Source organism: Cyanistes caeruleus, chromosome 7, assembly GCF_971803275.1.
Source record: "Cyanistes caeruleus chromosome 7, bCyaCae1.hap1.1, whole genome shotgun sequence".
NCBI lineage: Eukaryota > Metazoa > Chordata > Aves > Passeriformes > Paridae > Cyanistes > Cyanistes caeruleus.
This window is the reverse complement of record NC_141707.1, coordinates 2312007-2427998: the sequence shown is the minus strand read 5'-3', so window position 1 is coordinate 2427998 and position 115992 is coordinate 2312007. Positions and strand designations below refer to the sequence as shown.

At 54.3% G+C, this 115992-nt stretch overlaps 4 protein-coding genes across 57 annotated transcripts; 3 read left to right on the top strand and 1 right to left on the bottom strand.

Annotated features, from left to right (window-relative positions):
* Window positions 1–4259: 4259 nt before the first annotated feature.
* COL18A1 (collagen type XVIII alpha 1 chain) lies at window positions 4260–23547 on the top strand. 4 transcript variants are annotated; one of them, XM_023930507.2, is made up of 42 exons: window positions 4260–5735; window positions 9873–10417; window positions 13056–13136; window positions 13229–13288; window positions 13476–13614; window positions 13713–13816; window positions 13904–13930; window positions 14026–14196; window positions 14277–14303; window positions 14394–14456; window positions 14551–14637; window positions 14777–14830; window positions 14910–15059; window positions 15187–15249; window positions 15424–15468; window positions 16402–16542; window positions 16624–16686; window positions 16784–16810; window positions 16904–16948; window positions 17070–17132; window positions 17486–17521; window positions 17592–17681; window positions 17819–17848; window positions 17958–17984; window positions 18145–18207; window positions 18336–18410; window positions 18504–18539; window positions 18657–18710; window positions 18913–18978; window positions 19155–19226; window positions 19411–19444; window positions 19575–19637; window positions 19727–19770; window positions 19850–19972; window positions 20054–20198; window positions 20327–20400; window positions 20481–20609; window positions 20792–20827; window positions 21161–21421; window positions 21505–21702; window positions 21999–22114; window positions 22198–23547. In XM_023930507.2, exons 1-42 carry the CDS (start codon window positions 4586–4588, stop codon window positions 22409–22411), a joined length of 5091 nt encoding a protein of 1696 aa, XP_023786275.1. In that variant the 5' UTR covers window positions 4260–4585; the 3' UTR covers window positions 22412–23547. The 4 variants fall into 4 exon arrangements, with proteins under 4 accessions (XP_023786275.1, XP_023786276.1, XP_023786274.1 ...); XM_023930506.2 differs by having other exon boundaries at window positions 4439–6425; XM_023930508.2 differs by lacking the exons at window positions 13476–13614; window positions 13713–13816.
* SLC19A1 (solute carrier family 19 member 1) lies at window positions 23343–29123 on the bottom strand. Of its 2 annotated transcripts, none has more exons than XM_023930509.2 (6): window positions 28864–29123; window positions 26219–26511; window positions 24772–25519; window positions 24326–24518; window positions 24101–24242; window positions 23343–24004 (listed from the first exon to the last, which is right to left on the bottom strand). In XM_023930509.2, exons 2-6 carry the CDS (start codon window positions 26423–26425, stop codon window positions 23834–23836), a joined length of 1461 nt encoding a protein of 486 aa, XP_023786277.1. In that variant the 5' UTR covers window positions 26426–26511; window positions 28864–29123; the 3' UTR covers window positions 23343–23833. The 2 variants fall into 2 exon arrangements, with proteins under 2 accessions (XP_023786277.1, XP_023786280.1); XM_023930512.2 differs by lacking the exon at window positions 28864–29123 and adding an exon at window positions 26583–27170.
* A 1310-nt stretch (window positions 29124–30433) lies between these two features.
* Window positions 30434–85492, top strand: PCBP3 (poly(rC) binding protein 3). 50 transcript variants are annotated; one of them, XM_086898186.1, is made up of 18 exons: window positions 30434–30581; window positions 33506–33602; window positions 40325–40399; window positions 41532–41637; window positions 45908–45998; window positions 57771–57914; window positions 58193–58216; window positions 58995–59027; window positions 59549–59665; window positions 60198–60329; window positions 60597–60725; window positions 63012–63086; window positions 65561–65602; window positions 69542–69620; window positions 70256–70315; window positions 73439–73491; window positions 76120–76289; window positions 85081–85492. In XM_086898186.1, exons 6-18 carry the CDS (start codon window positions 57846–57848, stop codon window positions 85124–85126), a joined length of 1029 nt encoding a protein of 342 aa, XP_086754312.1. In that variant the 5' UTR covers window positions 30434–30581; window positions 33506–33602; window positions 40325–40399; window positions 41532–41637; window positions 45908–45998; window positions 57771–57845; the 3' UTR covers window positions 85127–85492. The 50 variants fall into 50 exon arrangements, 48 of the variants coding, with proteins under 48 accessions (XP_086754312.1, XP_086754315.1, XP_086754311.1 ...); XM_086898189.1 differs by having other exon boundaries at window positions 41532–41642; window positions 69545–69620; XM_086898185.1 differs by having other exon boundaries at window positions 41532–41642.
* Window positions 85493–92635: 7143 nt separating this feature from the next.
* Window positions 92636–115737, top strand: COL6A1 (collagen type VI alpha 1 chain). Its single transcript, XM_023930505.2, has 35 exons — window positions 92636–92924; window positions 93673–93802; window positions 95410–95610; window positions 95900–96059; window positions 96194–96316; window positions 96408–96428; window positions 96612–96632; window positions 96729–96773; window positions 97060–97113; window positions 97889–97933; window positions 98038–98064; window positions 98345–98371; window positions 98463–98507; window positions 98731–98784; window positions 99325–99387; window positions 99862–99924; window positions 100076–100129; window positions 100215–100250; window positions 100407–100469; window positions 102393–102455; window positions 106023–106085; window positions 106789–106851; window positions 106960–107010; window positions 107095–107130; window positions 107723–107785; window positions 108230–108295; window positions 108658–108693; window positions 108785–108821; window positions 109560–109568; window positions 110416–110549; window positions 111596–111705; window positions 111968–112151; window positions 112351–112525; window positions 112892–112921; window positions 113673–115737. Exons 1-35 carry the CDS (start codon window positions 92816–92818, stop codon window positions 114281–114283), a joined length of 3072 nt encoding a protein of 1023 aa, XP_023786273.2. The 5' UTR covers window positions 92636–92815; the 3' UTR covers window positions 114284–115737.
* Window positions 115738–115992: the final 255 nt, after the last annotated feature.

The following is a 115992-nucleotide window of genomic DNA, read 5'->3' as shown; positions in this document are numbered from 1 at the left end:
GCTCACCCCAAAGTCACATGGTGTTTTATACACCTCCCCAGGGTTCGGCTATGGCCACACATTGATGGTCCCTCTCCACCATCCATTCTCCCCAGGAAACCTCCCGGGGTGGCTGAAGTCACTCCTGCCCCAGTTCGCTGCTGCCTTGTCCCCTTGTCCATGTGGGTGGGGCAGAGTGGGACACCAGCACCTCTCGGCTCTGCCTTGTCCAGCCCTCTTCAGTTCAGGAGCAGGAGAAGGATGCAGGTAATGACAGGGGTCTGGCACAGCTGCCCTTCTTTCTTCTCCATGGCTATGTCATGGGTCCCCCAGCCAGTTGTGACATTTTCAGGATTTATCTTGTCGAGGAATTTGCCAGGAGAATGTTTCTGGCTCTCCATGAGAATGTGCCAGGGGCTCCGTGGTGTTGAACAACCAGAGGCAGGGGGAAAGTGTCCCAGAGGCAGAGCCTGGCAGAGTGGCACCTGTGTCATTTTTGGGGCTGTGTTGGCTGCTGTCAGTCCTGCCAGCTGGCTCCTGAGACAAGGATTTGTCTCCCACTCCCCTTCTCCCTGGCTGAGTGCCACCAATGGCTGGCTGCCGCTGCCTTTCTCCGGGGACTGTCCGGCAGGAGAGGTCAGCGGCGCAGGATGTGGCAACATCCTCGGCATGCATCTCCAGGAGGGCCTTTCCTCTGCTTTTTGGGGTTTTTAGATGGGGAACAGACTACAATCCCAAATGTCAATAGCATTTATAGATACCATCTGCGGCTGACAGTTCCTGAATTTTTCTGCTCAGTCCAAGAGTGCTCCCACCTCTGGCTTTGTGGCCGTGCTGCTGTCAAGGTTTCCTTTCCTTTCCTTTCCTTTCCTTTCCTTTCCTTTCCTTTCCTTTCCTTTCCTTTCCTTTCCTTTCCTTTCCTTTCCTTTCCTTTCCTTTCCTTTCCTTTCCTTTCCTTTCCTTTCCTTTCCTTTCCTTTCCTTTCCTTTCCTTTCCTTTCCTTTCCTTTCCTTTCCTTTCCTTTCCTTTCCTTTCCTTTCCTTTCCTTTCCTTTCCTTTCCTCTCCTTTCCTCTCCTTTCCTCTCCTCTCCTCTCCTCTCCTCTCCTCTCCTCTCCTCTCCTCTCCTCTCCTCTCCTCTCCTCTCCTCTCCTCTCCTCTCCTCTCCTCTCCTCTCCTCTCCTCTCCTCTCCTCTCCTCTCCTCTCCTCTCCTCTCCTCTCCTCTCCTCTCCTCTCCTCTCCTCTCCTCTCCTCTCCTCTCCTCTCCTCTCCTCTCCTCTCCTCTCCTCTCCTCTCCTCTCCTCTCCTCTCCTCTCCTCTCCTCTCCTCTCCTCTCCTCTCCTTTCCCGCACCTTTCCCTTTCCCCTTCCCTTTCCCCTTTCCCCTTCCCCCGTTCCAGGAGGGCTGTGCCCACCCGTGCTCCCTCCCAGTCCCTGCCCGGAGCTCTGAGATCTCAGGGCTGAATCCAACAAAGTGGGGTCTCCTGAGGAAACACCTGTGCTCTGCTCAGCCTGAGGCTCCCTCTGCTGTCCGTCCGTCCATCCCTCTGCCTGTCTCTTCATCTGCTCGGTTCGTGCTGGGAATCCTCGGGCTGTGCAGGAGGAGTTGCTGAGCTGGGCTGGGGCAGGCTCCCTGTCCTCTACCAAAATCCTACAGGGAGAGCAACCCCGGAGAGAAACATCGGTGTGCTTTGACCATAGATGAAAGGCTGCAGGTCTGAATGAACGGCTCTTTTTTCCTACTTTTTGTCTATTTTTCCCTCTTTTTTCCCCTTTTCTTTTTCCCTCTTTTTACCCCCATTTTCTCTATTCAGTGTCCCTTCTTCTACTCCCTTTTTCCTCTCTTTTTGTCTTTTTTCTTCTGTCTCTTTTTCCTTTTCTCTTCCCCTCCCCTTCCCCCCCTTGCCTTGTCCCCCTCGCTCTTCCTCCTTCTCTTCCCCCTCTTCTCTTTTTTGCATTTTCTCTGTTCTCTTCCCCCTCCTCTTTTTTCCTCTCTTTTGTCCCTCTTTTCTCTCTCCTTCTCTCTCTCCTTCCTACTCTCATTTTCTACTTCTTTCACTTCCCCCCCACATTTTCCTTCACTTCCCACTCTTCGACTTCCCTAACCTCTTTGTATCTCTTTTCTCCCTTCCCTCTTCCTCCCCTCTCATTTTCCCTTTCTCTTCTCCCCACTCTCTTTTCCCCACCCTCTTCCCCCAATCTCTTTTCTTCCCATCTCCACTCTTTTCCCCCACTCCAGCTCTTTCTCTCTTTTCCCTTCCCCCCCTCCTCTTTCCTGCCCTCTCTATTCTTCTGGCCCAGGGCTGAGCCCTCAGTGCCTTCTTATGGCAGCCCAATCCCCCTTTTCCTGAGGAACCATGCTGCAGCACCAGGTGCAGACACCTTTGGGAAGGTGCAGCCAGCCTCTTTGGGAGGGAACTGGAACCAGGGTGAGGGTCCAAATTCGCTTTTCAAGAAGTCCAAGGTTATGGGAAGCTGGCGGCAGCATCTCATGGAGTGTGCAAAGCACTTTTTGGGAGCCTTTAACCTGGAGGAGGTTAAAACAAGGGGTTTTCCCTGCTCTGCCAGCAAACCAACTGCCATGGCTTCTCCCTGGGGGAATACTTCAAAATCTTTAACCAGCTGGTGCCTTCCCAGTCCCTGCCTGGCTGCTTGGTCAGTGGCAGAGCTGGTTGCACTGGGCCAAGATGCTCTAATGCCACCTGTGCCACCAGCCCACCATCAGGGCACCTCATTTGGAAATCCTTTTTTTTTTGGGATGCCTCAGCCCTGGCTCCTTCCCAGGGAGCTGCCAGCAAGGAGGTGTGCAGTGGAACGAAGATCATTGACTTAACGAGGGTGTCCCACGGGACTGCTGCTCCACTTCACTGTCATGAGCTGCCTAATCCCTGCAGCAAGAGAAACGGGAATTTCTCTAGCTGGGCATTCTGTCTGCATATGCTTGGGGCACCCCAGCAGGGTGCTGCTGCCGAGATCCTCCTGGCAGAGACCAGGCAGCTCATGGGGGCATGTGATGCTCCCCACCCTGGGAGCTGCGCGGCTCTGAGGGGGAGAGGCTGCAGGAACACCAAGGTTTTCCATCCCACCAGCAGGAATGGAAGCAGCAGGCACTCCTATCCCTCTCCGATGTGCCAAGGAGTCCTGCACGGTGCGGTGCCACCGCACCCTGGCCCCAGGGCAGCCGAGCCCGTCTGGACATGCCAGAGAAGGTTGGCAGACACCTGGCTCCTTCCCCAGGCTGATGGAAGTATGTAAGCTCCAGGAGGGGCCCTGTGGAAGCTCTGCCATCCAGACAAAGCCATGTCCCGTGCTGATGGGTGGGGGCTGTTCGACAGCAGGCACCCCTAACAGCATTGGTCATGGGGAGAGAAGCTGGCAGCAGCAGCCAGCTCCCATCTGCAGGGTAACGCTTGCCTGCTTTGCCTCAAAAGTAGTGTGGGAAATGTTGCATAAAGCAAAATGGATATAGCATTTTTCTCGGTGATTTTCCTAAATATTTTTAGACTAGAGCGTCAGCATGTGGAGATCTCCAGTCTGTAAGACCATGTTACAGCACACTGTGACTTTCCTGGTCACATAGCCAAGGGGAGCCAAAATTGTCACCTCCCCATCAAAACCCTCTCTCAGGGACTTCTTGAGCCATGGTGGTGACTTGCCTGGTGTCACCATGGCAGTGTAGGTCCTGGGAATGTTCCATCTCTGCTTGGCCATCCTTAGGAATGAGGGGCACCGTCACCAGATAAGTGGATGTGGGGGTAAATTTTTTAAGCCGAGGCAAAGAACAACTGAAATTTTTGGGGTGTGGGAGAGTGTCAGTACTGCCCAGGGGAGATTTTCATCCTGGGCTCCAGGAAAGCTTGTGGTTGGGCAACCTGAGATTGCTCAGACCTGGCTTTGAGGTGTTGCTGGCTCGTGATGCTTGGGGAGCCAGGAAAGCTGCAGTGACCCCCTGGCCATCCTGCGACAGCACCTGGTGGGTCCTGGCCCTGTAACTGAGCCGGAAAAGCAACTTTAAACACTTGGCCTTGTTGTGTTTCCAGCCTGTGGAAACACTGGAAATGTTTTCTGGGATTTTTTTCCCTCCTTCTTCACTTTTGCTTTGAGATTACAACCTTCTCCCGACGCCTGAAGTGGGGTGTCCTGCCAAAGCTGGGCATCCATCAGGACCATGTCCCTGCACAACCCCACCATGTACAGCTCCAAGTGTTGGTGATTCAACTGCAGCCGCCGAACCGGGAGAGAGGATTTAGGATTTTTCTGGGCAGGAAGGAGTTAAACATCTGGCAGCAGCTGCTGGGACAGGCAGTAGGGTGCGTCTGAAGGCTGGCTTGGCTCCCGGAGGTTTTTGGGGGGCTCAGGTGTGTCCCCAGGCTCCGCGGGGTCCCCGAGGGGCCGCGCCGGCAGCGGGAGGGGAGAGGAGGGCGGCGCGGCCGCTCCTCCCCCTGCTCTGCTCCGCTTTGAAGGGTCGAGCGCCGGAGCTTGGGAGGAGAGAGCGATGTGAGTGCTCCCAGAGTCTGGCCGGGGCAGAACTCCTGCCTCTTCCCTCCTCTCCTTCCTCCAGCCTTTCCGCTCCGCTCTCGGGAGACACGGAGCTCGTCTGCCTTCCCAATGGCCCCACCTCGCTTGGGATTTCTGCTCCTCCTGGCTTGCTGCTTCTCCTGCTCTGAAACACAGCTCCTGCACTGGGTTTGGGACAGCAGGAAGACCACAGGAAGCCCAGCAGCACCCGGCGAGGGAATCCCGGCGTTGGAGCCGCCAACCTCAGCAGCAGCTCCGGCTCCCAGCCCATCTCCGGGGACGTGGGGCGGTGAGGTGGCGGGGAATGTCACCACCCCACGGCGGCAGGAGCCAGATCCTGCTACAGCAGCTCCTGGGGGCGAGGGAACCGCAGCCAAAACCACGGAGCAGTGGGACAGGAATGCCATGGTGGAGAGCACTGTGTGGCCAAGCATCGCTCCTCCCCACAGCATGTCACCTGCCCCAGGACAGCAGGCGGCCAGCAGCCCCACCGATGACCCTCGGCTCCTGGGGACAGGGACCATTGAGCACTTCCAGATCCTGGGGTCAGGAAACACTGAGGATCCCCAGCTCCTGGGGACAGGGACCATCGAGGACCTACATCTCCTGGGGTCAGGAAACACTGAGCACCTGCAGCTCCTAGGGACAGGGACCACTGAACATCTACAGCTCCTGAGTATGAGGACAGCCAAAGAAGCCCAGTTCCTGGGGTCAGTGACCTCCAAGGATGCACAGCTCCTGGGGACAAGGACTACTGAGGACCTGCAGCTGCTGGAATCAGGGACTACTGAGAACCCACAGCTCGTGAGGATGGGGACCACTGAGGACCCCCAGCTTCTGGGGTCAAGGACCTCTAAGGACCCTGAGCTCCTGGGGTCAGGGACTACTGAGGATTTACAGCTGCTGGGGTTGGGCACCACTGAGGACCCTCAGCTCTTAGGGATGATAAGTACCACAGAAGACCCACAGCTCCTGGGGACATGGACCACAGAAGACCCACAGCTCCTGGGGAAAGGGACCACTGAGGACCTACAGCTCCCAGGCATGTTGACCACTGAGAATCTGCAGCTCCTGGCGATGAGGAACACCAAGGACACCCAGCTCCTGAGGACAGTGACCCCTGAGGACCCAGAGCTCCTGAGGACAGTGACCACCGAGAATCCAGAGCTCCTGGGGACGGGAACTCCTACAGCAATGGAGACACAGGTGTCCTTGCAGAGACCAGCGGGTCCCCAGCCAGGTAGTGCCCCTTTTCCTTTCTCACCAGGTGACAGTACCCGTGAGCGGGCACTGCCCTTCCAGGACCCCTCAGCACAACTTCCCCATCACCCGCATGGAGCATCACCAAGCCTGTGGCACGGCACCGGCCACCCGGGGCTGGCTCTGGTCAGCAGGAATGGGAGCCAGGGCCCCCCTTGGCCTGACCAGAGGGTGGATAAGGGTGTGGATCTTCCTGCTGCCCGTACCTCCGTCTCTCTGGAGTTTGATTTACTAACCGCTACCATGCGGCTCTACGGGAGTGGCGGCGCGGGGCTCGCATCCTTCTTTCCAGGACTGATGACAGTGGCCGGCCGTTGCCAGCCCATCCCAACCCACCTGCCCTTCTGCAGCCTGCTGGGCACCAGCCATGTCCGATTGCCAAATTACCTCCGGCACGGCAGCGAGGAGGAAATTCGGGTGGCTTTGCATGAGTGGGAGGGGCTGCTTGAGTCACGGTGCCATCGCTACCTGGAGTGGTTCCTCTGCTTGCTGCTGCTCCCCGGCTGTAGCCCCTCGGTCCCCGTAACCCCCCCGCCGTGCCAGGGCTTCTGTGAGGCCGTCAGAGACCTGTGTTGGACTCACTTGGCCAGCGGGCGCCTGCCTCTGCCTTGCGATGCTCTCCCTGAGGAGGATGAAGGGGTTTCTTGTGTCTTTATTAATTCTTCTGCAGGTAACGTGTCTGGGTGACATCCCTGTGTTGTGTCTCCTCTGCCCAGACTCCCCCAGGTGCTGGGTGATGCTTCTGCCTTGTGCCCGTGGGACGCTGCCAAATCCAAAATTGCTTTCCATCCAGCTTTCTGTTTGGCTTTTCCAAACAGAACAGGCAGGTTTTGGCTCCCTCCACAAGGCTGAGCATTGCTCCTCGTGAATCACAGTGGCCGGCGCAGGGGATGCTCCCCACGTGCGTTGTGCTGACATTCAGGGCCAGTTTCCGGGTGCCACGGGGCTTTGGGGTGTCTGTCCTGCCTGGGATCAGAGCACTTGGAGAGCTGGCAGCTCCCTGCAGCAACAGGGTGAGGACCTGGAGCCCGTGACCACCCAGCCACAGCAGTGTGGTGGCGAGGAGGTTTCAAGGTGACCCTCAGCCATGCCTGCATGCTCCCTCTCCCAGAGCAGCCCTTTGGGGTTAATGATTCACCCGATGGCAGCTAATGTTTGATCCCACTGCTTGGAAAAGTGGGAGAGGTTACTTCACCCCCAGCTTCATCATTCCCTGGTGACCTTTTAGGCACCCAGACAGGGCAGGGGGATGAGAGACAGGAGCGGGGGGGTGACTGGTGCTTGGAGAAATGCAATTGCGATGAAAGCTGGAGCTCCCCGCTGCCTGCCAGCGCCTCTGAATGAGGCTGTGTTCCCGTGCCGACCCCTGCGACCTCGGGGGATGGCCGGGAGATGCCAAGGAGGAATGCCGAGACTGGGGGCTGGCAAAGCAGGGTCACACACAGGGTCCTCTCTGTCAAAGAGGCTCTGTTTGTGGGGGGATGCACTGGAATCACGGGGATGCCCACAGAGGAGGTGCTTTCCCATCTGGGACTGCACCCTGCTTGCTTGGATGGGCAGTGTCGGGAAGGGATGGGGGATGTGGGGGCTGTGGTGCACCCCATGGAGTGACTCTGTGTGCTGCTGTGTGCTGGGGGTCCCCTGGATCCCATTCTGGGCTCAGGCCGGCCAGGAAGGTCATGGCAGAGTGGGAAGGTGGCTCAGAGCATCCTGGGGACATTTCCAATGGCAGAATCACTGCATTGAGAGACATTCCCACAGCCATCCGGTGCCAGCACCAAACCCACTGCGGCCCCCACCATCTCGCCTTGTTCCGTGGCGGGTGCTGCCAGTTTGCCACAGGGATGATAGGCTGTGACACTTGGGCTCTGGATGTCCTTTGGAAAAAGCAGGCGTGGCCTGAAAGCTCGAGGGGGTGAGAAGGGGCACTTGACTTTTGCAGAGGAGCAGAGATTTGAAGGGGTCTCCCCTTACCCCTCTGCTCCCTAGTCCCCATCCAGCCTCTGTCCAGCAGGAAAAAAAGTCCATTTGCTTTGGGAAGTGCTAGCACCCATCTCCCAGCGCGGATTTGGGGGTGAGCGGCATGTTTGAGGAGGAGGGAGACTCCAGAGCTGGCTGCAACTCCAAGGGGAGAATGGCTGCGAATTGCCCTACTAACAAAAGCCTCTTTCAGCGTCATCCTGAGCCCTGGGGGGACACAATGACTTGTCTGGCTGCAGGAATTGCAGCACTGGCTCTTACACCCGTGTGGACCCTCAGGAGGAAGCTCTGGTTTCCTTCTTCCTTAATGCTGCTGTGAATTTGGTTTCCTCCAACCCCAGATAAAAGCAATCCCTGCATCCTGGCATTTGCAGTTGGAACGAGCTTGTGAGGTTCTGAGCATGGGGTGACTCAAGGGTGGGTGACAGGCTGAGAGTCTGGGGGAGCCCCACTCACTCACCCCATCAGTTTTGGTGTAGGGCTGTGCACATCTGGGAGCGAAAGGGTGCTGGACTCCAGAATCCAGAGGTTCTTTAAGCAGACTGGGGGAAGCCTGATCCCAAGTGCAGGGCAGATGAAGGGGCTAGAACTGGTGGAAGATTGGGAAGGAGATTTTCTCTCAACCAGGTGCTCAGTTTTGGGGTGCCAAGGTTGGGAGGGGCTGGGGGCTTGGGGAACAGGATGGACTCAGAGCAGTTTCAGAGGCAAAGTTTTAGAGAATTAGTGTGTCTGGCTCTGGCAGAGCAAAAATTTGTCCCCACCTTTAGCTGATGGCACTTCTTATGTCCCCACTGCTGGGTCCCTGTCATGGGGCTGGCACTGGTATTGGGGCTTGGCAGCAAGGGAGCCTGGGAATGCTTCATGCCCCCTGGGCTTTGGAAGAGGCACACAGGTTTTCATTACCATCCAAGAGATGTTTTCCTTCTGGGCTGGGCAAGGCTGGGCTGATTGCCTCTTCCTATTTTTTTTTTTTTTTTTTTAATATTTATTGTTAATTTTTTTTTTTTTTTTTTTTAAAAAGCTGTGGGGGACAATGCCTGGCTCCAGAGCTGGGTGGAGGTTCCTGGCTGATCCTCCTGGGTTCAGCCCAGGATACCTCAGGATATACCTCTGATTCCCCCCACTCCCCATTGCTCACATGAAAATCAGGGATGGAACTGGGGGCACTGAATTGCGTCAGCTCCCGCTCCTGGCTCAGGATGGGGCCAAAGCTCAGCACTGAGCATCCATTCCCAGTGCAGATCCCTCAGCAGTTTTGGAGCCAGGGTGGTTGGGTTTCCTCCCTCCCAGGAAAGGAGAGGTTAAAAAGCCTCTCCTTTGGAGCTTGCACCAGCCCCGAGCGGTTGACATAGGAGAGGAGGAATCCAGCGCCCGGTGTGTGGGCGATTAGGATGTGCTGGCTGCCAGAACAACGGGAGTTGGCAGACACAGCGCTGGCTCGCCCTGACCAGATGTTCAGCTGAGCCGGGTAGGAGCGACTGTCTCCAGCAGAACTTCCCCAATTCCCTAATTCTCAACAGGAGTTGGGAAAGGAGGTGACCTCCAAATTAAGAGCATCTGGGAAGCTGAGCTGCCTTGAGCTGCGTTCCCAGGGTGTTGCGAGGGGAAGGCTCTGATTTATTCCCAGCTGGGGTGACCATAGGATCTTGTCCTGGGATGACGCAAGGGGTCACTGTGATCCCGAAATGAGTATGGATGCAACACGCTTCCCCGGGGCTCCATGGTGGTTCAGCATCCTGGTGCTCTAGCAGCATCTCCCTAAGACCCCTTTGGTTTTATCCCATCTTGGGGAATCTGGGCAACCTGGTCTAGTGGAGTGTGTCCTTGCTCCTGGCAGGGGCTTGGAATGAGATGGTCTTTAAGGTCCCTTCCCACTTAAGCCATGCTATGATTCTGTGATATCCCAGCTGTGGTTGGAGGGCCAGCAGCTGGGAATGGGGGGTGTTTTGGGAGACACATCCAAATGATGTGGTGGGAGCAGTTCAAGATCACCACCTTGGCCAATGCACAAGTCTTTGGGCGGGTGAGCGAAGGAAGCCACTGAAGGACGCTGTATTTGCAAGGCACGGGCAGGGATGTCCTTGCTGAGTGACCATCCTGGCTGGTTGAGACCATCCCCTGTCCCTCCTCCTTGCAGAGAGCCTGAGTGCAGAGGTCAGCCTGCTGGAGCTGATTGGGGACCCGCCAACGGAGGAGATCCACAGAATTTATGGCCCCGACAACAACCCTGGCTACGTCTTTGGTCCCAACGCCAACACGGGCCAGGTGGCCCGGTACCACCTGCCAAGCCCTTTCTACCGGGACTTCTCGCTGCTGTTCCACATCCAGCCCACCACGCCCCGGGCCGGCGTGCTCTTTGCTGTCACGGACTCCTCGCAGAGCATCATCTACGTGGGTGTCAAGCTCTCAGAGCTGCGGGCGGGCCAGCAGCAGATCATCTTCTACTACACAGAGCCGGGCTCACCCAGCTCCTACCCAGCTGCCACCTTCACCGTGCCCACCCTGCTCAACCAGTGGACACGCTTTGCCATCAGCGTAGAGGAGGAGGAAGTCGTCCTCTACTTGGACTGTGAGGAGCATGAGCGCGTCCGCTTCGAGCGCTCCCCGGATGAGATGGAGCTGGAAGAGGGCTCCGGGCTCTTTGTTGCTCAGGCTGGAGGGGCTGACCCAGATAAATACCAGGTAAGAGCTCGGGTCACCCCAAGGAGTGTCTCCCAGAAGCTTGGATAGATGTGACACTGCCCATGCCCTGAAGACAACCAGGTCCATGTGTGTCCCTGGGAAAGGGGACACCTGAAATGTAGGGGAAGGTGGCTTGAGGTGCCACTGATTTATTGTCTTGGGGCTCCCCAAGGCAAAGCTCTCAAGCTGGGCTGGCAGGAGGACACAGGGTTGCTATGCAGGTTCTCACCATAGCCTTTTCCCAGCAAACACTTGGAGCCTCTTCAGATCTCCCCATTCCTAAAAATACCAAACTCCTTTGGTGGAGAAGCTGGTTTGGCTGGGAAAATGTCTCTCTTACATGGAAAAAATGCTGGAGCATATCTTTGCTGGCTGATGCTGGCCGGTATCTCCAGGAAGACTTTGGAGGGTGAGGAAGGATGTGATAGCTCAGCCTGTGCTTCGAGCAGGACTCATGTTCCAGATAAGGGTTATGAAAGTGTGGGGAAAATGCCCAGCTGACATGGAAATCCCCTGCAGGACTTGAGGAGAGGAATGTTCAGGTTTATCCTGGGCTGAGCAGGATTTGCCCAGCAACAAAGGCTCTGCTGAGGGGAGCAATGTTTTCCCTGTGGAGTTCTGCAAAGCATGTTTCTGAGCTGAAACATCATCCTGACTGTAGTGCCATGTCCCCCCTGGAATGGCTTTGGGCAGGGAAAGCTATCCCAGGAAGGGGTTAATCATTGATGAGCTACAAACTGGTTTGCACTGGGATTCAGGTTGGTCCCTTGAAGAGCAGCTCCCAGCTCTTGAAGAGTAATTCCTTTGCTCTTGAACGTGCTGGGAGGGCCAGGTCATGGCTGTGTAAGAGCTCCTCTCCCCAGCTGGAGGGGTTTGGCACCATATGGAAGGCACAGCAAGAGCCTGGAGCAGATCAGACCCTTTTAGCAGGTGATGTTCCCAGATTGCCAACCCCCAATCCCACTGCCCGCCCCCGTTTTTCCCATGGGGAATAGCTGGCCATGGAGGGAAGGAGGCCTTGGCTGGGTGAGAGGGGAGCGGCATCTGACTGCCTCGTGGTGTTTCCATCACTGTCCAGCCCTGCCTCGTGTTATCTGGAACTAACAGGGCATCAAGCAGATTAAAATCTGGCCCTGGGTCAAGCCTCAGGGTGAACTTGCTGGGAGGCAGCTGGAGGGGTGTCTTGGCACCTCTGCTCTTTCCTGAGTCGCCTTTGTGGCCCTGGCAGGAAGCCTGGAGGGGCAAAGCCTGTGGGCGATGCAGAAGCCCTGGGACAGCAGCTCTCAAGGGGGCAAACAGAGTCTCAGCTGGGTCTGGCAGGAGGGCTTGTTTGCAGCTGGATGTGGCACTTGGGCACGTGGTTTAGTGGGAGACCTGGGGGACCCAGGGGACCCGGGTTAATGGTTGGACTCAATGGTCCTAGAGGGCTTTTCCAGCCTTAACAATTCTGTGATTCTATGGGTTCACTGTAAGATCAGTGGTGCTGCTGCTCTCTTTAGCAGAGCAAAGAGGCTGCAAAGGGCCGCTATCACCATCCCTCATCGTGCTTCAGGGCTTGGAACTGGCTTGTTTCCCATGCCTCTGGAAAGCCCCAGGTTTGCAGCTCCTGCCCAGCACCACCAGCACGGCTTGACAAGCCATGTGCCAGAGCTGGCACCACATGGGCTGAGCAGAGGTAGCAGCCAGGACCCAGCCAGACCCAGCAGAGCTTTTACAGGGATCTTTTGGCTGTGCTCCTTGTTTTTCCTCTCCCAAGGGCTTCCTGGCCACAGCCGACTGCCCTGCCCCGTGCAAGGACAGCTGGCAGGTCCTGCAGCCCACGTGTTGTATTTCCTGGGATAATCTGCACTTCCTTACTATTTATTTGTGTTTTGCAAGCACCGTGTGCATCCAGGCCACTTGTTTATACGAGAAATCACCACAAATCCCTTCCCAAGGGTGCTGCCTCCAGGCAAAGCCCCGTAGCATCCCAGCCTCAGCAGGAGAGGGGGTGTGGGTACCAGCCTGAACCCCAGAGCTCCCAATGCAAGCTGGGTCACCCAGCACATCCCAGAGTCCAGCCTGGGTCCTCACTGCAGGGTGGGATACAGGGATGCTGCTGGGATGGTAGTCTGCTGAGCTGGGATGCTGCCCATCCATTTGATCCCAGTGGGGAAGAGCAGGGGACCATGCTGGGAAGCAAGCTCAGAGAGAGGAGATACCTCCCCCTTGGTGGCTCTTCTTTGGGCGAGACACCTAAAATAATATTTGGGCTGGCCTGAAGGCACAGCTCACCATGTCCGGGCAAGGAAACGTGATGGACTTAAGAAAATAAGGAGCAGGGGCAGTCACAGTTCAGCCAGGCTGACTGTGACACAATATGAATGAATTATAAGTTATATAATAAGTTTAATATAATATACAATATAATAAATATAAATATATAGTTTATATATAATTAAACAATTATGTCAATTCCTCTCACAAGCAAATGGCCCCAGTTGCGTGGTGACCTCTTTCAGCTGCTCGCTGCACTGACAGCAGATCTCACCCATCCTTTTTCTCCCACTTGAGGACGTGGTGGCTGAGTGGCACAGCAGGTCACATCACAGTAGGGTGGCTTGTCCATGTTCCCCACCTGCTCGTGGTCTCTTTCCAGGGGGTGATTGCAGATTTGAAGCTGCGAGGTGACCCGCGAGCGGCCGAGCGCCAGTGCGAGGAAGAGGAGGATGACACAGAGGTGAGCGCTGGCAGCACAGCTGTGGTGGACTCGGGACTGTCCCCACCGTGCTGCCAGCTCAGCCCTCACTCCTTCTCCACGGGCAAATGCAGGTCTCTGGGGATTTTGGCAGCGGGATGGAAGGTGGACAGAAGTTCTCGGGCAAGGTAGAGGTGAGTTGCTGCCTGCAGGTGTTGCGCTCAAGGCGAGACCCCAAAATTCTAGTGCTGAGGGGGGCTGAGTGCCCTGAGTGCCCTCCCCTGAGGTCATGGGATGCTGGATGGTGTCCCAGCACCTGTCCCTTGCGGGAAGGCGCTGGGAGGTGAATGGTGCCATGGTGTCCCCTTGCTGTTGGCGCAGGGTGTCCCAGGGCTGGTGGAGGCTGTCCCCGTGACCTCTCCCCCCGTGGCGGGGGGCAGTGGCCCGAGGAGTGGCGGGGGGTCCCTGCAGCAGGCCGAGAGGACCAGGGTGGAGGAGACGCTGCAGGTCTCCACGGGAGGTAATTCCAGCAGCTTTCCCCTTCCCCAGGGCATGCAAGCGGGGACATGGTGGTGCGGCCGTCCCCAGCCACGAGTGGGTCCTTTTCCTTTTCCACAGGCACCGGCCGGAAAGGCGAAAAGGGGGAGAAGGGGGAACGTGGCTTGAAAGGGGACTCAGGGACCGATGGCACCATAGGGCCAGGCAGTGTCAAGGGTCAAAAGGTGGGCAAGAGCTGGTCCCTGGGGGCTCGAGGGTGCCAGCTGCAGGTCTGTACTTGACACACGCTTCTCTCTGTTTCTGATCCTCAGGGTGAGAAAGGAGACCTGGGTGTCAAGGTCAGCATTGCTGGGGGAGCTGTCATGGAGCCTCGCCCTACCCAGGCTGCCAGCCTAGGGACCTGCCACCCACCCCTGTCTCCTCCCCTCCCCAGGGCAGTGCTGGATTTGGCTACCCTGGCTCTAAGGGCCAGAAAGGAGAACCAGGTGACCCTGGACCCCCTGGGGCCCCGTCTTGGCACACTGATGGCTCGGTGGTGGAGCAGGTCACCGGCCCCCCAGGGCCACCAGGGAAGGATGGAGCCCCTGGCAGGGATGGCGAGCCTGTGAGTCAATTCACCCTCCACAGGGTGTCCCCTGTCCCCCCAACCTGCACACTGACCTGTCCCCTCTCTGCCATACCTAGGGCGATCCTGGCGAGGACGGCAAACCTGTAAGTGGGGTGGAGGGGGTGGCAGGGTGACAGGGGATGGACACCCCCTTGCCTTGCCACCTGCTGAGCCCCCACTGCTCCACTTTGCAGGGTGAAATGGGGCCCCCGGGGTTCCCTGGGCTGCCAGGGGAGCCGGGCCTGAAGGGGGAGAAGGTGAGTGCTGGTGTTGGGGGGCAGAACATGTCCCCTCTTCCTCTCACCCCCAGCTCGGCTGCAGCCCCAAACCACACTCTCTCCTCTGTGCCAGGGTGACCCAGGCATGGGGCCGAGGGGACCTCCTGGACCACCTGGCCCTCCAGGACCGCCGGGACCTTCCTCCAAGAATGACAAGCTGGTGGGTGTCCCATGGGACACAGGGATTTGAGGGATGGGGGGTCCATTGAGCCATGGAGGTCCGGAGTGCTGCCACCAGCCCCTGGGCATGTCCCAGTGCCACTGGGTACCCTGACACCCACCTCGTGCTTCTCCCCCAGACCTTCATCGACATGGAGGGCTCAGGCTTCGGTGGTGACCTGGAGAGCCTGCGGGTGAGTGGGGGTGGGTGCCTGTCCTGCCAGCTGGGAGTGGGGGGACATCTTCAACCATGGCCCCCCACGTCTCTTCTAGGGTCCACAAGGGCCACCTGGTCCTCCAGGGCCACCTGGTGTACCTGGTTTGCCAGGAGAGCCAGGACGGTTTGGGATGAACCGCACAGACCTGCCAGGACCACCAGGGCTGCCGGGCAGGGATGGGATCCCTGGGCCCCCGGGGCCAGTGGTAGGTCTATGGGGGGGCCAAGGGGACCCATCCCAGGGTGAATCCCACCCTGTGGTGGTGGGGGACTGGGTGCCTACCAGCTCTGTGGGCTTTCCCTGTGGTGGAACCAACTCCTGGGATCTTACAGGGTCCTCAGGGTCCTCCAGGAAGAGACGGGGAGGCTGGGCAGCCAGGGCCCAAAGGAGAGCGGGTGAGTGTCCCCTGTCCCATGTGCCCCAGGAGTATGTCACAGCTGTCTCCTGAGGCAGTTGGCACTCCTGACACATCTCTGGGAGGCCCCAGTTCCTGGGCTGGGGAGCACCATTCTGCTCCTGTCTGGAGCTGGGCAGCTTCTTCACAGCCTCTTTTCCCTCCTCCTTCCCAGGGCGATGTGGGTGACCTCGGCCTCCCTGGCCTACCGGGACCCAAGGTACTGTGCCTGGGGTGGGCTTTTTTGGGTTCTCCATTGCAGGCTGGAGGCAGGGATGTTGCCTGGGGGAGGGAGCCCTCTTGTGCAGGGATGGGAAGGGGGGTGCTGCTATTTGTGCTCCTCCCAGATCAGTGCCACAGCTCAAAGGTGCATGGAGCTGCTGACCCCAAAAAGGATGCTCACTGGCCTCCTGCCACCCTGCCTTGGCTTTGCTCCAGGCACTGCCACATCAGGAAGTGAGCAGGAAAACCAAGGGGAGTGTTTCCAGACCAAAGGAGACTTTGCCTGGGGAGTGCCCACACCCCACTTCTGTGGAAAACATCCCATCTTCTGTGCATCACTCCCTCCTGCCTGCTTTCTCCAGCTTCTTTCCAGCCTGCATCTGCAAGGGTGGAAGTAAAGGCTTGCTGGCATCCCTTAGAGCTGGGATGCTGCCCCTACCATCCACGGCAGCCTGAGCTGGGGGCAAAAACCTCAAAAATTAAGGTTTCTTAACCTCAATTCTAACTTTCTGCACTTCTGCAGCACCCAGAGGGCAGATAGGGTGGCAACGGGGGTAACGTCCAATCCTGTTGCTTCCGGACCCATTGCAATCCCAGGAATGCCTGGAGCATTCCTTGATGGCACTGAGCTCTGCTGCAGAGCTGAAGCCAGCCCCACGTGCAAAAACATTCCCGTTTTATGATTTTAGATGAGGCTCTGGTGGCCACTGTGGATATTACACTGTGGACATTACATGGGGAGCTAGTGGATGAAGGGTGCCTGAGCTGAGCAGTGCCCCCTTCCGAAAAACCCCTGTACGAGAGCATGAAGACAAGCATCCATATCCTGTCCCAGAGGGGATTTGGAAGGGGGTGCTCTGCCTCCTGCTTGCAGGCTCCAGGCAGCGACCACTGCCACATTCCACCTATCCTCTTCTTGTCCCCTTTGCAGGGCAACAAAGGAGAAGTGGGACCGGTGGGACCCCCAGGAGAAATGGGCTTAGCTGGCCTTCCCGGGCCCATCGGACCCCGAGGGCAGCCAGGGCCCCCCGGCCCCCCAGGACCACCAGGGCCAGGCTACGATGCTGGATTTGTGAGTGGTGACTGCAGGGATGGGGTGGGATGAGGTGGAGCAGGGGACAGACACAGCTCAGCCCCTTCTTCCTGCATTTAGGGTGACATGGAGGGCTCGGGGCTGTCATTCAGCCCTGGACCACCTGGACCTGAAGGACCACAGGTAGGACCATTCCTGCCCTTTCCCTCTTCTCCATCCTGGGCTCCCTGGGGTATTCCCTGCCATCACCCAGTGCTCATGGTCCCCTTGTTGCTTGCAGGGTGTGCCGGGACTGCCAGGGGTGAAGGTGAGGAACCCTTCCAACAGGCTCCTGGCTCCATTCATGTAGGATGCCTGCAGGCAGCTTGTAGGGATGCCTCTCACACCTCTTTCCTTGCAGGGAGAGGTTGGCAGCCCCGGACAGCCTGGCTTGCCAGGACCAAAGGTAAGAGCCCTGGGAGATTGGGATGGCTCCATGGCAATACCTAGGTGTGCAGAGCAGTGGCCAGGACCCCTGTGCTCCCCGACCTGGGGCTGCATCCTGCCCTTTCCCACTCCCACTACAGGGAGATGCTGGCATGCCTGGTGTGGATGGCCGCCCTGGCCTGGAGGGCTTCCCTGGACCACAGGTAGGAGCTTCAGCCCCCCAGCTCAAGAAGAAACCCCCTCCCCCCACCTTCTCCAGGCAGGGCACCCTTGATTGCAGCAGCTCCATCCCCAGCAGCTAAAATTCCCCCTCCCTGCTGTGGGACCCAGCTCATGGCATTCCAGGGTGCCCACACTCCATAGGATCCTCTCCCCCCACCTTGCAGCCCACTGCACCTCCACTCAAAATCACCGCAGCCTGGCTTGTTGCCTGGAGCGGGAGGCAGGGGTGGGGTTGCCTGAAGGATTTTTTTGAGCCAGACCTGAGAGGGTTTGGTACTTGTGAGCCAGAGTCCATCTCTGTGTGGTGCTCAGTCCATCCTGCTCCTCTTTCCAGGGACCCAAAGGTGACAAAGGCAGCGCCGGTGAGAAGGTAGGTGCCACCAGGCTGGGGATGAGGTCCAGCCACTGGTGGCTCTGGGCTGAGGGCTTGTGTCTTCCAGGGAGAGCGAGGCCAAGATGGAGTGGGCCTGCCTGGCCCCCCTGGACCACCTGGTCCCCCTGGACAGGTCATCACTGTCTCCAGTGAAGATGTAAGTGGTGGCACCTGGCTTCAGCACAGGGCAGGGGAAGGGCTATTCCAGCAGCCACCGGGAGGGAGACCTCACCAGCAGCTCTGACCCTCAGAGCCAAGATCAGGGGAAAAACCTCAATTTGTCTCTCTTTGCAGAAGTCATTGGTGGCTTTTCCTGGTCCAGAGGTAGGTGCCCTCCTGCTACCTGTGGCCATCCCTCAGCAGTGCTAGGAGGGCACCCTCTTTTTGGAAAGAGGGGGCTTGCTCTTAGGAGCATCTCTGCTTCTCTCTGCAGGGAAGACCAGGCCACGCTGGCTTCCCGGTGAGTCGGTGACACATGTGGGGACCACAGGGTGGTTCTGGTGACAGCTGTGCTTGCCAGTCCTGCTGTGCTTTGCTGCAGAGTGGTGGTGATGGAGGGGGAGTTTGGGACCTGCCTTTGGTGGATTGGGAATGACGTGGGCTCTGTGTCCTTCCTGCAGGGTCCAGTGGGACCGAAAGGTGACCAGGGGTCAACTGGTCCCCAGGGTGCCCCAGGGTTGAAGGTAACTGCTCCAGGCCACCTGCACCCTGTGGGGTCCCCCATTCTACCTGTCCTCCAGATGACACCAGCCCTGTCACGGGAGGGAGCCTGGTCCTTCCATGTCCCCTCCCACCTCCTCTTCTCTTGCAGGGGGAGAAGGGGGAGCCCGGTGTCATCATCAGCCCTGATGGGACCGTGGTCACTGCCAAGGTGAAGGGAGAAAAGGTGGGTTCCTGGCAGGAATGGGGGGCACATCCCCAAGGGACAGGTGCCAGGTGGTCCCAGGGGTGATGTCCTTTCCCTCTCCACTGTTTACAGGGGGAGCCGGGGCTGCGGGGCCCAATGGGACCATCGGTAAGTCAACGTCACTGTCCTCCTGCTTGTGTCCTGCGGGAAGGGCTGGGAATGGTCCCAGGCAGAGGGGTTGCCCCCACACTGAGCACCCTCAGCCTCGTCTTCCCTCCCTTCCAGGGTCCCCCGGGACGAGCAGGGATGAAGGGAGAGATTGGCTTTCCGGGCAGACCCGTAAGACCTGCTCCTGGTTTGTTTGTGTCCATCACCTCCACCGCGTCCCCCTCCCTGTGTGCACGTTCTGCAGCCGCTGAGCCCCACGGCCTGCTGTGTCCCTGAGGGATGGGACGCTGCCAGGCTGTCAGAGGTGACTCTGGGGCACCAGGCATGACACCAGGGGGACGAGGACGAGGCTCATTGTGCTGCTCATCTGCAGGGACGTCCCGGCATGAACGGGCTGAAGGGCGAGAAGGGTGACCCCGCGGATGTGCTGGGCTTGCGGGTGAGCGCTGCTGTGACCCCCCAGCTGCAGGGCGGAACACGCGCCTGGAGTGTCTCTCTGAGGACCCCAAAGGGCACATCTCCTTCTCTCAGGGGCTGACTGTCCCCGTCCCCCCCGCCCCATAGTGGGGACTGTCTCCTTTGCAGGACCTTGACAAATCCTCTCACCCTCCATAGGGCCCCCCAGGCCTCCCAGGACCCCCTGGGCCCCCTGGGCCACCTGGCAGCATAGTCTACAACAATGGCAATGTGAGTATCACCAGTCACCATGCTGAACATGCTGATGACTGGGCCCCCAGTTCCCTGCCTGGAGGGCACTGAGGATGCTCAGGTGACACTCTGGCTGCGATTGGCATGTGGGACTGTCACCAGCACTGGGGGGATCCCCGAGGATGCTGCTGTCTCTGCAGCCACTTCCTTTGTATCTCCACAGACCTTCAGCGACTCTGGCCATCCGGTGTTCCCTGGTAAGGGGATGTCCCTCTCCCAACCACCTCTGGGCACTTCAGGGAACCTCAGCAAAGCAGGGCTGGAGGGAAAGCCCCTCCCTCCCTTAGAGCTGCAGCTGTGAGATAGCATCTCTGCTGCTCCCCACAGGTTTCCACCAGTTCCCAGGACAAAAGGGAGAAAAAGGTGACACTGGACCCCCAGGACCCCCAGGTAGGTGACTGGTCCCTGCTGACAGAAGCAGGCAGGGGGTGGCTTAGGCCTCTCCCAGCTCTTCTCCCCTTCTGTCCCTCTCTCCACAGGCCAGTTCCCCTATGACGTGAGTCACTTCAGTACCAGCCTGCGGGTAAGCCCTTTGCACACTGCAGCTGGAACCCAGTGTGGTTTGGGCTATCCACCCACCCTAAGGCTGTGCCATCCCACAGGGTGACAAGGGGGATGCAGGTCCCAAGGGTGAGAAGGGCGAGCCAGGCAGCACCCCACTCTATGGTGCTGGAGTCTCTGGACTTCCAGGGCCTCCAGGGCCCCAGGGATACCCTGGGCTGCCGGTGAGTACCTCATGGGGTGCGGAGGGAAGGGGGGTGCCCCTGGGGGCTTTTGTCCAACACATGTTCTCTCACACTGCCTAGGGTCCCAAGGGGGACAGTATTGTTGGGCCACCGGGGCCTCCAGGACCTCAGGGTCCCCCTGGTATCGGATATGAGGGGCGGCAAGGCCCCCCTGGCCCTCCTGGTCCTCCCGGGCCACCCTCCTTCCCAGGTCCTCACAGACAAGGTACCAGCTCTATGGCATCCCTTCCTGTACCCCCAGCATCCCTGTTTGTATCCCATGCATCCCTCCTTGCACCTCTGCATTCCTCCCCGTGCTGCATCTCTCTCCATCTCACCCTCCTTCTCCCATAGCTGTCAGCATCCCTGGACCCCCGGGACCACCAGGACCCCCTGGACCGCCAGGCACTAGTGGGATGTTCTTGGGGGTGAGTGGGGGCTTTTGGGCAGGGCTTGCCCGTGGCACAAGCAGCCAATCCCTGAGCCCTGCCCCGGGCTGTGCCTGCAGATCCGGGCCGTGCCCACGTACCAGGCAATGCTGAGCAGCGCGCACGAGCTGCCTGAGGGCAGCCTCGTCTTCCTGACCGACCGGCAGGAGCTCTATGTCCGCCTGCGTGGGGGCTTCCGCAGGGTGCTGGTGAGTGGGGAGCTGGGGGGGGGCACCCAGCCAGGGCTGCGCTGCCCGGCTTGAGGGGAGCGTGGACAGCACTGCCCTGGGGGTGCGGTGGTGACTGTTGGTGATGCTCGGGGTCCCCCCACCTATGGGAGAGGAAAAGGAGAGGGGTGCAAGCTGGGATCTGATGTGCCATGCTCTTGCAGCTGGAGGAACACAACCTGATCCCCAGTTCGGCTCTGGTGAGTCCTCTGGTCCCTGTGCACATCCTCATCCCTATCCTCCTTCCCAGTCCCTATACTCCATCCTCATCCATCCTCATCCCATCCCTAACCATCTCCATGCCCAACCATCCCTATCTGTCAACAATCAACTTCATCCCCTTCTCCATTTATCCCCAGCCATATCAATCGCCATCCCCAGCCATCTCCATTCCCATCCCCATCCAACCCCTACCATTTCCATGCCCAACTTCATCCAACCACAACCATCTCTATCCATCCCCAACATTCTCCATCTCCATCATCCCCGCCCCCACCTGGGACACTGCACTCATGCCATGTCCACCTCCCCAGGACAACGAGGTGTACGACAAGCCGCCCACCCTCCGCTACGCTGGCCCCCAGCCCCATGGGCCCCTGCACCCGCTCCGCAACCATGTCCCCCCAGCCACCGCCCGTCCCTGGCGTGGGGACGAGGTGGTGGCCAACCAGCACCGCCTGCCCGAGCAGCCCTTGCTGCACCACCAGCATGAACTCATCAATGGGTACTACATCCACCGCCGGCCAGATCCTGTGCCCGTGGCCGCCCATGTGCACCAGGACTTCCAGCCTGCAGTGAGTGCCACATGCTGGCCAAGGGGAGCTGATGGTGGTGGCCAAAGTTGCGTCCCTCAAGCCCCGTTGTCCCCTCTTGGCAGCTTCACCTGGTGGCCTTGAACACCCCGCTGAGTGGCGGCATGCGCGGCATCCGGGGCGCCGATTTCCAGTGCTTCCAGCAAGCCCGGCAGGTCGGGCTGGCTGGCACCTTCCGCGCCTTCCTGTCCTCACGCCTGCAGGATCTCTACAGCATCGTGCGCAGGGCCGACCGTGCCACCGTCCCCATCGTCAACCTCCGGGTACACACGTCCCCATCCCCTTCCCACCATAGAGTACCATAGCTACTCTATGAGCTCTGGGGGATCATAGAGTAGGATCACAGAGTCATTATGGCTGAAAAAGATCTCTTTAAGATCATCAAGTCCAACTGTGAACCCAGCACCAGTGAGGTCTGGAATGCAGAGCATAGCAAAGCCCCCATCCATCACGAAGCATCCTCTTCCCAGAGGCTGCTGGGGCTTGGACCTTCCAGGCTGCTTTTGGAGTGCACAGAGCTAAACCCCTTCCTCCTCCATTTTCCCACTCTTCCCACCAGGATGAAGTGCTCTTCAATAACTGGGAAGCCCTTTTCATGGGCAGCGGGGCCCCACTGCAAGCTGGTGCCCGCATCCTCTCATTTGATGGCCGGGATGTCCTGCGGGATGCGGGATGGTGAGTGCAGGATTGAGCAATGGGGAAATAGGGCTTGGAGCATAGGTGGGGCAGCAGCAGCCCCCCACCTTTTACCCTTCCAGGCCGCAGAAGAGTGTCTGGCACGGCTCGGATGCCAAGGGCCGGCGCTTGCCCGAGAGCTACTGCGAGACGTGGCGGACAGAGGAGCGCACAGTCACCGGCCAGGCTTCGTCCCTGGCCTCTGGAAAACTGCTGGAGCAGGTGGCCAGCAGCTGCCAGCACGCCTTCATCGTCCTCTGCATCGAGAACAGCTTCATGACCTCCGCCAAAAAGTGATACCTGCCCTGGTGCCCCCTGGTACCCCCATGTCCCCGGGAAGGGTAGGGCCAACCTGCACCCCAGCACCCCTGGGCCCGTCAGCCCCCTTCACACACCCACTCCCACCCTGCAGGGTTTCCTTCTCCCACAGACCTGAAGCCAAAGAAGTATTGCCATGGCCCCTGCCCAGGGTCGGCAGGGGCTCAGGTCCCACTTGGGGCAGAGCAGCCATGGGCCGGCAGCCTTCCTCCTCCTCTTCTAACTCCTAATATTTTTAACCACTTCAGCTGGTTCCTCTCCCTGCTCGGATACTCCTTTTGGGGTGGCTGGGTGGGAGGAAGCTTGACAGGGAGATTTCAGTACTGCCATGTGGGCTGTCCCCCACAAAAGCCTGTGTGGGCTCTCTCACCAGCCCCCTGGCCCCGTACTATCCTCACTAGGAGGTTGGGGTTGGGCCCAAATCCCTGATGATGAGGCCATGGGGTCTTCTCCAGCCAAGACCCCAGCATCCTACCCAAGGGACTGTCCCATGGCAATGCTGGGGCTCTCCCAGATGGTCTCCGTCCTCCCCAGGTAAGGACCATCACCTCATCATCCTCACCTCTACCTCCCAGCCAGAAGAGCTCTGGTGGGGGTCTAGTCTCCCCTATCCCATCCATGCACCCTGGGGATTCCCAGCTGTGCCCCCACAGCCCAGGTACAGCCACAGCCAGCCCAGCACAGGTACTGGAGTGACAGGGTGACCCTGAGGCATGGCACATGTTTCTCTGTGTCTGTGGGTGTTGGGCACATGTGGTACCAAGGGTAGGTATTGCCATCCCCCCCTCCCTGTGCCACCTTTGCTGGGCTCGAATGGCGAAGGCGCAGCAAAGCTGGTTGGAATTGGTGTGGGCAAATCCAAGGTGCTAAATAAAAAAAAAACCAAAAAAAAAAGGAAAAAGGAGAAATCTGTAACTAGCTTTTTTTTGTTATTGTATGGAAATTATTACCATAAAAGCTGTGCGAGTCACACGGTCTCTATTTCTTACAGTCTACTGTATTTTGTGTAATTAATGCAATTTAAAGCCTGTGGATCTTTATATTATTTTTTTGTTGTCAGTTGTGTCCTATAAACCATTTTCTAAAGGCACTGAATAAAGAAACATCCTCTTGTAGCTTGGCTCTGTGCCATGATGGGGAAGCAGCGGGATGGGGTCCCCATCCAGACCCCTGTGTGGCACATGGCAGTGGCACCGTGGGAATCCTGCCCTGGCTCTGTGTTTGGGGACAGGGAAGGGGTGCAGCCCTGTCCTCATGGAGCAGAAAATGTGTCCCAAGGGTTACAGCCTCGAGAGAACAGCACCCAGGACCAGCAGTGGCACAGGACACCAAGCACACGGTGACGATGACAGTGCTCACTTCGGGAGCCAAGAGCCGGCCCCAGTGTCGCGGTACCAGTGCTCAGGCTCGTGTGGTGCCCACCTCCGGGCTTTTCTCCTGCACTGGAATCTCCTCCTTGGACAGGGCCAGCTCCACCGGCTGCCTGCAGTGGCTGTGCTGGACACCCACTCTGATGGCCCCCAGCAGGTAGACTACGGCCAACAGTGTGAAGTAGCTGAAATATACATAAAACTGCAAAAGAGAGAGGGGAGAATGGCATTTGGAGCCCTCCCTTAATCCCGCACCATTCAGGGACCACCTCCATCCTAGGTGCTCCCCCAACCCTACCTGGGGATGCACAGATAAGCCTAAGCCCCTCTTGTCAGCCACGATGACGGTGATGATGGTCTTCAGCACGGTGGCAAAGAACGTGTTGACCCCGAAGACCAGAGCGCAGAGCTCTTTGGAGAGGGAGGTAGCAATCTGGAAACTGGGAAAAATGGGAACACTGGTGAACCCCTGGCATCAATCTGTCTGCCAGGGTGAGAGTGTGTCCCTGGGAGTACCACACACATGGCAATGGGCACCAGGAACTGGTGGGAGCCACGGAAGAGGATGTAGGCAGCATAGCACAGCCAGATGTTGGTGGTGGAGTTCATGAGCAGGAGCAATCCCGCCTGGAATGCCGTCACCAGTCCGATCACCAGCTCTGACCACAGCATCCAGCGGATCTTCACGTAGCCAGCAGCAAAGGAGGCAACGGCTCCTGGGGAGGGATGAAGGATGCTGTGAGCACCTCAGGGATCCCCCACCCTACCTAGGCTGGGACCAGCCCAATGATCATCACGTCATCTCCAATGCCAAACCACCAAAAATTCCGTAAGGACCACCATTTCCAGGGGGTGCAGCAGGACAGCAGTGACCCCCTGCCTCTGTGGTGTCCCCAGCCATTCCCACAAGAGGCAGCAGGATGTGAGTGTCCCCCCACAGCCCCAGTGTCCCCATCCCAGGCGAGTTACCCAGGAGTGTGGAGGCAGCATCCACGCCTCCATTGTACACGTGGCGGTTGTCCGTGGTGGGAGATATCTCATTCCAGAGGATGTGTGCATAGTACAGCATCAGGTAGTAGCCAGCTGAGTTGAAGACCCACCACAGAGACCAGAGGCGGAGCTGTGGCTGCCTGGCCAGCACTCCCAGCTCCCGCAGCATACGGCACAGCACCATGTCCCGCCAGCCCCTTGTCTCTCCACCACTGTCCCCTCCTGCCATCCTGTCCAGCTCAGTGGGCACAGCAGCTCCATCGGGCCCCCCAGGCCGGTTGAAGAAGAGGCTGCGCCGGGGCCGCTCGAGGAAGAGGGTGAGGATGAGGCCGAAGCTGACGAAGCCCAAGGACACATAGTTGAGGGTGAGGAAGTTGACGCCACCCAAGGTGACGCAGAGCTGGCCCAACACAGAGCTGGTGAAGACCCCCAGGAGCACAGCAGAGCGGGAATAACTGGCCATCCGCTGGTAGCGGGACGGGGCGACCAGGGAGAAGATGTAGGAAGAGTAGGCGATGCGGGCAGCCATGGTGATGCCGTAGAAGAACTCCATCAGCTGCATGGCCAGGACAGAGGTGCCCAGCACCAGCAGCAGCCAGATGGAGATGTGGCTCAGGCTCTGCAGCACCAGCACGGGCTTGTAGCGCAGATAGTCCGTCAGCAGGAAGATGGGCACCAGAACAGCCATGTAGGAGTAGGACAGCACTGGCGTGATCATGTTGGTCACCTGCCGTGAGGGCGAGGAGGGGCTGAGTGCTGGGCATAGCCCTGGGGATGCCCCCCAACCCACAGATGTTGTGGGCACTGGCTGCTGTCCCCCACGGCAGCACCTCTTCGGGGAGGAACGTGACCAGCAGCATGCTCAGCTGGGGGGTCTGGCTGAGCTTCGGCCCCTTCCCATGCCAGGAATGCAGCATTCCCACAGGCGCAGCAGCCAGCTGGGATCGGGGCCAGCATCCCTTGGTTGGGAGACGATGACATTGTGGCCCCTCCTTGTCTAACCCTATCACTGCCGGTGGCCTGGCAGTGCACCGTGCCATCATGGAAAAGTCTCCCCAGTGGGATGGGGAATAGCTTCTCCCAGCCCAGCACCCTCCCACCATCCCACAGGCTGCTCAGGTGGGCAGGGGTCACACATTGGCCCCAAAGTCAGTTGCCAGCCTGGGCACAAGGTTTTATGCCAGAGCAGGTCAAGCCTGGGACCCAGGGGACAGAGTGACCTCACAGCCAAGTGAGACAGGGCCCCACACCAGAGCACCTCCCCTACCCAGAAGCAGCACCACGAGTCACCACACACCACCATGCCCCAGATGTGACACCCCTGTGCACCCCAGATGCACAGAGGGATGCTCTGGCCAGCCCCAGGGTGGTGATCATGGCAATAAAGGGGGACACCAGGAGTGGGGACTGGGTGCCCGCTGCTCACCTCTGCCTTTGTGAAGTTAGCCCCCAGCAGATAGGGGGTGATGAAGCTCTCCCCGGGCCGGATCTGCGTCATGAAGCCATAGAAGCAGAGGTAGAAGACCTGTAGCTTCCAGCGCTGGTCTGGCACCATCTCTGACACCGGCTTTTTGGCACCACCATTCTTGGGCATGGCTCTGCAGCAGGACAGCGGCATTATCCCAGGAGCCATCAGCTACACAGGCTCTACTGGACCACGCAGCCTCTCTCTGTCCACAGGCACTCTTGGACACATGGAAAACCAAGGCGCTGCAGTTTCTGTGGAAAAAGCAGCATTTGGCACAGGCTCAAAATTCCTCCAGAATCACAAGGCAAATAAATACCACTACCTTCTCCCCAGGAGATGTTCTGGGAAGAAGAAAAGCAGCCGTGCGTCTCGCTGTGCAGAAGCGGGGCAGGAGGGTCATTTCGGGCAGCATTCGTACATCACGTGCATCCGGAGCCTGGATGTGCAGAGCATCTGGATCCACAGTGGGGCATCCTCAGCTCCTGTCACCTCCTTTTCCTCCCCTTTAAGGCTCAGTGGGCTTTTGCTGCTTCCTGGAGCAACACTTCCCTCTGGGCAGCAGAGGCAGAGGGATGCAGACACCCTGCACCAGGGATGTTCCGGAGGGGATAGCACAGGAATGTGCTGGCTGTGGAAATGAGTTAATGTGCACACTGGGCGCGGGGCCATCCATGTTACTTGGTAGCTGGGCAGCTGGCAGGACCTCAGCTGAGCCACAGGCAAGTGGCTGCCCCTTGGCTCTTCCTGGTAGGACACAATGCCCAGCCCGTGGAGAATGCAAAATGCCACGAGATTCATGGTCCGGAGGGGGATTAAAAGCTCAGATCCTGAGGTTTGGCTGCAGGAAAGCTGGCAGCACCAGGAGACCTGATTAGCAGTCACGGGACGAGGGCAGGGACAGGAGAAGGCCTGGACTGTGTGTCCTCCCAACGCCCCCCACTCCCACAAGAAGTCACCGAGGTGACTTTTCATGCCATAAAATTCCATGTATGCCAATACACGCCATGGGAGCAAGGTCTAGAAACCTGATTACCCTGATAACCACAGAACAACTAATAGCAGCCATTAGGAACTAAGTTCATGGTTCCAGTCTGTGTCCCACTGGATCCTGCACAGTGAAATTGGGGGATAATCCCCCCCTGCTGCTGGATAACACAGGACAAACAGGGACACGAACCAGCACCAGTGGTGGCAGAGGAAAGCTGGTGGTGACCTAATCCTACAGGGAAGCCAAGTGCCCGTTTGCCCCAGTGAGGATCCACTGCTCCAGCAGCATTCCCATAGGATTTCAGCACTGGTGCCTGAGTACCACCAAAACACTCATGTGCCAGAGCTCATGGCTGGGCAAACAGCCCCCACCTCCTGAACAGATCCCTAGGGATCAAGGCAGGTGCTCACTCACTCACTCACCGTCCAGCACTGGCTGGAGCACTGGCCCCTCCGCTGTGGCAGGAAGGGCAAGGGGCAAGGGGCAAGGGGCAAGGAGCAAGGGCTAACCCCCATCAAACGCCCACCCCAGCACCATGCTGGGGCCGCTGCCAGCTGCGAGTGCCTGGACTCTGCCCTGTCACCTTCTCGTCCTCATGCTGGGCTGTGGATGTCACCTGCAGCAGCACCCTGTACACCACAATCCCTGTAGGATGTTTGCCACCCTCTGCTCTCCATTTCCTGCCACATCCATCCAGGAGGGGTACGCACATGCATCCCTGGCCTGCAGGAAACCGTCCACACTTAATGCAGGGTGCAGCTCTACGAAGCTGCTCCATTTCCCAGAAGCACCGGCTCCTAACTCCCAGCAGGTGTGTCCCCACACAAAAAGCGACTCCAGAACGGAACCCATCCGGCCGCACCCAATTCCCCTTCTCCAGAACATTCGTGGAGCTGCTCTGCTCGGGGTGAGTAGGCACGAGCCCCAGGGAATGCTCCAGCCCTCATCCCTGGTGCAAGCCAGGCTGTGAAGGGAAGAGAGAGAGGGAGGGAGAGGGAGCAGAGCCGGTCCGTTATCATCGTGTGAACCTGTTTATCACCGTCCTGTCGGGGTGTGCCCTTGTCACGTCCCTTGATCACTGTCACCCACGCACCGCTGTCAGCCCGGGGTCACGGGTGACACGGGTGGCCGAGCTCGGGCTCGGCTCCCCGCAGAGCCACGGCCCCCGTGTTCCAGAGGGGACAGACAGTTCCAGGGGCCGGGGGGATGCTCTCCCCCCAGCCGCGTGTCGGTGACCCACAAGTGACACCGCCGGGGCACCGAGTATTTCCTGGGGACCTGCCCCGCCGAAAGGGGCGCGCGAGTCCCTAGGGCACCTTCCCTGAAACAAGGGCTGGGGAGCTCCTGAAAAATACAGCCTCGCCCACCGTGCAGTCACCACTTTGCCTCCCACCGCCCAGCAGCAAGGAAGGGGCGCTGCGGGGCGCTGCGGGGCGCGCTGGGCAGAGGGTGCTGGGGGGTACCCGGCACCTGCCCGCCCTGAACCGGGGGCGGGGGGAAACAGCACAGCAGCCGGCACACATCCCTAGCACGCAGGGAAACAGGCTGCCGGCATCCCAGGCAGCCAGGCGGGAACGCCACCGCCCCGGCGACACCCACAGCCCGCACCCCCTACCTGGTGGGCGGAGGGCGTGGGCGCTGCGGGCCGGGGCACGGCGAGCTCCAGGGCTCCCCGCTGCCGCTGAGCCCGGTCCGGCGGCAGCAGCAGCGGGAGCAGGAGGAGGAGGATGTGGGGGTACCACGGGAAATGTAGTCGCGCCCCACGTGCGGGGCGGCGCGGGGACCACAAACCCCAGAGTGCAGCGGGCGGGAGGAAGGGGAGGGGGAGGAGGAGGAGCAGGAAGAGCCCGGCCACCCCTGGGACAGAGCTGCGCCGGCACCTGCGTGTCCCATACAGGGATAAATCCCTCTCCGAAAGCATCGGCAGGGCGTGAAGGACGCCCTTTTCCGCTGCCCTCAGCCGGGCTCAGCTTCTCGCCCATCTGCCGTAGCCTCTGGGCTGCGGGCCCTGGCGGACGCTGCCCCCGTTTCGGCTCTTTTCGCTAACTTATTATACCCACAGCTGCTTGATTGGATTTATTTCTGCACCCCGTTTGTGTCCAGGGGGTGGATTTGTTCCAGTCTGCGCTGTGCCGCATCCCAGAGGGTCCCGAGCACAGCTCCCGAAAGTTCTCATCCCTCCCGCTCAGCCTGGCAGCAGCCCCCGAGAGTTCCTTACGGGGGGAGTGCGCCCATCAGGACCAGGAGGGGCTGCAGCAGGGCCGTGCGCTTCTCCCGGAGGGAAGAGCATCCCTAGAGGAGGTGGAGACCCCCCCGAGAATCGAGCCCCGGAGCTGGAGCCCCATCTTGTCTCCCCGCCTTTTCTCCCCCTTTCCCAGCGCTCACTGTGCCAGAAGCAAACGCAAGCTGACAGCGCTCGGCTATTCCGCTGAAATATTTATATGTTCCCGCCTGGAAGTGCGGCAGCAGGATCCCAGACGTCCGAGGACTGTCGCACACACACGCAAACCCGCCCCACCCAAGCCAGCCTGTAAGGTCCAGGCAGCCCTGGATATTCCCACCCGGAGGCTTCCAGCCCTACTGAGCCCCCGAGGTGGTCCCGGGGAGGGTGGCCAGACCGCAGCAGATGTGTCCGCAAGCTCCCCGTCCTCAGCCTGCCCCTCCCGCGGGCAGGTGGGACCTGTCCGTCCCTCCCCGATGGGCAGCATGGTGGCAGGGTTAGCTCCCTCCCTTAAACGCAGCCGGGCCCGGGTGCAGGCGCTCCGCAGGCTGTGGGTACGGGGCGATGCTGGGCAGCCGGGCAGTGCCAGCAGCCTGGGGCAGAGTCACCCTGGGCAGTGTCACCCTGGGCAGTGTCACCTGGGACTGTCCCCAGCCACCGCAGGGCAGCAGCAGGGGCTGGGTAAAGGCAGAGCCGGTTTAGGGGCAGGAGCAGGGGCTGGAGTAGGGAGAAGACCCTGGAGGGACGGGGACAGGAGCAGGGACGGAGTAGGGGGAAGAGCAGGAATTGGGACGGGAGGAGCAGGTACAGGAGCTGCGGCAGGGGCGGTGTGAGGGAGAGGGCAGCAGAGGGGCTGGGGCAGGAGCAGCGGCCAGAAGAGGAGTTGGCAGGGGAGGAGCAGGTTTAGAGACTGGAACGGGGGCAAGGAGCGGGTCTGGGACGGGAAGGGACGGGGCAGGGGCAGGAAGTCGGGGGGCCGGGCACAGCCGGGGGGTGGCGGGCAGGGCTGGGCTCTCACGCTCGGCTCCGGCCGCCACCGCCCCTGAGTCCGCCCTGCAGCTCCCCCGCCCTGCCCCAGCCGCCCCTCCGGCCGGCCGGCCGTCTGGACACAGGTAGGGCTTTGCCTTCTCTGGGGAGCGTGTTCTGGGCGCGGGGGACCCGGGACGGCGCTCCCGGTCCCGCAGGGACACCCCGCACCTGGAGCGGGGATGGAGGGTGGGTGTGGTGGCGGCAGCGTCGGGGCGAGGCGGCTCCGGGTGCGGCATCGCTCCGGGGAGCGGAGAGCTCAGCCAGCGAGCCTGTCCCCGCGTCCCCCTCCGTCCTCAGGACGTGCCCCCGTGTGCTGCCACCTTCCCGGCTGGCGGCTCTGGCCAGGCTCTGGGAGTCGTCGGTGCCTGGCTTCCAGCCTTGGGAGCCTCCCGGACTCGCTGAAACAATCCCAAAGTGCTGTCCCCGCTTGGGCATAAGTGGGGGGGTCTTCAAGGGGAGCGGCTTTTAAACACCTGCCCCCCGCCGCTCGCCACCGCAGGGAGAAATGTGCGTGGGGATGGGTGACGGCGGGGATGCTGCATGGCTTTGGGTGGGAACACCCCGAGGGGTCCCACAGTGTGTTTCTGAGCCCTGGCTGCTGCTTTTTGGGTGTCAGCACCCATGGGGTCTCACGAGTATCAGGCTGGTGGTCATTTATGAGCCCGTGCTCCAGGTGTGGAGCACATCAAGCGGTGCAAATGCAGCCTCAGCATCAGTACTGGGGGGGACTAAAGGGGTCCCAGGCCTCCAGACTTCCCCTGTGGCTGGGTAGATATCCCCTGGGAACCCATTTCCACAGGCAGGACTTTTCTGTCCTTCCTCCAAAAACAGAATCATCATAGAATCACAGAATGTTTTGGGTTGGAAGGGACCTTAGAGACCATCTAATTTTACCTCCTGCCACAGGCAGGGCTGCCACCCACTCGGTCACTGAGCTGGTTCTTCAGCATGTGCCTCAAGGGAGCAGTGGTTGCCCTGCACTGGGGTTGCTCTCCACTGGAGCCACTACCTCTCAGGAGGGGTCAGTTTATTCAGCTCTGGTTCCCCAGGTGGTGTTTATTGCCCACCTCCTTTCAGCAGGTCCTCCTGGGGTCTGGGTGTGTGCAGCATCCTCTGGCATGCTGCGCTGCAGAGCATTCCCATCCCATGCAAATGCTGCATGGCCCCCCAGGAATCACTGCATCGCTGCAGGGATTTCCCCAGTCCTGCAGGCAGCCAGGGCAGATGGGGCCGTGGTGCCCCTGGTGCTGGGGGTGTGGGGGAATGCCTGCTGCTGTGACTTGGATCAGGTGTTCCAGGCTTTCTAGGCCTGGACGGTTCATGCTGCCCATCCTTAGGAGAGCAGAGGGCATGGGTGCATCCTGAGGGATGCGGTAGAAGGGAGCAGACGGTCCTGGTGGGAGGTACTGGATGCTGCACCCAGGGTCTGGGGTGGGCTGGCAGGGGCACAGGAGTGCCCCAGGGTGGAGTGGATGCTCAGCAGACCCCACTGCAGACTGTGAGGAAACAAACTGGAGATGGAGAGCCCTGCAGAAGGTGAAGAAGCCACTCAAAATCTCCGTGACCCAATCCATGCTTTCAAGGAGCATTTCCATAGCAAGGCCTGGGGGAGGATGGAAGGGGGAAGTCCCTGTCTGAGCTCACTTTAGATACCCTGGGCAGGTTCATGCAGATTCCAAAACACTGCCAGACTGCTGGAGTGGGTCAAGCCATGCTTGGGTCCATGGGGCTGTGGCAGGAGGCTCCAGCCCAGGTTGGTGGGTACTGATATAGCCTCCAGATATAACCTCCTTTTTCCTCCTCCTTTTGATGGCCTCAGGAGAGGCTGGGCTTGTTTTGCAGCAAGGCTGCAGAGCTGCAGCCACTCCTGGGTGGACCTCTCACTCCCAGCCCTGGGCAAGGAGCATCGTCCTCCATCCTTTTGCCCTGTCCTAGCTCAGTGATGCTCTTGACCACTGCCAGGACCATGATTTGAGGCTCCCACCTTTCCATGTTGCAGGAATAGGTCCATTGTCATCAGGTTGGCAGGAAAGCTGGGTGCTTTCCTGCCTGCAGGGAAGAAAACCTCGTTAAACACAGAAATTCTCACCTGTCCCCAGGTGGCTGTTTCCTGTCAAGGAGGGAATATGGGATTCTCTGGCAGGCTAGTTCCCCCTATTTTGGGGAAGGCCCATCGAGTTTTGGCACACCAAACAGTCAGGATCCCATCTGAGCTACAGATGGATGGTGGGTTCCTAAATGAAACAAGGACTCGGGAGTGTAGGGATGAAGAGCCGTGCCCCCAAAACAATTAAATAAAGAGCACTAAATTTTCCACCTTATTTTTTTGAGTTGTGTTTTCCCTTTGGTGGACCCCAAACTTTTGTTTGCTGGGCAAGCTTTGTGGAAGAGAAATGTCGTTCCCCATTTGGGGGGTGCTGTGTTTCCATCCCCATTTGGTTTGGCAGCAGCCCATCACAGGGGTCTCATGTCATGTTCCCCTCCCTGCCCTTGCCAGGGTAGTGTTGGCATCTTGTCCACCAGCCTGGTGGGTGCATAGTGGGAAAACCCAACACTGAGCAGAGGAGGAGGAAGGATCTGCATGGGAGGGCAGCCAGACAGCTTCTGCCAGGAAAGGGTTAATCCTGGAGCTCCAGCTCTGGTATCCTATTGCTGGCTACTTTGGGTAAAAGCTTTTTTGGCTCTGTTTCAAGGGCATCAGGCTGGAGGATGACTCATGCATCCCTGCCACCAAGGAGCAAACCCTCTTGTCCCTACTTTCCCAGCACAGGGTGATGGTTTCCTGAAAATCCAAGTGCCCCAGAGGCCTCTGATCATGCCTTAGAGGACTCTGGTCTGCTGAGCTGGGAAAAGCTGCACCTGCTTGTCCTGAGAGAATTCTGGTGGTGACATCTCTGGTGTGGGTTCAAATGCTTGTGTGGGTGTCCCCAGGACAGGGAGCTGCTGTGGGGGGCACACTGGAGGATGTTTTTGCCTCATAACTGACTCATATCCCTTTGTTCCACAGGGAAGGAGCCATCCATCCAGCTGCAGCTCCACCCTCCTAGCGCTGCCAGATGAGCCCCCACGTTGTTGTTGTGCTGCACCTGCAACCCGCTCCAGAGGTGAGGAGGCAGGAATGGCCCCACTGCAGGCCTGGGGCTGTCCAGGGGACCTTGGGGTGATGGTGGCATGTTCCCCCTGGCACAGGTCAAGCAGGCTGGTGGCCATTCCAGGCTGGACACTGCTCTGGGAGTGGGGTCACAACCATGGACACGGGGACGTCATCACTGTAGGCACCACCATGAAGTGGTCCCCTTTTATCCAGGTGATGATCTGTGATGAGGTCCCTGCTGCTCATTGTGCTCTGAAAAGGATAAAAATGAAGCCTTTTGGTGATGGCAGTAGGTGAGGGCATCTGGGGAACATCTTCTGTGTGCAGGCAGAAAATAGAGGGCTTGGAAAAGATTTTAAGGTTTCATGCCATGCAGCCTGATCCATCTCTGGAGTGACCCTGCTCAGGGTAAGAGCTGGGCCAGAGACCTTCAGAGATGCTCATTCTCTCTGTGCCTCCAAGCTTTCCTTAAAATATGGAAACAATTCCCTATTTAAAGGCTTTTATTGGACTGGTAACATGAAGGCAGGGCATGGTGACATGATCCCAGGGTTTCTGGGAACTGAAGCCTTTCCCTGGGACAGTGTGGCTCCATGGGGCAGGCAAGCCTGTCCATGGTGGTTTTCTCTGTGACTCAGTTTCCCCACCTGGAAAACAGGGGTTTTGGGGATTCTCTCAGGCAAATTTTGTGATTTTCCCTAAATCTCCCCTCCAGGGCGTGGGTAAGGATTAGCGAGGGACTCGAAATTGCCTGTTTCAACTGCATAGCTTGGGTGGCCGTGGACCCCAGGGACACAGCGATGGCTCACCCTCTGTCCCAGGCATTCCTTTGGATGTGTGGTGGCACCCGCAGAGGTGGCACTGATGCTGTGCCACACTAGTGGATGTCACACCTCATCAGGGGCTTCCCCAGGCTCTGCTGGCAATCTGTGCTCCTCCATCCGAGGTGCAGGGTGCAATGCAAACCCAGATGCCACACATTCCAGCCTCCACCTCTCAAGTGCTTCTGAGACCTCTCGTGCCTGGCATCATCAGCTCTCCTGCCTCAGAGTTTTCTGAATAGGGCTGACAATATCTGGCAAGACATTTGTCCCTGGTGAGCACACAGGAGACAGGAGGAGTCTTCCTGCCCTTAGGCAGGGGAAGAGGGGACGCAAGAAAGAAAGGAGGAGAGGATAAAAAAAACAACCCAGAAGAATGGTGGCTCAAAATTTGCTGACTTTCTCACTTTCCGTGGCCTCTGGAGCAGAAGGAAAATGAGTTGGAGAAGGTTGGTGCTTGTGGATGGCCCCGGGAGCAGGACCAGGCTGCGTGTCCTTGGGCTGACCTCTGATTTGGGGTCTTTGGGGCAGAAACACCTTTCTGAAGGTCACAGAGTGAGCGTGGCTGGGGGGATGTCCATGGTGGGATCTACTGTGGGGCTTTGAAATCGGCACGTTGTCATTCCAAATCCTTCCGGGGATGTCTGTGTTTTGGAGAGAGTGTGTTTGGCTCTCCAGATCCCTGTGAACCTGGACCAACCCACTCCAGTGGACCTAATCCTCCTCCAAACGTGAGGAAGGACCAGGGATTCCACTGTGGGTAATCCACCTCATCCCAGTGGCTGCTCTTCCGGCTTCCCATGCCCACCAAGGACCTCTCTGTCTTAAAGAGGCCTCAGCCATTTGTGGCTGGGGAGCATTTTGGAAGTTTTAAGAGCTCACCAGATGTGGTTTTCCCCCAGAGACACCAGCTGCCATGTCTCCCTGTGCAGGGCACATAAGGCTTAGCTTGCTGTGACCTAAATCTCTGCTTGTCCCCAAACCGGGTCTCCACCTGGTACCCAAACTCCTGGTGCCTCCTCCGCCCCCCGGAGTGCTGTGATCCCTCTGGGTATGCTGGGTGCTGCTGGGTTTGCCAGAGGAGGGAGGAAAAGGTGGAATGTTGAGCTTCTCCCCCCTTGCCAACCAATTTCTCCTCTAGGAGATTAGTCCCTTCCCTGGCTTACAGGAGGATTTATGGCTGCTCCATCTGCTCGAGCCCAGTAGGTCAGCGGGTGCCAGCGAGGAGCAGCCTGAGCCCAGCTGCTGTTTGTACTTCCAGGCATCCAGGGGAAAGGGCTATACCCTTCTTCTGGCTATATATGTTCCCTAGAGCCTGGCAGGTGACAGTCATGCTTTTAATGGGGTTTAGACCCAAGACTGTTTGTTGATGGAGCTGGTGAAAACCATGTGGAGTAATGTCAGTGTTTTTAAGGTGCTCTTTAGGCTAGTGGAAGGCCATGAGGATGCTCCAGGATCTCCCCTTTCAGCCACAATAGTTACAGGGAGGTGTTTTCTCTGTAAATCCTCTTGGACTTTGAGAAAGCAGGCAGGCAGGTGCAGAAGAGCATCTCCCTGCGGGATCTGCGGGGGAATGGGGGTGTTTGCTGGCTCACAAGTACTTTTAGAGCCCAGTTTTCCTGAGAGGGAAGCTGGGGGGCAGTAGGGGCAATACAGGGCTCTACCTTCTCCTGCTCCATCGCTCCTGTCTTGTCACCAGTGGAAGGTGGTGGGTAGGGAAGAGGCTGGAGGTGGGTGAATTAGGGAAGAGCTTGTGACAAGTGGGCTTAGGGAGGCTGGATTTATAGGGACTGACGGAACTAGGTTTGTGGAAGCGTGGGGGGGCTGCTGGGTGACGCTGGGGGCTGGAGTGTTGCTGAGTGCCATCCTCCTCCTGGGATGTGGAGACCACGGGACACAAGGAGCCTTTGACCGTGCCCAGATCCCAGCCTAGGGCAGGCCTGGTGTGCTGCTGGACCCAGGAATGTGCTCCCTACCACGCTGCTGCCTTTTCCTGGGGTATGGGGCTGCACGGGACCCTGCCAGACCTGCCCCCCACCCTCCCCTGCCACCAGCTCCCAGAAGGCACCAGTTTATCTTCTAAGGTGGCAGAAAATCACAAACGGGAGATTTGGGCAGCATGGATGAGCTACTGAAATAACCTGCCCTGCAGCCATCCAGCTCACCCAGCCCTGTGAAGCCTGGGGCTGACCAGTTCCAGCCCCACCGCCATTCTCCTTGCCCTGCTGTTTGGTCAGGAACGCCGATGGAGGCTGCCAGGTGTCAGCTCGGAAATCTTTCAACTTTCCCCGGTCTCCGCAAATGGACAATGTCTCCGCTCATTAGGTACCCGCCCAGGGGGCAGATGTCAGCTCTGCTCATGGCTTTTCTCAGCTCATCCCTGCCCGGGCTCCTGACTGCTCAGCAGCGCTCAGGTCCCATCACATCACCGGGCTCTGCCTGTGGGGCTGCCCCTCTGCCAGCCCAGCGGCACCTCCCATCTGACCCCTACCCTGGTCTCGCTGCCTCCCCCTCCTCACCAGTGGTGTTTGCAAGGATTTTTAGTTAAAAGGCTGGAAAATCACAGGCACTGGTGACACGGTGTGTGAGTGTGTGGAGCTGGAATTGGTTTTCCTTGCCTAGGCAGTGCCTGGGAGGAGAAGGCAGCTCTGAAGGCTGCCCTTTGAGGCTGATGCATCCCGACAGCTTGTTCACTGGGACATTAAAATCATTGCCTCTGTCTGTGTGAAACACCCGGGCAGGCGGATGATGGGAACACAGGTCAGGGGAGGATCCCTCTCTGCCTGCACAGGGACTGACAGCCCCCAGAACCTCAGGACAAAGCGGATGCCGGCGCTGCGGGGGCTGCTGCATCCCCACTGGCGGGAAGGGGAGTTCCCTCCAGCACAAAGAGGGCTGACAGCCTGGGGGGCAATGCAGGTGGAGCCATCTCACTGCTGTTCCTGTCTGTGGGGTGTACTATAGATCAGGGTTTGGTGGCAAGGTGGGAAAACATCCCCATCCCATCCCATCCCATCCCATCTCATCCCCATTCCCATCTCGTCTCATCCTATCCTATCCTGCCCCATGCCATCCATCTCATCCCATCATATCCTGTCTCATCTCCATACCATACCATCTCATCCCATCCCATCCCATCCCATCCCATCCCATCCCATCCCATCCCATCCAATCCATCCCCATCCCCATCCCCATCCCCATCCCCATCCCCATCCCCATCCCCATCCCCATCCCCATCCCCATCCCCATCCCCATCCCCATCCCCATCCCATCCCATCCCATCTGTCTTAGTTTAGGGCAAATTAGGGAGGAAAACTCCAAATGGGGGTTTCCCAGGGAAATGACCCCTCCCCACCAACTGGTCTGGGAAAGGAAAAAAAAATTCCTTGGAGAGAAGTGGAAAAAGCTGATTATTTAACAGAAATTGAATCATATTAAATAATAAAACCTCTCGCTGTTCGATGGGATGGCAAGTCTAGGAAGAAAAGTCCTTTTCATGTGGTGTAGCTCGGCTCACTCAGGTTCTTATCAGTCCCTACAGTGCTGGAAAGTGCCAAGGCCCAGGCCCCGGTGGGCCACAGGTGTGAGCTCCTGGGGTTTGGCTGGGTGTTCAGTCCAGAGCAGGCTTGCACAGATCCAAGAAAACCCAAAGGTCCAGGGAACTCCTCTGCCTCAGCTAGCTAAAGCTAACTAAAAGCCAGAGAGAAGCTCTGTTCCGCTGTCTGTCCGTGCTGCAGACACCACAGTCCAGGAGCGGGATGTGTGGGAGTGATGTTTTCCTTAACACACTGCGCGCTGCTTCTTCCCCCTCTCTTGCTCTCAAAGCCAGTCTTAAAGGTGCAGAACTTAATATATAACATAAACCAGACGATTGGGGATACCAGTATCATAAAGTCACCCCAGGACACCATCCCATCCCATGCCATCCCTCCCTCACCACTGCACAGCACGTCTTCCAGAGGACCTTGCGTTTTCCCTGAAGGGTCGCAGCAAAGCCAGAGGACCTCTCACAGCTCTCCACGCTCTCTGCAGAGCCTGAACTTCACACAGATGGTCACAAACAGCCATCAGCAGTGAGGAGAAGCTGAAGTTTGCAGGAGAGGCAGGATGGGTGTCAGGGCAAGCTTTGGTAGTTTTGGGAAGGGGAAGTGGTATGGAGTAGGGAATGTGATATTTGGGATGGTAAGGTAGGGCATCCTACACTTCCTGAGTAAAAGCAGGGAGTTTTCACAGCTCCATGGGACCAGGCACAGGAGCTGCTCCCATATGGAAGTACCACCAGCTCACCTTGAGGGCTGGCCATGAGCAGGGAGCCACCCTCAGCTCCTTCCCCTTGGCATCCTGCTGGTGCCCACTCTTTGGACAAGGTTTGTCCAAGTCTTTGTGTTTCCTCCATTCTCATCCCAGACTAAAGTTGGAGTCCCCTGGAATGAGGTGGCCGAGGGCTCCAGTGCAGGTGGAGCCATCAAGCTGCAGGTGCTGCTCAGTCCTGGTCCCTGTGGCCTCACTGGGGTTAGGATTAAGGGCAGTGAAATGCTGTAGTCTCCAGAGGCTGTTTTTTGGGATTGGCCACATCAGTGCATTGGAATTCCTTGCGTCCTCAGGTGGGATGCAGTAGGTGGGATTTTGCTGGGATCTGGGCACTCTGCTGTTCAGAAATGACTCCTTCAACATCCTGAGTGATCCTTGTGATCATTCCTGACCATATTTCCTGATGGGATGTAGTCCATGAGAGCTTGCGGGTGAACTGGCCATGCAGGGATGGAGCCATGCTTTCCACTGCCATGGATCGGGAGGAGGAAAACTTTTGGTGGGAAAAGCTTACTGTTGCCTCTCCTGGCACCACTGCATGCTTCACTGGAGAAAGCAACCAGGAAAAAAAATTCAGTTGGCTCCTTAGCTTGTACTGTCAGGGCAGCCATGAGGTGCAGGGGCTTTGGCTGTGCTGTTAGAGGATTTGGGAAACGTCAGCCAGGGCTGACAATAGTCCCCCAGCAGCCCAAATGTTGCTTGTCCGTCTCATGATGCCTCTTAAGACAATTCCTGAGTGCCTTGGACTGGTCAGTGATGAGGAAGGATGTGGTGTGATGTGGCAGAATCTTCTGGAAATCTCTACTGGAGCTGTCAGAGGGTGCTTAAAGCAGCCAAGATGTCCTTTGCAGTGCTGAGGTTTCTGCCTGGAGGCTGCTTTTGGGTTGCTTGAGGTTCCCTCTTACCTGTGCTGGAGCTGAGGTTGTCCCAGCAGGGCACCAAACCTCCTGTGTGCCTGGAGGTGACCTGCACCCTGATGGGAGAGAACACCTCATGGGTGTGCACTGGTGCCTGCTGCAGGAGCACAAGCTCGTGGCTGGGATCTCACCTGCCCTTCGTGGTGGAAGGGGTGGGACATAACAAGGAACAGAGCTGTTGAGAGATGGACCCATTTTTGATTACAAAAACTGCTAACATATTTCTTAATGCAGTGTTCCCTGAATGTTAAGCCTTGCCTTGGGATAAACTCAAACCTAGGACCTGGAAGATGAGTGCAAGTCTCTTCCCCCATGAATTTGTGGGGTGTGGGTTGATGATTTGTGCCCACACTGACTCTGGGAAGAAGGATTGTGTTTCCTTGCAACCCCTTGTGCTTCCAGCATCCCTAAATCCTTGCCTGAGCTTCCTTTTCATGGGTATGTTGATGAGGTTGCTGCCATGATGAGGATTTTCCTTTCTTAGTATCAATCCTGGAATCAGTAACCAGCAATTGGTACTGATTGGAATAAAACAATTACCAAGGACTCCTCTGATTTGTCCCTGAGCTTCCCTGTTTCCTGTGTTGCCCTTGGCCAGGGCAGCAGGCTGGGAGGATGCTCTGTGGATTCTGGGTTGGGGGCTGCCTGGGCTCCTCAGGGTGATGAGATGTGCTGTCTTCCAGATCCTTCCCTGCCTCCTGCACTGCTGACCACCAGCTCCACGGGGTCCCTGACCTGTCCCTGTGGGTCTTCCAACGGTGAGTCACAGTTTGGGGTTTCCATTCTTTCCAGATTTTTAGCTTTGGCCGGAGCCCATGGGACTGGATGTTGCAATTGCAGCAGTTACTGGGATTTAGAATTTATCTGGCTCGTGTAGGCTCAGTGGAGAGCAGGGGAGTCCCTCAGAGTCCACCCTGGGACCTGTGATGCTTGCAGGTGACACCAGCTGGGGGTGGAGCTGCTACCTTGGAGGACATGGAGAGAACTGTTGAGAGAAAAAAACAAATTCTGAGGACAGCTGGTTGCTGAGAGAGGCTGTGTGTGCTCCATCCTTGGAGGTTTTCAGACCCCAAAGGAATAAGGCCTGCTCTGACCTTTGTTCTGGCACTGCTGTGAGCATAAGCAGGACTGAAGACTGACCTCAGGAGGTCCCATGGACTCCTCTCCCACTGAGAGGCTCCTTCCCATGGCAGGGAAGTGCCCAGGGGATGAGCACGGTGGTTGCTGAGTCACCAGGAAGAGGAAGCTTTTCCTTGTTAACACACAAGGTACCCCAGCACACTAAGAGCAGCACCACACCCAAGCAAGGGGTCTGCAGCTCACCCACCCTGCTGCCCAGGGAATATTTTGGGCAGTGGAGAGGTTTTCCTGCCCTCTGGCACTTGGTTTATTAGCAGTTGAGGCTGCTACATTGATTGTATTGACAGGTAGTGCACACCCCAGTTAACTTATTGGGAGCAGCAGCAAAAATCCAGCTGGCACTCCGCACCCATGGCACTGAAACATGCTGGATTCTTTCCAACACCGTTGGGTTTCTGTAGGAAGCAGGCCCTTGGCTCCACAGCTGGGCATGGCTGTAGGCAGGTGACCACAGAGGAGGACTGCTGGGATGTGGTCACTGGGGAGTCTCTCTGGTAAACCAGGGATCCCATCCTCCATGGGATGATTTCCCGTGGTTGGTGAATGCTGAGGATCTGCCCAAACCTGTTTGCAATATAAAGAAAAATTTAAGTTCTGCTTGCCTAAGCCCATACACAGCCTGGAGGTGATGCTCTTGATCATTCTTCCCCAACCCCTAAACAAGACTGTGTTTTATTTCTCTATGAAATTAAGCAGTTTTGGTCTTTCCTCTGTGCTGTGCCTTAACCTCTGCCATATCCTGGTCTGCAGGCTCATGCCGTGGACTGCTGGGCTCCCCGCCACGCTCAGCATGCCCTTTTCTGGTGCAGCCAGACCCTCCCAGGAATCACTCTGGAGCTTGAGGCCGTCCTGTAGGGTAAGGTAAGGTCCTTCCCAAGTCATAGAATCCCAGAATTGTTCAGATTGGAAGGGTCCCCTTAGAGCTCATCTTGTTCCATGGGGACATCTTCCACAGGCCCCGTCCAACCTGGCCTAGAACACTCCCAAGGAAGGGGCAGCCATACCTTCTCTGGGCAAATCCTGGAAGGAATAGTCTTTGCAGGTCCCTGAGGCTGTAAAACATCTGCAGGGAGGATGCTGGGGCCTCTCTCCTGTATCCCTGCAGGTCTCCCATGGAGCCATCTCCACCCTCACCGCCTGCTTTCCGCCACGTTGGCCATTCCATTAAAACCAGCAAAAGAGCTAAGCTGGGAAGTGATTTTCATCAGCCACTCTGCTTTTGTGACTAAAATAGATCTGGAGTGGCCCTGGGCCATCATGTTGTCCCAGGCATTGACTAGCACGAATGGATGGCGGGGCAACATTTTCCATTAGTGGAGAGGAGGATGTGTGTCTCCGAGGGAGAAGACAGCTCCAAAAAGCAGAAATGTTGTAGCGACAGACAAACCCATTTCTCTTTTCTCCCATTCCTTTTACAAGTGTTGCTTATCCCTGTTTCCTGCACGGAAAACGTCGGGAGAGTCCAGCCAGAGCAAACAGCCTGCAGCTGCAACATGAGGGTGTGTTTTGGATAGAGGGCTGGAGGTTTCCCAGAGGAGCTGCAGGTGACCCAGTAAGGCACAGCAAGGATCAAACTTGCCAAAAAAGACTGTGAGGAGGTTTATCTGTGACCTCTGGTGATGTGGTGGGTACTGGTTATGTCTGGTCTGAGGTCTCTGCCATCACCTGTCCAGCAAGTGTGTTTTATTCTCTGGCTCTAGTGAGTACACTTTCCTGCAATATAAGGCTGAATTTGGGTGGACTTCACAAAATCTCATAGCTCCCATCTCCCTCTGGTAAGGTCTCTGACATCATTTTTCTGCCTTCTCATGCTCCCTGTCCACCATCCCATCCCTGCTCTCAGGTCTGTGTCCCGCCCCTCTCCCACATCCGCAGGAGGGAGCCAAGCCTGGTGTGTGTCTATCCAAGCCCTCCCCGAGGCTGTGTCTTGGACCTCTTGCCCCGTGGTGTGCCATCCTCAATTCAGGGCTGATCCTGTGTGTGTGGTACCTTGACCTTTTTATAGAAAAACTACAGCTGGGAGAGACAACATGGAAGAGCACAACGTGGGATTCTGGGCATTGTCCTGTGCAGGGCCAGGAGTTGGACTCGATGATCCTTGTGGATCCCTTCCAACTCAGGATATTCTGCGACTTTACACTGGAAAAACTGCTGCTCCGTCTTCCATCCAGGTGATGGGATGAGTGGTCACTGCTGAAGCTGTAAGATGGAGATTCTACAGGGTTAGCAATGTGTTCAGGTGGGAATGCTGATTCTGGAGATGCTGTCTGGTGGGAATTGTCCATTCCAGCAAGGCAAACAGCTGTGACACGAGGCTGCAGGGTGGTGATGGGGATGTGCCCGCCAGTGCCAATCCATTTCTCAGTTTGATCCTAGTGCTCAATCTGACCTTGAAAGTGAATGAGCGGAGCTCACCCATTGATCCAAACTGGGCTGATGAGCCCCATGCCCTGCGGAGAGCTCGGCCCCCAGCGCCAGCTCCCTCTCTCCCCCTTTTGTTCCTGCCTCCCCTTCACGCCTTTCCAAAGCCATCAGTCAGAGTGTAGCACCCCGGGCCGCTGACCTTGCTGGGGGCCAGGGGGACAGCATATAGGTCCCTGTAGAGAGCTATCCCACTGTCTGATGGGCTTCTCCCAGCTGCCACTGCCACCTCTGCACTGCTGGTAAGCCTGGCATCCACCTGCCATCAGCTTGGGACTGTGGGGAGGCCTGGGACAAAGCAAAGGGGTTGGTGCCCATCATGCCAGGAGCCACATTTTTTGTAGGCAGTGGTGTTATCTGCCAAACTGTGTGCCAGTTCTCCTGATTTAAGGGCTCTGATGGCTTCACATGGGGAAACTACAACTTGAAGCATCTTTTAATCTTAGCTAAAATGTCACATGAACTGGCAAAGTGTATTTTTTTACCTGTTGGGAAGCAAAACCTGATTTGAGGTTGGAAACCTAGAATTCGCCTTGGCTAATATGTAGAAAGGTCAGGTTTTGGGAGGAAAGAAGGTGATGGGCCTTCACTTCGCATCTTCTGTGCTTTAGCCACAGATATTTTCCCGCAGCTGAAAATAACAAACCATTTTAATCTAAGTATTGCTTGTTCTGATCTTTTAATCCAGCTTGCTTTCTATGGGCACAGCGGCCTAAAATGATTTATCTGCCTGCCTCTCTATTATATAATTATTGGGAAGATTACTGAGGAGCCAGCTTTAGCTTCTCTGGGGAAGGAGGAGGGGGCCGAAAGGTGGGGCGAGGGATCATGGAACCACAGAATCGTGGAATGCTTTGAGTTGGAAGGAACTTTAAAGCTCATCTCGTTCTGACCCCCTGCTGTGGACAGGGACACCTTCCACTATCCCAGGGTGCTCAGGTTTCTTTGTGGCCATCAGAAAACACAGGAGGGGCAAGCAGCGAGCTGGGTGCTTTGGGCTGTGGCCATAGTTTGCATTTGAAAATTTTAGTGTTTAAGTTTCTCCCTCAATGTGCATTTGTTGGAAGTGAGTTCCCAGTGATTTGGCTGAAGCATGACCCTCTGAGCCAGAGAAGATTTGGGTGAAACCCTGCACTTTTTCTACACTTATTTGGGGCTTATTATGGCTGTACTTGTGGTTTTGGGAGCACTGTGATTTGAGACAGTCTGGCCTTGGGAATAATCTGGAATTAGGGGCTGTGCTCCTGATGCTTCAGGAGGGGGAACATCTGCAAGGAAGAACCAGCATTTGGGACATGGTGGTGATGCCAAGAAGGGCTGGAGGTGCCCATGGCTGTTTCATCAAGCTCAGCTGGTCCTCCAAGGAGCCTTAGGTGCTTAGGAGAAGGGCTTGAGCCCTTGAGTGATGGGGTGGCTGGGGCTCTGCAGAAGTGACATCCAAGGGCAGATGCCCAAGGTAGATTTGGCTGCAGCTTGAAGGTGAACAGATGTATCCCTGGCATGGAAAGACAGCACAGCCAAGGGTTGGCACAGCCGGGTGGGGACTTGGGTTGATGGAAAAATGCAGCTTCTGACTGGTGCAACCAATGTACTTGAGCTTCGATGGACAGAGCATGAGGATGTCTGGGGGCTCCAAAAACTCCTTTTTCCTTCCCCAGTCTGAATGTCTGGCCATTGAAGGGCTGGTATCTGCCCTGGCTGCTGAGGGAAGGACAGGAGATGCTTTGCCTGTGGACCGTGGCCAGCTGGGATGTGGTGGCTCAGAGCTGGGAACACCCCTAGCACCAGTCAAAATCAAATACTGGGAGCAGTGGCTTGGCTTTCCTTACTCCACAGCATCTCAAGGACCTTTTTGGGATCCCCAGAATTATGCTGCATTTTGAGCTGGGTGAGTGTCTGTGTGGGGACACTGAAACAGCCTTTGGGCCTGGTGAAGCCATGGACTGGTGGGAGCAGGTGGTGCCCACCCAGAGTGTGCCACTGCTCTTGGTCCAGCTTCCCAGAAAGCTGTTCCAGCAGCCTCCAAAGGAGGAGATTGTCATCTCTTGGAGCAGTTTGGTGTGTCAGCCAGGAGGGCAGCAGAGGATGGGAACAGCTGAGGAGGGGTCAGGAGCAACATTGGGGCACGAGATCATCTGGTTTGGGTGATGGAGCAGTTGTAACACATCCCCTTCCTGCAGGGAGCCAGATGAACTCTGGGACGTGCAGGCAGCGCTTCAGCAGGGTCCTTCCCACTGTGATGCTGCCTCTGAGGTGGAGGGTTTAGCACAGGTCTCCTGTCCCTCCCAGAGGCTCTGGCCCCACACTGGGTGGGCAGGCACCCCATAAAACATGCCCAAATTTCCCCCTGCGTGTGGGCAGCGCACCGGAGCTCATCTCGTGCTGAGATCCTTTCTCCTTCACATTGGAAGCATTGGCTGGCTTGACCTCATTGCCTCAAGGCATCCAGATTTGCTCAGTGGCCTTTAAAAAAAAATAATAAAAATAAATAAATAAATCAAAGCCCATGAAATGACAAGAACATCAGCAGTGGGTGCATCCCCCTTTCCAGCAAACCCAGGGATTTGGGAGAAAACAGGTCACGTGCCGTTCATCCTGTGCCACGTGGTGGGTCTCCCATGGCCAATGAGGTTGGGAGCCCTTCTGCGCCGAACAGCGGAATAAGAAAAAAAAAAAAATCACTGGGATTTTTTTCCCCCCTGTAGCATTTTTCATCCTTTCCAAACGTGAAAAGACTGGCCATCTGTCTGGATCCCCCTCCCGCCAAAGCGGCACGAAAGCGGCTCTTTGGGAAAGGTAAGGAGATTTAAAAGATTGTCTTGGTGGAAGACCACCTGCCACGGGCAACTTTTCCTACCAGTGTAAGTCAGGGAAGGATCCTGGAATGAGCCAGGTCCCGGGCTCCAGTGTGGGTTGGAAGAGCTTGGAATGCTTAGGAGCAGTTTTAAGGGAATCTCTCGTGGAGGAAATTTAAGCCTGTGGCAGCGTGAGGCGGGATTATTGGAGACATCGGCACACAAGCACGGCATTCCCTTAAGTTAGTGGCTGCTCCCCAACTCTCTCCTTGGAGAAATTCCCCAAACAGTATTGGGAAATTATTTTGCCAAATATTTGTTTGCTTTTGTTTTCAGGGAAAAAAAAAAGCCAAATATTTTTTGTGAGTTAAATTTGACAAATCTCACTGCAAATTTCTTTTGCAAAATTGTCGTTCTCGAAGCGTGTGCTTTATTTTAGTTAAATTCCATTTTACCCGTGCCTGGCAGCCAGTGCCAATGATTGTCTCCCTAGGTAGGGAAGTGTCCATCTCTTCCTTAACCAGAATATCCAGCTGTTCCTAAATTCCATGATTTGCAGCTCAGGCTTTGGACAGTGTCATTTGTGTGTGCGCTTGGGTGGGAATGGCACAAATGGAATTGCCTTCAAGAAATGGACACAAATAACAGGGATGTTAATCATGTCTTAGTGTGGCAACATAATAAAACCCCCAACCCTGATTAATTTGATTTTTATGTTGCATTATTTTGTTTCATTTGAAGTATTTCTGTTTATTTTTGGTTCCAGTATATTTCCAAATTTTTAATATTTTTATTTTGAATTCCATTCTTGTTCCAATATTATTTAAAGAATATTTCTAATCCGTTCCACATCCATTAATTTTTAATGCTATAAATATTCGTATTATTTAATTCCATCCTATTTCCATTATTTTTCTTCTTTTTTCTTCCTTCTGGGGGGGAAATTTGATTTGGAGAGAGGAATCCCTTTTATTATGATTCTCGCTTTGTTTTCTGTTTGCCCTCAGATACCCATTTTCCTCAGGGTGTCAAAATTCTTCCTGATACCATCATGTTTCTGTTGCATTTTCTTTGGTTTCATCATCACTTTATAAGTAGAAAAGTGAAATGTCAGTGGCAAATATTGTAGATGACTTAAAAGCTGTTGAAATCAACCCCAGATTATCATCTCCATACTATAAAGGAAAAATACTCTCGGATACGTTTTTCTCATAATCCGAGTTTTCTGGGAAAATGTAATTTGAATGTGAACTATCTTAAAAGATACGATTTTATTAACTGGAAGTCACGTTCAGCTTAAAAATAAACCAGAAACAGTGGCTCAAGGACGTTGTGTTTAAGTTTCCATAAAATGATTGACCTTTGTTTTGACAGATGCAAGGACAGATGCTGGGCTGCATTTTGATACAGAAACCTAACTCTGAATTAAAAAAAACCTGCAGTCATTCTTTACTAATAGCTGGGGTTTTGTTCTTAATACAGAATTCCAGAATAACTCAGTAATTTTTCTGAAGCTCTTAATCTCAGACTTCCCCCTTTCTTTTAGGGATTCATATTTATAAATATTTTCAGTGTTCTCAGAGATGGAAGCAAATTTTTTCTTCTTGGGAAATAACAGCAGGAAATGTTCTTTTAATCTTGCTGAATTAAGAGGACGTTTATTCCTCCAAGAAGAATGGTCATTTTGAAGTGGGGACGAAAGGCGGCTGTCAAGGCAGAGGGAATAATCTCTAATTGCCTCCAACATTATTTGAATACCTTCAGAATGGCAGAGAAGCTGCGGGAATGTAGCGTGGGATGAAGGAAGAGGAATGCTGCCAAGATTGCTGGTGGATGGAGCAAATCCCTTGGTGGTGGCCAGCTCCCTTTTGAGATGGACCAGGGGGCACGGGGAGCTGCTCACACCCCACCTTGAGGAATACTCCCCTGGGTACCAGCCAGCCATGCTGCTTTAGTGGCCCCAGGGTAGCTTTTCCCAGGGGATCGATTGTTTTTTCCAGGCTCCCTCTTGGAAAATGGGTGTTTGCTGTGGAGCAGGCAGAGAGGGCACCTTGCCGGTGGCGTGGCTCTCTGTGGCGCGGGGGGGAACATGGCTGGCACACTGGGCTGAGCTTGATCCCGGTGGTGGCGCAGCACTGAGAGCCCTGGCTCCAGGCTGTGTGTGCCTTTGGAGAGCAGGGGATGGTCCCCAAACCCATAGGGTTGCACCTCTGCCCTTGAGCCCCCCAGTCCTGCAGCACGAGGGTGGGTGACAGCCCCCATGATGGGAGTCTGCCAGTTCTCTGCAGCTGCTTTCTGGCCAGCTGAGCTGGGGAGGGAATTTGAAGGCTTCCCTGGTTGGAGAGGGTTGTCTCCATCCACCACACTTTCTCCCAGCTTCCCACTGAATGCATCCATCCTGTGCTGTAATCACATGCACACACACGGATCTGGTTTAATTTATTTAGTTTGGGGGTCGCTAAGTGAGCTGGCAGCATGCAGTGGGTGCACCTTGCTGTAACCAAACCCCCTCCACTCCATGGATGCAGTTTGGGAGCTGGATACCACCCACAGCAGAGGCAGGTTGTGGTATCGGTGATATCGGTGGTGCATCCCCCACGGATTTAGACAGACCCGCAGCCCTGCAGGGATGCAACCACTGCAGTGGCTGTGCCCTCGCTGCCAGGGCCAGGTCTGGGGACGGGGTAGTCGTGACCCTGTCTCTGGCAGCCATCGTTCCCAGTGGACCCAGTTCACCCATTCCCTGGCTGGGGTTTGGCTCAGCATTGAGACCCGAGGTTACACAGGACCTACCACAGGGAGAAGGGGAGAGGAGAGGCGGCTCTCCTTGATTGTAATAGGGGTTGAGGTTTAGCTGAAGTGAAAACAGATCGGGAGTGACAGTTTTGGAGCCTGCTGTCAGGGTCTGAGCGCAGCGCACTGGCGATCCACCCCCGGATGCCGAGGGCCCCTGTCTTCCCCCTCGCCAGCTGGAGCAGGGAGAGCCAGCACTGCGCGGGACAGGGACAGGGACAGGGACAGGGCAGTCCCTTGTGCCACCGCATGGCCCTGGCACACACTGCCCTGCAGCCCCTTCCTTGGGCTGGGGACAGTGTCAGGTGGGACATGAGCCTGTGGTGGCCATCGGTGTGGGATCCCCGCTCCCATCTCCTCCGGATCCACACCAGTGGGGGCCTGGCAGAGGAGGGATGGGGTCAGTCTGCATCCCAGCCAAGCTCCTCGGGGCGCCGGGTCACTTCTCTAGGGCAGGCGTCTCCCCATGTCTCTGATCAGTCTCCCATTCCCAAAGAGCATCTGTGGCCAGGGTTAAAGTCATGGGTTTGGGATTGTGGACAAAGAGCACTGGATGCAACCGGGGTTGATGGGACCAGGGTGGTTGTGACTCCCCCTCTGCCTCCCTTGCTTGATCCCCATGTGTTTTCTGTTCTGCACCTAATCTGTCCCTAATGTCCCCAGCATGGCAGCTGGGGAAAGGAGGAAGACCTGTTCCTGCATCCCTGGATTAGCAGGGGCTAGGACCTGGCCCAGGTGCTTTGAGAAGCTGCGTGGCATTCATGAGAGTAGCCCCAGCCCGTCATGTTTCTGTCCAGCATTGCCTGGACAGACCCCTCCGGGGCAGCCCATGTGCTCCAAACCTCGTCCCTGTTTCCAGGGATTAGAGAAATGGAGATGAGATGAAGCAGTAGATTGCTTTGCTCTCAGGATGAAGGGATTTGTGGGCTGCCCCCAGATCAGTGGATTGAAAATGGAGGGAAGCAGATTGAAAATGGAGGAAATTATTGGGATGATGCTCCCTGTGGGATTAAAGCCAGGGCAGCCGGCAGGCTCTGGAGGAGGAGGGGAATGAGGGGGGGTCGTTGGATGGCTGCTGCTGGGCACTGTGGAGAGATGCTCTCGGTTGCACCCTCATCTGTTTCGGCAGATGCCCTGGAAGGTGGACATTTTCCTGCTTTCCCAGGTCCGCGGAGGGGTTCTCTTTTCAGCTGTCCCCCCAGCTGCAAGGATGGGAATGTGCCTGGAGCCTTTTGCAGTGCTGTGCCTCTAATTTCCAGAATGCTGGAGAGCAAGCTGCTTGTCTCTGGAGGTCCATACACCTCCCTGTGGTCTCTCTTTCTTTGCGAGCATCCAGCATGGGTCTATGGCCATGAGCATCCTTTTTAGGGAGTCCTTTGGGCTCCCCTGAAAAATGGCATCTAAAATCTGGCACTTAGGGGGCTGATATTTGACTAGGGGGCTGATATTTGACTGTCTCATCCCTTGGGGTGTGTTTCCAACTGCACTTGCTCCTTTGCGGCAAGAGATGGGTGCTTTGGGGCTGATGCACAACCCCAGCAGAGCATCCCTAGGGCATCTGTGGAGGCATCTCCTGCTGCAAGGTGACATCACCTGGTTTCCATTCCTTGGCCTCTGGCTGGGAGGAAAAAACCCTGAATTGGGTGCATTTGGCTCGGTGTCAAGGTTCTAAGTGTGGTTGTTTAACAGAGATGAGTTGTATTTGCCAATACGTGAATGTTTGGAAGGTTTAAAGAAGGTTAACTTGCAGCATGGCGTGGCTGTGGAGAAGTTCTTTTCCTGGATCTTCTTCAGTGCAGCTCAAGCCCCTCGCTCAAGGCCCTGCGTCCCTCTGCCCCCTGTGCTGCAGATCCTTGCCTCCTCCAGCCCTTCCCCGTGGGGCTGTGTTTGCTGGCCCCAGGAGTGTAGGGTTGCTCTCTGCTGCCTGGATCTCTTTGAAGAGCCATTTCACCATTCCTGGTTTCCTTCTGCTGATCCTGCAAGTCAGCTTGTCACTCCCAGCCACTTTCAGATGGATGGGGACCACTTCCTCTGTTCCTGTGCACTTAATTGCACCCAGTTAAGTTCAGTACTTTGCCTTGCAAAATTCCATCTTATTTTCTTCACATTGCCAAGCTCATTTTGACTTCCTGCTCTGCTCACCAAAAGCTTTCCCCACCTGTGTTGTCACCTGGCATTTTAACAGAAGCATCTCTGGTCAGTGTTTTGGGGGAGTTTAGAACATTTCCCAGCCATTCTGCAGTGGTTTCACCCACCCCAGCTCCCATCACACACCAGTTACTCCACTCTGCGGTGGGCTCGGTCTGGCCACCCTCTGCAACACTGCTTCTGCAGCACGGTCAGGGATGTGGACACGGAGCGTGGCACCAAAGCAGTCGTTTTCCTGGCCTCTGCAGTGCCAGGCAATGATGTCGGAGGTTTGGGATTCTTTCCCCTGGCTTGGGTTCTGCAGCAGAACCCGCCCCACTCCGCAGTGCTGGGCCCGGCAGCGGGGTCCCGTCTGGGGGGGCAATGTAGTGCTGCTGGCTCTGCCTCCCTCAGCCCATGGGGGCAGCTAGCATCAGCCACGACCCAGCCAATGCTTGCTCCTTGCTGGACCATCAGCAGCTCCAATGGATATTCCCAGCCTCTCCAAAATAATGGCTTGGGCATGGGGGGACAGCCGGTATTTCAGGAAAAAACTGTAATGAATTCTTTTTATCTGATATCCTTCAATCTGCTGGCAGACCAAAGAAGAAAGAGTTGATGTTCCTTATCCCAGGAAATGTTATTTCCTTGGCACTCAGGCTCTTGCTAAAGGCGCACAGACATCTGACGGTGCTTCTGATCACTGAGTTGTGGTGGACCCAGCTGCAAAGAGCTCTTGTCATCTCATAGGGGGAAGTTTCTCATGCACTTACACAGTGTGACTTTCACTGAAAATACCGTTTTCATTGGCAAGTTGTTCCAGAAGTAACTAGCAGAGTGATTTGGAAGTGGCTGAATTACAGCACGATGTTTCTATCCCCTCCCTGCTCACCCCAACCTTCCAAAATCAGCTTTAATTAAACAACTTAAATGAGGAATTATTGTTCTTCTAGTAACTCTTTATAATTCTAATGACCTTGTTGAGGTGGTGGTTAAACACGTTCAAGCCATTGGTTTTGCTCAGGATCCCACAGTCAAAAAGCCCTGAAACAAGGCTTCCTGGCTTTCCTAAGGACATCCAATGTTCTGCTGCTACTACATTGCATTTCCCTCACTCGTGTGTCTGACCTCTGCTTGCAGCACTGCAGCAGCTCGTGTGAGTGAATGGGAATTCTGCATCCTGTAGATCTCTGCAGATACATCTCTCAGGTACCTGAATTTCCTTCAAACCTGGAATTAACACAAACCTCAAGATTTTGTCTCCCACAAATGTATCAGGGCATAGAGGTAGGGTACTGCTGTCCAGTTGCAGGAGGGAGAATTACGTTGCAGGCTATCATCCTGGGGAGGTTGGCAGGGAAAAGCTGCAATTTCATTCACTGATCGTCACGCAAAAGATTGCACTGCTATCACAACAAAACCTGTCCTTCATCCTCGACTGAGCTTGCTTTGGTGGAGACTAATGTCTGAGCCCATAAGTGGGGTTCACCAGATAAAGGAGAAAACCAGGAAATCAGCTGGGAATTTCCTGGAGGGGAGGGCAGGTGTTTGGCTGGGATATGTGCAGTGTGCCCACTGCAGTGTGACTGTGCTGGAGCTCTGCGTCATCATATCAGCGCAGATGTTCAGAACAAGAGAAAATGGCCTCAGGATGTGCCACAGGACATTTTGATTGGATATTAGGAAAAGTTTCTTCATGGAAAGGGTGGTCAGGCACTGGTATACGCTGTCCAGGGCAGTGGTGGAGTCCCCATCCCCAGAGCTGCTAAAAAGACACATGGATATGGCACTTGGGGACAGGGTTTAGCGGTGGACTTTGACAGTGCTGGGGAAACAGTTGGACTCAGTGATCATAGAGGTCTTTTCCAACCTAAGTGGTTCTGTGAGGCTGTGATCTCAGCTGGAGGGGAGCGGGGAAATGGGAGCAGGTGACTGAGAAAGAATCCTCCACAGATGTCTGCTGTGAGGGCCAGAGCAAGACATTAGTCTCCTGTGCTGCTTGGAATAATTGTGGGCAGAGGAGAGAGAGGAATATCCTGCTGGCGAATGTACTACGAGGGCACAGGGCATCTTTTTTGGATAAAGACATCTAAAGTATTTCCACTGAAGCTGGAGAGTAGAGAGGAGGAAAGGTCAACTAAAACAACTACAGCTGTGGAAAATGGCAGCAGCTGGAATTGCAGCTTTGTTCCCAGGCAGCATTTGGCATCACTCATGTGGATGGTGCTACTGCCCTCCCACAGTTTCATCTCCCGACAGCCAAAGCTCGCCAGTGACTGATGCATTTCCATGTGGTTTAAGGGAATGCTTGGCTTTCCGTTTCAGCCTGTTTTTTCATCCTTCCACCCCCGTCTTGACCTGGCCAGACTGCACCATCGTCATAATCCCGAGCTGGCTGCATTGCCGAGCTTCCCAGCCACTAAATCACCATGCTGGAAATCACTAGATTAGGTCTTAATGGCAGGATCAAGTCAGTGGGAGATGAGTGGGGAGAAAGCTCCTGCTGACACAGGTGGACAGGCAGCCCTCCTCGAGAAAACAGGCTAGAAAGCCTAAAATGTCAGAAAAACATCCTCTTTCCTGGCCTTTCTGGCTTTTCTCTGCTTTTGACACATCCATTGTTTTTCAAGGGTCAGAAAACTCTGGTCTGAGTTTTGTGAAGACGATATGGAGAAGTCACAGGTGTTCAAACATTTCCTCCCTCACAGGGGAAAATGCTGTCTTGAGTGATGGACGTTCTGTCCCAGATATTAATTCCCAACACTAAATTCTGCCACCCCCATTGGAAATCCTGGCTGCAGGATGTCACAGTGTGCTGGAGGATGCCAAGGGATTGTGGCTGTCTTTCACACCTGTTCTGGTGGGGCTCCTGGAACACCAGAGTGCCTGGGAAGTGTGGTGGATGTTTTCCAGGGTGGCATTACCACTGAGCAACTGAGATGCTCCAGGCTGGGGCCTGGGTAGTGGTCCTTTGGGAAGGTGGCACAGCAGAGATTGCACAGACCAGGGCTCTGCCCAACCCTGCTCTTTACCTGCACAGGTCATCAAGGGCCCTTGGTCAGCAGGGCTCTGAGGTGTTGCATTTTATCAGCCTGCACTGACCAGGAGAAGCTGTGGCTGCCCCTGGATCCCTGGAAGTGTCCAAGGCCAGGTTGGACACTGGGGCTTGGAGCAGCCTGGAAGAGTGGAAAGTGTCCCTGAACATGGCAGGGGGTGTGAAATGAGATGAGCATTAAGGTCCCTTCCAACCCAAACCATTTTGTGATTCTGTGATACAGCTGCAAGAAAGAGGGGTTTTCTGGAGGCCCTGTGATGGATGGTGGCGGGGTGACGGAGACTTTCTCCTCTGCATTTGCTTGTTGGTGCCTGTGAACTTTCCACCCAAACTTTTCAGGGAGGGAGAGTTATGCCACTGGGGCATCTTTGCACAGAGTTGTCCTCTCTGTTTGGTTTTGGACAGCTTGAACAAAACATTGCTATATCCCCCAAAAATAACTCTAGGAAGCAAAGGCTTACTCATATGGGGCTCATGCACCCAGTGAGCCTGAGGAACACATGGAAGGAGGAAGAGGAGGACAAGGGCTGGCTTCAGCAAGCATAGAGCCAGCAATATCCTCCAGCCCCTGCTGGGGGAATTTGGGCTCTGCTCAAGCTGAGCTGAGCCGCCTGCCATCAGGGCCGGGCATCCCTAATAGGATATCAGAGGCATGACTCCCTTGATCCCAGCATCCGCTTTTCCAGCTCCTGTATGGAAGCCCAGAGCTCCATTTGCCTCCTCCTGTTCTGCTTCATGTGCCTGTTCCTGTACGGGAGACGATTGTGTTATTAAATTAATTCAATCCACAGTGTTCAGATTTCCCCTAATTGGAAGGGAATTGCTCGCTTTTTAGGGACGTGTTGGTATTTGTGAGGTATCAGCAAGCATAAACACAAGAGCACTCGCTGAGGCAACTGCTCCAACCTCTGAAAAATGGGAAAAGAGAAAAATTGGAGTGCATATGTTTGCATGTGGGGAAGAGGAGTATTCCTGCTGTTCTGGGCTTTCATTTTCCTTCCTATTCCTTAATCACTGATTCCTGAGTTGCTTTTTCAGACATAGGGGATTCCTGATAGATTAAAGAAATTTCCCAGAATTTAATATATTTGAACTGATTCTAGAAGAACCAGATTGCCCTGAGAACTGACAATGTCTCCTCCAGGCACTCTTGCAAAGGCAGCTGCAATTAACAGGCCTATTTATTGTGGAATGGGATCATCCTTTGGAAGGGCACTGTCCAGCTTTGGGGCAAATCTCCCTTTGATGTAGTGCAAAAGAGGATGCTCCAGTCCTTCACCTGTGGTTGCCCAGGTGTGATGTTTGGCAGAGACTGGTTTGGCATGCTACTTCCCTTTTGGGGCCAAGCTTGACACTTCTGTCTCCTAATTCCATGCCTTTGACCTCTGTGGGGCTGCCCCTGATTTGCACTGGGCTGGAGCTGGGCTCTGCCTCTACTCTGTCCATTGGGCTGGATGTGATGGTGGCCTCAGGGCTCTCAAGTGGACAAAGGACCCATTTCAAAGCTGTGGTGAACAAGGCAGAACACGATGGTAAAGAGGAAGGGGCTGAGATGATTCTCTCTTCAGGCAGGGAATGCTCTGAAATGCTCAAAATCGCATTTTAGGGGATAATTTTTCCCAGCCTTTTGTCCATGAGGAATGAGGGCTGCTGGGGGTGGCCCGTGCCCACAGTAAATGCTTCAGCTCTATTGTTGCCATGCCTTCCATTGAGCTCATGAGACCCCTATAAAACACTTACCTTTCACTAGTATGGTTAAGAAAAGGCCAATGTAGCTTTCCCACTCACTGGAGCATGAAGCGTGTTTAATTTAATAATGCTGATAAATCTTAAAGCCAGGAGCATTTGGCTAACACATGACCCACTTTTTCAATCAATTGGAAGCATTTACATAACAGCCTGATGCAGGGTTCCTCCTGCTAAGGATGTGGGGCTGGAGATGGCAAACACCCTCCCTACCACAAGATATGGGGACTGGCTTTAGACTGAAAGAAGGGGAGGATTAGATGAGATTTTAGGAAGAAATTCTTCCCTGTGAGGGTGCCCAGGGAAGCTGTGGCTGCCCCTGAATCCCTGGAAGTGTCCAAAGCCAGGTTGGACACTGGGGTTTGAAGCAGCCTGGGATAGATAGTGGAAGGTGTCCCTGCCCATGGCAGAGGAGTAGAATGGGATATCTTAAGTTCCCTGCCAACCCAAAACATTTTGCGATTCTGTGATGCCTTTGGTGTAGGAGTTTGTCTCCTGACACATCATGAGCACTGGAAATGCTGACCTCCACCTATCAGCTTATTGACCCTTTCTGCACTGACTCCCATGCACAGGAGTCAACCTGGGGTTAAACAACACACCCAATTATTCTTTTCCTTCATTGTTCACTTTACAGTGGGCTCAGCCTTGAAAATTCCTCATCTTGCCTGTTCTGTTACAGTCTCTCAGCCCATTCCCATTACTTTCATCTCCAATGTTGTCACCTTTTTCCTCGGAAATATTATCCTTCTCCCCACCCTTAAAAGCACCTTTTGGCTTGACTTAGAACCAGAGAATAACAGCGTGGTTTGGACTGGAAGGGACCTTAAAGCTCATGCCATTCCACTTCTGCCATGGGCAGGGACACTTTCCACTATCCCAGGTTGCTCCAAGCTCTGTCCAGCCTGACCTTGGACACTGTCAGGGATGGGGAGTCCACAACCTCTCTGGGCAACCTGTGCCAGTGAACCTGTTTTGGTGTTCAGCACATTTCATTTCTTATCCTTGTGAGGATTCTGTCCTTTTTTCATTTGTGACATGCAGCAGCCTCGAGCCCAGTGTTTGCACATAGGTCATAAGCAGCCTCATTCTCAGTGAGCCAGTGTCCTTTAGCTTTAGGGAATTCTATCTCCCTGCAAACCACATGGGTTTATCCATTTTGGGTTTCATAATAACCTCTGGGAAGAGGTTTTGGATCAAACCCATCCCCATCCATGGTCTGTGCATTGCTGCTGTTTATTCATCCCAGCTTACATTAAAGCAGTACTTGAGAATTTGTTTATCTCCCGCTTTTTTTTGCTCACGTAAGTCCCCGTCTGAGCAAAGGGAATTGCCAGATGCTTGTGAGCAGAATGGAAAATCTCCCATCTGATACAGACTGAGGGATTAAATCTGAGGGAGAATTGCTCTGTATCTCTCAGCACTGCACATAGAAGGACACTGGCACCTCCTTCTGGGATGGCACTGCTCTCCCCATGCAATGGGCTGCAGGGATATTTCATATGCCACGTCCTCATGCAGAGATGCTCCTGAAGTTATCAGGAATGAAAAATTAAGGATTTGTTGCCATTCTCTGTTTTTTATCTCTTTCCCCCCCTCCTTGCCTTCAAAACATCAGTGGCATCTCTAGAGGGCAGAGGAGGAAAGAGAGAGAATGGAGAAGGAAAACAGCATGGTTTTGTTAGATATGTGTGACATGAATGGCTGGAAGTGGTGTGGTGCACAGTCTGCCCAGCTGGGGAGCTCTCAAGTCAGGATGTGTGGCAACCAGGATGCCAGTTCTGTCCTTCCCATTCAGTGCTCCTGGGGTCAGATAGACAATTCCTGCCCACGGAAAAAGTGCATTGTGGTTTTCTTTATGCTGGAGATGCTGAGCTTTCATTTGCTAGGTAGGTGCTGCGGGTCTTTTAAAGCACCACTGTCACCACTGGCCCTTGGACAGGCTGCTTGTCTGCTGCCTTGGTCCAGGGTTGTTTTTTGGCTGCTCTGTGGGGGTCTATCCCCCTCCAAGGAACCTGTTCTGAGAGCAAACCTTCCCTGCTGTGTCCCCAGGTGATCCAGGCAAGGTGCTGCCCGTGTCTAGGCTGCTCTCCCAGCTAACGCACGTCTCCCATCCCCTGGTAGGAAATGGAGTCCAAGGTCTCTGAAGGTGGCCTCAACGTTACCCTCACCATCCGGCTGCTGATGCACGGCAAGGTAAGGGGATCCCACAGCGTCCTCACAGCCCCCTCTCCCACCTGCCCAGACCCACACACAGCTTTGTCCAGCTGTGCCAGCCCTGTGAACAGCTGTCCTGCGGGTGGGGAGGGTAGCATGGTTAGGTGCTCCTGCTCCCCCTCATTCCTGCCCCTCAACCCTGTCTCTCCACTGGGGACAGTGTCCACCAGGTCTTTACTTCATTATGAGATGGGGCTGGATTCTCATCATGTTTTCTAATGTCAGTTCCTCTGGTTTTGGCTTTTTTCTCCACATAGGAAGTTGGAAGCATCATTGGGAAGGTAAGGATGCATTTAGTGTACAGTTGATGCTGTTCCTGCACCTGTGATGTGGTAGATGCTGTAGTCACCTCTTCCCTGTCATGTCCTGAAAAGTGTGGGGTGCCTGAGCTGGTTGCTGCATTTGTGAGCCAGAAACTGTGAGAGACCTACAGAGGCCTCAAAGACCATTCCCCTAAAAACCCCACCAACCACCAAACTGTTCCCAGCTGCTTCACTGGGTAATGGCTGGGAGTTTATGTTGCTCTGGTGTTTTCATCAAGTAACTTCATTAAGAGATACTAAAAATATCACACAGATACATTTAAATTATATCTAAAGTAATTCTATAGTCCCTGTCTCTGAGGCCAGAGGACTTCATTTATCTTTTGCAAAAAAGTCTCCTGAGTTGCTCTGGTGTTTCCACAGTGGTTTGGGAAGTCCTGGCTGTACAGGACTTAGGGGCTTTTTTTTTGAGGTCGTTTTAAAAGAAGGGTTTATGGCGGCAAAGATTTGCAGCACGAACACGTTTTCCCTGTAGACTTGTGTCTTATTTTTCCATCAGCACATCCAACTCTGGGAAGATTCACAGTTGTGAATTTGTATATATATGTATATTTGATGATTTGCATGCTCAGCTCTTCAGCTGACCATCACCTGGGGGTGCAGGGCCAGGCATCACAGCTCCCATGCTTTTGGCTACAAACTGCCATCTATTAGGGAGATGCATTTTCGGTAGGATTGTTTTAATGGTAGAAGTCTTGAATATTCAGTAATAGCTTGGTTTTCCCTCCTGTTCCAGAAAGGAGAGACTGTGAAGAAGATGCGTGAGGAGGTGAGCAGCCTGCTCTGTGGATGATTTGTAGGAGGGAGTGCAGAGTGGCCAGAGCTGCACATGTGCGATATGTGCAGGAATTCCCAGGGTCAGGAGAAGCAAGCCAGCTGCCCTCAGAGCTCTTTGGACCAGTTTTCTCCCTTCACACTCAAACTCCTATCACATTTTCCAGAGTCAAGTATTTAATGAAACATTGAAATTAAGTCACTTGTAATATGCTTTGAGTTTGTTCAGGGTCTTTGTGCCTGCAGCTCCCAGGGAGCAAAACTCTTCACAGGCCATTGCCTGTGAAGGCCCAATGAGCTGGTCTTGCCTTGATCCCATGGATTCCCTTTTCAGTGAAACACTGGAAACCCTTTCTGAGGGTTGGGATAAGTCAGGGCTGAAATCACTGCAGAAGAAGGGTGGGAGTTTGGAAGGTTAGACAGAATGCTGTGAGGCTGGCACAGGTATCAGGCTGAGAGAGGACCCAACCTGATTACTTGGCTGTGGCTATTCCAGGACTCTTCTTCTCTTTCCAGAGCGGGGCAAGGATCAACATCTCGGAGGGGAACTGTCCTGAGCGGATTGTGACCATAACTGGCCCCACTGATGCCATCTTCAAGGCTTTTGCCATGATTGCCTACAAATTTGAGGAGGTGAGAAATGTGAGCCATCCCATGAGAAATGGCTGGCCAGCCAGCCAACCAGTGCCTGGTTGGATTTGCCTAACTGGGACATGGCCTCAGCAAAGAACCTTTCAGACATCTCTAACTAGGGTGGGTCTGGAGCACAAGTCTAATGGGGAGTGGCTCAGGGAGCTGGGAGACTCAGCCTGGAAAAAAGGGAGGCTCAGGGGGGAACTTCTCGCTCTCTACAACTGCTTGGAAGGGGAAGGGGAGTGTAGCCATTTAGGGGTTGGTCTCTTCTCCCAAGTAACAAGTGACAGGACCAGAGGAAATGACCTCAGGTTTGGGTTGGATATTAGGGAAAATTGCTTCACTGGAAGGTTGGTCAGGCCTTGGAACAGGCTGCCCAAGGCACCTGGTGGTCACTATCCCTGGAAGTGCTCAAAAGGAAACACTTTAGTCACCTGACCATAATGCATGTGGATGTGGCACCTGGGCACCTGTGGCACTGTGGCTCTGGTTGGGTACCAAGGGCTGACATGCTGCACTTTTCCTTTCCAAGGACATAACCAACTCCATGAGCAACAGCACTGCTACCAGCAAACCTCCGGTGACACTGCGGCTTGTGGTGCCAGCAAGTCAGTGTGGCTCCCTCATTGGCAAGGGGGGCTCCAAGATCAAGGAAATCCGAGAGGTAAAGCAGATTCCATTCTATTACTGCACTTCAGCACAGCTCCTTGGAGCTGAGCCGTGGCCGAGGGGAGCTGCCTTGGGAAGGGGATTCCTCTGCTGCCTCATGCATCATGTTGTTTCCCAGGGTGGTCTGGCCAATGTGGGAGCAGCGTCCCATAGGATGCCATGTGCCAGGCCTTGGGAGGCATGTGGTGTCAGAACTGGAGCTGGCTCCAGATGAAGGTGTTCAGCTGTGGAATTTCTCCTTCCTCTCTCTTTCTGTCTCCAGTCCACAGGTGCTCAGGTCCAAGTGGCGGGGGACATGCTGCCCAACTCCACGGAGCGGGCAGTGACAATCTCGGGGACACCCGACGCAATTATCCAGTGTGTCAAACAGATCTGTGTGGTGATGCTGGAGGTACAGTCTGTAACAAAGGGGGTAAAGTACATACGGAAAAAATCCCAGCTGGCTCCACCAGAGCGCTGGGAGCTGTGGAGCGTGTCTCTCTCGTCCCCTTCACCACACGTTGTTGGACCACTCTCATTTCTTGGTACCTCCACTGGAAACACACCCTGTGTCTTTTCCCCACCATTGTCCGTAGTTTCTAGAGTCCCACACTGGAAGCTTGTCTGGTCAGGTGCCCCAGAGGAGGTGTTTTGTGTCAGAGCAGAGGGTGGCTTCAGGGAAGAGAGGTGCCAGCAAGCTGGGACAGCCTGGCCTGGTGCCCCAGCAGCACCCAGGGTGCTGTGGGAAGGAGATGGGGGCCACAGACACTGCTCCAAGAGCCTGGTCTCTGCCTCACAAGGACCACAGCCAGGAGGAGGAAGAGGAGGCCAGAGCTTCCCCTGCACTGGGGGAGATGGAACTGGGAGCAGAAGGCTGTGTTTCAGTGGGGCACAGTGGGAATAGGGGTGAGGAAGGCTGGTGGAGAGCAGGGACTGTAGGGCACATGGATATATGATCAAGGTGCCATTTTCTGGGATAAATGCTGACAAGCAGAGCTGGAAGATCTCTGCTGTGGAGAGATGCTGCAGTACTGTTGCAGTAGTTGCTGGACCTCAGCCACATGCCCCACATCCACACTTGCCACTTCAGATGGGAGAAGCTCTAGAAGGAGAGCCTCTGGGACATGGGACAGTGACACATTCCATTCCTGGTGCGTCCCAGAGCCAGACAAAGCTCATGTCTCATGTAAAGACTTATGTAAGGCCCCTCTGCCTAGCTGCACAGCCCTTTCACAGCAGGAAGGAGCACGTTTCCCACTGGAAAAGTTTCAGATGGGGATGACAAGGCTTGGTGAAGGTAGAGCAAAGCCAAATGGAAGCATCTTCAGCTTGGCAGCAGCACATCTCAGGAAGGATAAACAGGAGCCATGTTCCCCATCCCTGCTGGCTGTGATGCTCAGGCAGCTGCACTGCTGCCAGAGGAATTTTAGGCACCCAATGACTCCAGGTTACAGATTGCAGCAGAGATGAGCCTGAGGTGATGCTTGTCAAGTGTGTTAAAAAGTCTTTCTTACAAAGCAAGATGTGCTGCTCCTCTGTCCAGCTCAGCTGGACAGAGGAAAAACCCATGAGTCTTCTTGTAGTCTGAAATCTGGAAAGTGCCCTGGCTTTAGTGGCTTACAGAGATGTTCCACATCACCTTTCAGTCTTAAACAGGTAATCTTGGCTCGTACCCTCCAAGATTTGCAATGCAATAAAAGAACAAGTAGGAGATGTGGATGTGCTGGAGATGTGCTTTGATCAGCTTTCCCAGGAGCAGGACAGGAGCAGGAGGATTTAGATAATGCTGCTTGCCTACAAGTAGACATCCAAAGAACATACAGGAAAAAAAAAAAGTTTTCCATGAGATAGTGTAATTTCTATTGCCTGTCCTTATATAGCAGTCACTGAGTTGTTTAATTTTGGATGGAAGCAGGAGGAGAGCTGAAATATCTCCTGATCCCTAGAAACCTCCAGGTTTCCTATGGCCTGTAAGTTGTTCAGGAAAAAAACAGAGGGAGAACCTGGGCAAGCAGCTCCTGTGCATCACACCAGCAGCTCTGTCACCGCAGCTCTGCTCAGACCTACCCAAGGACCTGACAGAGGGCAGCAAGACCACAGAAACACGGAATCACCAATCACAGAATGGGGTGGGTTGGAAGGGACCTTAAAGGCTATCTAGTTCCAGCCCCCTGCCACGTGCAGGGACACTTCTCAGCTGATCTTGCAGCACCTATGTCCCAACTCAGTGAGGGACCGCACCAGGGCCTGGAGGTGACCCTCTTCTGGCAGCGAAGAAGATGAGGGAAGCCAAAGAGCTTGACTATGGTGCCAGGTCACTCAGATGGGCTGTACCTACCCATTTTGCTGCTTCAGGCTCTCCTCAGGGCGTTCTAAGGAGGGTTCTCAGAGCCTAGAGCAGGCAACGTGGTTTGTGCAGAGCAGAGTGAAGCTGAGGGAGGCAGCAGAGGTCCAGGAGGCCGATCAGGGGCCTGTGCCTTGGCAGGGGATCTCCTGTGCCCCAGGTTGTCCTTGTTGCCCACAAATCCCCTCTTTCCCCGTGTGCTCCTGTCCAGAAACGCGGTGTTGCCTGGTGCGGGTGTTGCTGTGGCGGCCCCGGGGGCCGTGCTCCATTAGGTGCTTTCTAACGCTCTTTTTGCCGCTGTTTCAGGAAAGCTGTTCTAATGTTCTCTCTCCCTCTCCTTATCCCTTTTCCTAGTCCCCACCAAAAGGTGCCACCATTCCCTACCGCCCAAAGCCCGCCTCCACCCCTGTCATTTTTGCAGGTGGTCAGGTAAGAGCCGACCCGCTTGCAGCCTCCACTGCCAACCTCAGCCTTTTACTGCAGCACCAGCCGCTGCCCGTTAGTGCACTCAGGTTTCTTGCCTTCTGACTTGCATGGTGTCATCCCATCCGTTGTGTGCCACGGCAGCTGGACTGAAAGCTCTGGGCTTAGCTCCTGTCATGGATGCCGGACAGTGAGGAGAAGGGAAGGGCCAGCCTGGGCGTCATCTCCATGTCAGGGTGTCACACAGAGGAAAGGCTGGGATTTGCTTCTCTAGACCCAGGTTCAGTGTTTGTCAGTGGTTGAGAAGGAGAGGATTAGAAAAGCATTGTTGAGCAAGAGGCTGTCCCTGCTCTATGGCACCTCCAGCCCAGTTAAAAATACCTTTGTGTGGCTGTAATTGATCCAAGGTAGGAAGGGTTTGTCTCAGCTACTTCTCTGCTCAGGGCAGCCCCCACAGAAGGGCCATGTCCCCCTCCCTGGTTTGGGTTGCTGCTTCCCTCTGGGGCAAAGCCTGCACTGTGTCACCCCCAGTGACATTGCAGCCTTGCAGACACCACGTGCTATTTCCAGTAGCAAGCCCTGGGCTGGTTTTTCCTTTGTGGGATAACCATAGCACAGGTTAGCTGGAGGTTATTCTGCAAGTGACAATCAGCAGGAGCAAGGGCAACTGAGCACATGGCTTGTTCTAAAGAGGGAATTTGCACCTCTGCTTTCTTCACCTCATCTCCTCGCCTCACCTGGTGACCCAGGACCTGCCTGTAGATGCCACCATCCTGTGGTCTATCACATCCAGCAGGGGATGTACCTTCCCAAGAGATCCTGCAGCCAGGTAGGGCCAGCACCACAAAACCACAGCTTAGGCCACCCAGAGCAGCTCCACAGATTTATTTCATTTCTCTCCAACCATAATAAAAAAGGACAAACTAAGACCAGGAGCAAAGCCCAGAGCACAGGCTATTTCAGGCTGAATTAGTCATTGCCAAGATAGGGAGTGTGTGACTCCATCTGAGCAGCGGTCCTGGAAAAGAGCTTTGAGTCCAGCTGCCTGGTGAACTGATCTTTTCAAAAGGGAGAGTGAGATGGAGGCAGCAATTCTGCCGTGAATGGTTGGTGTCTTGGACAGAAGTAACATCACTGGAAGAAAGCAACTGTTTCAGAAGTGAGAGCTCTTCCCAAGGCTGGGAGCCCTATGGCTCTGCCTGAGGGGTAGCACGGGGCAAGGGGACAGAGGACAACTGGTGACAGGCAGGAATTTGGGGTGGGATGAGTCTCCAGGAGCACAGCAGGCTGAGAGATGAAGTGGGCAATGGCAGATGCCAAAGGTACCAGCCCTCAAAGGTCAGGGCTGAGTTGCCTCTGTCCAAAACACCTTCCTGCCCTTGATTACATTTTTTGACTCAATTTTTCTAATCAAAAGCCAATGGCCAAATTAAACCACCAGGACAGGCAACTCTTCAGCCTCTGTCCCATTGTGCTGGGATGCTGGTGGGCACTGGGACAGCCATCTTCCCTTTTCCTTCTCCATGATTTTGGGGCTTGCCTTCACACAAAGCACCTTGTTCTTTGCGAATTATGTGGCAAATTTGCAGGAGGCTCCCAGGTTTTCTCCTTTCATTTTTCTTGGCAATCTTTACTCTCCCTTTTCAAAGTGTTCTCCATCTCTTTTGCCATTTCTTTCAGAATCATCTGAATAATGTGTCAACCAGTGAAATACATTTTGCTAGCTGGTTAAGTCCTAAATATTGGGCTCTCTAGTGTCTGGCTCTTCACCCACACTGGTGCTTATTTTGGGGTTATTTATCAACAAAAAGAGAAAGGATTGCTACAAAGGATGGGAAAAACACATAAACCCATTTACCTGGAAGATGCTTGCATGGATTTACCAATTGCAGCTGGTGAAAGGCATCGCAGTGCAGGCAGCCCTCACCTCGATGCCTTTCCAACTCCCCAGCAGAGCACTGGAATATACTGGGTGGATGTAAAGCATCCACTGGGGCTTGTGCACCTGAAAATAATGGAGAGCCTCATGGAGCTGGCTTGCTTTTTGGGTTTGCACTTGGGCAGTGATGTCACTGTGCACCTGCTACACAGGTAGTTCTGGTTATTAGAGAATCACAGGAGGGCTTGGGTTGGAAAGGACACTAAAGATCATTCACTTCCAACTCACCGCCCCCCCCCCACTGATCCTTATTTTTTGTACAGCAAAGACCAGCCACAGCCTAATATTCCTGCTCCATGCAATGCTGGCACCTATAAAGAGCTGTTTCTTTCCTTTTGAAAAAAGCCAAACAGAGCCCGAGCCCTTGAAGTCAGGTAGCTCAACATGGTCTAGGTTGGATGGGAGATGAAACATCTCCCTCCTGCCCCAAGGATTTGGTGCCCCAAGGAATTTAATGTGGCACAGGGGGTCCCAGCAGAGGGATGGAGTTCTCTCCCCACATCCTGCCAGCCCTGGTAACATCTTTGTTTTTCCTTTTCAGGCCTATACAATTCAGGGACAATACGCTATTCCACACCCGGATGTGAGTTTTACCCTAATTTTTCTTATACCCTTTTCTGTCACCTGCATGCTACTGTTAATTCACATAATATTAATATTAGCCAATAATATTAATAGCATATTTTCAAAGTGACTGGCCATGTGTAGCATCTGTAATACCTCGAGTAGCCTTTTAACCTGTTAGCACTAAACTTTATTACTTCTGAGGACTTGGCCTGATGCTAAATTGTTTGCATTATTCAGTGCTATCCCTTTGTTCTGTTAGAAACCATACTCTATGCATTTTGTGCCTCAAAATGATCAAAACAAGAAAAAAAAAAAAAAGAATACCTTCCCTTCTATTTTCCCCTTGTCTTTAAAATGTTGGTGAGCCAAGGGCATATTTACCTTCTGAGTGCCTTGGTGGGTTGGGAAGAAGCCAGAGCTCCAAGGGTTTTGTGCTTGAAGACTGGGCAGGGATGTGCCTTTCCGAGGGGGTGTTCCTTCAGATGATGTGGAAATTAAACTAAGCCCCCACCATGTCTCCCAGAGGGCCCCCAGAGGGCCCCCAGAGCAACGTGGTCACCCTGGGTTGGGTGGCTGTCTCACTGCTGTGGGTGGCTGTTACCCACTGCAGGGCAGCCTGAGGACAGCCCCCACTTCACCTCGGGCTCCTTGGTGCAGAGGCAGGAGCTTCTCTGAGCTGCTCTGACTGAGGTTTGCTGATGCTGGGATCTCTTGGGCTCCCATGCCTGTGGGGGGGTCAGGGAGCACTTTTGTGGGGGGACCACATAGGGATCAACAGCTGGAATGTGCGCACCTGAAATTACCAAGGGAAATAGAAAATCAGTCTGTTTGAATGATTTCTCTGAGGAAAGCAGGGAAGTTCAGCTTCTGAGGTGGTCATGGCTCCTGGAAAAAGCAGGAACTTGCTAAATGTGTTTCCAAGGGGACAAAATACCCATTGAGTCTCACTGCAGAGGGTCCCTCCTGCTGTGAGGCAGGGATCTGCGGTGGGGCTGAGGATGTCGCAGTGGGTGGAAAACATTCTCCAGCCATCTCACCCATGGGAAGGGGTTGATGCAGCTCAGTGTTCCCCTTTCCAGTGAGTGCACTGGGTACTAAATCATAAAATTTCTTCTTCTGTGGTTGAGAAGGTGGCAAGACTGTTTGATACTACGAATGCCTGCCCCATATGGGAACATTTGGGAGTTGTAGGCTGGATTTTCATCCTAGGAGAAGTGGTTTCACTGGAATTAGAGGAATCCAGGCTTTGGCTTTCTATGTGTGTACTCTGAACAGCCTGCTGTGATGGTTGATAAGAAATATTCCTAATTATGTACTCTTTGCTTTTACTCCATAAGCAGAAAACTAAAAAACCCGTGTATTTAGGGTAGATCAATGCAGTCTTTATCCCAGTTTTTCCCTGCGAGTGGTGCCAACAGCTTAGTGTTTTCCTTGTTCCTATATTCCTCTGATTGTCAGGATTAAAATACATTTGATGGCTGCACTCTGCCCCACTCCCGGCAAATTTCCTGAATAAAGCTGTTGGTACAGGGGCTACTCACTCCACCCTTACTCTCGGGGTGTTCTTTCAATGATTGGTCATTTTAAACAAGGTTCAATACAGAACCCAGTCTAGAATGTGCTTTTAGGGCATTTTAAACATGTTTTAGGTGCCTGTGTTTAGTGGATGCCTTTTGCAAAGGAGGCAGAATTTTGAATGCCCAGTGTGTGCTCCTGTCTTGGTTTTGTCCCCTGGAGAAACATCCCAGGACAAGGAAAGCTTTGGCTCATGAGGGGTTTCAGCATTGCCTGGGTGTTTTTGGGTGTTTGGGATGTGATGCATAGGTGCCTGCCTTCCCAAAAGCTACGGGATCATAGAGTCACAGAATAGGTTGGGTTGGAAGGTCCCTTAAAACGCATCTCACTCCAAACCCCTGCCATGGGCAGGGGCACCTTCTCCTGTCCAAGGCTGCTCCAAGTCCCAGTGTCCAGCCTGGCCTTGGGCACTTCCAGGGACCCAGGGGCAGCCACAACTTCTCTGGGCACCTGTGCCAGGGCCTGCCCACCCTCACAGGGAAGGATTTTTCTCCAGAATCCCATCTAACCCTGCCCTCTGTCAGTGTGAAGCCATTCTCCCCTGTCCTGTCACTCCTTTGGGCCCTTGTCCAAAGTCCCTCTCCAGCTCTATTGGAGCCCCTTCAGCCCCCTGCAGCATCTCCGTGGCCTCCTCTGGACTCACTCTAACAGATCCATATCCTTGCTGTGCTGGAGACCCCAGAGCTGGATGCAGTACCTCAGGTACAGTCTCACCAGAGCAGAGGGGGCTCTCCCCTCCCTCGACCATGGAAGATGAGCTGGAAGAGATGGATGTAGCAGCTTTTTCTGTGACACCTGGGTTTAGCCATCTTCTCCTGCCCTAGGCTTGTTTATTGCTCTGATTGCAGGGACTGCATAAATACCACTATGCAAACTACGTCTGGAAGGTCTAGTAGGTCAGTATTAGAAAGGATTTTGGTCTCCGCCTCTTGGCAAAGCAGGATCCCTGTCCCAGAGCACGGCTGGAGCCCACTGGGCAAAGAGGTTTCATCTGGAGTCCTGCCAGTGGGACCAGGTGGCACAAGGAATTCCAGAAACAGGGTGCAGCTCCAGAAACAGGGCATTTCTGAAGTTAAGAAGCAGTGGATGCTGATGTCCCTGCTCCCTGAAGGAGCAGTGACATGCCCAGTGTTGTCTGGAGACAGCCATGTTGTGGCAGGAGCCTGGCCTATCACACCTTTGGATAAAATAAGCCGAAGACAGCCAAAATAAGCACAGAGATGTGCAGACAACTCTTTCTGTGGAGTGGTGAGACCTGTCCCCTGAGGCAGTGCAGGCTGGGTGTCCTCCAGACAGGATAGGGATCCCAGAAGTACCTGTCCAGGGATTTGCAGGTATTTCACCACTTCCTGCTGCCTCCCCCCAGTCTTCCCCCAGCCAGCACAGCCCTCAGGTCAGCTCTTCCCAGCATCCCAGTGCTTCCAGCCAGACCTCCCCACTCTCCCTCCCCAGCCCCGCTGGAGCAGCAAAGAGGTGTTTGAGTCTTGTTTTCCAAAACACTGCAACTGTAACTCCGGCCTCCCCATTACCAGGGATGATGGGCAAAACAAGCAGTTTGAGTTTGGGGGGGTGATGCTGTGCTGACAACTCCCTGAGCACCTGTGAAAGTGGGAGGTGATGAAGAGCCTCCCTCCTGCTCATTGCCAGACTTCAGCCCAGTTTGGTTTGTTTTCTTTATTTTCCTGTCTTTTTGGTTTTTTGGTTTGTTTGTTTTTTCTTTTTTAATTTGGAGCAGTAAAACCAAGCACAAAATGTATTCCAAACAAACACCTCTCTATAAAACTGCTTCCTGACTGGACAGCAAAACCTCCCTGGCACAACAAGGGATACAAGGATCTGAAATACCTACTGGTCATGGCTGAAGCCCATAATTCCCTATATTCCCAATGAGCTGGCATTTAGAAACACAGTATATCCATCTCCCCAAGGCACTTCCCATCAGAGGCACAGCACAAGAATGTGTGCTGCGGGGACAAGCAGTGACAATGTGGCTCTGGTGGCACAAAGAGGGTCCCTGAGTGCTGGCTGTGATGCCCACCAGCTGGCCCTGCACCAAGGCAGAGGAGTAGAACAGACACTAAGAATGGGCTTCTTGCTGGTATCGTACTTCAGACCCTGACCAAGCACTTCTGCCAAAGATTGGGGCTTTATTGCACTATACCCAGGCCAAGTCCTTTCTGCTAATGTTTTTGCCATGTCTCACCATGGCTTCCTGGTTTGGTTTTTTCTTTAGGTTTTTTTTTTTCTATTTTTCAGTTTGTTTTCCATTCCCCTCCCCCCCCACCCCCTTCCGCTATAATTTTGTTCTTGCTTTTCAGTGTGACTTGTTGTACTCTATGACAATAACCTTCTTAGCTCTAATGTCCCTCCTACCCCTCAGCAGTTGACCAAGCTCCACCAGTTGGCTATGCAGCAAACCCCCTTTACTCCCCTTGGACAGACCACCCCCGCTTTCCCTGGTACGTACCCACACGCCCTTTCAAGATATCCTTCTCTTACCTGTAGAGTTTCTCTCTCTTTCTAAACTCTTGCTGTTTAATGGAAATGAGCAGGGCAAGTAAAAAGTGGCAGTATCCATGGGGAGAGGTTGAGGAGAGGCTTGACAGATGTTGTGGAGGTTATGGTGTTCAAGGGCGAGCTCTAAGCCTCGGCTTTCCCAGCAGAAGCCTTGAGCACCATCCCTCCCTCCACGGAGGAGACAGCATCCCCTGCCCCGTGCCGCTCCAGATCCCGGTGGGACATCCGTGCTCTCCCAGGAGGAGTGGCTTGGGCTGGCCGGGGGTGCTGCCTCGGGGAGAGGTGCTGAGCCAGGCAGGACAGCACCCTCGCGGTGGGAAGGAGTCGTGGCTGAAGGGGGCTGCGCCGACGGGAGGACAGCCGGCCCCGGCGTGGCCCGAGCCTTGTCCTCAAGGCCGGCGTGTTCCCAGTGACCTGGGAAGCAGATTGAGCACAGGGGATGGAGGTACTTAAAGTACCGCTTGGAAATGACTTTTCTGGCAGTATGTTCATCATATTTTGAGCTTCCTAGATGAAGTGACATTGCTTATCTCCTCGAAGGGAAAAGCATTAAACCTGTTTCTTCTTTGCTCTTCAGGAGAAAAGCTGCCCTTACATTCCTCCGAAGAAGCTCAAAATCTGATGGGCCAGTCATCAGGTAAAACACAAAGCTGGAGGGACGTAAGCAGGCTTTGGTTGAAATATATTCTGTAAATAGGACTGTGCCGTTGTTGTGCTCTGAGAGGAATTGTGGTATTCATGGAGAAGACAGCAGGTTGTCTTGGTGGACACAGAGAGATCGGGCAGCACTCTTCTCCTTGGTGCAGCATGTCAAAAGAAAAGTGCATAGGCTTTATTGCCTGGCTCTGTGACATTTATGTGTAACTCCCACAGAACCACAGAATATCCTGAGTCAGAAAGGACCCACAAAGGATCATCCAGTCCAACTCCTGGACCTGCACAGATGCTCCAACAATCCCAGCCTGTGCATCCCTGGGAGCGGTTTCCAAAGGCTCCTGGAGCTCTGGCAGCCTCGAGGCCGTGCCCATTCCTTGGGGAGCCGGGGCAGTGCCAGCACCCTCTGGGGAGAACCTTTTCCTAATCTCTAGCCTGGACTCTGGCCTGGCATAGCTGCTTGCTGTTCCCTGGGGTGCTGTCCCTGGGCACAGGGAGCAGAGATCGGTGCTGCCCCTCAGGTGTGGTGAGGTCTCCCTCAATTCTGTCTGCAGAAAGGGAAGATACCAGAGTCATCACCCTTATTTCTGCATTTAATTTTGCATAAACTTTGCTCAGAAACAACAGAACAGTGCCGGTGGAAACAGCCATGACATGCAGCTCTAGCCATCTCCAAGCCATTCAGGGTGAGTTGCAATTTTAGTGGGACAGGACCCTGAGGAGCCAAAGCGTGGCTGCAGCCTTGGAGAAATTTTGTCATCTGTCAGATGTCCCACATTCATCCGTATGCGAGGAAGAGATGTGTCTTTTGTTCCCTACCATTGCATAGAGGAGCTGTCCCAAGACCTGGAGGCTCACAGGCAGGATGAACCAGACCTGGAGCACACAGCCATCCCATGCATGCCTCAAAGGCTTGGGGACAGCACCTAACTATTAAAGCGAGCGTAGCCCAAGCAAATAGATCCCACAAGACTGCAGAAATACAGATTTCATGACACTGACCTATGCAGCCATGTTTTCTGCATACCCCCTTTGCCCTTTGCAGTCACCCAAGGCATTAATCCTGCCCTGACACCCTTGTTACAGCCTCAAGGACTGCTTGTACATATCAGAGAGGGAGGATCTGGAGTGATAAAATAACCAGTCTCCAGGTCATGGGGAAGGACGTGGCCATTCCTCAAAGGCTCTGTGATGCAGGGATGGTGCAGTACCATGGCACCAAGTGTCCCAAGGGCCTTCAGCATCATCCATGTCATCTGAGTGTGGGATGGAGGATGTTGCCTATGAGTCTGAGTAGCTTAGCTTATATTCCCTAAGATTCCTGGGTGCCTCTGCTGCTCAGAGCCCTCACTGGTGCTGTGCTCCCTTCGGGAGACATTTTCTGCCACACCTAGGCTGCTGCTGAGCTGAGCCTTTTAACACATGGTCAAGGGAGAGGGACACCCTCACCAGAGGGACATGTCTGTGATAGGTGCAGTCCACCTTACCTCAAACTGTGAGGAGGCACAGTGTATAGGGTAGTCCAGGTGAAGTGTGTGCTGTAAAGTCAGCATTGAGCATTGCCTGTGCTGTAATACCTGGACAGGAGATGTTTTGTGCCTTAGTACCCCTGGCAGAGGGCTGCCTGCTGGAGGATCTGCATCCTCATTCCCTGCACTTCCTCTCCTCTCTGTGTTCCCAAGGGAAAAATCTGGTGAGGAAGCTTCCTGCAGATAGATGTCAGCCAGGTATGTCTGGGAAGCTGCATTCAGGAAAGCACACTAAGTACAGTGTCACATAATCATGGAATGATTTGAGTTGGAAGGGCCCTTACAGCCCATCTTGTTCTACCCCACTGCCATGGGCAGGGACACCTTCTACTATCCCAGGTTGCTCTAAATCTCATCTGCCTCATCTACACTTCCAAGGATGGGACAGCCACAGCTTCTCTGGACAACCGGTGCCAGGGCCTCCTACCCTCATTTCCTAACATCCTAAGATCATGCATGAGCACATCAGAGATACCCAGAGCTCCTCTTCCTCTGTGCTGAGGCCCTCCATGGAAATATGTGAGGAATTGGGTGCTGCTGCTGTCTTGTTTTGCAGGAGCCCTGTACTTCCAGTCTCCTTGCACTTCTTCATTCTGCACCTCTTTAACCACCCTCTTTCCATGGATACAGATCTGGCAGACTCTTCTGTTCTTATAAGCCTTCATCAGTGGTTGATACCATAAGGATAAGGGGTTTTTTTTCCAGTTACTGCAAATTCCTGTCAGGCAACAGACAGCTTCTTTCTTGCAGATCTGACATAGGACGTCCCTGCTTCAGCACTGAGGTGATTTAATATGGGAAACCATGGGACAGACAGGCTTGGACCTAGGATCACTGCAGCATGGTGTCCTCTTACCTCAGGAGCTGCACCCACAGGGTATCCTGCTGGCTCCAGCCATTCCTACCATGGAGGAGAGAGTTCTCCCTGATCCAGGAGAGGGTGGGAGGAAGCTGCTGCCTTTGCTCCTTGCTGTGTGCTGTGCTAGTTTTGGAGGGAAGCAGGATCTAGATCTCCATACTGTTCATCTTGCTTTCCCTTGGGAATAAGAGGGACAGCTGCTCCTGGGTCCAGCTAGGTTGCATGTCTTAGCAGTCTGGCTCAGATTCAGCACGTTGAGTCTGTGGGACTTGACTTGCAGAGGACTTGTGCCGCCGGATCCCGCAGGGACACTGGTTTTGAGGCACCAAGCTGCTGTCACACCCCAGCAACTCAGTGCTGCTGCATCCAGAGAGGGCTGGTGGGTGTCCCAGCCAGCATGCTCTCTGCTGCTGTGTGGGAAGGTGCTTCACCCAACTCTCTTTGCTGATGATGGAATCTTGCACCCTCCTCTGAAGCCATTCCCCGTGGGAGGATGAAGGGTGGGAAGTGAGGCACTGGTGGGATGCAGGGAAGGTGACACCCAGCTCCAGCAGAGGTCAGGTAGCAACTGTCTTCCTCCTCCTTGTCCCAGAGTGTGTGATCCCCTTCCCCTTCCCAGCCCGGAGCAGGATGCAGCCTTGGCAGTGTTGTGGGAAAACAGCAGAGCTCTGTCATGTTGCCACTGCCAGCTCTAACCATGTTCCCTTGAATCTGCCAGGTTTGGATGCCAGTCCCCCGGCCAGTACTCATGAACTCACCATTCCCAATGATGTAAGTAAATCCTAGTGCTTCCTTGGCATGTCTGTGTGTGCGTGTGTGTATACACACATATGTTTGTATATGTATACATAGATCTATGTATAAGCTGCAGCCATTTGACTTTGTTAGAGATTCCACTTCCCCATGATCCCTCATCCATGTCCGTGGGGGACCAACCGGCAGCACAAAGCACCCGCAAGACTCCACCCCGTCGGTAGCTTCCCTAGATACAATCCTTAATGCTCCATTTCCCTTTCCAAGTGAACTCGGTGCTCATGAAACATGCCCAGTTGACAGCACTGGGAGAGAGCTCCCATGACAGCCTTGAGTAAACTCTTAATTGCTTAATCAGGCTGTGGCGGGTCTGAGGTGATGTTCCAGCTCAAGGGTAGTGGCTGGGTGGAGTGGGTGGGGAAGAGGAGGTAAGTAAGTGACATTTCCGCTGCCACAAAGTGCCACACGAGTGTCTGAAGGACAGTGCGTCTCAGTACTGCTGGCAAGCAGCTGTGGGGTCTGATAGGTGAAAGCTTTGTGGTAACATGGGTGGTGGACTGGGACACGGGCCGGGTGGAGGCGGGAGCCATGCTGGGTGGGGAGGAGGTGGGATAGAGAGCATGACACAGCCAGCACCTGGATCCACATGAGCCTCACTTGCTTTTGGACTGGTTTCTATGGATTAAGACCCAATCTGCTTCAGTCAGGATAAGAGCAGGTGGAGCGATGACATCCAGTCTCTATTCCCATCTCCATCACTGACAAGGACCTTCAGCTCACCCTCATCAGGAACCTCTGGATGGGGTCTGTCAGCTGTTTCTCCTTCTCCCTGCTGTTCACCAGCAGCCAGCAGTGCCAGGGAAAGGCAGCGATCCCAGCAGCAACTGCCGGCCACCTCTGCCAAGACCTTTGTCCACCCGAGAGACATGGCAGTGCAAGAGTCTGTGAGCACCTGCTGACTGAAACCCATGGAGATGCTTTGCCAAATTACCACGGGAGGGATCTGCAGAGGAGCCCGTGGGGCCTGATCCCAGATCTGCTTCTGTCCACCCAGCAGGGACTCCTCTCCAGGAAACTGCAGGGAGCTCTGCAGGCACTCCTGAGGTTCCATCATCCACGTCTGCTCAGCATGGAGGACCATAGCAATGAAGGCATCTTCAGGAATATAAAGAGACCCCTTGCAAAAGGACTCATGTAGGAGTAAAGGATGGGAGGCGACCTCTGAGAACTCAGAAGACTTGGAGCATTCATTTGCCAGAGACCCAGCTCTCACCAGACGTGGGAGACATTAGATGTTATCACCTGCATCTTGAAAACTCCTCCTTAGTTCTCCCCATTGTTGTTTCAACGGCTTTCAAACACCCACCACCACCCTCTCATGAAGGAAAGGACAGGTTTGGGTTCCTTTAAAAGTCACCAGGTGTGTTTTATTGGTGTAGCTTGGAGTTGTGCTGCAGTGGAGGGAAATCTGATGATACCCATCTTGCTGCCCCTCTGACTGTCAGGAGAAACTTAAAGGCCATTCAGCTTGGGTGTAGCTGAGCATCTGCCTAAATAGTTTGGCTCCTCAGGTCTCTCCAGCAGATTTCCATTTGCTGAAGCATCTCAGAGTTATTTCTGTGCTGTGAAGACCAGGATGGGCTGAACATACCCCCACAGACCCTGGGACAGTGGCTGCCCTTCCAATGTATATTCAAATCCATATGGGATAAAAACCACCATGGCAGCCCCATAGTCTGGCCAAAGGATCAGAGAATATTTGAAGGAGTAATCATCTCTACTTATACCATGCAGAAATCCAGCAGCTGCCAAGATGAACATCCAATGTATAAAATGCCCTTGGGAAAGAGCTCAAGTGGCCAAAAAGGGCACGCAGAGCACTTCATGCCTGTGTTGGTCAAGCTGGATATCCCTGTATGTGTTACCAAGCTTTGGAAATGCTTTGAGGGAGACGCACAAATGAGGAAAGATCACTGAAGAAATTTAGGCCACTGAGGACCATTGAGGAAATTCAAGGGATGAACAGTTGAGGAAATTCAAGCCTCCAGCTGGCTCTGATTTTTTCACAAGAGTAGGAAGGATGTGGTTTTTTTTAAGGTCCACCTTTCCTGTGGGTGCCACAGCTGTGTGGTGCTCTCCTGTACCCGCTGGCACACCACTGAATTGCACCAAAAGAGCTAGAGAGGGGTAGCAGAGGTACTGAGGGTGTGCTACTGGGATAGAAGAAATGTGGGATGGGGTCACTACACCAGCTGATGAGTGGGCTCCTGGGGTTGGCCTGTTGCCAGGGAAGGCAGCAGGCTTGTTTCCTTGGATTTGTTGTGACTGGCAAGGGGATAAGTACCTGCAAAACACTGACCATCCATTAAATCATGAAAATTATTATTACTGAAGCGAGCCCTCCCTGAAGCCCTCTGAGGTGCTGGGCACCATGTGCAGATAATGGAAATTCTTGCCCACAAGGAGCAGGCCTCTGGATGAGTCCTTGGAGGACCGTGCTCACGCGCTGGTAGGATTCACCCCGGGCTGTCCCTCTCCTGTTTTCATGAGCATTAAGGTCACCCTTGTCCCAGGTGTACTTGCGTCCTGCCGGTGACTGCCAGAGCTGCCGCCTCTCAGACATTCCCTCCGTGCTTTCTTTCCTAGCTAATAGGCTGCATAATCGGACGCCAAGGGACCAAAATCAATGAAATTCGGCAGATGTCGGGAGCGCAGATCAAAATCGCCAACGCCACAGAAGGATCATCGGAGCGCCAAATTACCATCACAGGAACCCCTGCAAACATCAGCCTTGCGCAGTACCTCATCAACGCCAGGTGAGCCCGCCTCCCGCCTCGGCCGATCCCGGCCCGCCTCGGCCGATCCCGGCCCGCCTCGGCCGATCCCGGCCCGCCTCGGCCGATCCCGGCCCGCCTCGGCCGATCCCGGCCCGCCTCGGCCGATCCCGGCCCGCCTCGGCCGATCCCGGCCCGCCTCGGCCGATCCCGGCCCGCCTCGGCCGATCCCGGCCCGCCTCGGCCGATCCCGGCCCGCCTCGGCCGATCCCGGCCCGCCGGCGCGCTGGGAGCAATCCGTGCTTCAGGTGCCACGGCTCAGCAGGGGCTGCCCAAGGCCGGCTGGGATGGACGATGTCTTGCTTAGACCTCTGAGCAGGGACCAGATATCGGCAGCAGGACATCTCCCCCCAGCCGGCACTTTGGCTGGAGACCGAGAGCCGCCACGCTGCTGGCGGTGTGGCCGCGGGTTCCGCCGGGCTCCCGCCCTTCCCGCCGCCTTCGCTGAAGGATTTTGCTCGCGGGTGGGCAAAGTTGCCGCCGTCTTTGCCTCTGGACGAGGCCGGGGATGGGGACAGGAGCAGAGCTGAGCCGGTGGCAGGGAGGCGTCACTTGGGAGCTGCTTGCTGGCGTCCCAGCATCGCTTACTGCTTTCCACGTGCTTCCAGGCCTCCCAAAGGCTTTTCTCCATTCAGTGAAAACAGTCAGTCCAATAAACCCAGGACATGGGAACGGCCCGACTGCTTCCTTTCCATCATGAAAAGCTTGGCACTGCAGGACTTGACGGGCGCCAAGGGTTCGCAGCACTGCCGCTGGCTGGGGGGAGACGCACCATGGGGGCCGAGGGCCTGCGAGGGCCTGCGAGGGGAGCGTGCAGGGGAGGCGTAGCTGCAGAGAAGAGCCGGGAATCTGCTTCGTGCAGGCAGCAAGCCGTGTCCAGTCTGCTTGCTCAGACCTGTTTGCCCGTGCCTGCGGACGCATGGAGAGCGAGTTTAAAGGGATACAGGACCTTCCTGGTAGCTTTGCGCCCGCCTGGCAGAGCCACTCACACGGGCCCATCCTCCTGGGCAGGACCGATGCCGTGCCAACCCGCCGCCAGCCCCGGATGCACGCAGGCTGCTGGCAGTGCCCTGAGGACGGGGGGCTGCTGGCGGCGACTCTGACACTTGTTGGGGTGTGGGCTGGGAGCACCGGTGAGGTCTGTATGTGCTTTCTGCTCCTTGCACCCAACCCACCCGAGCCCCAACCCGCAGTAGACCCCCGCCATCCCATCCCGCCCCGCTACCCCGCTGCCCATGCCCGTGGCACCTCTCCCCCTGCTTGGGCGAGGGACGGGGGCAGCCCCCCGCCCACGGGCATGGCTGTGGCTTCCCCGCAGACCCTTGCCAATCCCTCCCTCCTCTCCTCACTCCCCGAGACGGGAGAGAGAAAGAAAAGAAAAAGAAGCGCCTCTTAGCTAATGGGAAGGGCTAGCTGAGCTGCCCCCTGTGCAGAGGTGACCTGGTGGGGCTCAGCCTCTCCCGCAGTTTCCAAACCAGAGCAAAACAAGCAGCCGGAGGAGCTGACACAGCTGCCTGTCCCCCGTGGGAGGGCCGCTGCTGTAAGAGAAGCTGTGCTCTGGGATGACTCCTGCCAGCACTTCTGGTAGGTGACACCCCTGCCATGACACGGTGACAGTAAAGGGCACCACCTGGCTGCAGCGAGGAGTTGGGGAGGCAGCCAGCCATTACTCTGGCTCTGTGCTCCAGCCCCCTGTGCCCTCCATGGGGGACCCTCAGGCCACCCAGCGATGCTCTGCCCGCTCTGTCTGCGTGGGGTCTGGGCAAGAGGAGGAGCGCTGCCCTGCAGGGTCTTCGTTTTCTTTTCTGCTCCGGTGATTAAGCACTTGTTTTTTGTCTCCCCCCTACCCCTCTCTCTGCCCCTGTCTATTCTAGGCTGACGTCTGAGGTCACTGGAATGGGCGCACTCTAATTTCCACCCACCATCCTCCACTCCGCACCACCCGACCCTCTCCAGCCACCGGCACTCCACCCAGCCTGTACTGCCTGTACATTTACCGTCTTTCCTTTGCCTCCACAGATACTCTTTTCTTTACTAACAAATACATATATATACATATAAACACACGCACGCATATGCACACACTGGAAGGTTTCTTTACGAGCTCTTTGCTCTGTGCTCCCGAGGCTGCTCCCAAGCTCTTTGGTTATGGTCCTTGTTTTCAGCATTACAGTGTTAATTCTTCATCTGCTTTTTGGGGATGAGGGAGGGGGGAGGGGGGCGCTGTTTTTTTTCTCTCACTGGCGAGACTGCAGGAGCTGGTGTGGTCTCTAGTCTAGCGTAGCTACCTACACGTTTGAGTTGACATTGGCGGTACTTCCTGTAGCCTAAGGACATACATGATGCCACCCAGAGCTGTGCCTACTTCAGATGACTTAACTTTTCCCGCCCTCCTTCCTTTGGTGCTCCCCTTTGCTTGTCCTGGCTCACCTTCACCACCTCATGTCCCTGCCCTCAGGGCAAGGGCATACTTTTCACCCGTGTTATTTGGGAAGCAGAAGCCAAGTGCGGTTCAACCCGCAGGCTTCTTTCTTGGAACATGGCATGGTCCAGACAAATCCTTTCTCCTGCTAAACTAAGGGAATCACACACACACATATACACACAAATGCTCATTTTTTTAAAACAAATGAGCACCTCGAAGTGGTAAGAACTCAGCTGTACAGGATTCACACCCCCCAGGGGCCTTTGAAAGCACTCTTTTGGCAATTCCCCATGAGCAAAACATTTGGACGATAGCTCAGGAAGCTCTGTGAGCTGGCTGTGTTTGTCACTGTTTGTGTTCAATAAATGTCTGTGCAGCTCTGGTACCGATGGGCTCTGACTGTTCTTCTCCTGGGTTGCCCCGACAATACCAGCCCCATCCTTCCCTCTGCATCCTTCCACACCTTTTTAGCTGCTTGGAGGGAAGGTGGGGGTTGTATGCACGAGTTCTCAATTTTTTATTTACTATTATTATTATTATTATTATTATTATTATTATTATTATTATTATTATTATTATTATTATTATTATTATTATTGTTATTATTTATCATCAGCATCATAATTTTTTTTGTTTCATTTTTTTAGAGAAGGTCCCCTTGACCAATGCACTTCCTGAGTGATTCCATGCTTATTGGTTTGGGGTTTTTTTTCCAAAGGGAGAGTATTTGGCTTGCATAATTTTTTGGTTTTCCCTGAGATTAATTTATAAGTTGTGATGCGACAACTATCATCTCTCACTTTCCCCTTGTCTGGATGGATCTGCCATGTCTGTGCCCCACATCCTTCTCTGAGGTCCTCTCTGCCCAGCCCTGCCTTCTGCTTCCAGACTTTTCTTCTCTCTCCTGCCTCTCTAACAGGGAAATGTACGTTTTTCCATCTGTTACTTCCTGACTGTCTCTTTTCCTGGATTGCAAATGAGGGGACCATGACACACCATGTCCCCAGACAGCTGAAGCAGCCACACAGTACATTTTTGCACTGTACCACATGGGAAACACATTGTTTTTCCAGGTGAGCCCCAAGACTTCCTGGCCTTTCCCTCCCTTCAACCCTCACTACCAGCAGGCACCACTGGCAGCTTCCCACCCTTCTCCTGCCAAGATGCTGGGCCACTTCTCCTGTCTCCTGCAGTGCCTGCTCAGCACTCACACAGGCTGTGTCAGGAATCCCCGCTGATGCCACTGCATCAGTGGAGACAAAGATGGGCAGGGGTCTGTGGGCACCAGCAGGGAGCTGGTAGGAATGAGAGCATGGCTCAGGAGCCCAGAAAGGTGAAGGCAGTGCCACTGAGCCTCAGAGTTTGTTCTGCCCAGGTGTCCCTGCTGTTCTCAGCTCTCCAAAGCATTCCAAGCTTCTTTGGTTAAAGGTGCTCCCAGATCCCCCAGAAGGTGTTTTGCTGCCTGTCTCCAACCCCTTGCCCTGCTCTCCCTGGCACTTTGGGTTCAGCTGTGCCTTTTTGGTGGCCCAGCAGCCACACACATTCAAGACCATCCCCTGGTTCCCCATCCAGGGGAGCACAGGTGCTGTGGGGAGTGCTCGGGGGCTCAGGTGCAGCCGGCAGCCTTTGCTGGCACCTCCCCCGTGTATTTATGCTGATGCTCAGGTTGGAGGGAGGCAGGCACCAAACGGGGCCTACTCCAAGTCGCCAACTGGCCAGCAAAGCACAGAACCACTTGCCAAAATGGTGAGTCAGCTGTGGGCAAGGGGCACTCCTCATCTTCTTCTGTTCCTCACTCTGCTTTAGACTAAATGCTTTTCCTGCTGGAAGAATGAGATATCTGTGTGTGAGACCCAGTGAAAATAACCACCCCGGTGCCCTGGGGTGCAAGTCACGACAAAAGCTCCACATCCCACTGCCACCACCCTCCATGGCAGCCTGGGGTACTGCCCACTCAGAGAGGGATGGTGCACAGAGGAAGCCAGCCCATCCTGCCGTTCTCAGCTCTTCTGTGGGGCTGTAGGACAAGCTGGAGCACGAGGAGAGCTTCTTCACCAGGTGATGGAGGCATAGCAGCAGCAGAATCATGTTGACCAAGACTGAGAAATCCACCCGAGGCCAGCAAGGCTGTGGGATTCGGACACCTGGGGAAGGCCGAGGAGCGTGACAGCATCCTGGACACAGAAATGGCTTTTCACAGTGCCTGCAGATCACGGCTGCCCTGAATTCCTCCGCTCTCTGCGTGTGCTCCCTGTGCTGTTCCCCACCTCCACTGAGACAGCCCTGCTCAAAATAGCAGATGCCAGATTGGGTCTGCCAGATGCAGCCAAGCTCAGGGGCTGCTGCAGAGAGGGAGCAGACTGCAGCAATACCTCTGCACCCATCCTCATGCCAGCAAACCCATGGATAACACCCCCCTCTCGGTACCATTCCCACCCCAGCCCCCTGCCAGGCATCCATCACCCAGCCAGGCTGTGGAAAGCCACCCCAGGAATAGGTGGTGAGGGAGAAGAGGCTGGGTATGAGCATTGCTGTGGCATCAGGCAGGTGTCTGAGATGTATCAAGGCTTGAGCTGCCACAAGGATCTGCGGTAGCAGGAGTGCTCCAGGGAATGCTGGATGCGGCCACAGGGGGACAAGGGAAATCCAAGCGGCAGCAATCACCTGGGTCACCTCACAGGAGCACTGCACAGTCACAGAATCAGAATATCCTCAGCTGGAAGGGATCCACAAGGATCATTGAATCCAGCTTCTGATCCTGCAGAAGACAACCTGAAGCATCCCTCCTTCTGGCATTCCCTTTGACTTCACAACTTTTCTTTGGAGGTCACATTGCCAAGGCTATTTTGCAAATTTAAAAGGAAAAAAAAAATTAAATTGCAGTGTGATGTGGGAATCAGCTTATTCATCATCATAAGGGCTTGAGTGAGGTTTGGAGAAAGAGGTGTTGAAACCATTGCAGCATCTCCTGGGAGCATGTTGATGACAACAAGGATAACAGCAAAATCACAAGGATTTTGTCAAACTCAGCTTTGATTTCTTTGGGATGACTCAAAAGGAGATTTGCTACTTTCTTTGGAAGGATCCTCAATGTTTTGCTTTGATTTGTGATAGGTCTTGGGTTTCCATTTTGGATGAACTTAAAATACTGTGATGATACATCCACAGCCATGCCACTGGGAAGAATCTCTAATATTGGAGTGAATATTCAGTACAAGGTGAACATCCCAATTAATCAACAGAATAGCTTTAATACATTGCTTTTCTCTCCCAAAACAATGCAATGTTATCCAGCCAGAACAATTCAACATTTCTGGAAGTGACCAACTCAGCCAAGCTCTTTAGGAATGAGTTGTTTAGGGGGATATTTTGACTTTGACTGGAAAGTATTGGTCCAATGCCTCCCCCTGCCCCTGGAGTGTGGGGGTCTTGATGAGAGAGGGGCCAGTTGAGGTCTGTGTTCAGTCCTTTGGCCTCAGCCAAAGGTCCCCATTCCCCCTGCTTATCCTTGTTGTGCTCCCAAAATTGTTTGGAGTATTGTTTTGTGCATTTATTTTATTTTTTATTTTTTTCCTAGACTGTATTTGCAAATCTAGTACAAAATAAGGCTGAAAAAAATAGACCGTTTCCCCTAAGGGAAAGTGACTTTCACTGGAGAGACTCTTTAAATTTCATACTCTCTTTGAGCTGTTATTCCGGTGTTTGTTATTGTATCCATGCTAGTCACTTTTAATTATGCTAATTCCCAGTTTATGCTCCATTAGCAAGGGAAATGTCCTGCCTCCGGTGCGGGCAGAAGTAGAGTTGCTGGGGGATCTCTGCGTGGTGTGGCAGGGATGAATGCTTAATCCCATTTTCTCCTTGGCCACAGGGATGGAAGGCATCTCCCCTAACGCTGTCTGGCTGCAGTCCCCCGCCCCGGGGGGGCAGCCTGTCCCCAACCCTGGGCTGGTCACTAGATGTCCCCATCGCCCAGCTTTTCATGGATGCATCCACAGCCACGCCAAGATGTGGGCGGCACTGGGATGTCCGCTGCTTCTAGCCGCTGCTCCTCTGCACGCAGAGGACATCCCGCGCTGTTGGAAAGGGAGTGGTCTTGTGTGTGTGTGTGTGTGTCCCTGACACTGGTGTTGGTCAGTGACATCACGCCAGCGGGTGACTGGCACCGTGTCCCTCTGCAGGAATGGTCCCGTCAGTGCTGGGACCTTCAAGGAGCCAGCCCACATGGGCAAGGATGTGTGGTGAGCATCTCCTTGGCCATGGGTGGCACAAAGCCACCCCCTTATGCTGGCCCGAGTCCACTTAGGTTGGCAGAAGGATAAGGTTTTGATGGAGGGGTCTCCATCTGTGTGGTCCCGAGGGAGGCATTCCCAAGCTGGCTGCTCTGTGCCCTGGCTGGTAGCAGGAGCCTCTGCAACTGCTGGAATGACCTGCAGAAATGTCAAGGTCTCTGTGCAATCCCCCTGCTCCCATGCTGGATGTTACAGGGAGCTGGGACTATGCTGAGAGAGATATTTTTGCCTTCCCTTCAAAAGGAATGCAGCTGCAGATCCTGATCTGCTGTGGTGTGCAGCAAGCTGCAGGCCCCTGTCCAAAGGGTAACGTGGCAGTAACTTTTAGGAAGTACTGAATGTACCAGATGTGCAACTTCCTCCACTCCAGATGTGCGGCCCCCCTCCCACTCTGCCCTAGCAATCATTGTCCTGCAAAGGGGAAGATGAGATTCCAGATCGCTCCAAAAGCATCCTGCAGACCAAATACAGCCAAGTGCAAAGCCAGACTGGCTCTGGATTCCCACACTTGTGTTTAGGCAGTTCACCACAGCGATGTCTCTTCCCAGAAATTATGATCAAGTCCACTCTGCACATGGGGAACAAAACCAGCCAGGAGATGGGGATGAGGATGGAGCAACGTGAGGAGTATTTGGGTGTGAGCCCCACACTGAACTGTGGCCTGTGGCTGATTCAGGACACACATGCTGTTTCCAGAATGAACTGCTTTGATCCCAAAAGGATAGGCCAGGATGTGCATGAAGACTTGAATATTTGAAAAACACTTGGAGCGCTGTGTCCTGGTTCCCTGCAGGCAGTGTCACTGTTTGTCCCTGGAGAAAGCCTGTGTCTGAGAGCATTTGTGTCTGGATCAAATGGGATGAGAAGCCCTTGGCTCAGGAGCTTCTCCAGGTTTTGTTGTGTCTGATGGGACTGGGTGGCACAGGATGCCCCACAGGAGCGTGGGCATGGTGGGGATGCTCTGTGGAAGTGTGGGCACAGTGGTGATGGGCCAGCAGCCAGCTGGCAGCATGGCCAGGCACATGGAGCACTGAGAGATGGGGCAGCATTGCTCTGGAGCGCGGGACTGTGTGCACAGCTTGGGAACAAACCACAACAGATCCCAAACAGGATTTCTCAGAGCAAAGAGGAGCAGGCCATGATGTGCTCACCCAAAAGCAGTCAGTTAGCAGTGTGGAGGGTTTTTTGCTGGAAGGACATTGCAGTGATTTAACCTGAGGCTGCTGCTGCAGCTGGTGCTGTGGTTTTCCCAAGGGATGCTGCTCTGTGCTACCAAACACACAGCCATGCTCCCAAATCTCTTCCAGGAGTGCTGCAGTAAAAAAAAAGCCAGTTAAAAATGCAAACCCAGAGAAACTGCCATCTCCAGGCTTAAAACAAATTTTTACTTGCAGACTAAAATTTATTCTTGCTGCAAGTAGACCTCCCCTCCACATATTTTGTGCTGAAATGTGATTTCCAGAGGCAGAGGAGGGTGCAGTGCAGCGCCAGGCAGAGACTGTAGGGGATGTGTGCCCTTCCCCAGTGCTCTTCTCTCATCTGCCCATTACCCCCAACTCAGCAGTGCCCTTGCCCATCTCCCATAAATCTTGCTGAAGGGGTCCAGCAGAACCAGCTCTCCACAGTCACCATCCCTGCAGCCATGGGTCTGTCGGGCAGAGAAAGGGCAGATCCTCAGCCTGGCAACAGCCTCAGTGTGTTCAGATGGCTTCTCTAAAGCTCCCAAAAATCAGCTCTCAGCCCTCAGTGAGAGTCCATGAGGCAAATGCAGCACTCCGGGCAACCAGCCAGACTCACCTGGCAGCCCCAGTTCACACTGCATGTGTTTGGTGTGAGCTCTCATGGAAAAAAAGAGAGGTTTGTTGACATGTAGCAGAGCTTTGTGTGGGCATGGCTCCTCCAGCTTGGCTTTTTGGGGTGTGGGTGATTTCAGCATCACTCTGGAGAGCTGCTTGGGGTGTTGAAGCAGCCTCATGTTTGTGCGGCCCAGGAGGCCAGGAGGCAGCAGTACTGGAGCCTCGACTGAACACTGACCATCTCCCTCACTTGCCCCCAGCTCTGCAGACCCTGATCCCCACGGGAGGAACACCTTCCCCGCCTGACCGGAGCGCTGCAGCCGACCCAGTGCCAGTGGCTGATGCTTGAGCCCTCTCCAAAGAAGTTGCCGGCTTCCCACCAGCTTCTCCCACTCCTTCATGGCATCCTTGGACCACTGTCCGAGCCCCCGGCCCACAGCTGCCCAGAGCCCGCTCCCTCGGCCAGGGCACAGGGCAGCAGCGGGCTCGGGGGGCTGGGGAGGCAGCTCTCAGGAGGACAGCAGCTTGCAGCCAGCGTGCAGCGGTACCCACTGCGAGCCAGTGCTTCCCACCGCCCCTTCTGCGCTCCCTCATCGCCCCTCACGCCCCTGCTGCTTTGCGATGTATTTCGTGGCTTATCCGTGTCATTGCAATAAAGCTTTTGTTGCTTGAGGTGCCCTCCGTGGTGACTGGGATGAGGCTGGCACCCACAGGGAGAGGGGTGGGGTGCTGGGGGTGCCCCCGTAGCACAAAGGCCTCAGTGCCCCCGCAATGGTTAATGGGGAAACTCAGCCCCTGAAGCAGACCGTGGTTTGGAAAATGAGCCTCAGAGCCCTGGCTCCACTCAGCATCAGGAAATGATCCCACATGGGAGCAGGGCTGCCAGGATGGAGGGGGAACGGGACAGGGGGAGCACTACAAAGAGAATCCAGAGTGTTCCCGAAAGGCAGTGACAACCGGGATTCATTATCCATCGGGAGACGTGTTTATAACAAGTGAGTCACTGCTGGGCCCTGGGAGCAGCCCAGCAATCCGGGCCCTGCCAGCAATCCAGATGGGATACAGGCTCCCCATCCAGCCCCACACAATGGCAGCTCTCAAACATGTCCCACCAGCCTGCCACATGCCAGCCCTGCTGGACCTTGGAGCAGCCCTGGTGCTATTTTTGGACACAGTGGGGCATGTTTTTTCTTTGGGATGCCTCCTTTCTACCTGAGAAGAGAAGCCAGAGCACTTCCCCAGCTCTGCATGTTGCCCTGGTGCAGTGAGGGTCTCCGTCTCCAGCCCATCCAGCCCTGGGCTTGACACACACCCAGGAGAGGCCAGCACTGCCTGCCCAGACCTCTGCCCTATGTGGAAACAAAGTCAAAAAAGCTATATTAAACTTTTTTCTCCATCTGGAATTATATTTTCTGAGTGAACATCACCCCTGCTCACATTTGGCCCTGCAAAGGGGCTGTAGGCAGGCAGGCAGGGCAGTTCACCCTTCTTTACACCCTTGCTCAACCCCTAGGGAGCAGCAGCCCTAAATCTCTGTGAAGCCTGGAAGTCATCCTCCCCCTGTTTGTGCCACCTCTGACATGCCCTTGGCTGGGGTGCCCAGCCCTGCTCCCTAACAAGCTCCAGGCCTGTGGCAGTCACTTTTGACTAAAAACCAGGTTTTCTGGGTTTTGCCTGCCCAGGAATTGGTTGCATGCTTTCACTTGGAGAAAAGTCCCCGTTGCTGTTCCCAGAGCAGCAGCGCCAGACCACCCCAAAGCAGAGTGTCGCCAACCAGGAGTAATGCTCTGGGAAACGTGGCTCAGGGGTCCTTTCCCACCTTCCTGCAAGCCCTGGGCCATCCACAAAGCACCTTCCATGGCCTTTGCTGAACTGGAAGACTTTCCCTGAGCCAGAGCCAGCCCAGGGTGGGAGCAGCCCCAGGGAAGGAGTCAGTGGGGCTGTGTGTGCAAACACCCCCAAAGGTTGTTCTGCCACCCATTCCAGCACAGGGCTTGAATCCCTGCCAAGGCTGCAGAGGTGGGATGCAGAGGGATGTGAACCACCTGCATGCAGTGGCTTACCCTCTGCAGGACTTATCAGCTGCAAGAGGAAGCTTCTGTGCCCCACTGAAGGCATTTAAGGGTGCAGAGGCCCCACAGTCCCATCCATTGTATCCAGCCCCTTGTGCTGGCTGCAGCTCTGTGGCTTCCTGCTGAGAGGGTGAGTGTTTGGAGATTAAAACAGGCTGTTTACCTTTGGCTGTGCCTCTAAAAAATAATAAACTTGCAGGGGGTGGGGAAGGAGATGCTTATCTTTACACCCTGCTGTGATTCCCCTGGCTTCAGCTTGTGCTGGGATCTGCTGCATGGAGCAGAGGAAATAGACTTGAGGAGAGCAATCCTAGAACCATGGGGTGGTTTGGGTTAGAAGGGACCTTAAAGACCATCTTATTCCACCCCCCTGCCATGGGCAGGGACACCTTCCACTATCCCAGTCTCCAAGCCCTGCCCATCCTGGCCTTGGACACTTCCAGGGATCCAGAGGCAGCCACAGCTTCTCTGGGCACCCTGTGCCAGGGCCTCACCACCCCCACAGGGAAGGATTCCTTCTATATATCCAACAAAAAACTACTTTCTGTGTAAAGTTATTCCCCCTTCTCCATGGTGAGATGGTTTGCCTTTGCTTCTCGTTCTGTGGAAGATCCAAGGAAGATGCTTTGCACTGCTTGGAGTGGGCTGGGCAGGCATTCTTGCCAGGAAGTGTGACTGCCTTGTTTCATCCTTCTAGGAAAAGGCTGCAGCTGGATCTGGCTTTGGTATGGAGGGAACTGGGCTGCATGCCTTGCTGCATCCTGGGAGCTCTCTGGAAGGGCACAGACACACACCGAGCCTGGATGGCTGCTGGGGTGGTAAAATTAACGAGTATGAACATGCATGCTTAATAAAAATTGGAGCAGGAACAGCCTGGGAAGGGGCTACTGGAGACCTCTGGGAGTTTGCTAGACACTGAAAGCTCCTGGGCTGGGGTGGATCATCCCCATGGAAAACTGTGGAAAGGATCCAGCTGCCTCTGTGCTGCGCTGTGCCAGGAAGCAACCTGAAATATGCAAAGGGTAGCCAACAAGGAAGATGCTTTCTCCATCCTTCCCAAGGCTTTGGGGCCTAAGGCCTGCATCCACACGGATGCAGGGTGGGGCTGCAATCCACGGCAGAGGAAAAGCAGGTTTCCAACCCATGCTGCTCATCCCTTGGCAGCTTGGTGCTGCAGGCTGGGCTCTGGGAGCGTGGGGCTAGAACTAGCGCTTGCAGTCCCCCCAGCTGGAGGCAGCACCATGTCTGGCGGCTGCTCGGCTGTTCCTCGAGCATCTGGGGCCTACCTTCTGCAGGGAACATGTGCCCAGCCTGGCAGGCACTCTCCACTCCCTGGGAATCGCCCACACCCTGCCTTTTAATTGCAGAAGGATGGAAAATATTCCCTGCTCAGCTGCTGGTGGGGTTAGTGTATTTTTCCACCCGTTTTTCCTGGATGTGCTCCACGAGAGGGGGCTCCTCTGTCCCCTGTCCCTCCAGTGATGACCCCAGGGCTCAAGGTGGCATGTCCCAGGGTGCTGCCTTTTCTCCAAGAACAGGAAGATAGTGCAGGTGTTGCTGATCTTTCCAGTTTGAGCCAGTTTTGTTCCCAAACTATGATGTTCCCAACTCCCCAGACTCCACACTTTGGGCTGTTTCTATTTTCTGAGGAGGTGGAGGTGGTGGGGAAGCCCTAGAAGTGAATTTTCCTTCAAGCCTCCACTGTGCAACAGAAGAAGAGAGTGGGACCCTTCCACTGTGGGGTATTCCAAATGTGTGACGTCCTGGCATCCTGTGGCTCCCCCGTGAGCTGAGGATCCCTGCAAGAGCTGGGGTGGCCCAGGAAAAGGATCCTGAAAGCGTTATCTCCTCTCCTTCAGCTCCCACGCCATATCCGCAACCTCCCCTCTCATTTGACCCTCTCATCTTCCCTAAGAAGCTGAGCCAAGCTTTCCCACAGACCCAGACAGCCATTAGGGAAATATTATTACCAGATGGTTTGTTTTTTTCCATAAGAACAGAGGCCAGAGTGAAGTAATGGGGAAAACATTAACCCAGCACGCACCATCCTGGGTGTGGGGATGTGGATTTGCTGCTGGAGCCATGCTGCGTCCTGGCTGTGCCAGCACGGAAGAGATCTGCAGTGTGGGCTGGAGGGGGACACTCACACCCTGGATGTGCTGGATGGATGGGAGCTGGAAATCCCTGCTGGAGTGGACTTGACCCCCTGAGGTGTCTTGGGAAGGGAAGAGTGTAGCCCCAAACGGTGCTGGAGGGGAGGGAAGGCTCCCCCCGGCCAGCTCAGCCGCAGCTGGCACACAGCACAGCAGGGAAGTTCACACCAGGTCACCGGCTCGGAGAAGCACCATGGCCCAGCTGGGCTGTGTCTTCCGGGGTGGCTTTGAGCCCTTGGCAAGGAAAGGGTGCCAGGGGGACACTTCATAGGACTGTCGAGGCATTTGGAAGATGGGTTGTCTCTTCCACTGGGTGTTTTTGCAGGTGGGAGGATGTCAGACCCTCCTCAGGTGCTGCCTAGGCCCACTCTGCCATGGTGAGATTCTCCCAGGGCACCTCTGGGAGAGGTGATGTTATCCTGCTCGGAGGGATTTCTCTGCTGCCTCCTCCTGCAGAGATCCACTGTGGGAAGCTGAATTATTATGTGCAGAAGCACCACAAGCCACGTTCTTTCCAGTGGGCTCACAGCATGGCTGCTCCGGTGGTGCACAACTGAGCATGGAGATGGGGAGGACTCTGGGATGGAGGCTGAGACAGACACCTTGACGTCCTACAGCCAGTCTGGGGAGCTGCTGCAGCCCCTGGTAACCAGACACATGGGAACATCCATCATCCCAAACATTTCCATCACTAGCTCCATCACATCCCCAGCAGTGGGGGGAAGGTGACAAAGATGACTCAGGCAGCTGGCAGGGCACTGGTGTGCTTTGTGTGGTAACAACCAGGGAAATTTCAGTGTTCCCTAACTGGTGCATCTCCCAGCACTATCTGAGGGGACAAAGTAGCCCCAGCTGCAACCTGGTGCTTGGTCCTTCCCTGCTTTCCAAAGCACCCTTTGGTTCTGTATGTACTGATGGGTTCAATCCTGGCTTTTCCAATGGGAATTAATTCTAGCTCCTTACCACATTTATTATGTTAGCACAATTTTCCATTTCCAAGTAGATTTGATTAAAGAGAAGAAAAGGTTACATGGAAGAGTTAATATCAGAAAAACAGAGCAAACTCATTCTGTTCTCAATCTCTGGGAGGAGAAGAAGCAAAAATTCTGTCCTGAGTGCACTTTTTTTATTTTTTCAGTGCCCATTTTGGTCTGGAATGGGACTGGAAATTTAGTGCAGTGCTGTGGGGAAGGGGAACACCCATCCCCTGGGGAATATAGGCACTCTGGAGGTGCCTTGCTCATCTTCATAGCACTCCAGAGGGAAGCTGATAGATAGAGGAGGTCCCCTGCTCCCATCAGGGGAGACAGAGCCATAGGGCTCAATGTCCCTGGCCTTATCTGAAGAGGAAGGGAATGGGCACATCCTCCACAGGCACGTGTTGTTGGATTTTGGGACACAATGACATGCTGCTAGTGCCAGTGACTTGGGAGCAGATTTTTTCTTGCGAAACTAGCCCACACTCCTCCAAGGAAATGGCAATTCAATGTCCTGGGGACACTGCTAGCTGTTGGCCGTGGTTTAGCACCACAGACCTGGGAAAGACAATGACTTAAAATGCTTTGGAAGGGAGACAACACCCCAGTCCAGCAATCCGGTCAGATGCTCCTGGGACATTGTGCTTGATGACAGCCCTGGGGGGCCAGGCTGGGCTCCAGGCAGGGACTGGGATCCCCAGCGGGGTAGGGGGAGTTCCCTGGGGCACATGGGGTCTGACAGGCTGCAGCTGCTCAGCTCCTTTTATGGTCAGCAGGCGCCTTGCACAGGCCATACCACAATCATTAAGTCTTTGCTGACACGGCCAGCTGGCCTCCAGCTTGCTCCAGCTCTGCAGAGCTGCTCCCAAAAGGGCTTTGCTTTTCCCTGCCCACAGGCAGGGGGAGGTAGGCTCTTCTTCTGCTTGGGATATTCCCCTATGAAGGAAGGGGAGTGAGGAAGGCAGAAAGCTAGAGGAAATGACTCTGCTGAGCTGGTGCATGAAGACAGGTCCCTTCCCAGCAACCCCTTTCTGGCTGGTTTTCAAAATCCCGGGAGAGTTCCCTTATGGTAGCCCGAGGAGGTGTGTTGGTAAAGCCATGAAGTGTCAGGCAGCAGGACTTGTCCCTGGGCACACTTGTTCTCTGGGACAGCATCTTCAGTAGGTTTGAGATGTTGTGAAAATTTGCCTTGCGGTGCTCTCATATCCTGGTGCCACCTGTGCAGCCTGGCAAAGCCCACACACCTCAGTGCCTGGGTGGCTGGTTGGACTTGATGATCCTTGATGGTCCCTTCCAACTCAGATTATTCTGTAAATTAGTGTTGGAGCTAAAAAAATGGTGCTTGAAGTTTTTTTGGTTCATGAGGCTTCAGTTCAGCACAGTCTGCAGATTATTTTCTGCTGGTTTTGGAAGCTGTTTATCCAAAGAGTCGTTATTTGACGTATCTGCCTGTGTAGAGTGGACAAGCTCCTTCACTGTTTTAACTTGTAATCAGTGGAGCTTCTGGGTTCTTCTGAGTTGTCTCAACTTGGGGTGCTGACAGGCAAACCTGCAACATTTCCTCCTGACCATCCCCACAAAGATGCTGTCAGATGCCAAGGCAGGGTGACAGCGGTGGCAGTAGCCCTGCACGGTCCCCCAGTGTGACAGGTCTCCTGCTGCCTTCCTGCCAACAGCCTGTGAGCAAACAGTTTGTGCCTGCTGGGCTTGTGTTGTTGACTCTTTGCTCTTTGGAGCCGTCAATGTTTTATTTAATGACAGCTTTTGGTGCCCTCCTGTGCTTTTGGGAGCAAGTTACAGCTGCAGCTGTACTGGGGTCAGCCCTAAGGTATTTCACCTCTTCCCCCAACCCTCCATAGCAAATAATGTTCCCACTGTGATGGGGGGTTTGACAGGACCTGGGACTTCTCCAGCACTGTCTCCAGCTCTGGCCATAAAGAGTAGATAGTAGATACCACCTTGCTGTAGAGGTCCTCAGGCTCTCCTGCCATCTTACAGAGTGGGAAGATGCTCATCTCCAGATATCCCTAAGGAGTTGTGCTCCTGCGTCTACCTCCTGGCCTTGACAGCTCTGACCCGTTCCCAACTCCCTGCTCTGAGCGTGGCCCTGGGGAGAGGGGTTGTTCCTACTCTGGGGTGCCCCTGGGGGTTCCTCCTCAGGAATAAGCCTCTCCTGCTCCTGACTGGCTTGAGCAGAAAGCCCTGAAAGTCAGGGAAGAAAGTGTTTCACCAAAAATGCTGTGCCTCCATGGTGCCCCCATGCCTGGGCCAGGTTCAGCTGTGCCGCACAGTGGGGACTCCCCTGGCAGAACCCAGGCCAGCTCTCGTACAGGTTGGGACGTGATAGGAATGCCTGTCCCCCTGTCACAGCTCTCTTGGCCCAGGAGCTGAGAGGAAAGTGCTGGCAGGAGCCCCAAGCCCCACTGTTGAGCAGGCTGAGCCCCAAGGCTGGACGCCACCTGATCCAGGGCTCCCCGTGAGGCTTGTGGAGGTCCCAGCCACCGGTGGCCAGGCTGCCATTGTAGGTACAGTGACATACATAATAAGGGTAAGGAGAAATGCTGCCTAAGTTTGATTCACTGCTGACACCCCCTGATCCCTCCCTCCGTCCTCAGGCTGGAGAAGTCTCCTCCTCACCCTTAAGTCTTCCTCCCACGGAAACCAAGGGGAAAGCGGTAAAAAAAAAATCTTCAGCGACTCCTGCCTCCGGACCGCAGCCTCGCTCAGCTGCTGGGTTCTCCTTCTCTGCTTTTTTCCTTGGATCCAGCTCGATGGTAATCTGAACCAAGAAATATGAAGCTGCGAGACTTTCTGCTCACTCTGCTGCTCCCAGCCGGCTTCCTGTGGGGGGGCTCATGTGCTCAGCGCCCAGAAATCATCACCCAAGTCTCAAGTGCAGAAGGTAAGACTGGAATGCTTTCCAGGGTGATTTTCCTTCCCAGGATCAGCAGAGAAGCCCGACTGCTGTTTCCCTCCGGGATGCGTGCCTCTGCTGCTGACACACCGCAGATTTGTCAGGACATTTGGGCTTGCTGAGGAGTGCAGTGAAGGATTAGAGAGGATCTGCAAGAAGTACCCACTTCTTGTGGTTTTAGGCTCTTTCTCCTTGGCTCTGTCAGGTCAAGAGTTAGCAGTAGCAGTGGGATGCAGGAGAGGGGGATAACAGCGGATACCAGTCCAGCTTTCTGAACTATTTTGAGTGGGATGCTGGCTCTTAAAGGAAGTTTATGTTAGTGCTCTTTCTTAAAATTATATTTTTGGCAGGAAGTGTCAGAAAATTTTTACTTTCTTTCTTTCTTTCTTTTTGCATTGATTGCTAAAAGGGGTGGGTTTTTTTTTTTTTTTGAGTGGTTCCTGCAGCTGCATGTTATTTGGTATAGTAAGTAGTATAGGTCTTGCAAAGATATCCTTTGAATGGAAACAGGGAAGAAAGTATAGGAAAGTGTTAGATGCCACAAAATTATGTTTTGAGAAAAAGTGATCTTGCTTACTCTTCATGCCCAGCGGGTTAGGATGTGAAAGCATTCCCCTTAGCCCCTAACCCAGGAGCCTGCTAGGAGGAAAACGGGGTGGGCAGTGCGGGAAGCCTGGGAGGGGGAGGCAATGCAGCAGGACTGCATGTCAATTCTTGCCTCTCCGCTTCTTCCCAGACTGCCCCGTGGACCTGTTCTTCGTCCTGGACACCTCAGAGAGTGTTGCCCTGAGGGTGAAGCCTTTTGGGGACCTGGTTACACAAGTGAAAGATTTCACCAACCGGTTCATTGATAAGCTGACCCAGAGGTATATCCCCCGAGGGTTTATCTGGGCTGCTTTGGGGATGAAGCTGCTAGGCAGGATACTGAGATCCCCCTGGTGTGTCTGTCCACAGAAAGAAAGAAGGAAAGCAGGGATGCTGGGGAGGGGAGCCTCTCCTCCCTCTCCAGGTTCTCAGCTGCTCTGTTTTGGCTCTGTCTGTGCTGACAGCAGTCGCTCTACCAGGGCTGCTTGCACCCACCCTCGGGAAAGACAGAAATTGCTGGAGTGGCTGACATGGTAGCCCGATCCCACCACCTCCGGGTGGCTGTGTGGTTACTGTGCAGTGCCAAGGCAGTACTTGGTACTCGGCCCAGAACCAGCCAGCTGCGTGGCTGGCAGCAGGACACCTCTGGAATTAAACCCAGCACTCACAGGCACCCTGCAGAGCAAACCCTCTGTTGCCACTGGTGCACCCCAGCTTTGCGTGCCACTTACCCACCCCATTCCCCAGGTCTTTATCTGCCTCCTCCTCATCCACCTCCGCAGCCACCACCCCCAGTCTGACCCCGGCTTTCCCAATGGGAGGCCACCCAGGGATGCCCAGGAGGACCAAAGCTCCCGGATCCCAGAGAGGGTGGTGCTGGGCTTGATTGCAAGCAGGAGATCCAGGGATGCACAGGGGCACCACAACGTGGGTCTCGCTGAGATCCTCAGGGCAGTGGGAAATGTGTTTAGGTGCCCAGAAGGGCACTGTGGGGATGTCCCAGTGCTGCACCAGCTGGAAGGGCAATGTCCTATCTCAGGATGGGCAGGAGGGGGTTAACAGCTCACCTGTCCATTGCCCAGGAAGGAGAGTTGTCTCACAGGGCCTTGAGTGACCAGGAGCCTTGTGCTTGGGAGCAACTTGCCAGGCCTCCATCAGTGCAGCATCTCTCTCCCCTTTGCAAGGCCCTGGGCTCAGTCCTGCAGTGGGATGGAGGGAACAGCAGTGGACAAGGCTCAGGTGGCTTTGGGACAGCTCCTGCTGGGCAGGGAGAAGATGTGCAGTACCACTCCTGTGGGACTGGCCCCCACTTACTGAGAAAATAAATCATATTCCTTTGGGATTGGTCCCCATATCCTGAAAATACTTTTTTTGGGGCAGTGGCCAAAGCATAGGTGATGCCTCTGTCCCAGGGAGTCACAGGTGCTGGATGTATGAGTGCACAGGACAGGGCTGCAACACACACACTCATCCTTCCCCAGGCCAGAGCATCCTTCCAAGAGAGGCATCCCTCTCTGATTTTAACACTGGCAATGGAAAACTTCTTTGCAGGGCATTTGAGTGGTTACCTGCCTTGCACACGCACACACACACACAGACCTGGCTGTCTGGCTCAGCCCCTCCTGCCCCACTCCAGTCCCTGGCACCTCTTCCAGAAGCCTCTTTGCCAAGCTATTTGATCCCTACAGATGCCCACCCACTGCATCACTTTGCTCTTCCACCCATGGGACAAGCTACCCTGGGGTCCCATGCTGTGCTTTGCATGGGAAGCATGTCCCAGCTTTGCAGGAGAGCAGGGAGCCCTGGCAAATCCCTGTTCTGCAGAGGATTTGCATTTCCTGTGCTGGTGTGAGCAAAGCGAACCCCATATCCTGGCGTGTCCATGCAGGTACTACCGCTGCGACCGCAACCTGGTGTGGAACGCAGGAGCACTGCACTACAGTGATGAGGTGGTGCTCATCAAGAGCCTCACACCAATGCCCAGCGGGCAGAGCGAGCTGAAGAACCGCGTGTCGACCATCAACTACATCGGGAAGGGCACCTACACCGACTGTGCCATAAAGCGCGGCATCGAGGAGCTGCTCATTGGGTCAGGCAGCGAGGCCGTGGTGGGGTGGGGGTGGTGTGGCTCTGGTGGGTGTAGGGTGGAAGCTTCTGGGTTGGGACGTCCCTGTGCATTGTGCAGAGCTGTCCCCAGACTGGAAAGAGAGGTCACGGCGTGAAGACAGGGGTGGCAAAGTTGCTCCAGCTTTGCTGAGATGAGGCACACCCTGACCACAGGCTGGGGCACTGTCTGGGGCAAGTGTCCCCAGGTGTCCAAACCACTCCTCTCTGGCTAATGCCTTTCAACATTAAATCCTGTGTTTAAACCCTTCCAGTGGGTCCCATCACAAGGAGAATAAATACCTGATCGTGGTGACTGATGGACATCCCTTGGAAGGTTATAAGGAGCCCTGTGGAGGCCTGGATGATGCTGCCAACGAAGCCAAACTCCTGGGGATCAAAGTGTTCTCTATTGCCATCTCCCCTAACCACTTGGTAGGAACCACACAGCAGGGATGCTCCTAGCAGGGGTCCTCAATGGGACCATGAGAGCCTCAGTGTGATAAAGGAGGGGCACTCAGAGCCTGCACAGGTGCCTGCAGGTCTCATTCTGCCCTCCCCACCCCCAGGACCAGAGGCTGAACATCATTGCCACAGACCACGCCTACCGCCGCAACTTCACTGCCACCAGCCTGAAGCCCACCCGGGAGATAGATGTGGAGGAGACCATCAACACCATCATAGACATGATTGTGAGCACTGCTCATCCCCTCCCCAGGCTGTCCGCTCCCCAGGACCCCCTGTCCCTCTCAAACCCCTTCCCTTTGCTTTCTTGTCTTGCAGAAACTCAACACGGAGCAATTGGTGAGTGTCCCCCTGAGACTGAGCCTGTCACCTGTGGGTGTCCCACGGCTAAGTGGGGCTTGGTGGCACAGCCTTGCCCTGCAGCAACCCCTGTCAATCTGGGAAGCCCTCCCCAAGCAGGATGCAGCCTGCCCCTGCTCCTGCCCCCTCCTCTAATGCTGTTTCCTCCTTCCCTCTGTGCAGTGCTGCTCCTTTGAGTGCCAGGTGAGTCAGACTTTTGAGAGCCCTGTCCCCTTTCGTCTTATCTCTGTGGTCCCAGGCTGTGTCTCAGCTGGTCTAACCCAAATCTCTCTCCTACAGCCTCCCCGAGGGCCCCTCGGACCTCCTGGTGACCGTGGCCATGAGGTGAGGGAGTGGTTGTGGCTATGCTGTGGGACTGGGGCAGTGGGATGGGCTCGCTGGGGATGCTCAGAGACCTGGAATCATTATCATAGCACCATGAAGGTTGCAAAAGGCCTCCAAGGTCACGTGTGGGGTGTGGACCCACACCATGCTCCCATGTGGCCAGCACCATCCTGCTCCCTGTAACCATGGAGCATTTCTGCTCCCATCCTCCCTGCTCTTCTTTCAACAGGTCATCTTGCTGTTCCTGGGGATGATGAACTAACTGTGTTTCTGTCCTGTATTGCAGGGAGAACGAGGCAAGCCAGGTCTTCCTGGCCAGAAAGGAGAGGCTGGAGACCCAGTAAGTGAAGGACCAGCCCTCGTGACTGTACTGGGGCTGTTTTTTGGCTGCTTCTGGCCAGACCTCTCAGGCACATCTTCACCAGCATCACCCTGTTTCCATGGGCTGTGCAGTCATGCTGTGCAGTGGGGTGGCTCCTCCTCTTGCTACAAGGCTTCCTTGTTCCTCACCCAAAATAGCTGTCCCTCCTGCAGGACACATCTCTGACTCATGTGTGCCAGCCCAGGGGTGGACTCTGGGCTCCCTCCCACATCCTTTGACACAACAAGCACAGCAGTGTTACATGGAAACCTTTGGTAAATAACCTGAGAGTATGAGGAAACTATTTCCCTCCTCCTCCTCCTCCTCCTCCTCCTCCTCCTCCTCCTCTCTCTTTTATTTTACTAGACACACTTATTTTTGGGAGGCACATTTCTCCCACACACATGAGTGTGCAGTTACCCATCTTGCGTATTCCCAAATTGGAAACCCCGTGCCATGTATTTTTCCTTCCCAAGGGTTTTCTGCCCTTGCCTTACATCCCCAATGACATGTCCCCAAGCACCCAGTTTCCCTCACCTCCCTGAAGAGCTGGAGATGGTGGAGGTGAAGGCAGATCCTCTTGGCCCTCCACAACAACCTCGCACTCCCAGACCAGGAAAACAAGGAGCAGAGTTGTGGGAGAGACTCCTGTTTGAGAGAATGGCAGCTGAGCCCTGTATCAAGAGTCTGGGGGGATGCTGTCCCATGGTGGCGACTGTATCTGCTGCTGTAAGACTGTGCTTCTGTCCCCTAGGGCAGGCCAGGAGACATGGGACCTGTTGGCTACCAAGGAATGAAGGTATGTGGGGCTACAGGCTTAAAGATGTGGTTCAGAGGTAGGCCACAGGCTTTGTGCTGCAAGTGTTCTCATTCTGCCATTTCCCTTTCTCCTTTCCTCTCTAGGGTGACAAAGGAAGCCGAGGAGAAAAGGTGAGGACAGCAAGGATGTAGCAAGGATGTTTGGGGGAGATCCCTGTGTCCCCATGCATGGACTGGCCCTGCAGCTCCATGGTCTTGGGGTCTGCTCTGTGCTCCCACATCCACCCCTCCTGCTGGCACTGCCTGATCCAGGAGTGGGGATCCAGCAGTGTGTAGAGGAGTGGTGAATGCCTGCACCCTCAGACTGAGCTGGTGTGAGGCCTGCACTGAGGTGGGGGGGAATGGATCTGGTCTCAGTGGATATCTGACACCTCTCTCCTTCCCTCTGCAGGGCTCAAGAGGAGCCAAAGGAGCCAAGGTCAGACTCTGCTTTTGCACCATTTTTCTCTGATGTTTGGGAGGTGTTGGGAATTTGGGAATCACTTCATGGTCCTTGTACTCTATTTCAGGGTGAGAAAGGCAAACGTGGAATTGATGGCATTGATGGCATGAAGGTAAATCTCTGCTCCAGGGCACTTTGTTAGGCTTTTGCCCCTCCAAAACCATTGTGGGGTCTGAAGATGAAGCCTGTGGGGCAGTGGAATTCCCTCCCTGCAGGGCCATCCATCTGCCAGCCAGGGATGGGGCTGTAATGTCTCTTCCAGGGCTCTGGGATGATGGATGGGGTCTTCCCATGAGTGTCACTTATTGGGAACCCCTGCTTTGGCTGCCTGACAGGGTGAAGCTGGATACCCCGGATTACCTGGCTGCAAGGGCTCACCTGGATTTGATGTAGGTACCCTGTGAGTGCCCCTTGCATGCAAGTGAACAGCTCTGCCATGATGATGTGGGGAAATAGGGAATTGCTTGGAAATCTGTGATGTTTATCCCAAGCATGGCACCTTGGGGCTGACCCTGAGGCAGTCCACCTAGTCCTTGCATAGAAGCTGTCCCCAGTTGCCCTGGGGCTGCCTGGGATGCAGCTCTGGAAAACGTTATCCTGACACTGCATTTCCCCAGTTTCCCTGTTTTTTCCATGCCCCCGGGATGACACACTTGTGGTGGCATGGGTGTCGCTGCAGCTACAGCACAGCTACAGCAGCCCAAAAGCACCTGTTCTGCCATTTTCCTCTGAGCTTCAGAAGTGTTTCAGCAGTGTGGGTACAGCATTTCTTGCATGGCTCCATGGTGTAGGAGTCCCTTCTGGCCATGTCCCTCCTGTCCATCCCAATGGCCACCTGCCAGGCTGCTGGGATGCTCAGTCCATGCCCAGTTTCCTGCAGATGGTGTCACCAGTTCAGGTTTCACTGATGCTGCTTTTAATTTCAATAGGGAGCTCAAGGCCCACCTGGACCGAAAGGAGATTCTGGTGCTTTTGGACCCAAGGGAGCAAAGGTGAGCTGCTGTGCCCATCCTCACACAGAGGAGGGATGCTGGGACCCCTCTTCTGCAGGAGGAAGAGACAGAAATTCCTTGCACTGTTTGGGGAAAGCATATCACAGAATCAGAATGGTTTGGGTGGGAAGGGACCTTAAAGTCCATCTCATACCACTCCCTGCCATGGGCAGGGACACCTTCCAGTGGTGGGCTCCAAGCCCTGTCCAACCTGGCTTCTTCACTAGAGGATGGCTCCCATCACCCGCAGTGTGCCCACAAGCCTGGTACAAAGGATCCCTGAGATATCAGGGGAGTGCTGTGAAAAGGTGGCTTTCACTGAGAGTGGAGTAGGGAGGGAACTGCTAGGATGGGGAGACACCACAATCCAGAAAGAAGCTTGGGGTGGACTGTGGCTCCTAACAGCCTCTGTGCTGTGGGAGCTGAAATCTACTGCTGGATGCAGTCTTGATGGTGTTTTGTGTTCTTGTGCAGGGGGAGCCCGGGAATGATGGAAAACCTGGCCGACAGGGGATTCCTGGCAACCCTGGAGAGAAGGTGGGTGAAGAAGCACCCTTGTGTGAACATCCTCTGCTCTCTGTGAGAGGACTCCTGCTCCAGCCTGGACTTTGAATCAGAGCTCGCCCAAGTGTGCAGGGCTTTGCTCCTGAACTGTCTGACTTCTCATTTGCATCCCTGTGCCTTGCAGGGCACTCCTGGGAACCGGGGTGAGCCTGGACCAGCAGGAGAGACTGGTGATGAGGTGAGTTGTCCATCTGTGGTGCCCCTGTGTTTACGCTTACTGGCCACCACCCCAGCCCCTGACCACCCCTCTCATTTCTCCACAGGGTGCTCTAGGTGAGGATGGTCCTCCTGGAGAACGGGTAAGTGGGAATGCCTCTGCCCAGGGCAGGGGCTAGTACCCTCTGGCAGAGGAGGATGGGGCCTGGGGTTGAGCCTACTCAGAGGTGGGCAGTGAGGGAGGGGTTTGCCCTGCAGGGAGCAGGCCCTGACTTTGTGATGCCACCCTCTCTTTGCAGGGCAGCAATGGAGAGAGAGGACCCCCAGGCTCACCGGGTGATCGCGGGCCAAGAGGAGAGCTGGTAACTGCACCCACAGGGCAGCCTTCTGCATCTGCTTGCAAGTGGGGTGATGCTTGGAAGCCAGGGGCTGGGAATAGGTGTCTGGTGGCTAACTCCACCAGCCTGTGGGCCAGCAGGCAAGCTCAGTGCCTTGACCTGCCAGTTTGGGAGGGACCTGCTGTTGTTCCCCAGAAATTGCCCCTTTATGCTGGCAGGTAATCACCAAACAGCCAAAATCCAGAGGAGAGCACGCCCAGCAAGCCAAGAGCAGGTGAACAGCTGTCAATTCCTTCCTCACAGCTGGAAAACTAGTTAATGGAGAAAAAAGAATCAAGGTGTCCTCCTCTGGGTGCTCAGGGGCTGCGTGGGCTACCAGTGGCTCGGGCAGGAGGGCACAGGCACAATCGACAACAGGGCGGCATGAGTGGGTGTGGATGGAAGTGAGAACACTCTTCCCTCCCTTTTTGAGTGGGAGTCACTAGGAAAGTATGTTTCCAGCCTGCTTGGGTGAGTCATCAAGCATGAGCATGGGAGGGACAGGCAGGAACTCTTAGCAGATCAGGACAAACATGTGGCAAGCGACAGCCATGACACACATCACAGGGAGGGGCAGTGGGTGCTCTGTGCGGGGTGTGGGTGGTGGGAGCCAGGGCATTCCAGAGCAGCATCCCATATCCCCATCCACCGTTGCACCACTCATCCCCTGTCCCTGCAGTGAGAACAGCCAGAGCCCAGCACCAGCTTGGAGGGGGGCAGAGGTCTGCATTGGGGAGGGAGCAGCTCTGGCAGGGGGCTTCTGGCAACCTCCCATTTCCTGTTTACTGCTCAGGGAGTGTCAGAGCTGCCACATGGGGTGTGCGGGGCAGATGTGCGGGAGATGGAAGCATGCCAGTATCCTGAAGTTAAATTGTTCAGCAGACAATGGGATGCTTCCTTCCAAAGAGTCCAAGAACGAGGCTGTGTAATCTTGACAGGAACGTCTCGGGGCCATTTGGAAGTTGTACTTTATATCTGCTTTTTGGCTTACGCATCTGGACGCTTCTAGGTTGCAAACAACAGCATTAGGTCACCAACCTCTCATCCACTTCCCTCAAATTCCCCTCTTCTCTGCCTCCCTGACTTGCTCATTCCTGGCCATGGGTCTGGATGGGGAGGGTGCTGCAGAGCAAGCCTGAGTTTGGCAGGCACACTGCCCTGTTGGGATGCAAATGCTGGATTGCTGGAAGGCTGTTCAGTGAAAGGGAATTGAGCCATGTCTGTGGGATATTTCCTTCTACTGGAACTCTTGGGGTGCAAAACTACTGAGACTTAGGTTTGTTTTCTGTACCCTCCTGGGCTGTCAGTTCTCTGCAAACAGCCCTGGTTCAGGATTAGCAAAGTTTAGCAAAGGAGAGGGGAGAACATTGGCAGTGAGAGGTGAGGGTGTCTCTCTCTTCATTTGTGGCTCATTCCCATGGAAATCCCCTTAGCTCCATAAGGATGGCAGGCTGGAGGAAGGATGCAGCTATCCAGGAGGTTGTGCTCCTCTCCATGCAGACTTCCCAGGGCAGGAGCTGCTCTAGAAGAGCAGCCATAGGTGCAGTGTGACTGGTTTGGCTCCTGGGCCAGGTCTGTGTATCTGCAAATGAATCTCTCCACACTTTTGCTTTTCTGGCACAAAACGGGCTGGAAAATGTCACCTGGATGCAAGCTTCACAAGGCCTTCCTAAAAGGAAAAGGGCTGTCTTGGATGAAAGGTGGCCACACTAGCCTGTCTTTATCTCCCTCCACCTCTGACAGTTCCCTACTCAATTCCTGAATCTGCCTCAAACCCCTGCCTGTTTGGATGACTACATTTCCATCCCACTGTGGGTGCTGCACCACTGCTCCCCACTGCACACAGGTCCCTTTGCACTTACACCTGCTCCTCTTTGTGCTTCTCATGCCCTCTGTGTGTGATTTCAGGGAGAGCCCGGACCACCTGGTGACCAAGGGCGGGAAGGACCCCTTGGACCACCTGGTGACCAGGTAAGAGCTTGGTTTAACTTTCTGGATCCCAGATGGAAGTGGTTGGGACACCACGGAGAATAGGATAGGGGGTCTAACTGATGCCACAGCATCTTGGGCTGACTTCCCAGCATCTTCCAGACCAGGAAGCAAAGCTGGTGAAGAAGGGCGGGGATTTCTATGAGAACCCAGGGTATGAACAGGGCCAAAATGATGGAGACTTGGCTGCTGGGCTGTGGCAGAACGACCTGCACACCATTTCCCAGTCCCATGGAAACATGTCAACATGTCTGACAAAACTGGAAACTGGCAAGTGCAAGCTGCAGCCACACACAAAATGTTCAGGCCTGGGTCCAGAAGCTGCTCACCTCAGTCAGGGGTGTCAGTGAGACATCTTGTGTTGGTGAGGATATCCTGATATGGCCTCCAGCAGTGTCCCTAACACCTTTGGCATCCTGCAGAGACATCCTCTCCCAGAGCCAGTGTTCCTCAAGTCTGCTGACTGCAAGGCATGGCCCTCCTGCTCTGGGGTCTACCTGTGCCTTGTGTGCCTCAAGGAACAGATCTCGGATCGCACGGACTTGCTGGGGAGCAGGGTTGGCCACCTCCTGTCACTAAAGGACATGAAATGATTCACACGAACACTCCCAGTATCAGAACAAAAACCTGTGCCTTCATTCTCTGATTCCAGTATTTATAGATTCTTGACAATAACCAGGGATTGGATAATTAAGTTGCCACCTTCCCAAGCACACTGGTCACGAGAAACATCCATCAAAGTGTGTTTCTTAGAAGGAATGTGAAAAACAACTTATGTTTATAGGACTTTCATGGGAAAGTAACTAAAACTATGAAAACATTATCAGAAGGTTTAATTTTCAGGGTGACAACCTCCAGCCTGAAGAAGGCTTCTGTTGCCTGCACAGCTGAAGGCTCCTTCTTCCCAGCTGATAACTTGTGGTCTGGAGGTGTTGCTGGGTCAATCCTTCATGGCCATGGCACAAATTGTAATGGCCAACAGGATCTTTGAACCTGAGCAATCACACTTTGACATCACCCTTGGATTGGGCTCTGTAGAACAACTCCCCCTCTACCTATACCATCAGAGTTTTGGTGGATCCCAAGATAAAGGAACACATCAAGATAAACACTCCCACACTGGCAGAGCGGGACTCCCATAAGAGGTGAAGCATGGAGGCCAGCGTGCAGACAAATACAAGACAGTTTTAAACTCCTTTCTGCTTGGCCAGGTGTTGAAGAGCCCTTGGAGAAGATCTGGAGTGCAGAACAGCCAGGAAGGGATGGCTGTTGCATTCATATTGTCCCCAGCATGAGTGACTCCCACATGAGACCTGCATTGTGCCACAGCCTGGAGAGAGGCCATGCTTGTGTTTGCCTGGAGCTGGGCTTCCCTTGAACCTGCCTTAGGCTAGTGAAGAGCACCAAATCCCCACAGGAGGATTGTCTAGGTCCTACTGGTCTGCTATTGCCCAGATCCTGAAGTGGAGCTGAGATCCTGCTGCAACCAAAGAGAGTCTGGCAGCATCCAGCTTGCTCAGGTGTCTTTTTAGGAGGTGGCCCTGGTGGGAAGGCAGCTCTTTGGATGTGTGCATGCAATGATCCACTGATCAGTGCTGCAGGCTGGTGCCAGCAAAGAGGTTGGGGATGGAGCTGCTCTCTGTGTGATAGAGGCACATTCCAGGTTCAAAGGAGGAAAAAGACCATGCAGAAGACAGAAATTTGATGCAAGCATGGTGGGGAGCTAGCCTGGGATAGACCCGGCTTCCAACCAGCTATTCTTGTTGGGGAGAAAGAAAAAGAATGGTCTCTCCCTGCTGTCACTGAGCCTGTGGGCCATGAGTTTTCCCTCCCCACCACTGAACTTGAGTCAAACCCCTGTCAGAGAGGGAAGCATTACAAAAGCAGCTCCGGTGCCTCCCTAGGCCAGAGGCTGTCCCAGCACTTCCACCATTCCAGGGAGATTTGAAAAGCAGTTGCAAAGTGAGTATGATTTTTCCATGAGCTGAAGAAGAATGCTTGTGTTAGGCCAAATTAAAAATAAATGCATAATTAGGTTTGAGTAAGAGTGGGACCTTGGCAAACACAAGTATTTTTCAAGCCATATTATCTTCAAGCTCTGGACCTTGGAGTGTGCTTCCTCTTGGCAAGGGGAAAGTGCCCCCACTAATCTGTGACTCCCTTTCATCCTGTTTCTATCTGAGAGAAGCTAAAGGCCAGCGCACTCTTTCCCTGAGCTTCGTGGACAGGTCTGGTAGCCCTTCTCTATTCCTGGCCATAGTGCCTGTCCCTTCTGTTGGGTCCTTGTTGCACCCAGGGAAGTACTGGACAAGATTTCCTCACCTAAAATCCTGTGTCATCCATCATGAACTACTCTGAGGCCATGAGGGATTTCCGCTGTGCTGCTGCAGTGAAGATGAGAGTGAGCCAAGTGTGAGCCAAGGGTGCCGTGGCTCCAGCCTTGGCTGGCGTGAAGGATCACAAGTTCCTGTCCTTCCTTCCAAGATTTCTCTCTTCTGGGCTTTTGTGCAGAAATAAGGTCACATGCCTCAGAGCAGTTTGGAGCTCTGCACTGTGTGATTTTAAGATTTCCAGACCCACAAGGACACCTTTCCTTGGAAAAAGGGTGTTCAGCACCAGCTCTCTGCATCCCTCTGTGACCTCTCCATTACCTGGGGACTGGCTGCACACCTAGTTCCACGCAAAATGCTGCCTGAACATTTGATGTCTACCCGGTCATTGTCCAACACTGTATCCCACCTCCCGGAAAGCAAACCCTGCAAAGGGCTGTGGGCACTGAGCAGAAGGTGGAGGAGCTCCCTTGGATGTCTGTGGAGCTCTCAGAGAGAAGAACCCTTCTCCTGTCCCCTCTCCTGTTTCATGCTGTCTCTGGCCAGCCCCACAGCTGGCAGAGTGAGCAGCTGTTGCCCAGATGAGATGTGGAAGTGTGACAGCTTTGGTCTGTTCCAGCACACGCTGACAGGGCTCTGCAGCCTCTTGAGGACAGAAACTCCCCAGAGCCACCCTGGCTGTGACCCAGATGTGTCCAAGCTGTGAGGCATGGGAGGTTTGTGTCACCTTCAGGGTGATGTGCTTGCACCAAGGACTGTCCTCCAGGGGCACCTCTGTCACAGCCAATGAGGTGCAACTGTGCCACACAGCTGTGCTTTGATGCTGGAAAGCATCATCCCATCCTCCCTGGTCCTCTTCCCACTAGGTCCTCTGTTACTGAGGGGAGCTCTGAATGAGAGGGATGGCTTTGGGGGTCTCGGCTGCCACTGAAAGCACATGATGCTCAGTCCATACCTGCGGTGTCACACCTTGGCCCAGAAAACTTTTGGGTTTGGTTATGTTCAGACAGGATCTACCTCTCAGTGGGCACCTCCCCTAGTCATCTATAGATGAGTATTAACCCTCATCTATAGGTCCCTTCTGGGGCTGTTCAAGGTGGAGCTGACTCACCGATGGGTGGCTCTACCCATCAAATCACGAAACAAAGGGACCAGTCCCTGAGGGCAGCAGCGGCAGCAAGAGAAAACCCCTTTGAGAGAGCTCTCTGTGTTTCTCTAGGGTGAGCCCGGACCCCAAGGACCCAAAGGCTACAGGGGAGATGACGGCCCCCCCGGCAGTGAGGTCAGTGCTGCTTCATCATCACCTTCTGCAGGGAGGGGATGCAGGGACAAGCAGCAAGTGTTGCCCCTTAGGGCATTCCCCAAATCCTGTGGATACTGGAACCCTATTGAACCTATAGCTACAGACTCCAGTACTGGCTTCCTGGCAGGCACATCCAGGTGTTTCCATGGGTCCTTGAGGCCACAGCTGCCTTTCCCCCCACCCCCCACAGGTCATTTCTCAGAGAGGTTATAGCCACACCACAAACCACACAACTTCCTGTCACGGGGAAGATGCTTTCTGAAGGCAACCACCTGAATCTGCCAGCAGGTTTGATCCCCAGGGAAGGGAAGCCAAGCACAGCTGTTGGCTTTCATAGAAATCCTAGAACAGTTTGGGTTGGGACTGACATTAAAGCTCATCCTGTTCCACCCCCTGCCATGGGCAGGAACACCTGCCACTGTCCCAGGTTGCTCCAAGCCCCGTCCAACCTGGCCTGGAGCACTTCTAGAGATGGGGCAGCCATAGCCTGTCTGGGCAACCTGTGCCACACCCTCCCCAGCCTCTGAGTAAAGAAATTATTTCTGCTATTTAATCTAAATCCTCACATTGCTCTTGTATAAGCAGAACACCTCCATGGTGGGCTCATGTTGCTCAGAAGTAATTGTTTTCCCAGCTCAGATGATGTTGTGCAATGCTTGACTCCTTCTTCTACCCCTTCCAGGGCCCAAAGGGATTGCCTGGAGCACCTGGGCTGCCTGGGGACCCTGGGCTGATGGGAGAAAGGGTGAGTGGTGCTGCTGGGGCGATACACTTAGAAGACCAGCATCCTGCTGCCATGCTATCTGAGGGGTCTGCATTTCTTTATCTCATCTATGTCTGCCTTCTTTTCCAGGGGGAGGATGGTCCTCCTGGGAATGGCACAATTGGATTCACAGGTGCCCCAGTAAGTTTTTTGTGCTGCCTTTAAACTATAATACCATTACGTCTACTTGTCCAATCTAACACACTTCATTTTCTCCATCTCCAGGGGCAGCCAGGAGACAGAGGCAACCCTGGCATTAATGTGAGTTAATTATTAATGTAATAATAAGTGAGTTAAATAATTAACGTAGGTGTGCTGCTTCCTCTTCCACACAGGATTTGCCCTTGGTGGTGGTTTGGCACTTGGAGCTTCTCCGCCAGCTGCATGGTGGAATGGGCTCCCTGAAGCAGCCTGGTCCTCCAAAATCCTCTTTTCTCTCTTCCCACCTCTCCCTGCAGTGGATGCTTCTAGTGCTGTGGCTGTAGCACCTAAGGGCAGCAGCTTGGGCTGGGTGCTCTCCGAAGCAGTCCCAGAGCCAGAGTTTGGGGTTGGGAGTGTCACCAAGGGGAGCTGGATGACTCTGTGCTAGGGGCTTGATTTAGTGCTGGCTTAATGGTTGGATTCAGTCTTAGATGTTTTTTCCAACCTAAACAATTCTGTGATTCTGTAGCAGTGAAAGCCACCTAAGAAGTTCTCTTCACCAAGAGCACTGAAATCTGCTGCTGGGGAGCCTGTGTGCTATTCTCCACCCCTATCCCAAGCCAGTTTTCCCAGGGTCACCACACACCAGCACCAGCTTCACCGCACTAACAACAGCCAGTCACACAGCAGTCTCATCCGTACTGTTTTTCAGGGAACAAAAGGCTATGTTGGACCTAAAGGTGATGAAGGGGAAGCTGGCGACCCTGGCAACGATGTGAGTAACCCGTGCAATGCTGGATCATCTTTTCCTTTGAGCACAGTGCAGGAGCCTTGGGCAATGATGGGCCAGAGCCTATCAGACTTTATCTTTTGCCTTTTGCCTCTGAGTAGTGACTGATGGATAGCAAGGGGAGCTCCCTCCAGGTGTTCATTTTGTGTCTGACAGCTGGCAAACCTCCACATTTGTTAAGATGAAGTGGGCATCACCTCTGCAAGGCTGTGTGTGCTTCCAGGTGGCACTGATGATGATGGCACTTGTGATCTGAGCTTTATCACTGCCCCATGGAGGGAGATTTCCCCAGTGCCCCTTCCAAGTCCTCATACAGCAACATCAGATTGCACTTTATTGGTGAAGCAGTGCTCATCAAACATCTGGAGGGAAAGGTGCCACCCCCTGACACATACAGATTTATGAGTTTTGATTTCATTTTCATTCCAGAACCTGACCCCTGGGCCCAGTGGCATCAAAGGAGCAAAGGGCCACAGGGGACGTGAAGGTCCCCCGGTAAGTAAGGACCTGGGTTGGCCCCAGTGGCATGCATCCCTTCATCCGTCCCTCCATCCCTTCATGCTCTGGGTGCTCTGGGAGCAACACCCAGCCCTGCACACACATTGTGTGTGCTTGCCGCCTTCCCACCTGGGTGTACATGGCACATGTGGAAGTGGATCACCTCCTTCCACCTCCGTGCAGCACCAGGCCATCATGCAAACAAGCAGATGTCCCTGCTCCAAGCCCAGTGTAGGGGCCAGCAACTGTGAAAGCCAAGAGGCTTTTCACAACTCTGCATTGCTTGGCAAGGTATCATTAGAGTACGCCACAGAGAGGACTGACTGTTCCTGTAATTCCTCTGTGCTTCTGTCTGACAGGGACCACCAGGACCCGCGGGGCCTCCAGGACCAGATGTGAGTGGGACAGGATTGGGTTGCTGTTTGATGGCCTGCGCTGTGCATTGCTTTTGCTGTTAATCAGACATTTATTTTCCTCTGTTTTCAGGAATGTGAAATCTTGGACATCATCATGAAGATGTGCTGTGAGTATTCCTGTAGCTCTCCTCCCACCCTGCTCAGTGCCTTGCTAAGCAAGAGACAGCTGACTTTTCCCTGTCCCCAGGCAGGGGAATGCCATCCATGGGCATCTCTCCCCTTTCATGAGCCACAATTAAGTCCCCTTGATCCAGGGACCTCCAGCTCCATCTCTAGAGTAGCTCATACAACTGCATCTCACTTGTACATGATGCAGACTGATTAGTCTGTGGTTCTGTACAGGAAAAATATGAGCAAAGTGGTGTAAAATCATTGAGTGGCCATTTTGCAATATTTTTTTTTTTTCTAAATATCATGGTCTAATATTACCCCCTGGGAAAGGGGGGGCTGGTTTGGGGTGTCCTGCCATGGAGAGAAGCAGCACATGTGTTTTACAGAGGATTTCTGGCCCACGGCCAGTAATGAAGTGATGGAAGGACACAGGGGAGCTGACTTTGAGCTCTATACTCTGGTGATTTACTTAACTTTGATTTTGATTTAAGAACACATCAGCATGTGCAGAAACAGATCTCTGCTTTGTGTGGTGCTCCAGTTCAGGGCATCACAACCTGAAATGGGAGAAAATCTAGATATTTCAAGTGGGAGAGAAGCCTCCATGAGCTTGGATTGTCCAGACCAGGTGTCTGTGGGTTTGTAGAGACACAATCCTGCAGTCTACTTTAGGGTGTGAAAAGCCCTTTTGTCAAGCATTTTAATATTCTCTCTTTCTCTCCTTTTTCCTCTAGCTTGCTGTGGTGAGTATTATTTGGCAAAGTTGCTCTGTGAACATTTGCTAGTCCTTCTCCTTCCTTGCACCTCTCCCTTTCCCTGCTCCTTGCCTTCTGCTATGGAGATGTAGTGAGAGCCTGTAAGGGACAACCAGGCATGAGCCAGGCAGAGGAGGGCAGGAAGCAATCCCTGAGGGTGTCACACAGATTAGAAGCTGATGTGGCTGAGTCCTGCAATTTGAAAATGGTTGTCAGGGTGCCCTGTGCTAGCAGGGTGATTTTTTTCCACCCTTTTTGCAGCTGGATGTTGCAGTTGGGATGTCTGTTCTGGGCACACTGTGGATCTAGCTCTCCTCTTCCTTCCAAATCTTGTGCTGGTCAGCAGAGGAACGTGCTGGGCTTTATTCCCTGATGCTGCTGTGATAGGTTGGGTTTGCAGTCCAAAAAGGGAACTGCGAAGTTGAAAGGAGAGCCAAAGGCACATGATGTTCTCCAGCTATGAGAAAGAAGAGAGCAAGCTGAGTCAGCCTCTTCCAGCCGACCAGTGTCACCTCTATCCTGCTGGGCTGGGTGAATGGAAGAAGTGAGAAGGCTTACAAGGAAATGGGTTATGGAATAATTACTGTGTGGTTTAAGGGTACTCACAGCCTGAAAATGCCCCATGTCTTATTAGGAAGCAAATGCACCTGGAAGAATTTGTAAACTGGCTCTCAAGTCTCCTATGCAGCTATTTTTCTGCATTGACTTACACTGTGCTTTGGGGGTGGATGTAGCATAGGCATCCAGCTGTGCAGGGCTGCAGCAGGCATCAGCTGCTTCCCTTGGAAATGCCTCCCTGCAAAACATGTCCCTCCTTTCCTGTGCCTTGCTCCAGAGTGCACCTGTGGCCCCGTCGACCTCCTGTTTGTTTTGGACAGCTCGGAGAGCATTGGCCTGCAGAACTTCCAGATTGCCAAGGACTTTATCATCAAAGTCATCGACCGCTTGAGCAAGGATGAGCGAGTCAAGGTGAGATTTCCACTGTCCTGTGACATCCTTGCATGCACTCACTTATTTTTCACTGCAAGCAGGAAAATGGAGAGGACCCTCCACTCCAAAAAGCCTCCACCAGGCTTGGCTTCAAGCTGGGGGTGGGTCTTCCCAAATTCATAAAGTGACAGAGGTTAGACAGCAGTTTGTTGTCAAGAAATAGACGTTTCACTCTTCTGGGGCAAAGGGACTGTTTCCTTCACATCCCAGAGTGGATGGCTCATTGAGCAGTCAATCAGTGTCTCAGTCTTTCCCTCGTCCTGATGAGCATTTCAGGTGTTTGGAGTGCCTTGGAGGTTTCTGATGTCCAGCCCCCGAACTTGGATTTAGGTCACCAGTTAAGCACTCTACTAAAAATGACCCTTGTAACCCAAACCCAGCAATCCTGTCCCCTGTGAGTCTTTCAGTCTGAAGAGGGACACAAATGCTTGCTCTTCTGCCTCAGTCCTCTGTGGTAGCCTGCTGTATGTCTTATTTACTTCTGTGATTTGAAGGGCTGTTGGGAATCCAGACTTTCCTGAAGGTATAACCAACTACATCTGAAGCACATAATCTGTTGTTGAATACTTGTGTGGGGAGCATACATAGGGCTTTTTGGATGGCAAAGAACCAGTAATAAGTAGAAGGGGTAGAGCCGGGTAGCAAAATCACTGTGTTGGAAGAAAACCAGAAGTCTTGAAAACAGATCTTCTCATGGAACCATAGAATCCCCTGAGTTGGAAGGAATGCAAGGATCAAGTCCAGCTCCTGACTCTGCCCACAGGACAATCCCAAGAATTTCACCATGTACCTGAGAGTCCAGGTTGAGACCAGTGAGCTGTGAGATCTAGGTTTGGGTCTCCTTTCACTTACTGTCTTGCCAAATTGGTCCCAATGTGCTTCCACTCCTGGCAAGGCTCTGCCTGCCTAGAATAAGGCAGAAGAGAAACATCAGAAGGCATTCAGGAAAAACCATTAACAGGATTCTGAGCCTCTGGGCTCCCCTGAAATATCTGCCCCTAATTGGTTTCTGTTCTGCCCCACAGTTTGAAGCTGGGGAGTCCCGTGTGGGCGTTGTGCAGTACAGCCATGACAACACACAAGAACTGGTGGCCATGGGGGATGCCAACATTGACAACATCGGGGCGCTCAAGCAGTGAGTCTGTGGGGTCTGACACAGGGACACCTACTCACTTCCCATCCTCTATCTCCGGACCAGCAGCTCCTGCAGCTGTAATGATCTAAATGTCCTTTAGTGGAAGGTGGCATCATAAGTGGTGCTGAAGCTAAACTAAGGAGCTCACCAGTTTTCCACCCAAATCCCCATGCAGGGGTGTCTCCCTGGTCACAAGCCATGTTCTGGCTCCTCCAGTAGCCATGGACAGGGCTGGCAGGCTCACTGGTGTCTGTCCTTGCAGGGCAGTCAAGAACCTGCAGTGGATTGCTGGGGGCACCTACACTGGGGAGGCTCTGCAGTTCACCAAGGACAACCTGCTGCAGAGGTTCACATCCGACAAGCGCGTAGCCATCGTCATCACAGACGGGCGCTCTGACACCCTGCGGGACCCCACCCCACTCAACTCCCTGTGCGATGTCACCCCGGTAAGGGCACAGGGGACCTGCCATGCAGAAGCTGTGCAGCACAGCAGGCTCTCAGGGTATCTCCATGTCCTTGCTATGCAAGGCTAAGGCAGAGGACACAGGTGTCGCTAGAAGCACCTTCACAAAGTGGCAGGCATACGCAGTTATAAATGCATTAGATAATGAATGCATCCAGTGATGGACTTGAACTTCCCCACAGGTGGTTTCCCTTGGGATCGGTGACATTTTCCGGAACCCTCCAAATCCAGATCACTTGAATGACATCGCATGTTTAAGCAGACCAACCAGGCCGGGACTGTCCATTCAAAGGGACAACTATGCTGAGCTCCTGGATGACACCTTCTTGCAGAACATCACCTCATATGTCTGCCAAGGTGGGTGAAAGGCGGTGACTGGAGGCAATAGAAAAGGTGGCAAGGAACGCAGAATAGCCTCCCTTGTGTCCCCCCAGTCACACTCTTAAGCAGGTGTGAGGGAAGAGAATAGAGATGAAATTTAGTTAAATAAGGGACAAGGGCATCTCATATCTCAGAATAGTTTGTGGTCAGGTCCCCATCCTCACCTGTTGCAGGATATGTCGGTCCACACCATTTTTCATGCACATTTATAGCCTTTGCACAGGTGGCAAAGGTGAGTGTTCACCTTCTGCAGGCGAACTTCTGTCCCTTCTTGTGGTTCTGTGGGACAATTGTTTTTCCTGGGTGAGCTGGTGACATTAATCTCTCTTGTTTTCTTAACAGAGAAAAAATGTCCTGACTACACCTGCCCAAGTGAGTATTGACTCCTCATGCCACAGTGAGGGGCTGTGGGTGCTGTGATGGGGGAAATGGGTGTTTGTGTTTGTGGGGATGCACAGCTTGGGCACCTCTTGCAACAGGGACGTTCCTGGGCTGGAGAGGTAAGCAAAATCTGTCAGACACTCTCAGGGTCTCTCACATACACCAGCCCAAAGCAGCTGGGCTAAAGCTCAGGTGGTTTTTTTCTTTGGCATCTCAAACCTAGAGAGGACACTGTGAAAGAATGTGACCCTCCCAGGTTTTAGCAACTGACCTCATTACATACTTCCACTATCTAGCAGCAGAAGAACATGCAAAATCATCTCCATGGCAGGGATATTGGAGATATTGGAGAAAGGTGCTTGAGAAGTGAGTACACCTTTTAATGGAGTACACCTCCAAGTCAGAGGCAAATTCAGTCCTCAGAATTTCCATGGAAAGAAGGGAGGTGAGGAGGATGAAGTGATTCCTCAGACATGCAAGGAGAGCCACTGTATTTAAACAAGAGTCACTAGATTATCTCAGCCAAATAAACACCTACAGCCTATCCTAAACTAAATAAAAGAAGGAATGAATGGGTGAGAGGACAAGTGTAAGACAGCACTAGGACAGGGAAAAGAAAGCTAGTATGAGTGGAGATTTCCTGAGTCTGACAAGGCAGGAAGCCTGTGAGACAGCCAGTGACTTCATCGGCTTTTCATGGAAGAGCCAAAGTGTAACAAGCCCTGGACCTTTCCCCTTGCAGTCACCTTCACTGGGCCAGCAGACATCACACTGCTGGTGGACAGCTCCACCAGCGTGGGGAGCAAAAACTTTGAGACCACCAAGAAGTTTGTGAAGCGGCTGGCGGAGCGGTTCCTGGAAGCCAGCAAGCCCACCGACGACTCTGTGCGCATCTCGGTGGTGCAGTACAGTGGCCGGAATCAGCAGAAAGTGGAAGCTCAGTTCCAGTACAACTACACAGTCATTGCCAAGGCCATCGACAACATGGAATTCATGAACGATGCCACAGATGTGAACTCCGCTCTGCAGTTCATCACAGAGCTGTACCGGCGCTCTACCCGTGCTGCAGCCAAGAAGAGGGTACTGGTGTTTTCTGATGGACACTCCCAAGGGATCACTGCCAGGGCCATTGAGAGGGCTGTGCAGGATGCACAGAAGGCTGATATTGAGATATATGTGCTAGCAGTGGGCAGCCAAGCCAACGAGCCAAACATCCGTGTCCTGGTCACAGGGAAGAGCACAGATTACGACGTGGCTTATGGGGAGCGGCACCTTTTCCGTGTGCCTGACTACACCTCTCTGCTGCGTGGTGTCTTCTACCAAACTGTCTCCAGGAAGATAGCTGTTGACTGAGCGTCTGGGTGGGTTTCTGCCAAAGCCATAGCTGCTTCTGTCTCACCTAAAAAGGAAAACCAACAAAGCAAAAAAAACCCAAAAAAATTAATGGTATTCTTGATCAACCTGAGGATTTACATCTACGCAGATAACCAAGTGCCACAGCCTGGCTGTACGTAGTCCCCTCCCTTCTCCTTCTGTTTTGTCATCTGTGTCTCTGTTGTTAGTCTCAAGTTCCCTCACTGCCCACAACTGCCCTCCCTCCCCACAGCAGGAAAACACAAGCACACCCATCAATAAGCCATCAGAATACAAATACCAGCCTCATCCTACTGTGTTATTGCCAGGAAGGAATCAGGATGAGGACTTTTGTACCACTAAGATCTAGCCTGGTCTCTTAAGGCTGATTATGCTCTTTTTAGCTACTTTTTTTTTTATGTTGTTCATTTCCTTCTCTCTTTCACACAGAGTTGTGCACTTGCCCAGCTTACAATGATCCTAACTTAATGCTGTGCTTCAAGTGAAATATTCACACTTCAGCAAGCTTTAAGAGGGGATTGTTGTCACAGTGGTCAAGTTTGGTTCATATGTCCCATGCCTGGGGAGGAGGGAGGGCTAGACTGCACTACCCAAGCTGTGTGCAAGCATCTCTGGCCTCCAGGGCCAGGGGATGGGACACTTGTTTCCCAGGGCTGGGGTAGAGATGGGTGGTGGAGCATCCCTCAGCACTGACACTCCCATTCAGGGCAGGGAGGCTGGACACCGACCAAAGGAAAGATGGGCAGCAGCCTTTGGGTAGGGGGGAAACCCTAAAAGAAGCTACATAACTGCACTCCTTCACTTATTGATCTCATGGTCCTACAGTGAAACCAGGAACCTCATTAATAACCTGATAACTTGTTTTATGGTTCAAGCTCCATTCTGGAAAATCTCTCTGAGCCCAGTTAGTGGGACTTTTTATTTTTTATTTTTTTTTTAATTTTAAAAAAGCCGAGCTGACTTATTCCCAACAAGCTCTCTTGGAGTATTGTTTCTATGGGACCACTTAGGAGTTAGGCACCTGGGCTCCAGGGAAACCCACTAACTGCACTATATATTGAATTAAGGCCTCATCCTCAACCCAGTGAAGTCAAGGGAAAGGCTTCCATCATCTCCCAGGGTCTGTGACTCACAGTCTACAGATACATTGACAAAGGTGCTATCACTTATGTGGGTGATGTGGGCCCTTGGTGTTTACACAGTTGTTCCCAGGACCACACAGAAAATGTGGTGAGATTTTGTTTCAGTGCTTCCATTGGTGCTCTTGCTATGAATTCATGCACTTCCGAGAAACCAACAGCGACTGCCAGGTATTGGCACCCCAAACTCTTTATTTTGTATCCAAAACCCCATTGTACCAGTTAGTTTTATTTTATGCCTGTGTTTTACTAAAATTGTCCACTTTGGAATTTTGTCAAATAAATTGTTTTCCACACTCTCCTTGGGTGTTTGTCCAACTTGACTTCCTCCTTCCCAGATCTTAGTTTTACATCCTAAGAGAGCTCTAAAAGGTTCTCAGGGAACCTCCTAGGCCCCACACCTCTGTGACAATCCTGGAGCTTGTCACAGTTTTTCACTGTGGATTCATGCAAAGTCACTTGTTCCCCAAGACAGTGGGAGCATTCAACAGGACATTGTTTCTTGTCCTCTTCTTAGTCATGCTGCCTCCATCTCTGTGGAGATACTTG

What these genes read in the sequence shown, in the direction of transcription:
- SLC19A1 (XM_023930509.2), bottom strand. Translation starts at nt 26,425, where the DNA reads ATGGCTCCTGGGATAATGCCGCTGTCCTGCTGCAGAGCCATGCCCAAG. An exon ending in CTAACTTCACAAAGGCAGAG is followed by an intron (nt 25,520 to 26,218) that starts GTGAGCAGCGGG and finishes CCCTCACGGCAG; the next exon opens with GTGACCAACATGATCACGCC. An exon ending in TTCCTGGTGCCCATTGCCAT is followed by an intron (nt 24,243 to 24,325) that starts GTGTGTGGTACT and finishes CATTTTTCCCAG; the next exon opens with TTTCCAGATTGCTACCTCCC.
- COL18A1 (XM_023930506.2), top strand. Translation starts at nt 4,586, where the DNA reads ATGGCCCCACCTCGCTTGGGATTTCTGCTCCTCCTGGCTTGCTGCTTC. An exon ending in CAGGCCACGCTGGCTTCCCG is followed by an intron (nt 17,985 to 18,144) that starts GTGAGTCGGTGA and finishes TCCTTCCTGCAG; the next exon opens with GGTCCAGTGGGACCGAAAGG. An exon ending in AGGGTGCCCCAGGGTTGAAG is followed by an intron (nt 18,208 to 18,335) that starts GTAACTGCTCCA and finishes CTTCTCTTGCAG; the next exon opens with GGGGAGAAGGGGGAGCCCGG.
- COL6A1 (XM_023930505.2), top strand. Translation starts at nt 92,816, where the DNA reads ATGAAGCTGCGAGACTTTCTGCTCACTCTGCTGCTCCCAGCCGGCTTC. An exon ending in AAGGAAGCCGAGGAGAAAAG is followed by an intron (nt 98,065 to 98,344) that starts GTGAGGACAGCA and finishes TTCCCTCTGCAG; the next exon opens with GGCTCAAGAGGAGCCAAAGG. An exon ending in CTGGCAACCCTGGAGAGAAG is followed by an intron (nt 99,925 to 100,075) that starts GTGGGTGAAGAA and finishes TGTGCCTTGCAG; the next exon opens with GGCACTCCTGGGAACCGGGG.
- PCBP3 (XM_023930513.2), top strand. Translation starts at nt 41,536, where the DNA reads ATGCCGTGGACTGCTGGGCTCCCCGCCACGCTCAGCATGCCCTTTTCT. An exon ending in GGCTGCTGATGCACGGCAAG is followed by an intron (nt 57,915 to 58,192) that starts GTAAGGGGATCC and finishes TTCTCCACATAG; the next exon opens with GAAGTTGGAAGCATCATTGG. An exon ending in TGAAGAAGATGCGTGAGGAG is followed by an intron (nt 59,028 to 59,548) that starts GTGAGCAGCCTG and finishes TTCTCTTTCCAG; the next exon opens with AGCGGGGCAAGGATCAACAT.